Source organism: Rhipicephalus microplus, chromosome 3, assembly GCF_043290135.1.
Source record: "Rhipicephalus microplus isolate Deutch F79 chromosome 3, USDA_Rmic, whole genome shotgun sequence".
Lineage (NCBI taxonomy): Eukaryota > Metazoa > Arthropoda > Arachnida > Ixodida > Ixodidae > Rhipicephalus > Rhipicephalus microplus.
The window spans coordinates 74,644,152-74,788,330 of NC_134702.1; positions in this window are offsets into that span (position 1 = coordinate 74,644,152).

Sequence of the window (144,179 nt, forward strand, 5' to 3'; positions counted from 1 at the left end):
CTGTCCGTCCGCCCGTCTGTCTGTCCGCCCTAACGATACCTCAAATGGCACCAAACGGCCAACCCCATCCACAGCGCCCCACCAATATTGCTCAAGATTAGCGTTCATTGTTGTGCGATTGTCAATTAAAAAAGCGAATATAGCGCATAACTGAAACGCCATAACAACATGTCTATGTTTTGTATGTCTGCCTGTATACTAGAAGAGGCACACACAAGTAACTCTAAGGACTTTAGCGTGTAGCGCGCTGCGCTGACATTTACCGCGATGCTCCATAAGGTGTTTCCAACGCTTTGCTACGACAGCACGGTGTTGGCACCTGCCCGTCGCTTTGCTTTCGACACCTTATCACCTTCGTGACTGGCGCGCATATTTCTCCGAGGTCACGCACGCCTTCGTTTTGGAAGATAACTGCCAGATGGCGCTCATGCCTAACGTACCTAGATGCGCTTGTTCGCCTCCGTTACACGCTCGAGGCACTCTAACGCAGCACCTTCAGAATACCATTCACCGGTTTTCTTTTGCAGAACGTCATTGTAACGAGAGCAGTAGACACGGAGCTCGAGTAGAGAAAGAAGAAAACGCGCTGAGATCACAGGCTTGGGTTCAGTTAGCCCTTGCGCTAAATAAATCTCTCACTCGATGAGTGAATTCTTGCTTGTTCAGCAACCCGTTTCAAGTGATGGAGGTGCGGGGTACATCTAGTCCTCACCCTAGAACTTCGCAGCCGTACACTCCAACTACCTCCTGTAGTGACTGATCCGGGACCATCTCAGGCCGCCACTCCAGATCTCGCAGCCGTACCTGTCTTCTGCGCTGGCGCTATTCCACAGCGCGACCCCCCCCCCCCTATTTGGTGGCACAGAGGACCAAGATGTGGACAACTGGATTGTCCGAGTATGAAGTGATGAGCGCGTACAATAAGTGGAACGCAGCCGATAAGCTCATAAACGCGAGTTTTTACCTGACCGACGTGGCAAAACTATGGTACAGGAATCACCAAAGTGATTTCAGTACCTGGTCACAGTTGGCGAAAACCCCCTCGAAGTCTTTGGCCGTCCTGCTGTTCACCGCCTTCGTGCTGAACAGCGCTTGCGCGGCAGAGTATACAGAGAACAGATGAGACTTTCACGAGATACATCGAAGATGTCTCTTTCTCTGCAAGCTCGTCAACCCTGCTCTCGATGATGCAGGAAATATAAAAAACATCAAGAAAGGAATCAACGACGGGGCATTCCAAATGCTTGTTGCAGAGTCCCCAGATGGTCGCCGAGGTTATTCCGCTCTGCCAAAGCTATGAGGAGCTGCGTAGGCAACGTGCTTCCACATGTTGCGCTGCTCAAGACACCGCGCACCTCTGATTTGTCAGCGGGGTCGCATGCGTGTGATGATGCACTTCAGGAACTCCGACGACTCCTCACTACGCCTCCCATACTTTGAAACTTTGATCCGTCTTCTCCAACGGATCTTCGTAGGAACGCTAGTAGTGTCGGGCTAGGGGCCATACTGCCGAAACGCAAAGATGGCTTTGACGAGTACGTCGTTGCTTATGCCAGCCGCACCCTCAGTAAATCCGAGAAGAATTACAGTGTCACTGAAAAGGAGTGCCTCGTCATTGGGCAACCGGAAATTTTCGGCCTTATTTATAGGACGTCCGTTTGATATTGTGACAGACCACCATGCGCTTTGCTGGTTATCTTGACTAAAAGATCCTAATGGTCGGCTCGCTCGTTGGGCATTACGGTTACAGGAATTCGATATCCGTGTTATCTACCGTTCTGGCCGGAAGCATTCCGACGCCGATGCCCTGTCACGCTCGCCGTTGGCATCAGAGCCTGTCTGCTCGCCTATCTCCACTAGTGCGGTCTTGGCCATCAGCATTTCAGACATGCCTTCTCATCAACGCAAAGACGCTTGGATTTCTTCCTTTTTGGACTTTCTCTCAAACCGGACGGCCACTCCAGTTTCCAGGGCGCTTCGCCGTCAAGCACAACATCTTGCTATTCGGAATAACCTGATTTACCACCGAAACTACAGCTCGATCGGCCGTATGTGGTTGCTGGTCATTCCCCGACATCTCTGCTCTGACATTTGCGCCACATTCAACGATGATCCGCAATGTGGCCACGCCGGTGTGTTAAAAACAAACACTTACTTGCAGCTGCAGTACTACTGGCGCGGTATGTACCGTTTCGTTCGCCGTTGCGTAAGGTCTTGCCTTACGTGCCAGCGACGCAAGATGCCCGCTCAACATACCACCGGTCACTTGCAGCCGTTGCCATGTCCAACACGAGCTTTCGATCGTGTCGGAATTGACCTCTACGGTCCGCTTCCCTATACTTCGAGTAGCAACCGCTGGGTCATTGTCGCTATCGACCACCTAACGCGGTACGCTGAAACAGCTGCTTTACTTTCTGCTACCGCAAAATACGTTGCATGTTTTGCACTGCAAAACTTGGTTTTAAGGCATGGAGCACCTCGGGAGTTACTAAGTGACTGCGGCCGCGTTTTTCTCTCCGATGCCATCATAGTGTTGTTTAGCGAGTGTCGCATCGTACACCGCACTACCGCAGCCTATCATCCGCAAACTAATGAGATGACAGAGACTTTTATACGTACACTTGGAGATATGCTGGCCTTGTAGGCTTCATCCGACCGGTCAAATCGGGATAACATACTGCCTTTTGCGACATATGCATACAACACTGCAACTCAAGGGACCACCGAATTTTCGCCTTTCTTCGTTCTTTATGGACGCGAGCCATCATCAACAATGGATACTATTCTTCCTTATCGACCGAACCCTTCAGAGTTAGCAACGGTTTCACGAGCAGCAACACACGCTGAAGAATGTCGGAAGCTTACTCAAACATTCAAGTCACGTGACCAGACGAGCCAAAAACATTGCCACGACGCGTCAACTGTGCCTATGAGCTTTGCTCCTAACTCACTGGTGTGGCTATAAATTCTTTCTAGTCCTCCGGGACTCTCCCACAAGCTTTCGTCCAGGTACCATGGTCCCTATCGAGTTGTACGCCGAATATCCCCTGTCAACTACCTTGTCGAGCTGCTGGACGCATCTCCGGACAAGCACCGTCGAGGACAAGAAATCGTGCACGTCTCTCGGCTCAAGCCATAAAATGACCCTTCTGTGTACACCTGTCCTTAGGCCGCCAGGATGGCTCCCTCGTTGCCTGGGGGTGATTGTAACGAGAACAGTGGACACGGAGCTCGAGTAGAGAAAGAAGACGCGTTGGGATCACAGGCTTGCATTCAGTTAGCCCTTGCGCTAAATAAATCGTTGTTCGCCGAGTGAACTCCTGTGTGGTGGTTAAGGACGTTCGTCACTATGTTTGTTAATAGCGGACGAGAAAGGATTAACATGAACAATTTATTTGATGGCAGGAGTGGAACGGCTGACGGCGCACGGATACGCTACCGTGTGCAGCGCCGTTGAGTCGGACGTCGCGGCCAACCCAGCAGTCAGGGTCGCAACTCCTGAGGTCCAGGATCAGGCCACGGCTCACGAGGACCACGCCCGGTAGGCCTCGCCCATGAACCTGCTCCCGGCCACTGCACCCAGGCAGGAGCCATTCAGCAGGCCCCGTCCTTGGACCTTGTACAGGCCAACAGACTCGACCTCAAACAGACACACCGGAGCTCGACCTGGCCGACACGTACGGGTCCCACGTCCGTCTCAGGAACGCTGCCAGGAACTCGTCCTCTCGAGCGGCGCACCGCTTTCTCTGCCTTCGTGGCCTCATACCTCGAGCTCTCTTTTCCGCACGTTCCTTCTTCTTGGCCAGGGCACCGCCAGGTACCTTCGGGTGCACACTGCAGCTCATGAGCTCGCGGCCCGCGTCCGAGTCTGGCCCGTCGCTCGGTACGGCTGGGCACCGCTCGGCGATCCTCGATTCAGCCAGAACTCCCCTGGCACCTGGATCCTCGGCCACCCTGAACCTCGCCCGGCTCCGTGGTCCTCCGAACACATGCCCGCGTCTCGCCCGGCAGAACGTCTCGCTCGTCCCTTGCTGATGTGCGACGCTCTGGTCACACCGGCGCTTGATGGCGTGGGTGCGGCTACGGAGCAGTCAGCCCGCATCGGAGACGCGATGCTCCATGCGGGGAATGGCCAGCCCGTCCAGCGAACAGCTTGCGTCGAGACGCGATGCTCGGCGCAATCGTGACCATTAGCCTGGCCACGTTCATCGCTGTGCCGAACGGCTGACCGTGGAGACGCCTCGCCGAGATCCGCGATGCCCTCGGCAAGGAAGAGAACAGCAGGCTAGGCCGCGCCCCGAGATGCAGTACTCGTGCCTAAAGTCCCTGAAAAATAAACTAAAGTAGCGCCAACCGCACCCCTTCGCCTCTACCTCCTCTCCCAGGAGCCACAGCAGCGCCTCCAGAGTGTCCACGAGGAAACAACGAATGCGAAAGCACACGCGTCAATCGCCTCAATCGCTGCCTCAATCGAAAATGCAGCCGCCGCGGTCGGCATGGATCAAGCCAGAGACGCAACGTTTACACGGCACTAAACGCGGCAGGCGTTTCAACTGGCATGCACGTTTACCATCGACGTGGTTACTCTCTTTGTGTGATGCTCGAGCTTGACAGTACCGCAACACTGTAAACACGAATACAAGCGAAACGATAAAGTTTAGCTCGCCGGTACTCACCTCACAAAGCCGCGACGATACAGGGTCCAAGTCAGTCCTTCCGATACGCTGGAGCCACACCTCTTGCCGAGCGGCATTGTCTTTTCCTCGCGGAAGCGAACATAGCTTCTTTCCTCTGCTGTACCTGCTTTTGCAACCGCTGGCACAGCAGGTCGGCATCCCGAAACGTGCAGGATTACCGTGCACACACTCACGCGCGGTCGAACTCCGGCTACACAACAATACCAAGCGCGCACGCCTAGCCACAAACAAACACCGCGAAAGTGGACAAACAAAATGGCGTTTGCGATACCTTCACAAAGGCTAGTGCGTCATGCTGCAGATTCTTAGCACCGCCGAGTTTATTACACGGACAGCAGTGGCGCTGCCATCGAGAGCGTCACCGCTGAGCGCGTCTGCATGCAAACGGTGGGCTATCGCGTTGAGTATTGCGTGCTTGCGGTGATGTCTTTTGCCACTGCATGCCACTTGTTTATATACACGTCACATCGTCGTATTTAACGTTACTTTTTATATTATTTTTCTTTCTCAATCACTCTTTCGGTGCATCGCCTAGAACCGCAGCGCCTAGATGCGCTTTAACGGAAACATGAGCACAAGCTCATCTTTGCGGCCAGGAGCCATACAGCCCCTCAACTAGCGTCGTTTACTATCTGCAATGCACGCGAGGGGAGAGGAGCCTACACATTGACATGAATGGCGCTACTTTAGTTTATTTTTCAGGGACTTTACTCGTGCCAGCAACGCCGCCCCAGCTGGCGGTTGGACGGCAGCAGCGTGGACGGCCGCGTTCCCTGGCCGGAACCTGGATCGCCTGCGTCCGACGCTTCGGCCCGCCGTCTCCCGTCTGCCGCTGCTTCGGCTCGTCCCCTGCCACCAAGCCTACTGCCACGTAATGGTCACACGTGGCCCAATCGTGGCACGCCACCTCTATAGGCCACCACAGGTCATCAGCTGATTGGCGCACAGTTGCCTCGTAATCGCACGTGCTTTGTCCCGCACCTTCGTCGTCGTCGTTTTTCTCGAATCCTCACATCCTGCTTCTTCAACAGCCCGTTTAAATATGCGTAACAACATGTTCAGAAAAATTACGCGATGCCTTCAAATACAGTAAATACTTCAGAAACCAATAAATGCATTTTGATTATGTCAGTCTTTGCAAATGCCCTTTATTCAAATAAATCATGAACGCACGCACGCAGTTTCATGAATGTGTATATATGCCTCATCGGTTTTGTTTACCGGAGAGTAAGCATAACTTGTTAACTTTGGAAGCATCTGTATTGCATGATGTTCGTTCTAATATTTTCCACGAGGAGAGAGCAGTGGCATCCTGGGCCTGTTCCACAATCTAAGTCCGTAGAGCACCTCTGAAGAAAGACGAAATAAACGAAGACATTAAAGAACGAAGTGGTGAGTGCAATGGCAACCCTTCTGGCTAGTCAATCCAGACAGATGCCGCTTTCTTCGCCTGGACCAGGGACTTATCTCTGGTCTGCTTCTCTTTCACCGCAGGAGCTACCAGTGGACCAGTTCCTACGCAATGGCGTCGCTTCCGTTCCTGTGGCCCTAGTCCCAAGCAACGACGGAGTCATTAAGATGAAAAACCCTAAAGTGATCCAGTCGGAACTCAAAGCAGCGACAACTCACTATCACACCATCACAGAGGTCCGGCAGTTTGGCAAGGGAGGCATTGTCTGCTTTTCTCCTGACCAGCTCTGTGTCAAAGACTTACTTAAATGCTCGATGTTCGCTACCAATCCGGTGAGCGCCTTCATTCCTCCTCACCTAGCATGCGTCAGAGGTATTGTCCGAGGCGTAGACATCAACATGACTCCAGCTGAGGTCCTAGAGATGTTCTCTGAGGCAGGTGCTATTGCAGTTTATAGATGCTCACGAGTTGTAGAACAGACAAAGATCCCTACTGAGTCTGTAATTGTCACATTTGCCGGGTCGATTCGCCCCACTGAAATTAAGGCGTGGCCTTTAATATTCAGAGTCGAACAACTGTCACCTCGTCCCCTCCAGTGTCAGAAATGTTGGCGCTATGGACACACTTTAAAAGGATGTAGGTCAGCTCCCAGATGCCGAAAATGTGGTGAGGCACATACTGCAAATGAATGCAATTGTACTGAAGAAAAGTGTTGTCTTTGTCATGAGCAGCACTGCGCAGATAACGCTAATTGCTCAGCCAAAGCGCGGGAGACTCAAATTATGGAAATTGTTGATCGCAGACGCTGTTCACGAAAAGACGCCATCGCTGAAATTCAGGCAAGAACCCAGGGATATGCTGGTGTTGCAGCCCGACATAATGCAACTTTAGAAGCTTCTCTTTCAGTGTCCATTGCAGACATGATTGAAAAAGCGATGGAGAAAGCTATAGATCGCCTGGCCACCACCCTTTGTGACTCCTTATCTCATATTGTAGCCACTCAGTTGCCGCAAATATATGGGACACCAAGAGATATGAAGGATACCTCCCAAGACAACGTAACTCTCCCACCAAGTGAAGCAGACGCAGAGTCATCTCCTTCAGGGGTACAGGCTGCAGGGCCCTCTTGTACAGACAACCAGAGGATAGGTGAAGACACACTAGAGGATGGCCAGGATTATGATGATATGGACATGGACATCAAATCACTAAAGCGCACTCGATCCCCTGTCTCCAAAAATACTGGCTCTTCAAAACATTCAAAAAACAAAAAATACCAGAAGGAGAACCTATCGAAGAGCGATTTTCTTAAAGACAGCATTTTAGATAAGGTAGTTGCCGAAACAATTCTGTCAAAATGATAGGTTCTATCAAAATTCTTCATTGGAACTGCCGATCTATTCATTCAGCTAGTACAGATTTATTGTATTTATCTTGTAAATTCAATCCAGACATTATTGCACTGCAAGAAACGTGGCTGTCAGCACATAATTCGTTTTACCTACCTAATTTCCGGTCTTTTCGCCTGGATCGCCCATCCAAAGGTGGAGGTTTAGCGTTCTTTGTCAATAATAAAATTAGTTCAAAGATCAAAACTTCGTACAAAAGTATATCCCCCGAATGTGAAATTTTCGCTTTAGACATCACCTTGCCTGGATGCTCTCCCTTCTCTCTGGTAAATCTTTACTTTCCTCTGGGTGTACAAGACACGCGATGTTTAGACATGGCTGTTAATTCGTGGTGCACAAAAAAAATTATGGTTGGAGATTTTAATTCTCACCACACTAGTTGGGGTTTTAGGACTGATCAATGTGGACAACGCTTGTGGGACTGGTCTATAGACCATAATTTATCATGCCTCAACGCTAGAACTCCCACATTTATCCGAGACCGATCCCGCTCTGCCTTAGATTTGAGTTTTATAAGCTCGGGTATTTCTAGCGTATCTTGGACTACTCTAGACTGCGCCACCAACAGTGACCACTTACCAGTACTGTTTGAAATTTCTTGCCCCATTATTCCATCTTACTCCCAAGCTCAAACCTTTATCAATTATTCCAAATTTAAAAATGACCTAGAAGTTGCTTTGACTACCACCACTGAAGACAACGATGAAAATAAAGCCATGAAATTAAGTGCGGTAATTAAAAGAACGTTCAAAAAAGCAGAATTTTCTATTGAGTCTGATACGAGAAAGCCTTGTAGTCAGTGGTGGAATTCTGAGTGCTCTCGTGATCATAGACGACGACAAGCGGCTTGGAAGCAGCTAATTCATAATCAGTCCCCCAAAAATTGGGCAGATTACAAGTTTATTGCTGCTACATTTAAGCGCACCGTGGCTAAAGCTAAAGAAGACTATGACAAAAAACATTTCGACTTTCTTTCCAAACCTAGAAATAAGAAAGCGTTATTCCGATATATGAGATCGCGCAAAATTCTGCCGTCTCTAGCTAACTCTGATTATGACAGGTTATCGACGGAAGAAATGACTAATTCGTTAGAGGCAATCGGAAGAGGTTTAGCTAACAGATTTTCGTCGACTTTGACAATCAACTGGCAAAAGTCCTCTATAAAGACTGACTACGAAAAAGTGACATTGTCCGAAATGTCAAGCGTAATTAGAAACTTACCCTCTTCGGCTCCTGGTCCTGACGGTATAACAGTTCCTATGATTAAAATTTTATTCCAGATATCACCCGGCGACGTCCTCAACCTTATAAACTATTCCTTAAGCAATGCCTGGATACCACATGACTGGAAAATAGCTAGAGTGATTCCCATATTAAAAAAACAAGGGTCAGATTTTAACATTGACAACATCAGACCAATCTCTCTAACATCTCACCTGATCAAAATTATAGAGAGAGTTCTCAATAATAGATTAAAAGTTTGGATGGCTGACAAGCTAATATTGAAACCATTTCAAATAGGTTTTCGTAGCGAATGCTCAATTTGGTGTGCTCATGCCGACTTAGAGAGCCGAATACAGCTTGCCCGAAAAAGACGACAATACGCGGTACTAGTAACACTAGACATAGCTAAAGCTTATGATAGCGTTGAGTACTCAATTTTATTGAATTCTTTACACGAATGTGACTTTCCGCGATATATTGTTGATTGGGTAGCAGAGTTTCTAAAATCGAGAGAATTTTATTGTGCAAAGGATGGATGTCACTCATCTAAATTCAAACAGCAACGTGGAGTACCTCAAGGGGCGGTCCTATCTCCGCTGTTATTCAATGTGTTGATGAGCTCAATTCCCATTGAACGAGATATCACTGTCTACATTTATGCAGACGACATTGCATTTTTCGTTGCAGACAGTGACATTTATTCTTTGCATCAAAAATTGCAAAAGTACATGTATTCTCTTGAAATTTGGCTGCATTCAATTTCATTGTCTCTAAACATCAGTAAAAGTGCGCTCCTGGTGTTCCCTATAGCAGATTCTATTCAAATTTCAGTACTTTATAATCAGGAACCGATTCCACAAGTAGAGTCTATCAAATATTTGGGCATTATTTATAACGAGAAACTTAACTGGAGCCCTCACATAGACTATATCGTGGCAAAGGCACAACGAGCTTCAGGCTTATTGCGAAGGTTGAGCAACAGAAAATATGGGTTACGTAGACACACCTTATTAATGATATATAAAATGTACATGCGCCCAATACTCGAATTTGGGTGTATATTATTTTCGGGTGGCCCTACGTACAAAATTAAACCGTTAGTTCTATTAGAGCGAGAAGCGTTACGGTTGTGTTTGCGACTCCCCAGGTATGTCGCTATTAATGTACTATATCAGGAAGCTCGCATACCAACTATTCTTTGCCGATTCCGTATCTTAACAGTACAAACATACTTGAAATTTTATGGCTTATCAGCGAGACGGTCTGCATATGCCTTTATTAGTGACCCCGACGCCTTCTTCCTCGCTCACTGGCCACGCTTTCGTACTCCCCAGATTATTTTTGTACAAAAGAAACTTGAAAGCATAAAGGTGGATATCAGATCGGTAATTGGAACCAAAGCATTAAATCACAATATTACGATAGAATGTGATGAAATTTTTCCCCCACTATCTAAGTTTCAATCTTCGAGTTACTTAAATGACAGGTTAGAAGACTACATAGCTCATGCGGAAATAAATAACATAATAGCCACAGACGCTTCTGTGAATAAAGAAAAGGCAGCAGTAGGAATCGTCTCAGATTACCTCGGTTGGTCATTCTCGGTAAGACTACCAGACTTCACTCCGGTTTTCGAAGCTGAGCTCCTGGCTATTATTTTAGCGCTACGAAAACTTCCTTCAAACGAAGAGAGTGCAATGATAATTACTGATTCTCTTTCGCTGTGTACTACTCTCACAGCTTCAGAACAATCAAGAGCTCTAGCGACATTACAAACATTAGTTCCACCTCATGTGAAGTTCCTGAAGTTAGTCTGGGTCCCGGGACACTGTGGCATACGGTTGAATGAAATAGCCGATTCACTATCTCGAGCCACACTTGATGGCCCTGTGATCTCGGTACTACCAGAATCGGAACACATAGTGTCGATCAGATATAGAAAATGGGCTATTTATACGGATATTATGGAAAATATTACTAAATATACGGACTATCAGCACCTAACATACCCCTGGAAACCTCAGTGGAGTCAATCTAAAAAGTTAGAAGTTATTTTAACCAAATTTCGATGCCGTGTCCCTCCATTAAACTTTTACTTGCACAGAGCTGGTCTGGCGATATCCCCCCTGTGTCCATTCTGTGAAGAAACGGAAACAATAGAGCATTACTTTATAACATGTAAAAACTATTCATTAATTAGGAAAAGACTTTTAATTGTTCCTTTTCAAGCAGTAGGTTTAAATTTAACTGCAGATAATGTTCTAAGTTTCGGTGCCTTTAGCTTGGGACATTGCCACAGGAGCGTATTCGATGCTGTATGCAATTTCATTCGAGAATCAAAGCGCATGTCATAATAATGCCTGCTTAAATATATTTCTGACGACACTTGTCTAATTTTGAATGAAATTTGCATATTCATTTGATTGTGACCGGGTGAGATAAGCTCGATTGTCTGGTCTACTCAAAATTTCTGTCTTCCACTGTAGTATTACCTCACCTTTTCTCTTCTTGATTCAATCTTCAATTATTTGTTTAGTTTAATATTCCTTTTTAGTTAATTATTATTTTCTATTACATCATTAGTTTTTTCATTAAGGATAAACCTTTTAATATATCTCATTTAGGATACTTCTAGATTTCATGGCCAATCCCCCATAGTGGGTATGTGCCAGTGCGAAGGGGCAACAACAACAACAACAATGGCAACAAATTGTAATATCATACGAAGGAAGAATAGCAGCCAACATATAGCTCCGATCTTGCGTAGTTGTAGAATATAAGCGTGGCTTTACCTGGTATAAAGTTGTAAAGATAATTGTACTTCTGAACTATACATAGCTCTTGTGTTGTGTATATGTGTGACTTATCATCGTGTATGAGTGTGGTGCCGAGAGTCGTCGGAATCAAGCAATCCATATTGACGATTTCTGGTCAGTTATGCAAACAAAGACGTCATTACTTTCACGCGAAGTTTTTGCCTTTCTCCCTTTTCTAGATCAAGAAATAATTTGTTCTTTACCTTTTCATTCACAATAAACGTTATTGGGCTAACTGTAGATGTATTACTATTGCGTATATGTCTTAATTGCTACTGCATAGCGCCAACAAAATAGAATACAGCCTCAAAGGCAGCGCTTGTCCATTCTTTAGCACTTATGAAACTTTTCGCGTTTAATTTTCGAGCACTCCAACCACCCGCGATGTATATGGTCAACGTAACAATCACATAGAAGTAGCTGAATAGCTCGCAAAACAGCAGCACCCTACTCGTCAGTCAAGAGGATATACCAAAGTCGCAGTGCTACCTCTAGCAAAACTCGGACATTGTGTATACTTTGGCACCAACAATGTCATAACTGAGCGAGACAGGAAGAAATTACCAGAGAATAAACACGTGAAAAGGAGGGTCGTTCAAGGCACCAAGCCCGCGTAAGATCGCAAAGCCAGAAGTTCGAAAACGCGCGGGGTGCTTTTTTTAAGTAAAAAACATTTATTTGATGTTCTGCTCAAGAAAATTGGTGAATGGTATTGTGGAGGTGCTGCGTTAGAGTGCCTCGAGCGTGCAGCGGAGGCGAACGAGCGCATCAAGTCACGACACACGTGAGACATGACCGCCATCTGGCAGTTTTTTTTTTCAAAAACAAAGCGCATGGCTCTGAGACGCAAGGCGACGCAAGAACGCAAGGCGACGGGTAGGTGCCACCACCGTCTCGTTTTAGCAAAGCGTTAAAAACACTCGCTCCTCCGTGAAGGCGTTGGATAGCCAGCGCCGCGTGATGAGCGCTACGGTCCTTAAAATTACTTATGTATGCCTTTTCTAGTAGAAGGTGCACATGCAGAATATACACTTGTTTTTATGGTGCCCTTGACACGCGCAATAATTGCTTTTTAATCGGCAATTTTACAAGTATGAACGCTGAATCTTGAGCAATATTGGTGGGTGCTGCGGATGGGGTGGGCCATTTCAAATACCCGATGCTGTTAAGAGTGAACAAACAGACAATTGTATAGACAGACAGACAAACAGACTGATCGAAATTTCTGCGTAGAAGGTCCGCAAGAAGGACTATCGTCTTTAAAAGTCGCAGGTTTTCTGCAAAGGCGAAGCAATGATTGTGAAAGCAACAACTGAAAGGTCACGCGCAGAATAAAAAGCAGATCAAAACGGGCCACTGCGTTTCTTACATACAAATGACGCACGAAACGTACTCAGAAGTACAGATGTCCGCAAATAAGCGTCTCAGTTATTACTTTGATGTGCCTGAAAAACGGGCGCTTTTCGCAGAGACTGCATTGAGTGCAGTGACCTTTGTGCACCCGGTAACTACAACAGCATTGTTCTAGGTAAAGCCCGAAGCCAGCCAAGACGTACGATTCTCCCCTCTTCCCTACAGCGAATTAAGGGCGCGCGATGAAGCGTCACTCCTCTCCTCCACGCGGGGCAAAGTGCGCATAAGAGATTAGAGCGCACGCCGCGGCGCGATGTGATAGCGCGCGCTCATTGTGCCATCTTGCTGGTACTGCTTAAAACGCGAAAATTTCCCTCGAGGGGCTGGTCATCAGCAGTAAGTGGTAGATATAGATAGCTTTTTGTTTGCACGGCGGAGGACGTGCTCCTCGGTGGCTCAGTAACTAACGCCTCGCACTCACAATTTAGGGGACACATGTTCTATTCCTTGCGCCAGAGTCTTTTTTCTTTTTTTTCCTCTTGCGTTTGCATATGTAGATATACGTATGCATATACAGTGAGTGACGGTGAAGCCAATGCTGGCGGCAAAATCTAGCCGTGAGTGTCCATATTATTCCTCTCGCAATAAAATGAACTTCCAAACAGTTAAGGAAAGAAGGCCACGTGAGCTATGGGTTCGATAAAGTTGAGAAGGGATAGACAATCAGGTGGTGTTCTACAGTGACAAGAAAGTGCAACACAACTCTCTACTTTCAGATAGTGCAGCAGCCTAGCATAGAATGACAAATTCGGTTGGAATGCAGATGCAAGACAATTTGAAATCGTGCATTCACCTAAAACGCTGGATAAAAAAGTTGTTTGAAGAAAAAAAGAGGGCTATCGATTGGCACTGCTGGGAACCACCGGCCAGTATTGAACATCCTCATCAAAGAAGGATTGGCCACCCTAGTGCAGTTCTTGGCCAATACGTCCCATGACTACCACGATTAACCCTTGGCCTTCTGTCCCCAGCGGCTGCGAAGCAACTGTCCAAAGCGGTGGTCAGACCTGCAATGCAGCGGATGGTGCTGAGAATCTCTGGGTCCAGACAGGCCACAATTGAAATCTAAACTTTACCACTGTCAACGGTAGAGCGCTATCTAGTGAGGCTAGCCTAGTTTTCCTGCTTGAGGAACTAAATGATAATAAATGAGATACAATAATTAATATTTATTCTTATATAAACTGCATATAAAGGGTAATGAATGGAATATAATAGTTCTTGGCGAAGTTAGGAGGACACGTGAGGCTTATATAGTGCTGAAGAATTGACACGTTCTATGCCACCGTGGATTGATAGATGGAATAGAACTAGCAGTGGGGTTTGTTATACACCGTGACAATCATGGCAACGTAGAGGAATACTGTAGCATCAGTCAAAGGGTGGCATGTATCATAATTAAGTTAACCAAAAAGTACATGATGATGTTTGCACAAACCTACGTACCTACATTAAACTATGATGATAATTTGGTTGAACGCTTCTATGAAAACTCAGAGTCAGCCATTAATCAGCCATTATGAGTAAGCTATTAAGTCACAGTATACTATTCTGATGGGTGACTTTAATGTCAACGTAGGTCAGAAACAGGCCGGAGACCATGCAGTAGTGGAAAATAACATCGGCCCCAGAAATGACAGAGGAGAGTTATTGGTAGAGTTCGCAGAAAGTTATCATTTACAGATTCTGAACACCTTCTTTAGAAAACGGGCTAGGACGGGGCGAAGTCCCAAAGGTGAAAGTAAAAATAGAATAGACTTCAATCTGTGTGCACACCCAGGCGTTGTACTGGATGTAGAAGCAGTCGGCAAAATCCGATGCAGTTACCAAATATTAGTAAGACCACGTGTTCACCTAGATTTAAAAAGCAAATACAAAAGCTGGCACGCAATAAGCCAAATAAATAACTAGCGGTTAGACCAAAAATACAGGAATACTAGCTTCGCTTCAGAATAGATTTGAAGCACTAAACGAGGTAACCGACGTCAGCGTTGACTCAATGAATAACCTTACTAGTATTATCAAAAATTGTGCTTTGGAAGTCGAGGTCCACTCTCTAGAGAGGACACTGGCAAACGATCTCAGCAGACGAGAAATCTCATTAACAGACGAGAGACCATGAAAGCCTCAAATTCAACCGACAAAATAGAGATAGTGGGGCTTTAGAAGTTAATCAATAGGCGTAAGGCAGCCGACATCAGAAGTTATAACATGGAGAGACTTGAGCAGTCTGTAAAGAGTGGCAGTAGCCTTAAAGCTGCGAAGGCAAACTTGTGCGTAGGCAAAAATCAGATGTATGCATTAAGGAAGAAGGAAGGCAATTTCATAACCAAAATGCGTAGGGTAGTCGAGGTGGTGGAGGAGTTCTACAGAGAGCTGTGCAGCAGCCAAGACAACCAGGATGAAATTGTGAGAAACAATAATAGTCTAGAGCAATTCGTCATCGTACCAGTATTGACAGGGGAAGTTAGGAACGCACTAGATGGAATGTATACAGGCAAAGCCACTGGTGAGGAGAGCGTAACAACAGACCTCCTGAAATATGGCGGAGAAATTGTGTTTGAAAACATGGCCACCTTATATACTAAGTGCTCCGACGGGAAGAGTACCAGAATTTTGAAAGAACGCCAACATAATCTTAATCCATAAAAAAAGGAGACGTCAAGAACTTCAAAACTTACAGGGTGATCAGTTTCCTGTTCATTCTGTACAAACTATTTGCAAAAATAATAGCTAATGCAGTTAAAGGGACAATAGAGTTCAATCAACAAAAAAAAACCAAGCAGGATTTCGCACAGGCGACTCCACAATAAACCATATTCATACTATCAACCAGGTAATAGAGAAATGCACGGAATAGAACCAACCCCGATACGTAGCCTTCATAGATTACGAGAAAGCGTCTGATTCAGGCTAGACACTAGTTATGAAGGTACTACGAAATCAGGGCATCGAACAACCATACATTAACACATAGGAAGAAATCTACATTGAATCCCCAACCAACATCATTCTCCATAAAGAAAGTCGCAGAATCCCAATAAAGAAAGATGCAAGGCAGGGTGACACGATCTTTATTCACCGAGTGTTTACAGGAGGCCTTCAGGACCCTAGATTGCGAAGAGTTGGGGATAATGGCTAATGAAGAGTATCTTAGTAACCTCTGATTTGCTGATTACATTGCCTTGATGAGTAAGTCAAGGAACAAATTACAGCTTATTATTTCAGAACTGGACACGAAAGCAGAAAAGTAGGTTTGAAAAAGTTGCAGTTTCGCCGCAAGGGTGAAGCAATGAACGCGATAGCAACAACTTGGAATGTGAGGTGGAAAACGGCTTGTATATCGAAACGTGCGGCGCACTGCTCACGCAAAAATGGTGCACGGAAACAAGCACAGGACGAAAGCCAACTAAGAACGTTTGCACCTCGACACCTTACGTACTCTTTAAACAAGATCGAAGCATGAAACGTAATCATAGCTACAGATATGAGTGTGAACTAACAAATGTGTCAGTTGTTAATTCTCTGTGTTTGAAAAGTGTGCTCTTTGCGCAAGCAGGGCCTGTCCAGAGAGCCAAGAGATCTTTGTGCGCGATTCTCTCCCACTAATCTGGCTACCCCCACCACAGGATAAGAGCGCAGATAAGGCCCCTTCACTCCACAGAGCAAAGCACGAGTGGGAAAGGAGTGCTCATCGCCACATCGTGGTAAACTGGGCACCGACATATACTCCGAGCCCACTCGTGTCGCCATCTTGCTGGTAATGAAGAAAACACGACAGTACTCCCTCCTTCCCCCTCCCACCCGAGATGCCCGTCAGCTGAGTAAGTGGCAGATATAGATAGCTTGCCGTTTGAACGTGGAAGGGTGTGTTTTCCATGGTGCAGGGTTAACGCCTCGCGCTCGCGACTCAGAGGCCCCAAGCTTGATTCCACGCACCGGAGTCTTTTCCTCGATTGTGTTTCTTCCCTGCGTTTACATATATAAAGATACGTATACACATACGGTGAGTGACGGTTACGCCGACGCCAGTCTCGTGCAATAGTCTCGGCAGAAAACAGTACCTTGCGATAGGTGGAGAGACGCTGGACGTTGTAAAGGAATATGTCTACTTAGTACAAGTAGTCACCGCCGAGCCAAGCCATTAGAGAGATATAACCAGAAGATTAAATGTGGGATGGATCGCATTCAGCAAGCATTCTGAAATAATGAATGGTAATCTACCGCTAATCCTCAAGAGGAAGGTATATAACAGGTGCATCTTGCCAGTATTTACGTACGGAGCAGAAACCTGCAGGCTTACAAAGAGGGTTCAGCTTAAATTGAGGAGGACGCAGCAAGTGATGAAAAATTGATAGGCGTAACCTTAAAGACAACAGGAAGACATAGTGGGTCAGGAAACAAGCCTCGGTTAGGAATATCATAGTTGATAGCAAGGAGAATAAATGTACATGGGTGGGACACGTAGCATGCAGGCAGAATAACCGCTGGTCGTCAAGGGTAACTGACTGGATTCCTGCAAACAAGGCAAACGCAAAAAGGGGAGTCAGAAACTTTTTTTATTTTTTATTTATTCACACTGTCAGCCCAAGGGCCAAGACAGGAGTTGGGGTTACATATCTGGCATGTACAAAGGACATATGTGGAAACAAGTTTCACACTGTACGCTTAAGATGCACACTATATGGAAATAACAAAACAAAAATGAAAAAACTATATCAGAATACATCCCGCATAGGTCACGGATAAAAGAAACATGTTCGAATACATCTCGTACACGTCACGAAAAAGAGAAAAATGATTTGAAGTGATATAGTAAACTTATGTGGGTTGATGAGATTAAAAAAGATGGCAGCATATCTATGGAGTGAATGATGGAGAGTGGCGCGAAGCATCCGTTCGCCCATTCGTTCTCGCTTCCGTCCGTAGCATATAGTCATGTTGTGACATGACACACATCTCATGATTTTCATGTTTGCATGAGTCACATACCTTCGTCATCCATTCACGTACTGCAATACCTAATTTGGTATATGTGACGCTAGCGAAACGGCCGTGAGCGCTTCAGGAGCATGACATAAAGTCATGTTGTTACATGACACGCATGCCATGATATTCATGTTAGGGTCTGTCGCTTGTGTTCGTCAAGCAATCACGCCATACCATACCAGTTTTGAAACATGCCATGTGAATGAAACCACCGCCAGAGCTGCAGAACCGCGAAATAAAAATCATGACATTCATGACATAAATGTCATGATATTCATGTTATGACTAGTCAAATACGTTTTTTATACAGTCATGTTATGCCATGCCAAGTTTGGTATCCATACCATTATCGAAATGGTCAGGAGAGCTAAAAGTCGTAGGCTACCAGAGAGATAGATAGATGGATAGGTAGATAGATAGATAGATAGATAAATAGATAGATAGATAGATAGATAGATAGATAGATAGATAGATAGATAGATAGATACGCTCAAAGTTGCCGAAGTTCACTAAGAAATGCTTCGCATTTAATATAGACATTCTCACTCAAGGCGTTCTGGGTGCTGCCATAGTCCTCTCTCGGCTGGTGTTAGCGCGCGTGACCCCTAAAAAATGCACTGCCGAGGCTGCGGCGTTGGCTTTTGTACTCTCGTGACAGCCTAGAAAGGAGGAAATTCTCCTCTCTTTGAAAAAGGTCAATAGAATGCGACAGATTTACTGCTCCTGTCCGTCCGTCATCCTGTCTGTCTGTCTGTCTGTCTGTCTGTCTGTCTGTCTGTCTGTCTGTCTGTCGATCCTCTACGGCGCAGTATATGTATACACTAAGCAAGTTGGTTGTTGGCCCATAAGTCAAATATGCCCTATCCTGCATCGCTATTTTTGTTGTCGGTTTGTTTCATAACCAGCCACAGAGATGATTTGATGTCGTAAACTAAGTTCTTATTTAGTGCTTCTGCAGAAAATGTGTATGAACTCCGTATATTTGGCCAGCACTATGTATGACTGTTCGCTCTATTGCTTTATTGTAGGCCCACTGCGAGGATACAAGCTTCAATCGAAGGAGGCCGGACGGTTTGAAGAAAATAACGCCATATGCTGTTTGGATGTACTTTGCAATAAAATCTGATGTAGAAATACTTCGTTTGTCTCTTTTTGCTCCCCTTTGCTTTTCTGCTGGCCTAATATACAGGCTTGTGGGGGGAGGGTTGGTGTAATATGAATGAGCGCACTACAATTTTCTGGTAATGATTACAGGTTTTAGGATTTTGAAGCAGTCGTACAGACTCGTTTGCAGGAACTAAGCTTGCTGCAGGAAAATATATTACGAAAAAAGCCGTATTAAGAGTACGAGAAACGGGCTAGGGGAGTTATGCGGTTTACAGAAAACATTGCGAGCTACCTGGTTGTTTAATCTGCCTTCCCTGTCAATATGGGCACCATCATATAATACAGCATGGTATTGAGCTTTACTCTATAAGGCCTTTGAGGTGTCTGCAGTGGTAAGGTAAATTTGTTTCAGGAATGCCGCGCGGATATGTAAGTACGTTCACATTGACATTGAGGCTTTCCCCTCGCAAATATAGGCTCCCTAAATATCCTCAGTCCGCGAATGCGGTGCGGCTAGTAAGTGGGAGAAACGAACTGTTTAAACAGTATTTTAGACAAACTCGAGTCGCGAACACGTTTTTTATATACAAAACGGCGGCTAATTTCAGAAAACAACCCTTCAGCTTTCAGATTTTGCTTAAAAAAAAAAAAACCCTTCTCGTTGAACCTCACGCTGCCTTTAATGTAAACGAGCTACCACTAAGAACAACACGGCGGCCCATCAATTATGGCGGCCGTTCAAGCCAGTTGTAAGCAACCATGACCAACCAACCTAAAACATGGAGACGCGTGCACATCGAGGCTCCCTAGACCGGGTTGATTAACGGATCATGGGAGAGGCCTTTGCCCTGCAGTGGGTGCAGTGAGGCTGATGATGATGATCATTAAGTACGGAATCACCGTTATGTGCAACTTAACTGTACGGCTACAGGTAACTTATGGCTGTGGTGTTTTCTGTTAATATGCTGATTTCTTTAGGAAATGTTTGATGTTTGAACGTAAGGCGGTGATGCCGAACACGTTGTTATGCCGGCGAACTGGGGCCGAATTCATAAAGCTTTCTCTTTGACTACGCATTTTCTTAGCCAAAAATTCTCTTATCTGGAGGGATTACTATAGCGCGGGTATGAATTTAACTTATTCGGCACTTAAGAGGGCAAGGAGGACGCACGATAGCCGATGAAACGACAAGGAAGGAAAGAAGTGTGTGCCAATAATATCAAGGTAGCACGCAAAGCGTCTAGCATCGAGAGTATACGATGATAGCCAATGATTTGCTGCATCTAAGTTTCAGTTCCGCGAGCGTCTGCTGCAGCGCTTACGGGATGCCGCGTACGTTGTAATAGACGTTTTGGTGGGCTGTGCAAAGCCAAGCACTCGCCTTTAATCAACGACTGTAGCTAAAAAAAAATAATTGCTCGATGGCCTTAAGCCACCGAGCAATCCATGCACTATCTCGCCAAGTACAAGTAAACAACACTCCAGGTGCACCACATAAATGAAACCACACATAAATCGATGCATGCAATGTTTGAAAATGTGCCTCCAATGTCTTCCCCTATTTAACGCGACCAGTTACCTTACATTTCATTTAAGCTGCGCTGCTACTTAATTCGGTGCAATCTAGCACGGTATAGTGGTGAACGTAAGGGTGTTTTGTACCTGTAGTCAAAGGTAGCCTTTGTTACAATATTCTTATTACAAGACACATGAGTGACTTTGGTGCCTGCAGACGAATTGTGCGGAAATAGATAACAGCAGTAATCAAATGAAATTGTGAGTGCAATTTCGCTGGTTCCATGCACCGCAGCATTTTTATAAAGCCGGAGTGCGAGAACGTGCATACGCTTACGCTTAGGTATATGTCTACGTAAAATGAAGAAGACTCGTCGGGAGGTGTCTCAGTGCTAATGCTTTTCACAAAACACGGTGCAAATATTTCGTCCAGCGTTGTTTGAGTGCGCAAACAAAGCAAGTGACGTGTATACGAGTCTTGAGGTCGAGAGACGTTATCACACGTGCGAAAAGGATGAAAAAAGAGAGAGAGACTCTCGTTTCGGCTTCGCGAAAGCTTGAACTTGATAGATAATAAAGACAATTTTCTGGCCCAGCAGACGTCAGGGAAAGTCTCCGCAAAGCAGCGTGATATGCTCGGAGAGCATAAAAAAGTGGAGTACGCGTTATATGGGAGTGACAGCCACTCAGAAAGCGAGATGAAGTGTGACTGTCCTTAGATGTGAGAATCAATGCTAATTAGGAGAGTTGAGTTAATGAGCCAAAACTTTCCTAAATAACGATAATGGAAGCAAACTGAGCATTCATCTAGTGAAAGTGACACTAGTGACAGTGAACTCATAATAGTTGATTAGCGTTGTCACAGGCCGATATATATTTTTATTTTCCCTTTTATTTTCTATTCATTTCTATTTATTTTCTATTCCCTATTTATATTTGGCAAACTATGAGAAGGTAGCCTACGTTAGAGCCGGCTATCCCAACGTCATGACAGTAATGTACAAGAATAAATAGCGCACGGTTATACAGTCACACGTGGCGGTTTCTATCTTCTAGTAACCTTGGGCAAACGCATTCCAACAATTTTTTTCTATTTTTGACAAAGCTTCACCGGACGTTTTTGCATTTGGCTTCATTCGAAGGAATGACGATATATCAGCAATAGGGCGAATGCAAGCACTGCTGCAGTGGACGAGCGGTTACAGCGCTCAACTACAATCTAGGAGGTACTTGGTTCGATTCGCAGAATCACTGAGTACTTTTTTTTAAAGAGGTTGCCCGGCCTGACATTATGCGTGGTGGCGGGTACTAATTTTTTGAGAAGTAGGCTTTCGCACTTGCTTCTTTCACTCCCCTTTTGACCCAAAAGCGCTGTACTGTGCTCCTTCAAAAATTAAACAATTCAGGGTTCATAATTTTCTCCTCCATCCTCTCTTATCGCAAACGTGTCCAGTGCTGAAATACCAATATCATACCTGGTATATTACTTTTCACGTGTTTGGATATTCGACCAGCAATCAGTCTTCACGGTGTTTTGAAGAAAATATACACATGCAGTGAGCTAACTGCTTGCAGCCAAGTTGACTGCCTTTGTAGGGACACGCTTTCGTGCTAATTTGGTGGGCATCATCACATGCAGCAAGACCAAAGAGCACGGACAGTTATAGCTGATGCAAATAGAGTGATTAGTTTGTGTCTTCTCTCCCGCTATTTGTCATGCTGCACGCTTCAGTGTAATGTCACTGTCAATGGTTAAAATGAACTATAGCAGTTAATCGAGTTCTGCTGAGAGGGTCCCATATTGTCCAGAATGGAACAGAACAATGGCAATTCGATTTGTGTGATAAAGAGATACCCTGCTTTTGGTTACTAGAATAAATTTCTAAACTGAAGTTTATTTTTTATTAACAACAGTTCCAGTGCAGATGAAAAGTGCATGGACGAAATTCGTGTATTCAGCTTGACTAGGTTTCTAACCCTAATTGTAATTGCGAACCGGTATTACAGTACGCATAAATATCACACACATATACAACCACGGGTGATAGCTTGCTTATTCTGATTAAAATTGAAAGGTTGAAATCGACATATTCAACCAACGCAATGTGTACGAGATATGCCATGTACAGTAGCTATGCCCTAAACTATTCTTCGCAGGTTCGTTCCATTTTGCCCAATTTCTTGCCGATTACTGTAGGTTGGTAAATAAAACAACTTCTTCGAACACACATATTCTGTGTAAGGTTATGTAGGCTTATGCCACAGGAGCGAGACAGAGACACGCCTGAACGATAACCGATGCCAGCCCCGGAACGTGAGCCGTGGCTTCACGTGCCACGACCTAGCGCCTTCTTTATTTTCTTCTGTCGCCATCGCGCGCTCTCCGGTTTGCGCGCCGCCCGAACGAGGGCGCTACAGGGCCCCCGTGTAGACTGGAAGTCGGAATGTGACATGCCGTTTGTGGTATTCCAACGGAAGGTCAGTCGTAGATGAGAGGCTTTCTAGGGCGGTCTCCAGGTACGCCGGCTTGAGTCGGTCCAAGCTGACTGTCTCTTCACGGCCGTTCTGAAGTAGAGTGGCAGTTTTGGGGGTGCGGTGAAGGACGCGGAATGGTCCGTCGTAGGCTGGTGTCAAAGGTGGTCTGACCACGTCGTGGCGCACGAAAACACGTGTTGCAGTGGCCAGATCAGGGTGGGCGAATATGGTCTTGTGTTCGGAAGGTCTGGGTGGAGTGGGCCGGAGGTCTTGAACGCAGTCGAGGAGGCGTTGTAGGAATTGCTGTGGCTGGTTTGGTAGCTTCGTTGACGTGAAGAAGTCTCCCGGAAGCCGTAGAGAAGTGTCATACACCAGCTCTGCTGTTGAGCACTGCAGGTCTGCCCGGATGACAGCTCGTAAACCTAAGAGCACCAGTGGCAAGGCATCAACCCAGGTGGTTCTATTGAGGCGGGTAGTCAAGGCGGTCTTCAGTTGTCGGTGAAGGCGTTCCACCATGCCGTGTGCGCAGGGATGATAAGCCGTGGTACGGCAATGTCTGGCTCCGAGGATGCGATTAAGGCAAGTAAACAGCGAGGACTCAAACTGACGTCCACGGTCTGTTGTCACGGTGCCAGGACAGCCAAAACGGGATACCCACGTAGAAATGAAAACGCGGGCAACTGTCTCGGCTGTGATATCTTGAATTGGAACAGCCTCTGGCCAGCGTGTGAAGCGATCGACCATGGTCAATATATAACGGTACCCCTGAGACACTGGTAGAGGGCCCACAATGTCTAGATGAACATGGTCGAAACGACGGCCGGGTGGAAGGAAAGGTTGGGGCGGCGTCTTAGTATGACGGGAGATCTTTGTCATCTGGCAGGGCAGGCACATGCGCGTCCAAGCGTGCCCATCACCGTTGATTCCGGGCCAGACATAGCGCTGGGTGAGAAGACGCTGAGTAGCCCGAATGCCAGGGTGACAGATGTCGTGTAAGGAGTGGAAAACGGTGCGTCGTAATGAAGCGGGAACGAAAGGGCGGGGAAGGTCAGCTGAGACATCGCACCACAAGCGCTCAGATGATAATGGATGAGGCACCAGGTGTAGTCGGAGAGAACGGGGGTTCTCCCGAAAAGCGGCACGCTCTCTATCATCCTGCTGTGCCGAGGAGAATGAGGTCCAGTCGATGGTTGGCGGTGGAGAGTCAACCACGGCTATACGAGAAAGGGCATCTGCGGCGGTGTTGTCAGCTCCTTTCACGTGGCGGATGTCAGTCGTGAACTCCGATATATAAGCCAGATGGCGGAGTTCACGGGGCACGCACTTGGATGAGTTAGTGCGGAAAACATACGCCAGTGGCTTATGGTCAGTCAGCACGTAAAACGAGCATCCTTCCAGGAAATGCCGAAAGTGCTGTATTGCAGCGTAGATGGCTAGTAATTCCCGGCCAAAGACGCTGTAGCGGGTCTCAGCAGGAAGTAGCTTCCGAGAGTAAAACGACAAGGGTCTCCACTCGGAGTTAATGCACTGCTGTAAGACGGCTCCGACGGCCACGCTGGATGCGTCCACCATCAACCGAGTAGGGGCGTTGCTGCGTGGATGAATGAGAAGCACGGCGTTAGCGACCGCTTGCTTAGCAGCAGCAAAGGCGGCCTGGGCCTCTGACGACCAAGGAATGGCGGAGGACGGGCTGGCGGTCGACCGAAGGAGGTCGGTGAGCGGTCGTAGCAGTTCGGCACAGTGTGGTATGAAGCGCCTGGAAAAATTCACAAGCCCCAGGAATTGGCGTAATTGGCGCAGTGTTGTAGGCTGAGGATAATCCTGAATTGCTTTAACGTGGGACCGGAGAGGGCGTATTCCTTTGGATGATATGTAATGGCCCAAGAACTGGAGCTCAGATGCGCCGAAAGTACACTTAGAGGCGTTCACAACAAGGCCGTACTGCTGAAGACGTTGGAACAGAGCGCGTAGATGGTGCTCATGATCTTCAGGTGTGTGGCTGGCGATGAGGACATCGTCAAGGTACGCAAACACAGTAGGAAGACCCCGTGTGACCTCAGAAATGAACCGCTGGAAAGTTTGAGCCGAATTGCGGAGTCCAAAAGACATCCGCACGTATTCAAACAACCCAAAGGGCGTCGTGATGGCGGTCTTAGGTATGTCGGCGGGCTCGACAGGGATCTGGTGGTACGCCTTAACAAGATCCACTTTGCTGAAAATTGCGCAGCCGTCGAGGCGCGATGTAAAATCTTGGATGTGAGGTAGAGGATAGCTGTCGTGGACAGTCTTGGCGTTCAACGCTCGATAGTCCCCACAAGGACGCCAGTCACCAGCATCACGCTTTGGCGCCAAATGCAGCGGGGAAGCCCAAGCGCTTGACGACGGGCGGATAATGCCGAGCTGCAGCATGTGGTCAAACTCCCGTTTAGCAATAGCTAGGCGGTCTCCGAACAGGCGGCGTGGTCGAGCGGTGCCGGTGGACCCCGGGTGACGATGTGGTGTGTCACCGTATGTTTAGGCGGCTGAGTGAGGTTGCACGGTTCTGTTAACTCCTGGAAACTCGCCAAGATTTTTTCGAACGGTGAGGAAGGTATCAGCATGCGGATGGCCATTGGAGCGATGTCGGACAGGACTCCCGAGATGGAGAGACGAGTCTTACCATCTATGAGGCGGCGCCGCCGCACGCTGACGTCCAAATCGAAGTATGAGAGGAAGTCAGAGCCGATGATCGGTTGAACCACGTCTCAATGACGAAAACCCACCGGAAAATGCAGCGAAGGCCGAAGTCGAGGGTGAGAGATCGCAGCCCATACGTTGCTATAGACGAGGCGTTGGCCGCGCGAAGCACTTGCCCCTGTGACTTTGAACGATCAGCCTTAGTCGGGGGCACAACGCTAATTTCCGCGCCCGTATCTATAAGGAACCTGGCGCCCGATAGCTGGTCCGTGACCATGAAAAGGCGGCTGGGACGAGAAGGGAGATCACACGCCGCCGTCAGTGATCCCGGCAGGCGTTTCCCTGCCACGAACATGGGGGTGTACACTTCGTGGCTCGGTGTCGGAAACGCCGGTGGTACCAGCAGAGGGGTGGAGGGCTGGGACTCCGAGCATTTCGTGTGCGTGGAAGAGCTCGACGACCGGAACGAGGCGAACGAGTCTCCTGCAGGGGGCTCCGGAGTGCGGCAATGGAGGCGGCGAGTTCGTCGATGCGGGCCTCAAGGCGCGAAATCGCTGTGTCTGCTGGTGGTAAGACAGCGTTGACAGATGGGGAGGTCGCTTCATGAACCTGATCGGCGAGCTCCGCCAGGCGGTCGAGATTGACGTCGCCGGCCGCCGCGAGGACGAGGCGGATTGGCTGAGAAAGGCGTTGGAGAAAGAGCTCGCGAAGCAACGCTGAGTGGGCAGAGACGTCGTGTTTCCCAAGGAGCTGTCGCATTCGGCGCAGTAATTGGGAGGGGCGCCTGTCGCCAAGGTCCCCCTCTGCAAGGAGCTGCTGTAGGCGGACGCGTTCCGAAGGCATGAATCGTTCCAGCACCTTGGTTTTAAGGTGCTGATATGGCGTAGTGTCCGAGGGGTTGGAGAGGACGTCGGAGAGCTCGCTGGCAACGTCAGGAGGAAGGACGGAGGCTACGTGGTAGTAGCGTGTCGTTTCCGAGGCGATGCGGTACAGGGAGAATTGCGCCTCGACCTGATGAAACCAAACTTGCGGGTCCTGTGGCAAGAAAGATGGGAGACGCAGTTGCACGGCCTCACGTCCGCAGGACGTGAGGCTTGTTCGGTTGAGGGTGCATTCGAGTCAGTCATTGTCTTCGTCCGAGGTCACCACTTGTAGGCTTATGCCACAGGAGCGAAAGAGAGACACGCCTGAACGATAACCGATGCCAGCCCCGGAACGTGAGCCGTGGCTTCACGTGCCACGGCCTAGCGCCTTCTTTATTTTCTTCTGTCGCCATCGCGCGCTCTCCGGTTTGCGCGCCGCCCGAACGAGGGCGCTACAGTTACATTTATTTTTATGCAGTACAAAACAAATTGAAATGTATAATGGCTCAAAAGAGAAATAACTAGAAACAAATTCAGCCAAATCATTACCAAACTTACTCACCAATGATAAACGGATTCTCATTTAAAAGATACATACATACATACATAAATACGTACATACATACATACATACATGCATACATATACGCACACACACATATACATATGTACACCCATACATACATACATACACTCAGGTGTGAATATTAAAATGAATGGCTATAAAACAACAATTCTAATACACTCATTTTGAATATACTACAGAAAGTAACTTACGAGAGAAATCCACCGGCACTGTTATGTCTGAACACCGTGTTTCTCGAACCATCTCGCAAAAGCTTGATGCATAGTTTTCCGCTGCTGCCCAGTGACAAGCAGTTTTTATAAAAAACACAAGAATAAAGCCCTTGACAATGTCATGCTAAAGAAAAGGGCTGTGCATCAATATTTTTTACATGTCTGCGATATCACTCTGTTTATTTACGTAGCTTGGCTCATTCACAACCCACTAACAAAGCATGTTAGGACACTTGGGCTGAAAGTTGGCACAGCGCGAGTAAATTCTAGACAATACATGAATAATACAATTATAAGCGACTAAGCTCCTTGGTGCAAACAGTGTTTATATTGACAGCTATAGGTGCCATTTCGTTTCCCCAAAACACTTCTCAAAAGTAGAATCAACTTTATTTAGCTAAAAGTTTCTCATTCTGGCGCGTCGTGGTGGCTCAACGGTGGAAGTGACTCTTTCGGCCAAGAAAACAAAGACCAATTATTTTTCCAGTTCGTGAATTCACCCCATGCTCACATTGAGACAGCTGGTAGGAGTGCTTTTGGAGAGAGGAAACCACCACATTCCCACCAGTTGTGGCCTTGGGTAGCTACTTCACTTGGACAAAAATGATAAAAAACACTCCTCAAGAAGACTTCAAAGTTTGCACATTAACACAGTTCCCATACAGCTGTCTATTAGTCTGCTTGAAAAATACTGAGTTTACTGGTGGGCAAAGACTGTACACTATGTGAGGTGATGCTCCAGTGCACTGCATGTATGTCTTGCTGCTGGCCTCAACTGCGATGTTGCTCAGCACATATGTGTAAAATAACAACTAATACTATGCCACTGCAAAGTAATTATGTGTCATTTGCATGAAACAGGGACCACAACAAAAGAACATAGCAACATTTGCCTTCACAAAGTTCAAAAAATGTAAATAAATTTCCACAGAGTTCTCACAGTTCATCTGAGGACAGTAATATTGGTTGTAAACACATTCTTACTTCCACTAACAAACTATTTTAAGATGCCAGATTCAATATTAGAGTATACCAGCACTTTTTTAGGGCTAAACAATTGTATAGGCACCTAGAAAAACACAAGTGAATGCATGCTATAGCTACATATAAAAATAAATACTTTTATTTATAGTCTGAGTAGAGCTGCATAGATGATAAGTCACTTGCATTACATTATGAACAAACCTATCCGAGCAAAGTATACATTTAAAAAGTTACACTTACACAGTAGATGAGTAGACTGTTGAAGGACGGACAGGCAGTGGGATAATACCCAAGCACTAAAATCTACTGTTAAGATATACTAGGAGTAGTGATGATACTTTTCCTTCCAAGTAATATAATCCACATAGATTGACTTCCCAGAGCTTATACACTCATGGCATCATTGGTTCTATAAAAATGAGTGAACACTGAAGGATTACATCGACTAAGTACATGATTACTGCATTCATGGCTTTACTTCTTGTACTACAAAGAATGCAAACACAGTTACCATTAGCGACCATGGATGCTGTGATTTCTGGCATGTAAATTTAGAGGCACGCAGGCACTTAACACACATGTTAAAAACTTCAGCTCAAAAATATTTGCCCACTAACACTACAGCAGCCTTTAAATTAGTGTCATAGTTTGGTATCTTCCATGCAAAATTTAAATAATTTCGAATACAAGCAAATGAACTGCTGAATAATGCACTGCTAAGAAGTTAAGCAGCAGCTGCTCCTGACATCACAATGTGCTTTTTCTGCTGTTGTAAACTTTTAGCAGGAGAACAGTCACTGGCAGTCCCTTTATACTTGTTGGTCTTCTGTGCTCTGTTCTTGATACACTGTACATGACCGTGGAGCACCGAACCCTTTGTTACTGCTGGAACTTAGAAAAATACAGATCATTGTTACAACCATGCTACATGCAAGAGTGTATAGTTGTCAATTATGTGCTCATATTTACAGATATTGTATTTTCAGAAGCCAATGACAAGCCTCAACACACACACACACAAACAGTGAAGACTGAAAATATATTTAATATGATACAAGCGCAAAACTAGAATGTTATAGACGAAGGCATGAAACTTCTGACAGGCATAAAAACCAATAGAGTTTCTTCTATTTCGACTTTACACTAGGTGCGAGAAGTAGACCACAAATAAGTTCACTAAGAAACACAAGTTAGACTGCATTACAACACAACAGCCAATGTTCATAACTTTAAGGCTGTCTAACATAACCCGCTCACCATACCGCATATAGGAGCAAATGGGCAGTCTAGAAGACACAAAGAACTTGTGGATTATGAGTGCGCTTGTTGCTGACATCTATTATTCTAAATGAAGAAAACCTTTCAAAATTGCACTTCATCAGGGGAAATAATCATACGCAACAAACACAACGGGCTCCTACAGGTGCCACCAACACTTACCATTATTGTCGATACCAGTGTCTTGCCGGATGAAATAGGCTAGCCACAGACAGAGAAATGAGAAGCCATGGCTTTGAAACACACTGAACGTCACCTTTAGAGATCAACAATGCATACTTAGGTCAGGTACAATTTGTAGAAAAATATATATCACTATGCAATCGTGGTGAACATGTTCGGCTGAAACACAAGCAACAGCGTTGAGAGAGAAAAAGCTACAATAGGTAAAAGATGCAGTTACTGGCCTTATGTCATCTGAGACTTCTTCAATAGGTCTTTCTCCTTGCAAGTTGTGAACAGCCAGGCAATTTTCACCCACTTGCTATTTCCTCCCAGAGCACTTGATCCACAGAGGGAGTCACAAGCTCGAGAGCTCAATAAGGAATAGAAGTATTTGTGCTCGTTCAAAAGCAGGAGCTTTTGAGCCTCAGATGATTGAAGCTTCATTCATATGTTGCAGGCTTTCAACTTTCAGCATTCTCAATTATCTCGCATTTTAGTTCTATAAATGTTGCATAAGAATTATGTGTGGGAATAATACAGGTATCCACTGCAAGCAATCATGCTTGGGTTTTCAATTTGTGCACAGTAAGTGGTGTTCACTTAATCGTATGTATTAATTAAAAAACGTGCCTTGGAGCCAGCCGTTAGGCAGTTTTGTGCCCTCGAAGCTCCCAAGCAGATCGCAGTCCTTCCAGATGAGGCTGCCATGCATGCTTGCACGCCACATCCGCTGAATGATAACAGTCCCAGCAGTGACATAGGCTTGCACAGTTAGGGAGAACGTGTTCTTTCTATTTTTGTACAGGTGCTCCAAGTAATGATGAGGATTGATGTGCCAGAATGTGCAACCGATGCATCACAGGACCTTAACAAACCAATCTCTGCGATCAGTGAAGAGCCAAAAACGAGATATTTAAAAACAATCATTAAAAGCACTCACTTCTAATACTTATTTGAGGAAGCTATCACTTCGTTAAAGTGACCTATAATCACTTGACTATAATCATTGGCTATAATCACTTTGTAATAAACTGAAGCCTCATGTAAAATATACGTACCGCAATATATATGTCCTACTGAAGTATAGTACTACAACAGTGGTAATCGTCTATGGAACTAATTTTCCAAAATAACATAAATTTTTTATGTGCAACCTGGCTCCTGAAAAATAAATTCACATTAACTTTCCAACTATCAAACGTGGTCAATCGACAGGCCCAACCACATAATCAAACAAGAGCTCAAATGTATCAAATCACAAAAAACTTTTTATGTATTTGCTCCATAATATATGTATGTATATAACAGTAGTAGAACATTTTTCATGCTTCAACTTACCATAGAGAAACATTACATCTGATGGGCTTAAAAACTTGCACACGTTATAGAACTGCGTGAATTATAGTACCGGTCAAATTTAGTTCTGCAAGGTGAACTCACCGATGGCAGCATTTAGTAGCCGTCGGTGTCATGAGGAACCAAGTACGGCCAACAGGCAAAGGGCATCTGCAGACTGGAAGCTGCCAATGACAGCAATGAAGGGCTGGCCAGGCGTACACGTCCATTGATAAAGTGTAAGAACTGGCCATGACCGGCTGTTGTCAAGGCTCTAGTGCCGTGCAAAACGATGGCCAGACGAACTCAGAAACCTGTAGTTAGGCGATATTAACCTACAACTACATCCAAAGCAAGACACCAGTGAAATCTTTGCTTTTTCTGGAAGCCGGAGGGAAGCTTGACATTCACGGGCTCTCGCTGCCACATAGAACTCTCAGGTTGTTACTGAAGAACAGTCTAAGCACGCTTCCAAAGTAACACGATCCACAACAGAATGTAGCATCTCGCAGCTTTGGTTGATCACATCACAGCGCTAGGTCTGGGGGCCGGAGGGAAGCTTGACGTTCACGGGCTCTCGCTGCCACATAGAACTCTCAAGTTGTTACCGAAGAACAGTCTAGGCGCGCTTCCAAATTAACATGATCCACAACAGAATGTAGCATCTCGCAGTTTTGGTTGGTAACATCACAGCGCTAGGACTATGGTTATCACAAAAAGGAGAAGTGACGACTTAACAAACAAAAGCGCCAAGCGGCCCCACCACAACTTCGCAGGGTAAAACAGTTATCAACGCTGTCTTTCAATTTTCGGTCACACAAGCACAGCTTGTTCACAAGTCTTGAAACGTCAACACAGCACCACTGTTCACAACAAACATCGTTTCACTCCCGAACAGTACATTGCTCTCAAGTAAATAGAAGCGTACGGGCTAACTAGTGGCGAAACAAGAACCGAGCGCGTAGTTCATACGTTTCCGTACGTACTTGGGGTTCCTCAAGTAACGTGTCAAAACGCTGTCAATCCGAAATGTCGCACAGCACCCAACTGAGAGACTGGAAAGTCAAGCGAACGAACTGTTACCGGCACAGAAACACACATTGCAGGCTTCTCGAGTGCTAGTTGCCGTCGATACATCGACGCCGATCCCCGCTTGATAACCACACCGACGCACAGGCTTCGCTGCGCTTCACCGTACACCATTGCACTGCCGAAGCTTTCCGCACTGCTTACACGCACCGAAAGAGCTGCTGTGATCACAACACATCCGGTCAAACGCTGAAGTAACTCGTGCGAGAAGCGTTTGCTGAAAGTCGCACCGACCGATATGCTGTTTACGACGCCATGTTGTTTTCGACAACTGCGCAGCACATAAGAGAGCTCTTAGAAAGTGCTTGCACTATTTTCACGGCGTGAAGAAATTTTCTCTTATGTGCGAGGGGGGTGATATGACGAACAGGACAGGCGTGCCAGATGAAAAAAATGTTTTGGCAACGTCACGGAGTGAGCTGATGTAGAGGGTATTGCTTCACAACCAATCACAAGCTGTGCCTGTCGGCCAAGCCGTCGTCTGCTCGCGTTTGTCGTCTGCTTCGATCAGAGCATGCGACAGGGGATTCGCCTTCGCAACGCTATTATTCTCAGATCAAGTGGTGGCTGCGTCGCACAAAATACATGTCAGTGGCTCGCTCTACCTTTGAATGATGTTCGTACGCCAAGTTAAATGGCTGGTAATTGACGCAGGGATGAACTCAGTCAAGGTTTTCTCCAGAATCGTGATGGTTTGCATATTTTCGGTGTCATACAAAGTTACTAGGGTCATTTCATTCCGATTGCTTGCCATATTATCACGGTCCATATCGGTGTCTGAACAGTGAAGGTGAATATGCATGATTTGTTTGTAGTTCCATGCGTAATCACGCGCACCTCTAATACGCTTTGGTTTAGAAAGTACGCTTTGTTCCAGATCGTCCCAAAGTGTATCGACAGCTGTATTTCAGAGATCGAAACCACTGAACAGTTAGAGCCAATGAAAGTACACTAGAGCACAAACTTTATGAACCACTCACTGAAAACTTCCTCTCATTTTTATTTCCAATAGCCTGCAAGGAATGTGCTCCCATTAACCTCTTTGGTGGTAATTTCCACCAATGAGGCAAGGATCTCGAGTCGCACTTTTAATTGAATGAGATGGGGCGCAACACAACAACATAACAAATAAGGTTGATCCTATGCCATGCCGCGATTGAATGCACCGACCATTCACGTATCACATTGGTTTTCATCCAACCACAAATCTTTACATGCGTAGTTTTATGCCATTGACGCCCAATAGAATTCTTCAATTACTGCGACTTCGAACTTATTGGACGATGGTGGTTGTCAACACCATCCACTGCGTACAAGGGAAACAACACGCGAAGCTCAAAGCGCTGAAAGAAATAAAAACGCACCAGAAGTCATCAGGCAGCCCTTAATGGGCGTGAATTAACTTAAAACCAGCCAGGGCACCAAAGTATACCGCCGCGGCAGCAGGTTCTAAGTAGCCACATTGTTCCTAAGAGTGGTCCGGACCACTCTTAGGATTTTCTCTCAGCCATGCTGTTTTTACGCACAATTTCGCTTCGTGAATCCACTTACGAGCACTTTTCGGTGACGTAAGCAAATATAGCAACTGCATCACCATCGCTGACACGTTCCTGGGCAGTCACAGCGCGCTTTATTTGCAGCGGCCGATGTGACAACGATGGCCTCTTACGACGTTTTTTCGTTTCGTGAATCGACTTACGCAACAAAATTTCTCTTGCGCAAAAATGTTTTCGTTAGTGAGTTTTGTGAATTCGGGGCCAGGTCTCTTTACAGGAAAACGACCAAAAGACACGATTGGTTTACTAAGAAACAAGGACAAGCATGATATATGAAAATAAGCCCCTGTGCTGCTAGCCTGTGGCAATTTAGATATAATAATAATAATAATAATAATAATAATAATAATAATAATAATAATAATAATAATAATAATAATAATAATAATAATAATAATAATAATAATAATAATAATAATAATAATAATAATAATAATAATAATAATAACAATAATAAGACAAAGTATATTATTACTATTATTATTATTAATAATATTATTATTATTATTATGATTATTATTATTATTATTATTATTATTATTATTATTATTATTATTATTATTATTATTATTATTATTATTATTATTATTATTATTATTATTATTATTATTATTATTATTTGGGTTTTTACGTCCAAAACCACGATATATTTTTCAGAGGTGCCATAATAAAAGACTTCGTAAAGTTAGATCATCTGGTGTTTTTTTGACGTGCACTCACATCGCACTGTGCCCGGGCCTATTTGCGTGCAATAAAATACGACCGTAGAGACCGGGATCGAATCTACGAGCTTCTGATCAACAGCGGAGTACTGTAACCGATAGTACACCATGGCGGGCATGTGGCGACTCCAATTTGAAATCGATATGCGTGCGTGCGTGTGTGAAACACATCGATGCCTCGGACATTGTTGCCTGCTATTTCAATTCTGATTTCAGCAATTTTGTACAGAATTGTTATCCCGTCGGCGAAGACCTTGTAGCTGCAGGAGCAGCTCCGTTTCATTTTGATCATATGACAGTCATATGACATATGACAGTCATCATATAATTTTGGTCATATGATGTTTGGGTGCTCTCGTGGTGACCCCCTTCAGTGGGCGTAAACCAAAATTTGCATGGGAGGGTAAGAAGATTCGACGAATATGATGCAGTGGTCAAGGCATGAATAATGTCACAATCCCGTCACGTACGTCGTTAAACACTCCCCGTCAGACAGCGGCCCATACCGACTGGCGGGAATGTGCCACTGATATGCGGGTATGTGCCACAGGGGATTGAAACTTGGTATCTACCCAGGAACGACGGAAACACACATGGTGTATTTTAACGCATAAGCGATAAGAAATACCCGACGTCAGTGTCGTAGACCCGACGAATGCAAAGAATAAATGTCAGGATCCCAGCTGGAAACGAACCTAAGCATTCTGTGTTGTAATGAAGCCTTTTACCACAGAGCTGCCCCTGGTCTCGGAACTTCTTTTCAAATGGATGGTAATCTTCGTGAAACGTCAATAGTGGTGAGTGCTGTCTACCCAATTTTAGTAAAATTGCATATGCATACTCATTTGCTATACTCATACTCATACTCATTTGCAGCTTAAATTGAGGACGACGCAGCGAGCAATGGAAAGAAAAATGGTAGGTGTAACCTTAAGAGACAAGAAGAGAGCAGAGTGGATTAGGGAACAAACGGGGGTTAAGGATATCATAGCTGAAATCAAGAAGAAGAAATGGACATGGGCAGGGCATGTAGCGCGTAGACAGGATAACCGCTGGTCATTAAGGGTAACTGACTGGATTCCCAGAGAAGGGAAGCGGGTTAGGGGGAGACAGAAGGTTAGGTGGGCAGATGAGATTAAGAAGTTTGCGGGTATAAATTGGCAGCAGTAAGCACAGGACCGGGTTAACTGGCGGAACATGGGAGAGGCCTTTGTCCTGCAGTGGACGTAGTCAGGCTGATGATGATGATGATGATGATGACTCATTTGCTATAGCCGTCACGTCGAGATAACGTCAATTATGGTTAGTTGCCATGCGCTGAAGTTTATTTATGTAGCAGTGTCCAGAGCCAGCCTCCTCGCGAGCATCAGCGCTTCATATCAGCTTCTGGTATTGCTCATGCGCATGTTCCAGTTGTCATCGTTGGCCAAGTGCAAAGAATTCCTTATATAAACACCCGCAACTCTTTCACATATGTCTGTGCGTGCAACATATTGTACAAATATATTTAGCGTCATTTAATGACTTGCACCTCAATAACGGTCACCTCCCCTCCGCATGCTTTGCATAACGTCGAATCCCATGTACGTAGGATCTGCTGAATTTTTCATAGTTTGGCGAAAATTGAAAGGACGTGATGGGTGAACAGTCGGCTTTGTGCAATCAGTAGGTCAGGATTTCTCAGTGGTGAACGTAGATGCAACAGCCGAGATGTTCACCTGTTGTTAACAGGGGCACTGCTGGGGCATTTCTGCCAGTGCGTAGTGCTGATTCACGGCAGCTGGATAAAAAACAAGGTGTGGCCTGCTGTGTGCCACCGAAGCAGCAAGACGGGCCTAGTCCACCTCACGCCCGCTCTGGCGCCACTGCTTCACCCAGGAGAAACGCTTTCACACGCATGGCTACGCGGCATATTAGGCCGCAAATAACACGTTACGTAGCTGCACATCACTGGTTTCATTCCTAATCGTTATTAGAAGTACCTATTACATCACATAGGTGAACAGTTTGCCATAGCATGGCGAATCAGTCGTAGAGTATGGGACTCAATACTTTTCATGAATACATACCGTTTGACTCAACTGAAAGGCAAAGAATCCCTGATTCCGTTCATGGGGAGGCAATCGCTGGGCAGATTCGAAGAGCTGACGTATCCGCCCACCAAAACGCAGCGCGAAAGAACACATACTTCAAGTGTAACCTCTTTTAGTGCATTAACAACGCCGGTTATGGTCCAAAAACCGAAATAAAAAGCAATAGCTTACGACACAAACAAAATATGTGTTCTCAGCATAGGCATCGCACAAACTTGCACGATCGGCAGCTACCAAGTACAAATCGCAAAACCACTTAGAAGGTAATTAAAACGACAGCAACAAACTTACCGCGCTACGAATGCAATTTCACGCGTGATAAACTGCGCAAGAGCACTTAGCGACCCCAAATATTCGCTACACGCTCGTACTCTACAATTCTTCGAACGTGTCTCGAAAATTTCTCTTCAAGGAAACACTGAAACGAACTCGAGCGCTGGTCGTCATCCAGGTGACACTTTTCAGCAAAGTACTCCAGCGGCCTCATGACGCGATTCTTCGACATCTGCTGACTGCACTGCACGACTCACTCACACTGCTCAAACATCACAGCATCTTTGCCAATGTTGACGACCCGTCCTGCCCTCCGACACCTGTACTTTGGATCATTTCTGGTTTCGTGAACATTTCAAGTAAAAGTACTGCGCGTAGCACGTAATCGTACCAGAGTGGCAGCCAGTGCAAATGGTTTCGTCTCGCCGGTTTGTATGTGAAAACAGTCGCCCCCAAAACAGGCCTCCTTCGATGCCTCAATTTCTCCTCATCTGTGCTGGTTGGCGGTCGCTTGTGTAGAGGGTAAGTGCCCGCCCTGGGCACCTTTTAATGCTTGATTTCTTGTTTTGTTGTGCGTACTCGGGAATGAAATCCTTGGCTCGGTGATTTAATGTTGTCAATCGGAGGTGGTGGTGCGCGTCTGCTTCAGCGCTTGTTTATGACGAAAATAAGTGTTCTGTTACAAATAGAGCAGCCACTCCTAAAATACAGCTTGCGGTGGTTTCACTCTAGGAGTCACGAACACTTTGCGCTTGAAGTGCCATAAGCATAAAATGATTAAAAAGCTCGACAAGCAGGAAGACACCAGACATTAGGGGCGAAGCTCCTTATAGCGGCAGCCGTTCGTCCCTCGTAGCCGTTGTAGTATGTAAAAAGTGCAACATTTTGACATCCAAGGTGGTACCGGTGAGAGATTTCTTCTGTGCGTGGTTGAACAATAGAAAATAGTGCTCAATATACATGCCAATGGCTGCTAATGGGAAATGAGAGACAGGAGCATTCGGCTTTTAGTTAACGCGCACGCTCCTATCCCCATTAGCAGCCATTGGCAGGTACATTGAGCCCTGTCTGACAGGAAAAGGTTGCTACGTTATACTCGCTGGGCGTAACCTCCTTGGTTTTAGAAAGGTTTGGCGAGCGTGGGGCCGCAGTGCCACGAATACAGTGAACTACTACATACCATGAACTTGAGGTGGTTAAAGGTAGGAAGTAGACCCAAAGCGCAAGCCGTAAGAAAGTGTGCGTGTTCTACCTTTCGTTTAGTCCTTGCAATGGTTGCTGGAAGGCGGTGCTTCTATATGGGGAATATATGATGAAAAGATGCCAGATGGTGGTACTTGGAGTGTTGAATAGATGGGCGAACGGACACACAGACATATGCATGGATGGATGCATGAACGGACGCACGAACAGATGCACGCACGGACGGGCGGATGGACGCATGGCGGTCACACAGACGGACGCATGGACGGACGGAAGCAAGAACAAATGAACGGACGAATGCTTCACCCCACTCTAAATCATTCACTCCGTGGATATGCTGCCATTTTTTTATCATCTTAGGCATTTAACCAAATAAAACAACTTGATATGAAATGCGAAGCATTTCTCAGCGAACTTCGGTGACATTGTGCGTATCTATCTATCTATCTATCTATCTATCTATCTATCTATCTATCTATCTATCTATCTATCTATCTATCTATCTATCTATCTATCTATCTATCTATCTATCTATCTATCTATCTATCTATCTATCTATCTATCTATCTATCTATCTATCTATCTATCTATCTATCTATCTATCTATCTATCTATCTATCTATCTATCTATCTATCTATCTATCTATCTATCTATCTATCTATGACTTTTAGCTCTCCTGGCCGTTCCGATAATGGCATCAATACCAAACATGGTATGGCATAACTTGACTGCATGAAGAACATATTTGACTTGTAGTAACATGAAAATCATGATATGAATGTTTTGCACGTCATGATTCACATTTCATGATTCTGCAGCTCTTGCGGTTGTTTTGTTCACATGGCATATTGCAAAACTGGTATAGTTTGACAAGATTGTTCGGGGAACACAAGCGACAGATGCTAACATGAAAATAATGACATGCTTGTCATGTAACAACATGACTACATGCCAAGCTCATGATGTGCTCGCGGGCGTTTCGCTAGCGTCACATATACCAAATTTGGTACTGCGGTACGTGACTGAATGACCAATGTATGTGACTGGTACAAACATGATAATCATGAGATGCGTACCCATGTAACAACATGACTACATGCCACGCTTTTGATGCACTGTCGGCCGTTTCGCTAGCTGAACATGTACGAAACTCGGTATTACACTACGCGAATGGACGACATAGATAAATTACACATCTAAAAATGATAATCACGAAATACTTGTCATGTAACAACATCACTACATGCCACACTCGTGATGGGTTCGCGGCCGTTTCACCAGTTTTACAAATGCATAATTTGGTATTACATGACGTCAATGGGTGACGAAGGTATGTGACTGGTGCAAACATGATAGTCATGAGATGCGTGCCATGTGAGAACATGACTACAAGCCATAGTCAAAGCGCCAATACATTTCGACGTGACGCGGTGTGCATGCTCACCAGCGTTCATTTCGTCGGGTCACGCCGACGTTGCCACGCCACGTATCAGTCCTGCCATATACTCGCAGGCGGGCGCTCCACTGCGTTGTTTAATAAGCGCGTCCGGCGTCCCTCTGTCACGAAAAGAGGGAGACGCAGTGTTGTCTGGGTAACGCATGGGCACGAAATGCAGCATGTCGCATTTTGCGCCGGTTGCCATCAGGCCACGCTTACGGATGCTGGTTGCGCCGGTCGCACCTGGCGTCAAGAGTGGTCGCGTTTTGCTAACGTAGCGTCGCTGTGCCCAGTGTGCGTGCGCGTCAACGCTACGTAGGAGTATATTGGGCCTTTAATGATGCACTCGTGGCCGTTTTGCTTGCTCCACATTTACCAAGTTTGGTGCTACCTGCCGTCAATGAATGACAAAATATGTGACTGTTGCAAACAATATAATCATGACACGCCTGTCATGTAAGAACATGACAGCATACCACGCTCATCACATGACAGCATACCACGCTCAATCGGAAGAGACGGAGCTGTTAGGTGGATCAGAGTGGTTTGGTGACGGTTATCTCGAGCGACAGCCGCATTTTTTTTAGTTCTTGTTTACTTAAGTGGAATCCGTTATCTGCCATCGAGCCCAGCGATTTGTTCCAGTTACCATGTGGCGTGATTTTATGGTTGTTGCACTACAGCGGCAAAGCGTCACCGTATCTCATCGCATGCGTCAGATAGCATAAAGAACCTGTTTATACAGCTTAGGCGCGTAGGGGAGGAGGTCCTTCCCATGAATGTCTTCTTTGATTTCGAAATGTGCAACGGAAGAAAGTACGCTCAACGCGGGGCTTGTGTTCGCGAAATAACGACTGCAAAATCTCCACGTCTCTCGGCGGTGGATCTTCCTGCAAGCAGAAAAAAGCACGTCCGTGCACTCGCACCAGCTTCATCTTCACTGGCGAGCGTTTCGGTGGTTACGGAGTTGACAAGTGCTGCATAGGCTTACAAGTAGCGTGTGCCATTTTCTTCGCTCAAGAACGTGCGTGCTTTTGCGAAGCTTTGTTTGCGTTTTCACATGATTCTGGAGGCTCTGGGACCATCATTAACAAGTTTGCTTTCGAATCCTTGGACTATTTATTCTGCGGTCGCTTCCCAGAGGTAAGTGACTAGCATTCATACTGCTTATGCAATAGCGGTACGGCGAAGGCAGTCCTTGCACAATTTGTATCGCTTGCTTTGAGTGTTGACTTTGTTGTGTAGCTTGAATGGTTATGTGACCGCAACGAAACGTAAAGAGTTTGGGCGTGCATGAACTAGCAAGATGAATACGGAAGCGTCTGTCAGCGGCATCGTTAGTGTGCCTGGTAGAGCTGTTGTGTAAATTCTGCCAAGAAATCATAGACGGATGAAATGCTCGAAACGAAATAGCACTGTACTAGGTTGATTTGTTTAACTACAGGCTTGGCTCACTGAAGTTTGTTGTTCGAAACACTGACGTTTATGGGAATATTGATGCTCGCTTGCTCGTATGGCCCGCGTCAGTGTGTTAGGACAAGTCACGATGACCTTTCAAAAGCATTGTTTGCACGACTGGCTCACTTCGACAGCCTTTCCAGTTTACGACGAACTAGTTTACAGTTTGCACCACGCGAAGTCCCCTTACGTTTCCCAACATTTTAACGTCTGGGACAACAGGGTGGTGTTCAAAGAGGTTCTCAAAGTGGTGTTCAAAGTGGTGTTTGGGGCATGGTGGGGTATCTTTGTTGTGCACAGTCACGTGTCGTGTAATGCGAATTCTTTAAAAACATTTCCACTAAATTATTTTATAAATCACTAATATGTTGCGCTGCTTTCGACACCATTAGATTTATATGTCAAGTACTGACCATTCTTATGCGAATATGTGCTGCTTTTGTACTGTTATTGTAATAATGAACAAGCAGTGGTGGTACCGACTAGAATTATTCAAATGTCTTTTCGAGTGACTGGCTTCGAGATTGACGACCCGCTTGTTATTGGAAACTACGATAATGGCCTGCAGCGGGTTCTTACCACAGAAAGAAGGCTTTTTACTGTCCGTTTATCTACGCACGTCGAAAAAGTCCCACAGTGATTTTTCAAAGGTAATGGGAATGGCGTGGCTATCATTCATTTTCTACTTCGAAATTATTGTATAGCTTTACATCAGTTTGAGTGCGTGTGTCTGCGTCTGCATGCATGTGTTTGCGTGTGTGTGTGTGCGCGTGTGTGTATGTGTGTTGATGAGGGTGGGTCTCGTGTAGTTGGTGTGTGTGTGTGTGTGTGCACGTGTGTGTAGAGATGGGGGTATGGAATGTTTTAATGTGCATGCGTATTTAAACATATTGCTACGTGCCAGTGAATGGGGTTGAAGAAGACAAAGCAGATAGGCTGGCGCGAGCTAATCTGTGTGGCTGGCGCTGCTCGCTTAAGCAGCTGTAAATAAAACAGTGACTACCCCTCCGAGTCTGTCTCCTTCTCGTGTTGTCAACTCGCGCACAATGTTCCATGGAGCCCTACATCGGTTACATTCAGGCTGTCCTTTCACTATGCCGACAAGCTGACGGAAACATGCCCGAGCCTGAAAAAGTTGCGCATATCCTAAAGGGTATCCCCGACAATTCGTTCAACCTGTTGGTATTCAACAATGTGTCATCTGTTGATGCGATCATTCAAGAATGCCGCCGGTTCCAACAAGCTAAAAGCAGGCGCATCTCCCATCAGTTCCAGCGCCTTCCGAACATCACTGCGATGTCCTCGTGTCTCGACACATATCATCCACCAGACACCTGTGACAACTTGACGCGAATCGTCAGGTGGGAACTTGAAGCGGCTGCTCCAGCTAAGGTGGGACCAACGTCTCCCGACCCCTCTCCTCCAATTACGTTGCCTCTCATTCAAGCAGTCGTCCTGCAGGAAATCGCCAGCTTGGGCATTAACTCTATATCACCGCCTCCCCACACCGACTACCAGCCCCAGTACACGCCTGCACGTCCCTTCCCGACCGGCTCTCCCTCAAAGTTTCGTAATCTGTCCGCACGGCGAACGCACGATGACAAGCCGATCTGCTTCTCGTGTCACAGAATCGGGTACATTTATCGCCATTGCAGAAGTCGCTGGGGTCCTCCTGCACAAGCCTCCTCTCATCCCTTCTATGCACGTCCTGCCTATCGCCATGAGACCAGCCGCGACCATTTTGCCCAGGAACCTGCTACTGAACACCGCTACTCCCGCTCTCCATCCCCTCAACGTTGCCAGTCTCATTCTCCACAGCCCCGCCTACCGTATTCCCTCGCATTCCCACGAGGTTCCCCGATGGAAAAATAACCCCCCTATTTTAGAACGTCCCATCACTCAATGCTTTACCTTCACTTGAGAAAGCCGATGGAAGCGCCCTCGCTAGGCCAGGCAAGTCACTGCATATCAACGATAATGAGGTGCTATTCTCAAGCAGCGCAGCGTCATTATCAACCGAGCAGCGGTGCAGTGCTCAACTTTGTCAAGTGAAGGGTGAAAGTCGAGTCGAGGAGCGTTTGTGAATACGGGGGTTAGTGTCGCCGCCCCCGGAGGTGGCGCTGCATCGCTCGGACTGACCGAAAATTTTCTCTTGATGATACCGACAAAACGGACCCTTATAGACGTACAAGTAGACGGCGTACATGTCACTGCTCTTGTCGACACCGGCACTCAACTTTCCTTGATGACGAGTGATTTTCGCCGCAAGCTTAAGAAGGTTCTCACACCTGCCACCACTAAGTTCGTCCGTGTTGTGAATGGCGGAATAGCATCTATCGTTGGAATGTGCTCCGCTCGTGTAAGCATTGTGGATCGACACACTGTTGTTCGCTTCACCGTCCTTGATAAATGCCCCCACGACGTAATCTTAGGCCTGGACGTCCTGTTCGCGCATTCTGCCTTCATAGACTGTTCAACCAGTACGCTCCGTCTTCACTTGTCAGCAACAGAACCTTTTCCACAACGGCCGAGTCGCCTCTGCACAACGGGACACGTGCGACTCCCTCGATAGACACTGACCTACGTAGAGCTCGTCTCAATACCACCAGTTCCCGACGGTGACTATGTTCTGACCCCTATCACCGATGTCCTCATAAACCGCGGCATTACATTACTGCACACCATTCTGTCCGTTGCAGGAAACTCTACGTGCCTCCCAGTTGTCAACTTTAGCTTGACACCTCAAGTGCTGCCACAAGGAATCTCTTTGGCGTCGCTCTGCCCATTAGAAGACAATGCGGTAGATGTTTTCATGATGGCCGCTCCTTCTGACCCCAATGCTGAACATCAATCTGCCACTTGCTCCGACAGCGCTATTACGTCGATGATCGCTTCCAACTTAACACCGCAGCATACTGATGAGCTCCACCGGGTTATGCTGTCCCACATCGACGGTTTTGACCCCAGCGGCCGTCCGTTGGGGAAAGCTAGTGGTATGGCCCACCGCCTAAACACTGGTAATGGCCGTTCTATTCATAGGCGTCCATATCCGGTGTCGGCGGCTGAGCGTCACATTATCCGAAGTGAGATTGACACAGTGCTCGCCAAGGACATCATTGAGCCATCCTGCAGTCCTTGGGCTTATACTGTAGTGCTATTTCGCAAAAAAGACAGTGCATGGCCTTTCTGCGTTTATTATCGACACCTCAACAAAATTACCAAAAAAGACGTGTACCCTTTGCCGCGAATAGATGATGCGCTTGATTGCCTTTATGGGTCCCACTATTTTTTCTCCATAGACCTTCGTTCCGGCTACTGGCAGATAGAGGTAGATGAAATGGACCATGAAAAGACGGCATTCATTACTCCCCGATGGCCTATATTAGTTCAAGGTCATGACCTTCGGCCTTTGTAACGCTCCAGCCACCTTCGAACGAATGATGGACTCCCTGCTCAGAGGATTCAAATGGTCCACCTGTTTGTGATACTTGGACGACATCATCGGCTTTTCACCAACATTTGAAACTCATATAGAGCGCCTCTCAGCCATATTAGAAATCTTCCGTCGCGCTAGCCTGCAGCTCAACTCGTTTAAAGTGACACCAAATCACAGTACTTAGCCATTTAATAGACGCCAATGGTGCACAACCAGACCCGGCAAAAATCAGCGCCGTCAAAAACTTTCCTGTACCACGATCTGCGAATGATGTACGCAGCGTTATCGGACTATGTTCCTACTTCCGACGCCTCGTGAAAAATTTTGTGCGCATAGCGAGGCCGCTTACACAGCTCCCCAAGAAAGACGTCCCGTTTTCCTGGGGATCCGAAGAGGCTTCTGCATTCTCGACTCTCATCGCTCTTCTCACTACTGCTCCGATTCAGACCCACTTCAACCCTGCTGCCCCTACGGAAATGCGTACAGATGCAAGTAGACATGGCATTGGTGCAGTGATGGCTCAGAAATAACATGACCATGATTGCGTTATTGCATATGCCAGCCGCCTTCTATCCACCCCTGAACGTAACTATTCGATAACAGAGCGTGAGTGCTTGGCTCTTGTATGGGCGGTGGTGAAATTTCGACCTTATCTATACGGACGCCCATTTTAGGTAGTTACCGACCACCACGCACTCTGCTGGCTCAACTCTCTGAAAGATCCACCAGGCCGCCTTGATCTCTGGGCTTTGCGCCCGCAAGAGTTTTCCTATTCGGTGGTCTACAAATCTGGCCGCCCACACCATGATGCCGATTGCCTCTCCCGGTACCCTGTTGACGATCTTGAGGACACTGACAAGCCCACAGAGAACTCTATCTTGTCAGTGTTCGACTTCCTTAATATTGTCAGTGTTCGACTTCCTTAATATTGGGGAAGAACAGAAGTGCGATCCAGTGCTGCTTGACATCATCAGCCGTATGGAATCCTCCCCAAATGATGCTTCCGTCCGCTACTTTGTCATTCAAAAGGGTGTGCTATGCCGTCGCAGTTTCCGACCAGACGGGCCCGACCTTCTCATTGTTGTGCCTAAGCATTCGCGCCGCTGTGTTCACACCGAACTTCACGAGGCTCCCGAGGCTGGACACCTTGGCGTATCCCGCACATACGATTGCGTCCAGCGCCGTTTCTTCTGGCCAGGCCTTGCTCACTCGGTACGCCGATACGTCGCCACGTGTGGCCTATGCCAACGGCGTAAAACACCGTCGCTGCTACCCGCTGGCGATCTTTAACACATTGACATACCCGCGGAACCATTCTATCGTCATGGGTAGACCTTCTTGGTCCTTTTCCCACATCAACATTGGGAAACATATGGATAGCCGTTATGACAGTCTTCGCTACACGCTACGCTATTGCACGAGCTCTACCGACCAGCTGTGCGACCAACGTCGCTGACTCCTTGTTACGGGACGTTATATTGATTCACGGTGCTCCGAGACAGCTTCTCACAGACCATGGCTGTACATTTCTATTCCAAGTCATCGCCGACGTTCTGCGTTCTTGTTTCACGCAATACACACTGTCAACCGTTTACCACCCTCAAACAAGCGGCCTCGCGGAACGATTTGACCGCACTCTAACGAATATGCTCGCTATGTACGTGCCACCCGACCCCCGAGATTGGGATCTTGACTTACCCTACGCTAATTTCGCGTATAATTCATCCCGTCACGGCAAAGCGGGCTTTTCGCCGCTCTACTTATTGTACGGAAGAGAACCGACTTCACCACTGAAAACAGTGATCTCAGCTCACACCCCGTCAACCAGCGAGTATGCCCGCAACGCGATTACGCGAGCCGATAATGCCCGTCAGCTCACTTACCCTCAGCTGATGGCGTCGCAAACCAACCAATGCTGTTGGTGCGATGCAGAACATAGAGACATTTCGCTCCCGGTACCCTCGTTTTACTCTGGTCCCCTAAACATCGGCTGGGCCTATTTCAAAAACTTCTTTCTCATTACACGGGACCCTACCGTATATTGCGTCAAGTAACTCCTGTCACCTACGAGATCAGCTCCATCTATCCATCATCATCTGCTGTGCGATCCAGTGATATTGTACACGTCTCGCGGATCAAGGCTTACAAAAATGAGTCAGATAACGACCTTTAAAGCACCGGGATGGTGCCTCCGCCGCCGGGGGTCATGCTACGTGCTAGGGCATGGAGTTGAAGAAGACAAAGCAGATAGACTGGCGCGAGCTAATCTGTGTGGCTGGCGCTGCTCGCTTAACCGGCTGTAAATACATCTGTGACTACCCCTACGAGTCGTTCTCCTTCTCGTAAAAATAAATTATGGTTTCGATTACGTTCCAGCTAATTGGAGCTGCAAAGGCACCAAAACTGCCACAAGGGTAATTCATATGTTTTAATCACTTTCTTACAAGGTCGCATCAGTAAGCGCATATTAAAACGAAATAACATTTTATAAAGTTTATACATTATGTGAAGTTATTACATTATATGAATTAAATATACGAGTTATATCATACGAAAAGATTTGTTTTCCATTTTTCGAAGATATAGAATGCTGTACAGAATCGCAAGATCTTGATGTTGCCCGGGCAAACAAGTCTTACGGCGTCAAAGGACCATGAAGAAGGCTCCTTAAGCGGCCAAATGAACCATTAGGAACACAGCTGTCGACCTAAGCTCCGGCAACAGAACCAACTACTACTACAATGAGCTCCACAGGTCAGGCATAGCTATGTAAGCACTGATGTTTCGTGATATCAATTCCGTAGTTTTGCCAAAGGATAGCATCCAGGTGGCATCACTAATACTACAACTGTACCATTAGAACCATTTTACCACCTGACATCGATAACCGATATGTATGTTAAACAGTGAAGAAAAAGGGTAATACTGTCACTCTTGTTGGAGCCTACCTGTCGCCATCAAATAGATTTGACCACAGAAGACTAGGATGCATCTTATCATCCACTTCTGGCACATGGGTCATCATTCGGGACTTTAACGCCCACTATATATACGCTATGAGGGAGCACGAAGATCAGCGCAAAGGGCAGAAGTCTGATAACGTTTGCTTCAGACAACAAGCTGTGCTAGTTAAATAATGGCATCTCACATTTTGACCTGGCCCTGGATACAGCAGCTGCCTTGACTTGGCTTTTGTCTCTCAAAGCCTCGTCAGAAGTGCCGGATAGTTTGCAGACTTAAAAACACATGGGATCGAACACATTCCCACATATGTCAAGATCAGAAGATTATCACCTTGAAAGGTACTCGAGTACCTTGCAAGGTACTATCTAAAGGATGGACTGGACCAAGTTTGAATCTCTCATTGAAGAACGCTGTGAAGAAAACATCTCACATGACTTAGAAGAGGTGATCAAATCCACAACGCAGGACATGGTGTGCACCCTCACCTGCTCTTCGAGAGAAACAAAATTTGATGTGGAATTAGAACAAATTCGGGCTCTTCGACGGCGTGGGTAACGAAGGTACCGACGCACGAAAGCAATCGACGATTTACGAACCGCTAGACGTTTTCAGAAAAGATACCACGCCGCATAGACAAGCTAGAGTCGCAACGTTGGGCTGCCTTCTGCGTGTCGTTAGATCGTCGCAAGCCTTTATCACCCTTGTGAAGGACAGTAAGATGGCTCTGGAGAGTTCCCATTCAGCGGTATCCATTCGAGGCTCCAGCCCCTTCTCAACAGAGATCGAAAGTCGACGTGGCAGAAGAGTTCTGTGCCAAATTATCTGGTCAGCTCGCATATCGCAACATCTTCACGCACTCACGTGGTGGAACGACATCACGCGATCACCGTATAGACAATTTTTTTGTATTCATGAGCTTAAAACAGCACTGGCTTTGTGTAGACGGACATCAGCACCCAGGCCTGATGGAATATCCCAAAGAGTACTGTGTCACCTTGGTGAGTCTGCGAGAAGTGCCCTTCTCAAGATGTACAATGATTCGGGGTGAGAGGGCACCCTCCCAGTTAATTGGAAGACCAGCCGTTTGGTTTGATTACTGATTCATGGCAAGTCACCATTGGTGCTCACATCGTACCACTCGATTGCACTGACTATTTGCTTGGAAAGAGTGATGGAGAGGATGGTACTAGAACGGGTGGAATGGTACCGGGAGCATCAAAACATCTACCCAGACGCTATGACGGGTTTTCGCCGTGGCCGATCATCAATTGATAGCGTCATAGACCTAATCAGCTACGTGCAACCCGAAAAAGGCCGTAAGCGTCTCTTCACTTCTTTAATTCTTGATGTTAAAGGGGCGTAGGATAACGTCACTCATCAAGCGATCCTCACCGCTCTCAAAGAGGTAGGAGTGGGCAGTCGAATGTTTCAGTGGCTACGCAGCTATCTGTCTGAGCAATCATTTTTCGTGAGAACCGAGGATGGTGACACTTCGCTATATTATAGCCACCGTGTTACCCAGGGTGGTGTACTTAGCCCTGTACTATTCAACCTGACGTTAATCGCTCTACATGAGCGTCTGCCAAGCACCGCAAGATTGTCAATATACGCCGATGACATCTGCGTTTGGACGTTCAGTAACACGTCTACAGCTGCGAGTGCGAATTCAGAGAGCTGCCACTCAAGCTACTATTTACCTCCGTAAAGAAGGTGTGAAAGTTTCCTTTGAGAAATGTGCATTTGTGGCATTTACGCGCAAACCAATGCAGAACAACAGCGTTATGATAAACAGCGAAAGGATACTTTACCGTCGATTGTACAAGTTCCTAGGTGTTATAATTGACAGAGACCTCTCGTGGAGCTCACATGTATCATACACGAGAAGGCGGCTGACAGGCATCTGCCATTACCATAGCTATGGCATTGCCCATACGCGTACGCTTCAGCTACGGGAGGTGCGGGGTTCGATCCCCAGTGCCAGCCAGCCACCTACAGGTTGCTAAACATTGTACAGGTGGGCTTGGAGGGGCTGTGACGCGTCGCCCCAGTGGTGAAGTTTACTCTGCCTGGAGGACTCCCGGTAGGTATCTACCGTTTGTTCAAGTTCTTCGCTGGAAAGAACTGGGCAATGTCCCCAGTCGCTATGTTGCGACTATACAGGGTTCTTTTCCTTGGATTCATTCGGTACAGCCTACCTGCGTTAACCAACGCTAGTACAACAAGTATATGAATGCTTCAAAGTGTCCATGCTAAATCACTCCGGCGGATTTTTCTAGGCTTGCCCCAAAGGGCATCAGCAGTGGCAACTATCGCCATCACAAGGAACGACCTCATGAAGACCCACAGTAATGTTGAAGTGCTGAGGACACATATACGACACCTTGCTCGAATTCCTCGCCATCAACTGTCCTCTCTACCAGTGGACCAATCAGGCACATCTTATTGGAAAACAGTGACCGCACATGGCGAGTCAATCCCAACAACGTTCTCTCCTGCCGTTAGACCTGAGACCTCGCTATGGTCCCTCGCCTAACCAATTATTAGTAGTACCATACCTGGCGTCGACAAAAAAGCCAAATTGTCATCACCGGCTCTTAGGCAGCTCACACAACTTGTATAAAAATTACCACGACTCCATACTTATATACACTGAAGGATTGGTTCGGCCAACAGCTCAACCAGAGCAGTCATGGTACCATGGTTGGTCATGATGATTAAACTCGAGACATTTCACGCAACAACATTAACGGCAACAGAAGTGGCAGCCCGTCATATCGCGTTGCACTTTGTAATTGATCAAGTTACACGCAAGTGGAATATTTTCTGTGACTCGAAGGCGGCACTGCAGTCTCTACTAACAGCTTTACTCCGCGGACCACACGAGCAGCTGGTACTAGAGATAGCAGACGTTATACACCACCTGACTGAGATAGGGCTCTAAATTACATTTGAGTGGTGACCCAGTCACTGCAGAATCATTGGCAATGAACGGGCCGATCAAGCTACCCACTCAGCCCACGCAGAACCCCATGAACCACTTTTTAGGACAGATGCTGCACGAAAGCTCCGCTGGCGTGCTCGCCAGCAAACCACATCACAATAGAATCAGCCACACTTCGTCTTCAAGCCCCGTCGAGGCTTTGCTGAGCAGACCAGACGCTTTTATGTAGACTGTGGTTGGGTGCGTTTACCAACGTCTACGCTTTCTGCATTGAGACGGCTGACAACGCAGCCTGTGGCCACTGTGACAAAGAAGAAACCATCCAACGTATCCTTTGTGGCTGCCTAGAGTATCGTAGACAACGACTATGTTTTCACAAGGAACTCAGCAAATTAGATAAACAACCTCTGTCGGACGAAATAATTTTTCAATATCGACAAGAAGCATCTTCACAAATAAAAAAAGCCCTGAAAGCGCTACTGCGCTTTTTGTGATCGACTAGCCTTTCTGAACGGTTGTAGTCAGAACACCCTTTATGTGTTCGTTTTCGTTTTCTCATGTGTGAACATCCGTTCTTTTCTCTCTCTATCTACCCCCTCTTTCTTGCCCCTATTTATCACCCCCGCTGCTAGGTACCAAACCGGATGCCAGTATCTGGATAACCTCCCAGCCTTCCTTTTTTTTCTCTCTCTCTCTTTGCATCGGATTGACCAACAGCTTACGTGAAACGACAATTGCTCTTCCTTGCTCATGGTTTTCTGAGATAAAAATTGACACTGCACACGTTTGCGAGACTAATAACTGATCCAACCTAATACTGTGTGTGAATACCTGTTTTACTTGTTACTGATTCTGTATCTTCAGTTTATTGCTAATATATTGATGTTGTTGATATACAAATTTTATTCCGTATTGCTATGCACTATGGCTTATTATTTGTCTGTTATTTGGGATGGCCTTATATTATCTTATACACTGTACTTATTTTCACGTAACCTTGTGCGAGAAAGTGTTCTGTGAAATAAATTGTTGAAAATATTTTTCTTCTTTGTTTTACTGCCAGCCGAAATGGCACCCGGCTTTCTGAGCAATATTGATTTTTGTGATAGCATTCTGCCATCGGATCATGCACACACAAAGCAATATCAACAGCTGTAGCAGTTGTATTTTTACACTTGCATTGTAGGGTTGAGGTTTTGTATGATGTAAAATAAAGTGGGTATGCATCTAAACACAATTATAAGCACGAAGCGGCCAACGCAAATGCTGTAGCTATACTATGGTCATTTTGAGAATTTTGGAGGGTATTTATTGTTGCTATTTCGCCCTGTGTGACAGCGTAGTTGTTTCCAGATTCACCTAAATAATCGAAATTACCATTTAAAGTTCAATGAGTATACGAATGGCTTACTTTTTGGTTATCTAGACGCATGTTTGTATACCTGCCAATATGACACTTATGTAGGTCAACTAAACATTAAACTTCCTGTACGTTTTGTTGTATGCCTGCACTGACAACTGAGTTGTTATTATTCAGTGCAATAGGTGAAAAGCATGGGCAGGCATCTTTTGACTGAGCATAAATGCCGACGTATTCCACGATGACATACTTATACAGCAATTCAGTAAAATAATTTTCTTCAATGTTATCATATTATGCTGAGAAACGACCCCCAATTTGTCCGTTCAGGTATGCAGCAAATATATGAGAAAATTGAATGCTTACTTGCCTCATTTAGGTATCATACCTGTTTACTTATGCCAGAAATACGGGTGGAGCTTATCATGGTGTGCATAAATTCCGTAGACTGCATGAATTTCCTAGGTACTGAATAAGTGGAACTCTGCACCATACACAACCCAGTGACCAATGAGTGGAACACTGTTCCTCATACTCGAAGCGTTATCTGAGACGCATCTCCGCCTAACAAAATGCAACTGTTTTGCAAAAGTGTTCCGCTTACTAGTCGAAACCTATGTGGAACCAGAATGAGAGTGTACTTTCGGCCAGTTTATCTGCGATGAAACATACACGAAACCCAACCCGCACCCAGTGTCCTTGCGTTTCAAGCAAACGTTTACTCGGGTGAACGCTACACCTTGTTTCGCTTCAAACCGCTCTTCCCGCACCCGTGTTGACGCCTGTTTCAAAAGGGCAAACGGTGTGCGCACTGCCGCAGCTTCGCATCCCATCAGTGTCCTCTTTGTAGAAGTGGCCCATAATTATTTCTGAGCAACCCAGGAGAATGCAGGTGCTTTTGCCAGTCACTGCCTCAAGGGACCTAGTCTGTCGGCTGCGTAAAATTTGTTATTTTTTATATACTCACACGTCAGCGGAAGTCCACTTCAGTAATATCATTCTATCTGCTAGAAAGCTTGAATTCTCTTTACCTTTTCTTTTTTGTCTTCGGCGCCATTGTAAAGAAATTTTCAGCATTTTATAATATGACCTATTATTTTGCTGGCTCAGTAATGGTTCATCTGCTTTCAACTGAGCTGTTACAGTGAAAAGTATAGTGCGACTAAATATAGCAGACGTAGCGATAAGCGTCTGCTAATATATGAATAATACGTGATTGATCGTCAGCACCTGGAAGCACACTATGTGCACTTCTAAGTGCAAAGCACACATAAATACTCTACAACATAAATGGAGGGGGGGCATCCACAGTTGCATTTCAAGTAGTATAGGATCAAATGCGTGCTTTGGAGGTTGTGGGTGCGTATTCCACAGGCGAAACGGGTGATTTTTTGTGCTGTTCAATTTCTTCCAGTTCAAGAGAATCATTACAATGCAGTTAAGAAACCACAAATAATGTCTCCTGTTCCTTACTTCGCTTAAAAGTCGATGGATGCTGTTAGTCGTGTATATTACAGAAAATAGCACTACACATTATTCGCCTGCATTGTTTCTTTATATATTAATCATCATCATCATCATCATCATCGTCATCAGCTTGATTACGTCTATTGCAGGACAAAGGCCTCCCCCATGTTCCGGCAGTTAACGCAGTCCTGTGCTTCCTTCTGACACTTTATATTCGCAAGCTTTTTAATCTCATTTGCCCACCTAACTTTATATATTAGTAGTTGAAAAAACTGTAGAATTATGACACGTTATGAAACTTATGGTAAAAATATGGACAAGTGTGTTAGATATAACATTCTAGAAAGATTTTAAAAAGTAGGCAGTGTGGCGCTGCCCACGCGAGACTCAAGTTAGAATCATATACTGAAAATTGCGGTGCCCTTAAGATTCGCCTTTACGAGTTGAATGGGATTTTCATATTCGCATTGTAGTGCGTACATCAGCCACTTATGTATACGTTTTATTGTGCGAAGTTACTTGATAAGTTTAAGTCGTGGAATACCATATTGTAATCAATAAAATTGAAAGTGGCTAGTGTCAGTAAAGCTTACTTATATTGCTGCATTTTGTGTAATGGGCAGCATGCTTTAAACCACGGGCTATTATGCACGTGAAATCTTTTCGAACTTGCTATTATCCGCTTTAAGGGAATAGGCTCCATAACGAAAGTTCCATTTGTAGTGGGTGGGCAGCTTTAACCTATTAAGTTATTATGAAAATCACATGTTCCAAAGCCCCATGGCAATGTATGCCTTTTACCAAGCATTATTACTGCGATATTGCACGTTGTATTGTGCAGCATGTATACAGAACGCCTGTGTTTGTAAAGCATGGAAGTTACTTTAACTGTGTATCTTAAGTAGAGGAAGGTAGAACACCTGCTTGCCACGCAAACGACCCCAGTTCGATCCCCCCTCCACCTCAAAAATTTTTTAGTAAATCTTTCGTTTGCGTCTTTTTCGATTTTCTCGTCACGAAGAAAGTAATAATTTAGCTTTCAACCAGCTACGTCGACACCGAAGGCGACACCGGACTCTCTACAAAATGAGCTCGTTAGCGTGATCGCGTAGAAATTGAATTGTATACTGTCTTTTTTGTACAACTTACCTTATGTACATGACATCCCTGTGTCACACTCATAGTTTGTCCCGTTGAAATGTCACTTCTGAAAAAAAAAAAACAATTGAACTTCAGCAGCACAGAACTAGATACGGCTATGTTCCGAAATTTTCACAAGCCTGAGGACACAACAGCTTCAAGGTTCGTATTCACAAGAACATTTTACAAAAAAAAAATGGAAGCCTTTTACAATTATTAGTTACATGCTCATGCTTCTTAAGGAAGTTAGGCACACGTTAGGCTTAAGTTTACTACTATGTGTATTTTAAATGCAGCACATTGTGCCACGCATGATCACAATAAAAGAGCAGAGTAACAAGCGGTTAAATGCGTTTTGTAATGCGGTAATCACAGTGGTTGTTCTTGAACAACCGGTGGTCAGAGCTGTCGCAGCCGAAGCCAATGGGCCGATGGAGAAATTTCCGTCGAAAGCGGGCGTTCGTCCTGTACTCATGCAAGGTACACGCTACGCCATAAATCAAACTTTCAAGAACTAGGTAGCACTCAGTAAGGCATTATGTATCATTATGCTGAAAAGCGCATACCGCTACACATCTGTACAACAATATGTGCTTATCTTTTGCATTGTTGCTGATTGTGATGAAGAATAATGTATCCATATTTGGTAACGGTCTGGAAGCATTGAATGACGCATTCACTTTGCGATTCCCGCTGCTTGACGCCTGCTTGTTTTTTTTACCGTTATAGGACGCTACATTATGCATGTTATCATTAATACGCGTTATCGCACTTGGTAACATGATTCCTTGTCCGCAACAGCCGTTCTCCTGTTCTCTTGGGCCAATGATGATATGTACCTAATTCGGCACACGGACGACCTCTTAAGAGAGCACGCAGAAGTAGACAGACAGACAGACAGACAGACAGACAGACAGACAGACAGACAGACAGACAGACCATAAAGTTTCCTGTATATTGTTATGTCACAGGCATGGTCCTCGTTCAGGAGCGTTTCTTCCCACGGGAACAAGCACTGTTCCGGCAAACTGCCCCCCCCCCTCTCCCCTCCCAGCGCCACCTTCCACGGAGACAGCGGCAAGCCATCGTGCAGTTGCGGGAAAGCTTCACCTGCTCTGCCGAGCCATCGTCCAGTTTTAGGGAAAACAGCGCTTTCTCTGCCGAGCCACATCACAGAACGCCACGTGCAGTTTCGAGGAAGGCTTCGCCTTCTTCGTCAATAATCAGAAACTGCTCTTGAAGAAAAGAACAAAAAATTCCGCCATATCCACGAAGTGAATGGTGATGAGTGGGCGAAGCTCCGGAGGTAAACCTGGTAAACCATGAATCCTCTGTACATTTTGCCCACTCGATTTTATTACATCGCTCCCCCTAGCGTACGTCGCCGCACTAAATCGAACGATTGCCTTCAACCAATGACACGCGCCATATGTGACATCATTCCTATTTTATAAGATCTCGCGTCTTTCATCAACTACAAGTACCGCTTTCTAGTTTATAACATCTTGCATCTTTTCATCATCAGCTACAAGTACCACCATCTAGTAAACACTACAAGAACTAAACGAGAGGTGGCTACATGGATGGATGGATGGATATGGCTGTACCCATTAGATCGGGCGGTGGCTAGCGCCACCAAGCCGTAATACCTAATGAACCAAAAACTATATTTATTTTTTTTCTTAAAAAGTGAGTTTGAGGATTCGTACTTTGCAGTGAAGAGTTTAATTTTCACTCGTGCCTCGACTTTAGCCACCAATCAGCTAACCTCCTTCTAGTTAAGTCTACCCGCTTAAAGTCTATTTTGCCCGCCCGGTCCCTAAACCCCAGTGCTTTGAAAAACGCAGCGCCATCATCCTGAACTATAGGGTGAAGCCCTTTACAGAACATTATCAAGTGTTCGGCAGTTTCTTCTTCCTCTCCACACGCACTGCATACTGTGTCTACCCCTTCGTATTTGGCCCGATATGTCTTGGTTCACAGTACTCCCGTCCGGGCCTCAAACAGTAGAGAACTACCCCGAGTATTATCATAGATCCTTTCCCTGGCAATTTTCTGCTTAAAGGTTCGATAGGTCTCTAGTGCGGACTTCTTAATCATGCCCATTCTCCACACGTCAGTCTCAGTTTCCTTCACTTTCTTCTTAACCGATAGTTCTTTTTGTTGTGAGAGGAATATGGAAAGGGGTCATGGTTCCTGGGCTGACGTTCGGCAATGCGGTCTTGTGCATGAGATCAGAAGTTCAAGCAAGATTAGAAATTAAGCAACGGGGAATAGGTAGGCTTGCTTTAGGAGCTCACGGGAATACACCAAATCAGGGAGTACAAGGTGATATGGGATGGACATCATTTGAGGGCAGGGAAGCTAGCAGCAAGATAAAATTTGAGAAACGATTGAGAGAAATGGGGGAAGAGCGTTGGGCTAGGAAGGTTTTCAGCTACTTGTACATGAAGAATGTCGATACGAAATGGAGGAAGCGAACCAGGAAGTTGACTGGTAAATACTTAGAAAACAGCAGGTGGCCAGACCAAAAAGAACTATCGGTGGCTACATACAGGAGACGGTACCGCCATCTAGTGAACACTGCAAGAACTAAACTAGAGGTGGCTACATACAGGGGACGGTACCGCCATCTAGTGAACACTGCAAGAACTAAACTAGAGGTGGCTACATACAGGCTACAGGGGACGCACAGCCCACGCCCTAAGGAGCTTCGCCCCTAAAAGTTATTTAAGGCCGGGCCAGCCCGATGTTTAAGGATACTGCCTAAGCCGACGTCGTCGTGCTGGCAGGCTCTGTAAAAGCGATAATATAGTACAGTAAACGTTGCTACCTGTTGCTGTTCTGAAAACGATTGCCTCCCTATTCCGCCTCTGGACGAAGGCTTCAGCGACGTCCATTCGGCTGCTAGTCACTTTTGGCTGCTGCTACCAACGCGACACGGCGAACTCCTCACAGTGGTTGGCAGCTTCGGGATACGCTACCCCTGTCCTGAAAGTTTTGCTGCTCTGGGGCCCGCTACCCCCGCTTCAACGTATGGAAAGTTCAACGCGAGGAGGCTGAGGAGAGTCAAAAACACAAACGCGAGGAGGCTGAGGAGCTTGAAAGGCGAGAACAGCAGGGGAACAACCTCTTGGAATAAAAGAGCTTGAAGTTGAGCAGGTTTGCATAGTCTAGCCTGCTATCTCTGGAAGATGAAATGCCTGGACAGAGAATCCAAGATTTGATTCTGCCATTTAGAACGGGTGGAGACATCGCGCTTTTTCTGGTCATCTTTGAGCGCACGTGCGAAAAAATTGAGATATATGAAGGTGTTCGGTCCCAGAAGCTTCTCTTTGTCATTCCGTGAAAAGCCGTGAAAGTAATGGTGCGGTTGTCTAAAGAATACTCTGAAAACTACGCTAATGTCAAAGCTGCCCTCTTTCGCAAGTACCGCTTGTCTGCCACGGCGTTTCGGCAGTGATTTCTGCAAGCAAAAAGGGGCAATGAATCATGGAGAGAGCTTGTGTATCAGGCTTAGTCTAATTTGAAAGAATGGCTTAGAATTGCGGGTCTTACGGTAACCTTGACAGGGTGCTTGATTGTGTGACCCTCGAGCACTTCTAACGGGTGTTGCCTGAAGATTCCAAAATCTGGCTTCAGGACAGAATGAAAGGAACAAACATTGAAAAAGCTGCGGAGCTAGCCGATGAGTATTATACACGAATGAATTTCTAGTTGGATCGCGAGGATAGCAAAGAAAAGATGGACTCCTCGTTCAAAATATAGCACAAAAGATGGCTCCGCCGCGTGACGAATTCAGTCAGGGAGCGACTAATGATGAGAGGCAAAGAAAAAAACCAGGAGAGGCACCTTAGTTGTCAAATAGTGCGAAGGAACGCGTTGACACCGCTCGAGCTTTTAAATCGAAACGACCAATTGTATTCTACAATTGGAAAAAGGAGGGTCATATATCATCAAACTGTAAGCAAAAGTTCGCTTTCGCTAGCGTTCGCGAGTCACACGAGAACTTGAAGTTACTCGAGCCTTATATGCGCGAAATTGTGGTCAACGGGAAAAAATGCCAGGCACTCCACGATTCAGCAGTGACGATGGACATAGCACACCCAGCTTGCATCTACCCTGGTGACTATACTGGTAATTGCGCCTGAATCAGACAAATTGTAGAAGAGCAAAGGGCCTGTTCACCTACTGCTGCGGTTGTTCCAGAGGCAACTTTTGGAAAACTGCGCGCTCAGGCTGCCGTGAGCCCGAGTTTACTCCAAGATTTTTCGTACTTTTTTCTAACGAATCAGAGCAGCTCCTGAAAGAAAAGGGTCAGTCATTTTCATCTCCCCTCGCATGCATGGCACTTACGCGATCGCGGTCGCGCGCTCCCGTGAGGAGACTTGAGATCTCGGTTTCAAACCAGGAGGTGATCGAGCGTGAGACCACTCCCCAGCGAGATTTGGGCCAAGAGGCGGGTAGAGTATCACAGGATGCCGAATGCACTGAGGCACCGGATACGGTATTGGCGGCCGAACGCGACGAGCCCAGTGAGATGGATGAAAACAGTGTGCTTCAGAACACGTTCAGTCGTCCCTTCTTGGTCACATATTCACTTGTGGGGAGGAGCTCAGTAAAGTAGACAGGAACAAACTCGTCGCTTCGTATAGGAAAATGATGATTCCATTAAGAATCTCCAGCATAACAGGAAAGAAGGAGTAGCCCGTAACAACATCCCATTCTGCACGAAGGCAGGGCTCATGTATCGAATGTAGTGGGACGCTGAGGGTAGAACGTTCGACCAGCTTTTAGTGCCAGAGAAGTACCGACGACAGTTTTCGGAACTGGCGCACGGAAATGCCTGAACGGGCCACCTTCGCATCAAGAAAACAAAGGTGAGGCTCGCACAGGATTTGTGTTGGCCTCGATGCTGAAAAGATGTAGAAAAGTTCTCGTGATCGTGCGACACGTGTCAGAGATTAGGAACATCTACTGACAAGCGGAAGGCTCCGACGAAATTAGTGCCTGTTATCACAGAGCCATGCCGGAGGCTTGTAATTGATATTGTTGGCCCCCTCCCCGAGTCCCGTTCAGGTTGTCACCACATTTTATCTGTTTCGTGCAGGGGAACGAAGTTTCCCGAAGCGGTTTCAATAAAAGAGGCCACTTCTTCCTGCATTGTGGATGCACTTCTATCCATTCTTGCTCGTGTTCGCTTTGCAGCAGAGATTTAGAGGAACAACGGGAGCTTATTTACCAGTTGTCTCACAACATCGTTTTTTAACGCTGTGGAATAAAAATGATCCACAGCTCTATACGGCATCCTCAGTTTAACCACGTGGAGAGGATTCATGCCGTACTTAAGTGAGTTCTGAGAGCACTTTGCTTTGAACACAACGAATATTAAAAGGCATGGCTACCAGCACCACTGTTCGCCATACTGTCCGCTCTCCCCGAGACAACAAGATTCGGCCTCGCCGAGCTCGACTGTCGGAGAAATTTAAGATCTCCATTTAGGCTGTTGAGAGACTCATGGAAAGGCTATGAAGAAGCCCCGCACGTAGCCAGCTGTGTTAGATCTGTTGGAAAGACTATCTAAAACCAGACAGCTCGTCGAGGAAAACATGAAGGCGGCTCAGAGTTTAGCGCAGACTTACTACGATAAGCTGTCCTGGAAGCACTCGTTCAATATCGGCGACCAGGTAATGCTGCGACGACAGTGTAAAAAGAACAAAATGGACATGTAGTGGGAAGGGACAGCTAAAGTATTGAGCAGGCTTTCAGATACAAACTACGAGATGAAACTGGCCCAAAAGAAAGGCAAGGTTTAACGTGATAATTTATTGAAGCCTTACATCCAGTGACGTGCTGTGGTTAACATAACACTGAATTCGGTCAGCGAAGTGGAGACCGACCCCTTAACTTTTCCACGCGTAAGCTACACTCCAGCTGGCAGGTTCGTACAGCTCATTGCCGAAGAACAAAGCCTCACTGAGAGTCAGCGCGACAATCTGACGAAAGTAGTCAGAGACTACGCGGACGTGTTTTGCAACAAACTAGAGAAAGCCCCTTTGTTAGAACATGGTATTCAGTTATCAAGTGAAGGACCAATCTCTAGCATGGCTTACCGCATATTGCCGAGGCAAAGGGAGATCGTGGAAGCCGTGATACACCGAATGTTTGACTCGGGGGGGGGGGGGCATTGTTCTAGGTGAAAGCCCCACCACGGTGGTCTAGTGGCTAATGTACTCGGCTACCGACCCATGGGACGCGGGATTGAATACCGGCTGTGGCTGCTGCATTTCCGATGTAGGCGGAAATGTTGTTGGGCCATGTGCTCAGATTTGGGTTCACGTTAAAGAACCCCAGGGGGTCGAAATTTCCAGAGCTCTCCACTACGGCGTCTCTCATAATCATGTGGCGGTTTGGGGATGTTAAACCCCACATATCAATCTATCCAGGTGAAAGCGATTACACATCTCCACTGATGCTGGTCGCGGTTCCGGGAAAAGACCCCAGGCTATGTGTGGACTACCGCCGACTGAATAAAATCACGTTATATCAAAAGTATCCGACATCTAATCTTGAGGAGAGAGTAGAAACTATGGCGAAATCCACATATATCTCCACCTTAGATCTGGTATGGGGATACTGGCAGGTCCTGTTAACGAAACGAGCCTCGTTATGCCGCATTCATGTCCCATTGGGAAAGCTTCGTCCTTTATTGCTTGCTTTCGGCTTAAAAAATGTTGTCTACTGCTTCTCAAACCTCATGGATCGGGTGTTGTTGTGTTTAGGAGATTTCTTCCTCCCGTATCTCGATGACGTGGTGATTTTCTCTGATACGTGGGCGAGCATGTGACTCACTTGAGGACAGTTCTGGCTCGAGTACGCGATGCAGGCCTAACCATGAGAGCACAGAAATTCTACTTAGGGTGCGTGAGCGTAAGTTATCTCGGCCACGTCTTGTGTCGTGGTCATCGTAGCCCCTCTGGGCTACGATGACTCTTTAGATACTTTTTAGAGTATTGTCGTCCCACCATAAAAAGTCGGAATTGAGGGCGTTTTTGCAGCGTAATTCACCCGCACGGCACACTAAAGTTACTATAAAAACTTCCGATATGCCGCCAGAAGACCTAGAGGCCTGAGCTGGCAAAAAACACGCCAAGCAAGTGCGCTTACATCGTTTATTGAGAATCGTGAATGTAGCAGTATACATGTAAAGGAGGAACACCGTCACTCACGGAGTTGAAAAATACATACAAATTACTAATAGTCAACTCTTTATTAAAATTATCTGCTGGAATTGTGCAATTTTGTTTCTTGACCCATTTAAGCAAACAATCTTTTTACTCTGGGCGGCCCTTGCACAACACTTTGCACGATACCGCTCACTGTCTTTCTCACCACACACGCCCTCCAAAAGTGCAGTGTCAAGATTCCCTGAAGTAATACGGAAAGATGAGCTACTTGGTTTTGTTGGATACTGAAGCTTTAGCGTACACGCACGAGGAGAAATACGCTTGAGACACAAGGACCAGCGCCGGTCTCTGGGTCTCTATCGTATTTTTCATCGTGTGTGTGCGCTGAAGCTTCAGTATGCGGCAAGATTATTCTGAGAAGCAATGTGAAGCACTCACCATAGTAAAAAAAGTAGAATAAACATTCATGACATTGCAAATTCTCATCCGGTATCATCCTCCTCCATGACAACGTGCATCCTTGCACCTGGACCTTGTGCGAGTGCTGACATTCTCTGTAAAGCTGTTGGCGCCACGTCACGCAAGTGACTCGTACAGAAGTCGCATTTTGGGTTACAGCTACTATATGGTAGGTGACGTTGTGTTCGTGAGCAAGTATCACCACCATCATCATCACCACCGTCATCAGATCTGTAGTGCCATCGGTAACCCCTGGCGAAAAGCCTGCGTGGCGGCAGTGCTGGAGAAAGGAGGGAGTCTTTTTTTGGCTGGTGGAGTTTGGCGTGAACGGTTGTCTCTCGCAGTGGGACCCCGGTGCACGACACAGTGGGCCATCTGCTGGGGGCCCTTGTGGGGAGTGAGGCATTACAACGACCGCGCCAGACTGAACTTCACGCGCTTCTTTCCTTACGGAGTTCTAACCCGGCCGGAATACCATGCGAGAGCATATTTCGCCACCCATCGGCAGTAGTGGCAAAGCGGCCGTGCACATAGCACAAAGAAGTTTGTCGATGTGCAACCGTGAAATGGTGGTCCTAGACGAAGAGGAGGAGAGAGAATAATAAATAAACCAGAGAGAGTAGGAGGATTGTCTACTTTAAAAAAAATTGGCAGATTCCACGTACAGTGGGAATCGATGATATGCGAAGCACAAATAGGAAAGGTTGATATGCCACTTTAAAATCAGCACAACGTTACGAGGAGGAGGTAAATGATGCTGTACAGGACTTCCGTGTCATGATTATCATGTTTGTATGTGTCGTTTACCTTCGTCATTTATTCACGTCACGTGAAACCAAATATATAAAATGTGTAGCTAGCGAAACGGCCGCGAGCAACCTAATAGAGTGGTATGTTGTCATGTTCTTACATAACACGCGTGTCAAGATTATCATGCGTGCACCAGTAATATATTTTGTCATGCATTTATGTCACGTAACACCAAATTTGGCATATGTGGAGCTAGTAAAACAACCGCGAGCGCATCATTAAGGGCCGTATTATATACTCCAATATAGCGTTGACCCACGCGCACACTTAGCACAGTGGCGCTACGTTAGCAAAACGCTAGCACTCTATAATCTGACGCCAGACACGACCGGCGTAACCAGAGTCCGTCGGCGCGGCCCGACGGCAACCGGCGCAAAATTCGTGCCGAAGCGTTACCCAGGCAGCAATGCGTCTCGTTTATTTCGTGACGGAGGGACGCCGGACGCACTGAAACGCGCATGCGTCAAAGCAACACAGAGTGGCACGCTTCTGCAAATACATGGCAGGACTGGTGCCTGGTGTGGCAACGCTGGCTTGACGCGACAAAATGAACGCCGGCGAGCACACGCACCGCGTCACGTCGAAATGTCTTAGCATCTTGACTGTGGCATGTAGCCATGCTCTCACAAGACACGCACCTCATAAATATCAATTCTTTACCAGTCACATACCTTCATCATTGATTGACGTCACCTAATACCAAATTTGGCATGTGAAGCGAGCAATATGGCCCTGAGCGCATCATGAATGTGACATGTAGTCATGTTGTTACATGACAAGTATTTCGTGATTATCATGCTTAGATGTGTCATATACTATGTCGCCTGTTCGCGTCATGTAATACCGAGTTTGGTACATGTTTAGCTAGAGCACGCGAAATGGCCGCGAGCGCATGATAAGTGTAGCATGTAGTCATGTTGTTACATGACACGCATCTCATGTTTATCATGTTTATCATGGTTGCACTAGCATCCTACCTTCGTCTTCCATTCATATCCCGTAATACCAAAATTGGTATAAATGAAGCCAGCGAAACGGCCGCCAGCGTGTCATAAGCATGGCATGTAGCCATGTTGTTACACGACACGCATATAATGATTATCATGTTTGTACCAGTCCCATGACTTCTTCAATCGTTCACGTACCGTAATACGAAGTTTGGTATATGTGACGCCAGTGAAACCGCCGTTAGCGCATCAGGAGTGTGGCATGTAGTCATGTTGCTACATGACACGCATGTCATGATTTTTGTGTTAGCGTTAGTCGCTTGTGTTCACCATGCAATCATGTCATACCATATTAGTTTTGCAACATGTCATGTCAACAAAACCATCGCAAAAGCTGCAAGACCATGAAATGTAAATCAGTACTATTGACATACATGCCACGATTTTCGTGTCATGATTAGTTAAATATACCTTCATAGAGTCATGTTATGCTATACCAAGTTTGGTATTAATATCATTATCGTAACGGCCGGGAGATATGAAAGTCGTATGCGGCTAGATAGATAGATAGATAGATAGATAGATAGATAGATAGATAGATAGATAGATAGATAGATAGATAGATAGATAGATAGATAAAGTTCACCAAGAAAAGGCTTCGCATTTGAAAAATATCATACCATATACAGCTTTCAGCGTCATGTATACGTATGTATGTGCTCGTGGATAATACAAGCTGAAACTCAGTAAAAATGCGGAAGAATTGGTTAAAAGAGGCATAATTCAGCAGGCGTAAAGCACTGGAAACGATCAGAGAGAGGGATAATGAAAAATTGGCAGATCCCACGTACAGTGGCAATCGATAATACGCGGAGCACCAATGAGAAATGTTGATATGCCACTTTAAAATCAGCACAACGTTACGAGGTGGAGGTGAATGAAGCCGTACGTGACTTCCGTGTCATGACTATTATGTTTGGATGTGTCGTTTACCTTCATCATATATTCATGTCACGTGATACCATAATTAGGTGATGTAGAGCTAGGGAAATGGCCGCGAGCACGCTATGAACATGGCATGTTGTCATTTCCTTACACGACACGCGTGTCAGGATTATCATGTTTGCACCAGCCGTATATCTCGTCATCCATTGGCGTCACGTAACACTAAGCTTGCTATATATGTGGAGCTAGCAAAACGGCCGTGAGCGCATCATGAAGAGACCAATATACTCCAATGTAGCATTGACGCGCGCGCACGCTGACCACAGCGACGCTACGTTAGCCAAACGCGAGCACTCTACAGTCTGACGCCAGGCGCGACCAGCGTCCATCGGCGCGGCCCGACTGCAACCGGCGCGAAATGCGACACGCAGCATTTCGCGCCGATGCGTTACCCAGACAACACTGCGTCTCTCTCTTTTCGTGACGGACGGACGCCAAACGCTCTGAAACACGCATGCGTGAAAGCAACGCAGTGCGGCCCGCACCTGCGAGTTTATGGCAGATCCGGCGCCTGGCGTGACCCGACGACATGAACGCCGGCGCGCACGCGCACCGCGTCACGTCGAAATGTATCGCCGCCTTGACTGTTTCATGTAGTAATGTTCTCACATGATACGCATCTCATGATTATTATGTTTGCACTAGTCACGCACAAATGTGATCCATTGGCGTCATGTAATACCAAATTTGGCATATTTGCAGCTAGCGAAACGGCATTGGAGCGCATCATCAGTGTGGTATGTAGTCTTGTTACATGGCACGCATGTCGTGATTATCATGTTTTGATGTGTCATTCACCTATGTCGTGCGTTCGAGTCACGTAATACTGTTAGAAGCTGCCACTCTAGCGTCGCAAGCGGGAAGTCAGCGACGGGAATGACAGCAGGTTGGTTCGTTCCGTACGCAAGCAGAGACAGTAAAGAGATCAGAGACGTGACAAAACAAACCAAACTTTACTCTAGTGATATTGCAGCACACGGGATCTAATACAACACTTCAATACAACTAACAAAATACTGCAACACTTGATACAACTAAAAATACATATAAAAACATTAAATCAGCTCACGCGAGAGAACTATTACAAACTACACAAACTAAAAACAATAGACTACGGAGGAGAAAGTTCGAAGATATTAATACAAAACAGCCGCTAAACACGGCTGCATGAAAGAGGAGGACGAAGTGGGTTTTTCCGTTGGATGCTGGTCTGACGCCATCTTGCTGGTCGGGTTCTCTGCGCTGTAAATAGCTCATTGAACAAGTTACTCGTAACAATATTGGTGGAGGTGGACGACCCCCGTACCTCGATGGAGACGCGCAGCGGTCGCACCATCGGCGACCTTTCGACTGCTTCGACTGCTGGTACTTCCTCTACGCCGCCCTCATCAGTCCAAGCCACCACCTACGTCACACTACCGCACCTCCGCGATCCCGGCACTTTCTCCGGTGATGGTACGATCGATCTCGACACTTGGCTGAAGCGGTACGAGCGCGTCAGTGCTACTCACCGATGGGATCCCACGCTCATGCTCGCCAACGTGCTTTTCTACCTGGACGGCACTCCCCGAACATGGTTTGAAAGCCACGAAGCCGACATAACGAGCTGGGATCTCTTCAAAGAAAAGATACGTGACCTGTTTGGCGATTCATCTGGTCGTCAGCTCGCTGCGAAGAAGACTCTTGCCATACGGGCCCAGTCTTCTACCGAATCGTACGTCTCTTACATTCTTGACGTCTTGGCCCTTTGTTCCAAGGCCGACCAGTTCATGTCGGAAGACGAAAAGGTTAACCACGTCTTGAAAGGCATTGCTGACGATGCTTTCAACCTGCTGGTTTTTAACAACGTCTCGAGCATCGACACAATCCTTAAAGAATGCCGACGTCTCGAACAAGCTAAAGCCCGCCGCGTAGCCCAAAGCATCGTGCGCCTTTCGAACACAGCAGCCACTTCTTCGTGGGACGACGCCTTCCACCAGGCCCCTCGATGTGACAACCTTACACGCATCACTCGTCGAGAGGTCGAGGCAGCATAACCGGCAGCCACGCCATTACCGACGCCTGCGCCTTCCCCGACCACGATCTCTTTAATACAAGCGGTCGTTCGTCAAGAGCTATCGAATGTGGGCATACATCCTGTTCCTACCGTATACTCTGCTGAGCCTTCTTATCGTACCCCTTCTGCACCTCGCATACAACGCAATCCGTCCGAATGGCGTACTTTTGATGACAGGCCCATATGTTTTAACTGTCGACGCGTTGGTCATATCGCTCGTCACTGCCGCAGCCGCTGGGCTCCACCGTCCCATTATGCACCTCAGTATCACACCACTTCTGCTCGGCAGGCGTCCCCACCACTTTCTCCATCAACGCCGACCACATTTTCCGCTCCTACAGCACCTCTGAGCAGACCTCGCTACGACCGGTCACCATCCCCTGCTCGTCGTCAGTCCCGGTCACCCCCACAACGCCGTGCTGCCTCCCCGACCTATTCGCAGCATCTCCGACCGGAAAACTAGGGCGTGCAGCTTCTGGAGGTGGAGCTGCGTTGACGACCTTCGTAAGAAATCCTCGATTAACATTAACAACGAACCGGAACCTTTTGGACGTTACTGTCGACAATGTTCGTGTCAGTGCATTGATAGATACTGGCGCGCATGTTTTCATTATGAGTGCTAACCTTCGCAGCCGACTTAGAAAAGTTGTCACGCCCGCCCTCAACCGAGCTGTACGAGTCGCCGATGGAGGAACTGCCGCAATTCTTGGCATGTGCTCTGCGCGAGAGTCTATTGGGGAGAGAAGCACTGTCGTTCTTTTCGCCGTTATCGAACATTGCCCACATGAACTCATACTCGGTATGGATTTTCTAGCCACGCACTCTGCCCTCATAGACTGTTCAGCTGGCTCTCTCCATCTCGATTTACCCCTCTTTTCCGACCCGACCAGCCCACCGCAAACCAGCCTCTGCTGCATTGATTTCACGCGCCTCCCTCCTAACTCTGTCACACATGTCGACTTATCCTCCACGCCGCCAGTACCTGATGGTGATTACATGGTGGCCCCGATTCCTGCAGTGATGCTTACGCATGGAGTTGCTGTGCCGCATATCATTCTGACGATTAAGAGAAACCGCACCTTCCTTCCACTGGTCAACTTTTCGCTCACCACCCAAGTTCTGCCACAGGGTATCTTTCTGGCCGAAATTACTGCTCTCCAAGATGACCATGTCGAGCCCTTCAGAGTTGACGATTGCTGCAGCTCAGACAGTGGTTCCACTCTATCACATTCTTGGGGCGCCGACATCGAGCGAATGGTGTCATCGGACCTCACGTCTGAGCAAGCTGCAGCGCTTTGCCACGTTCTTGAGGGCTATCGTAGCATTTTCGACTTTGCCAGCAACTCTTTGGGCCAAACGACCATTGTCACCCATCGCATAAATACTGGCCATGCAACCCCCATTCACCGACGCCCCTACCGTGTGTCGGCGTCGCAGCATGCAATATTACAACATGAAGTCGGCAAAATGCTTGCGAAAAACTTTATCGAGCCTTCATGCAGCCCCTCGGCTTCTGCAGTCGTCCTTGTTAAAAAGAAACATGGAACATGGCGCTTTTGTGTCGATTACCGTCACCTTAACAAAATTACCAAAAAAGACGTTTATCCTTTACCTCGCATCGACGACGCCCTCGACTGCCTGTACGGTGCCACTTATTTTTCAACTATTGACATTCGATCAGGGTACTGGCAGATATCCGTCGACGAGATGGACCACGAGAAGACCGCATTCATCACTCCTGATGGTCTTTATCAGTTTAAGGTAATGCCCTTTGGACTCTGCAATGCACCAGCCACATTTGAAAGAATGATGGACTCATTGCTCCAAGGGCTGAAATGGTCCACCTGCTTGTGTTAACTTGACGATGTTATTGTCTTTTCGCCCACATTTGACTCGCATCTTGATCGTCTGTCAGCTGTTCTGGACGTTTTTCGTCGAGCCGGACTCCAGCTTAACGCCTCCAAGTGCCGCTTCGCTCGTCGTCAAATTTCCGTGCTCAGTCACCTTGTCGATGCTCAAGGCGTGCGTCCAGACCCAGAGAAAATTCGCGCAGTCACGAACTTTCCCGTTCCGAAGACCACAAAGGATGTCCGCAGTTTTGTGGGGTTGTGCTCATATTTCAGACGCTTTGTTAGGGACTTTGCGACCATTGCAGCCCACTCACAGACCTCTTGAAGAAAGACGCCTCGTTTACCTGGGGCCATGACCAAGCGTCGTCGTTTTCGCAACTTACGACATTGCTTACAACGCCACCAATCTTGGCTCACTTTGATCCATTAGCCCCAACCGAGGTTCACACGGACGCCAGTGAACACGGCATAGGAGCTGTGCTATTGCAGCAACAACGCGGACACGACCGTGTTATAGCTTACGCAAGTCGACTGCTATCTCCAGCCGAGCGCAACTATTCCATCACGGAGCGCGAGTGCCTCGCCCTTGTATGGGCAGTCGCCAAGTTTCGCCCATACCTGTACGGGCGCTCATTCCGTGTTGTCACGGATCATCACGCGCTCTGCTGGCTAGCCTCCCTGAAGGACCCCATGGGACGTCTCACCCGTTGGCCTCTACGCCTTGAAGAGTACACGTTCTCTGTAATGTACAAAATAGGGCGGTTACATCAGGATGCGGATTGTTTATCCCGCTACCCTGTTGACGAAGCAACCGATACTGACGCTATCACGGACGTTTTTTCCGTGTCGCAGCTGTTAAACATTGGCGAAGAGCAACGTCGGGATGCTTCTTTACGAGCCACCATTGACGAACTGGAGTCAACGCCTCGCGACCCGTCCCTACGAATGTTTTTGATGAAAGACGGGATTCTATATCGCCACAACCTTGATTCTTTCGGATCAGACTTACTTCCTGTCATCCCAGCGCACCTGCGTTCCACTGTCCTGCATCAACTTCATGACGCTCCCATGACGGGCCATTTGGGCGTTTCTCGCACATACGATCGGGTACGACGTCGGTTTTTTTGGCCTGGACTTGCCCGCTCTGTTCGACGCTATGTCGCACAGAGCGCGCAAGGCTTGTGCGACAAGGACGCTGACAGGGCTTGTGAGCCCTGTGAGCGTCGCAAAACGCCGTCTGCCCTCCCAGTCGGCTACCTTCAGCCGATCGACGTTCCTGCCTAGTCTGCCTAGCAGGGCAAAATCCTTCGCTTAAATCCCCCTCGTGTCTCGTCGCTCCCTTCCTTGGGGACAAGAGACCTCTACATGGGTCCAATCATGCGCATTTAATTGATGGAAACTCCACCCCTAAAATATATTGACACCACCCTTTTTTATTTGGAAGAGGGCCCTCAACTAGCGAGAGTGACAACCTGTTGGGTTGTTGTCATACGACTTGGCCACCAGAGGTTGTCCCAAGCTTTTTCCCTTGGGAAACGGTCAGACTGTTTGGCTCTCAGCCGGTGCGTCCCGTAGCCTAATCCTTGTTCGGGGTACATCGCGGCCTTCCACGACCTTGCAGACGCCGCCGCAGTTACAAAAGGATCAATCGTCGACGGCAACGTTCCAAGAAGAGCACCCCAATCTGCACTTCTCGGCTCCCTTTCATGCGCCCGCCGTTTCCACGGTCAGTGAGGAAGTACGGCACCCGTTAATTGCCGTGATGCGGGGCTGCCAAAAATGGTCGTCCGTGACAAATACCAAGTTTGGTACATGTGAAGTTAGCAAAACGGCTGATTGACTGATTGATTTGTGGGGTTTAACGTCCCAAAACCACCATATGATTATGAGGGACGCCGAAGTGGAGGGCTCCGAAAATTTTGACCACCGGGGGTTCTTTAACGTGCACCCAAATCTGTGCACACGGGCCTACAACATTTCCGTCTCCATCAGAAATGCAGCCGCTGCAGCCGGGATTCGAACCCGCGATCTGCGGGTCAGCCGCCGAGTACCTTAGCCACTAGACCACCACGGCGGGGCAAGTTAGCAAAACGGCCACGAAAGCGTCCTAAGCCTAGCATGTAGTCATGTTGTTACATCACACACAACTCATGTTTATCATGTTTGCACCAGTATCATACCTTTGGGATCCATTCACGTCCTATAATACAGAATTTGGTATGCGCGAAGCTAGCAAAACGGTCACCAGCGCATCATGAGCGTGGCATGTATTCATGTTGTTACATGACACGCATGTCATGATTTTCATGTTAGGGTCTGTCGCTTCTGTTCCTCGTGCAATCATTCCATGCCATACCGGTTTTGCAACTTGCCACGTGAACAAAACAACTACAAGAGCTGCAGGATTAGGAATGTAAATCATGACATTCATGACATACATATCACAATTTTGGTGTTATGACTAGTCAAATATGTTCTTCATACAGTCATGTTATGCCATACCAAGTTTGGTATCGATACCATTATCAAAACGGCCAGGAGAGCAAAAAGTTGTGGGTGGCTAGATAGATAGATAGATAGATAGATAGATAGATAGATAGATAGATAGATAGATAGATAGATAGATAGATAGATAGATACGCTCAAAGTCACCGAAGCTCGCTTAGAAATGCTTCGCATTTAAAAGGCTGCACCTGTTCTCCAAGCAAAGAGCACCTTGCCTTTGGTCTCGTTGGACAACGCTGTCGATATTAAGAGAGGTCGCTCACACATTGACGAGTGCACCTTCCGATTGATGGCTGTTTTTTATACTACTTTATTTTTCAAATACATTTCGACTATTTTCTTGTCTAAAAGCTGTGGTCTGCAACCTGACAACTCTTTCAAACACGTACGTGTGTTTTATATCAAATGGCTAAAAAGACGGAGTATATAAGAAGAAAAAAGTAAAAAAAAAGCGAGATTCCTTGCTGTTGAATAACCTGTTCGGATGGCACGCCCAGAGTGGTTGTGTGTATAGTCAAAGTGTTAACACCACCTGAAAATATTTATTCTCGAGACTCCAAGCCCTTTGCATTCATTTTTATTGCAAGCCACGTCCATGAACAATGCGAATTAAGTAGGCAGCTGTTTACGCTCGCAAGCCGCTTGCCCTTGAACTAAAACTCCACTGCAAACCAGTTCTGCGCTATCCTTCGAGTTTGTAAAAAAAGATGTTTAGAAACAGAAACTCACAACATTACAACTTTTCGGCAAATAATTAAGCTTTTTTTTTCTAAAAAATGTATGCATTCTATGGTGGCTTTGTGCTACAAGCAGGTTGCGGTCAATTTACCTTTATCTCGAGTATGGCTTGTTTTATTGTGGGATTTACCCACCACTGCTGCATTTCATTTTGTTCTTTCTCAGTGTTCAGTCTACAGTGATTTCTCCAGTACAGAAGGCTGTCTCACAACCTTCAGTATGCGCATTACGCACATGGACATGTATTAGCTGTGTGAAGGTGTATTCTTGTGTTCCAATATAGCTGCTCGATCAGCGTGGCTCTGTATTGCAATGGGCGTTCGTGGAAAACACCCGGTGTTTTTCTCTCCCATTTCCAAGCAACAGTGAGCTGTGCGCCAAGTGACAAAAGAATATTATGAGACAACCGCATCATCACCGACACGTCTGCATCGAAAGTCGTGTGCAGCAGACACTTGCACGAGGAAGACTGTGTGTGTGCATTCTGCATCAAAAAAAAAATAATCTGGACTCCGCGCCTTCTCTCTTCGACGACTACTCTTCCTACTTGTTTTTCAGTTGCATAGAACCCTTGTAAATATCCTCCTTAGCGAGCTTCGCCTGTATGTCAAACATCAACGAAGCGAAAAGCGGAGACCAACGGAACAGATATGGATGTTGCAACTTCACAAGATGCATTCATTGAACAAGCAGCAGTAACCGTTTGTACGCAAACAACGAACAGCGACGCTCATCGCACAGGTCGACACCAGACTATAATAGAACGATTGCGCTCCCAAGTGTCGCAATATTGATCAAAATGCGAGAAGGTGCAGCCATTGATGAAAGAAGAAAAGTCGTCACAATATTATCGCGATCGCAAGCACTACGCATGTGCGAAGAAAATCACAACAGATGCACAGAAAGGAGGGAAAAAGGTCCTGTTTCTTTTGTGTGAAATCGAATGCGACAAAAGAAATCGTTCACAGATAAAGGCCGGTACGGGTCAAGTTTGGTACTCAGGTTGGTACGGATTGAGGCTAGATACTCCAACTTTAATAACATTTCGACACGCGCATAGTTGACTGTATGCATGTCGAAATGATATCAAGAATGTCCGCAAACCAACTCGCTCACTTTTCCATACTCTTATTAGATACTCCTGCTAGCATCGCATTTATGTACACTTTAAAGAACCCCCGGTGGTTGAAAATTTTCGGAGTCCTGCGCTATAGAACATCCGTCATAACCATGCCGTAAACTAGAGGAGTTACACCCCAAATAGTGTTATTACTGTTAGGACAGCCACAGTTTGGGACAGTCGTGTGTGTTACTCCTGTGTCATTAAAGATCTATCTTGTTTTATTCAGGTCTGTCTCTCTTTCTCTTACACTCACACACGCACGCACACACACACACACACACACACACACCCTATATATATATATATATATATATATATATATATAGATGAGATCTAACAGACAACAATGCCAAGAAATGTATTGGGAAGATATTAGAACCAATGTAGTGTAAATAAGAAGAAAGAAATGTGGGGGAAAAATAACTTGCCGTGAGCAGGAATCGAACCTATGACCTTTGAATAACGCGTTCGATGCTCTAGACACTGAGCTATCATGGCGGCTGTCTTTTCAGCCACTTTTTTGGGTTTATATGTGAATTTAAACGTGGGAGTGTCAGTCAGCGCCATCTGCAGCCACCGCGGTGAGTGTAGAACACCTTTTTATGAGCCTGTGTGGCGAGAGAGAAAGGAAAGAAGAAAAAAAGAGGAAAAGAAAAAAAGAAAAGGAACAAAGGAAAGAGATAAAAGAAAAAAAAGGATAAAAATGGAAAGAAAAACAATGAGAATATAAGGAGGACTCGCCCGGGCTCCCCTTTCACTCTTCTTTCTTCTTCCCCCTCCCTCTTTCCGCTTTTCTTCTTTTCACCTTTAGGATGTCTGCGGTCTGTGTATCCTTCCTTTCACTAACGTATTGTTCCCGACCAGACGGTGCCGCATGGCTCTGGCTGTTCGGTGTGGGGGAAAATAGCTTTTTAAAGAAGTTTAGGCCATTAACTACTCAGCGCCTCGTCGACATCTCGTCGTTGAAAGAGGGGCGCCGCGTAATACCGCTGAGGCTGGCAAGCGGGTGCAAAGTCAATTCTTGCCCGCTTCCGGATTACGGGTGCAGTAGGGGCTTCCCGATCGTGCACAGGGTTGCTGTTAGGCATGTCATGCTTGAAGGTAAAAACAGAAACAGACGACAGCTGTACTTAGGAGGAGTAGTTACCCTTGAAAATATTTTGAGTTGTCCAGTGTCCTTCGCAGCTGCAGTGCCATGAACTCAGTTATTATTTTCATTATTTCCGTTATTGTTTTCTAATGCTTTAGCTGCTGCAAGTGTACACGGATTCTCATTTATTCTTTTATCGAGGGTGTTAAAACGGTGTGTAAAGTATGACTCTCGTTGTTCCCGTTCTCGGTTTGGTTTAAATCGCGTCTGTAAGAGTGTTACCGATACTTTGTCGAATGCATGCTTGGGAAGATTGACATGTTTCGATTGAGGTAGACTTGGAGCTGATTTCGCCTGGGCTCTGTAATTATTGAAACGAATCCTAAATGGTGTTTCTGTTAGTCCGATGTACTGCATACTGCACACGTTGAATTCGAGTAGGTATACCATAATGAAGGAATCGCATGTTAGGTTTCCTCGTATGTTGATTGAAAACTTGGATTATGTGTTGGTTGCTTTGTGTGTTTCTTGCATCGCTTTACATACAAGACATTGTGATTTTGAACAAGGTCGGCATGAATTATTAGGGGGTGAGGTATTTATTTGAGAGTGGACAAGTGTGTCTTTAAGGTTGCGTGGTTGTCGGTAAACGATGCCAGGGGCGGATGGGAATGCGCATTTCAGACGTTCACTTTGTTCCAGAATGTTGCAATGCCGTTTAAGGATTTTGTTTACATTGAGGAAGTTCGTGCTGTAACTTAGGCAGAGGTTTGTTCGTCGCAGGTCTTCTTACGGTGGTCGCTCCATAAGTAAGTCATCACGCTTCAGTTTTCTCGCTTTTTGAATGGCGTAATCAGTTACGTGGGGGGGGGGGGTATTTTTCTTTATCGAGCATAAGTTTTAGCCTCTGTGAGCTCGTGTCAAAATCAGCGTCTCTTGAGCAGATTCGATTAAACCGGTGAGTCTGGCTGCATGGAATGCTCCTTTTACAGTGGCGCAGGTGATCGCTTTGGTAATGGAGGTATTGTTGTCGATCCGTCGGTTTGTGATATATGGTTGTAGAAAGCTTGTCTTCTTCTATCGTTATGGTAACATCAAGAAAATTTACGGTTGCTTGCGAGTAGGTGTGTGTGAAGTGCATGTTCAGATGTACAGCGTTGTAAGTGTCAATAAGGCTGAGAAGTTCATCCTCGCTGTGGGACAAATAAGAAAGATATCGTCTATGTATATTCTGCCCAACAGTAGTTTGTGCAAGAAATTCCGAATTAGCTTTGACAAGGATGGACCTCGAATAAAATTCGTTCGAATTTAACCATGAGTATTTTCGACAAATCAGCGGGACCGCTTTGGGCCCAAAAATGGCACCCAATTATGTGCCAGCATACTTATGGGAAAGCTAGAATAAATAAATAAAATATATATATATATATATATATATATATATATATATATATATATATATATATATATATATATATATATCGTCCACGAGAGTTCCTTCCATCATAACAGAAACCATGTTGAACGAGCGTGCTGGAGGAATATCTGTATGCTGTTACACACAGTTTCTCCTCAGAAAACTGCATCATTTAGTTTTCCGACTGGTTGTCAATGGTAAACGAGACTGGCCGAAGAGGAGAGGAGGAGCGACGAAAGGGCGAAGATGATCGGCGTCGGCTTAAACGGTAAGTATTACGCGTTTCACTTGGTGCGGGCGGAGATGGAGAGCGCTGCTGTCCAGAAGAATAACGCCGGGCGTAAGAATCTCCACTGGAAAAATCCTGTAGCGCATGATCATCATCATCATTTTCTCAATCACCGCGCCGCGCCTCTCGCGCAGCTGATGCTATCTCGAGCTGCGCGAGGATTAGAACAAGCTAGGCACTTGGTGTGTCGGACGTGGACAGCCACCGCGGCTCCGCTTCAGGCGTGGAATAAAGTGGCGAGAGAACGACACGACCACGTTGGCCGCCATCCTGTTTTAGGGGCGAAGCTCCTTAGGGCGTGGACTGTGCGTCCCCTGTAGCTTTATGTAGCCACCTCTAGTTTAGTTCTTGCAGTGTTCACTAGATGGCGGTACCGTCCCCTGTATGTAGCCACCTCTAGTTTAGTTCTTGCAGTGTTCACTAGATGGCGGTACCGTCTCCTGTATGTAGCCACCTCTCGTTTAGTTCTTGTAGTGTTTACTAGATGGTGGTACTTGTAGCTGATGATGAAAAGATGCAAGATGTTATAAACTAGAAAGCGGTACTTGTAGTTGATGAAAGACGCGAGATCTTATAAAATAGGAATGATGTCACATATGGCGCGTGTCATTGGTTGAAGGCAATCGTTCGATTTAGTGCGGCGACGTACGCTAGGGGGAGCGTTGTAATAAAATCCGTTCGCTGTTGGCGCGCGCTCGGAGTCGCCGGATGGATAAGGCTGCACAGCGGAGAGAGCGCAAGGCGGCAGCAGCGCACGCTCGCAGACAGAATCCCGATGTGCGAGCGCGCGAGGCAGAAGCGCTCCGTGAAGCTGCGCGACGCCGCCGCCAAGATCCTGCCGTACGTGAAAAAGAGGCTGCAGCGGCGCGACGCCGCCACCAAGATCCTGCCGTACGTGAAAGAGAGGCTGCAGCGTTTCTCACGTCTTTACATGATGATCGACTGGGCGAATTACACGGAAGATTCACAGTTTACCGATGAATCCCTCCGGAGCTTCGCCCATTGATCATCATTCACCCCGTGAATATGCCGTAAAGTGGCGAGAGAACGACATGACCACGTTGGCCGCCGTCCCGTTTTTCCTCTCGTCGCTACATTGGTGACCCGGAGAACACGCCCTGCACCGAGCGGCCCGCTGCCATGTTCTCGCAACTCTGCCCGCCAGCGCCGCCGTTCCAATCGACCTACCCCAAGGTATGGTTCATGCAGCTCGATGCCGTTCTTGCGTTGAATGGCATCACGGACCAGCTGCTGATGCACGCCATTCTTCTCGACGCCCTTCCGGTAGAGTTGCGTCATCTCTCTGGCACTTCAACCTCCAGTCAGCAGCCCTACGATGACCTCTGCTCTGCGGTGCTTGCCAGCTATGGCCTCACCTACCACCCGCTGCCGTTTACCCGCGACTTTCAGGTTTTCCCTGCGTCGCAGCATGCTGGACCCTCCGGCCCGAAGCTCTCATCTGACCGCAACCTAACTTCCCCGGCAACGTCTCCCTCCACCTTGGGTCCGGCCACTAGCGCAGTGATCCTCGCACCCGGTCACAGATCCGACGAGGTGCTTGAAGTCGTTCCTGCTGCCGACAACCTGTCCACCACGAAGTGCGTTTTCTCGAAGTCCTCGGCCGATGGTCCTTCTGGCACGCTTGCTACCTGCACGTTTTCCACAAGAGCGACGGCAGGCGACTCCGTCGCCCCACCAGACTCTATGACGACCACCTTGCCACCCGCCTCGGAGTCTGGCACAAATGACCTTTCGCCCGTTATTGGCTTCCCGACATCGAAGCTTTCGCCTTCAACAACGTCCAATAAACGATACTTAACCTCTCGTCTGGCCACTAGCGACGTGTGTCCTGCGCCCGACTGCCCATCCGCCATGGTTCTCGACATTTGGGCTGAAGGCAACCAGTCAGCCACGGGGTTTGTGTTTTCATCGTCCTCGGCCGACGACACTGCAGGCATGCTTACCACCGGCTCGTCTCGGCCGACCTCCATGGCTCACAACACGGCTGACACGTCAGGTGCTACGACGGCAACATCACCGAACGCCCTGGTGTGTACAACGACTACGGACATCGTCATGCCTGCTATTCACCCCCCGGTCGCGAAGGCTTCAGTGTCGACAATGTCCGAAGGTGCCTCACCACTCACCTCAATGATCTGCGTGTCCTGCCAGCAGCAACCATCCTCGCCCTCGCAGTCTCTCGCAGGCGAAGTTGAAGCCACAAGCTGTCAACCACGGCCAAACTTCCGAGATGTTGCGACTCTGACCGACGCTCCTGAGGACGACGTGCCTGGTCTGCCTATGTCACAGCAGACCGCACATCTCACGCCTGGCATACAGGCACCCATCTTCCATACCGACCTGCGCACGAACCGACGTGCGCCGACTACTGAAGCTGTTTCGCCAAGTCAAGGTACGCCCACTGAGCCTCCTCCAGAGTCCATATCTGCTGGATCCCATGACACGCCTCCTACTGAGTTCTTGACGGAAACCGTAGGTGAGCTGGCATGTAACTGGACTGTAGGCACAACCTTTTACAAGCCGCATACGTCATTCACCTGTAACCAATGTGTACAATACTACTTACTCACTGCCAACGTAAGTGGTCAAGTCCACTCATATTGAAATACCACTCACGTCATGACACCTGCGTACCGACATCGGCACCAGTGCTGTGCACGCCCGCGAAAGCACCGTCAAAGCCGTTGCTTGTCGATGGGTGGTCTGCAAGACTTCACTGCGCCACTTCTAATTGCTTTGCGTGCAGGGGCCAAATCGGCTTTTGTGCACCCGTCATCACCTCACCATGAACGTTTCTCTACCTGCAATGCTCACTCGCGACACCCTGTGCGCTCCCAGCTAGCGCCAGCTGGTCATCCTGTCACCCACTTGTGCGCAAACACAGTTTCCGAACGCTTACTTCTTCGTTCTCTGCGCAACTCCCAGTGTCGCCCACCAGAGACCCACTGGTTCCCGATGGTCACTACACGTTGACAAACTGGACTTCCTAAACGGACACCTTGCGGATTGTCGTTCATGAATATAGTCTCTTTCTCTTTCTTTGTTATATACACTTCAAATCGCGCAAAGCGCCAGGGGGAGAGCCCTGTAGTGCATGATCATCATCATCATTTTCTCAATCACCACGCCGCGCCTCTCGCGCAGCTGATGCTAGCTCGAGCTGCGCGAGGATTAGAACAAGCTAGGCACTTGGTGTGTCGGACGTGGACAGCCACCGCGGCTCCGCTTCAGGCGTGGAATAAAGTGGCGAGAGAACGACACGACCACGTTGGCCGCCGTCCCGTTTTTCCTCTCTCGCTACAATCCCGTTCACGCATGTCGTACCCGCGACGCTCGTCCTGGTGTCGCTTGTGGCAGAAGCGCAATATATGGCCATGATATCCACAGTAAAAACATGTTGGGTGAGACGGGCGCCAAGGCGGGTAGTAGAAGGCGTTCGGCGTACCGGGAGATAGCGCACTCAAGTGGGCAGACGGAGGGTCGGGAGGCATTGGCCGGAAGTGGACCGGTGGAGCAGCAGCAACCAACGTGAACGATGGCGGCGGCATAGAGTTTCTTAATATACACTCTATGGGCAGCGGCAACGTAGAATTTAGGTTGCAAGGAGGCCTGGCCGAAACTTGCGCGTATGTTGGAGGGCTGGACGAAGGTGGCTGTACGTGGGCTGGACCGGTGAATGATGTTAGTTACTCCCTTATGATGTCACTCAAGGCCATGCTTGAAGGTTGCGTGACAGATGGAGAAGGTGGTGAGAAGCCCATTGATTGCAGTTGTTTGCGTATTATCTCCCGTATCATGTCACGCAGGTCCCGGTCTGCTGGTCGGTGTTCGCTATTGCCAGACGGAAGGCGAACAGAATCAAGTTCGTCGAGACGCTAACACGTAGAGACGACGTCAGCGACAGTAGAAGGATTCTGGGCAACAAGGGCATTGTATGCAATGCTTCCTATGCATTTCAGGATTTGACGCAGTTTGTCTGGCTCGGACATCGAAGAATTGACGCGCCGGCAAAGCGCAATGACATCCTCGATGTACGATGTGTACGACTCGCCGGGATGTTGTTGGTGAGTATATGGGGTTCTCTTCGCTAGAGCGGATCGAACGGCAGGTGTGCTTAATACTCGGCGAAACTGCTGCTTGAAGGCAGGCCAGTCGGTGAGGTCAATCTCATGGTTAAAGAAACATGTCTTGGCAACGCCAGTGAGATAAAATGATACTCGGCGGCGCTTGTCAGAGTCGTCCCAGTGATTAGTTTCACTTACTCGCTCGTACTTATCGAGCCAGTCCTCCACATCTTCGCTGCGAAGACCAGCGAAGACCGGAAAGTCGCGCTGGTAGTTTACGATGTAAAGAGGAGGGGCTTGCGGCGCAGGGATGGGAGCATAAAGGGCCTCCGCCACCCACTCACTCTGAGACATATTGGTGGACTGAGGGTCCAAGTGGTGGCCTGAATGGAGCTGCAGCGAGTAGGCGTTGTGAGGAGAGCACCGGAATCGTCAATACACTTCCACCACGTATGACGACTCGGTTGTAACGAGGTTTATTGGCCGTGAACTCGGGAACGAACAAACGCAACGGACCCGAAGATGAAGCGCACGTTCGAAGACGATGATGATTGTCAACCAGAACAGGTGCTGATGATTGACTGCTGTCCAGATGAGGATGAAGTGCATAATAGATGCCTACAATATATATATGCAGAATGGAATAAACATGGCGGTTGAGCCAGGCCACGCGTCGCCCATTCATCGTAGCGTCACACGAGTCGAGAGGATGAAGACCTGGTCACCACTCATCAACCTCACATAATTCACGAAGCCACCAGCAGTACGCCTCAACTGAATATCGACCACAGAAGAGGTGATCTCAGGCGCATTCAGTCACCGGCACCATGACAGAACCATCGACTGACCTCGACATCTTCAAGTACACCGGATCAGCGGATGAAGGACGCGTACAGGACTGGTTCAACCTATTCGAGCTCCACGCCGCCGCTGCATCATGGTCGGAACGGGAAATGATCACCAACTTCACTGACATCTCCGGTGAGGCATTTAAGCTTTACCTGACACACATATTCGACAACGACGAATCAAGTCAAAAAATCAGGGAAGAGATGATTGCCCGTTTTAACGACTACGACAAGGACTTCCTCATTACCGACCATCTGCATACAACCACACTCGGCCGTCACAGTCCATGCTTATTTCTCAAGAAACGTAGCTTTCCACCAGGTTTCTCTTCACGAAAGCCGATATTTTCAAAGTCGTCGCTCCAGCACACGACACGAGACGTTGCTTACCCACCTCATGCACTTCATTTTTCGTCTTGCATACGTGGTCCACCACACGGTTTTCAATCACGCGGCTCTTCAAGCGCTCCTGACGCTCACCGTTTGCCTCATAAGGGCAGAATGTTCACGATAGACGAGTTGACGCACCGAGAAAATACCCAGTCCAGCCATGCTCCTTCCGCATGGGTTCCTGAATCACCGTCATGTGCGTACACACTCGACAGTCGAAGCAACACTGAAGGCTCACACGCATCGAACGTCACACGCTGTCATGCGCAAAAGCCTCTCGTAGTGAACAGTGTAGAAAACGCTTCTGAAGAACTTTCTATCAACTCTGAAGCATCATCTTCATTGCCTGAACTCCATGACAACAGCTCACAGACTGCCAGCTGCCGACTGGAAACCCCATCAGGTTCTCATGAAAACCAGCGCGATGTTCAAGAAGGGCTTCCACCGCAATACGGTCCACAGCAACGTCAGCAACGCCAGCAAAACCAAGTCCGTGAATTGCAGACACTCTAACGGACACACCAACAAGGACGACGACGCAAAGCAAGCCTCTTAAAAGAAATTCAAGAAGCGAGGCAACTTCGCATAAGGAATCGGCGCCAGAAATGCATTTGGCACAAAATATCAAGACTGCGCCTAAGATTACAGCTCTGAAACCTCAAGAAACACCGAACAAGACAAGAAGTCACCAGTTCTACGACGAAAAAATTCAGACACCATCCCATTAGTTTACGACAACGGAGCCAACCCCACAGAAAACTACGAAAAGGACTGAGCGTTATAACCTGTACAACGCACAAACATAGACATAATTCCTTGAACTTCAGTTCTTGTACATGCAGGCTGCAAGCACTAATTCTGTCTCAGCCGCGACACAGAATATAGCACGTACGACAGAGGATTCGCCGCCTATGACATTCGACCCTCATGTACTCCAAGGACTTCCAACCTTGTTTGTTCCTCGCAGCTGCTCAAGTTATGTCATGGTCAGTGCAGTTTTGCAAGACGCGGTTACCTTCCCCAGAACGCCACAGCCAACCTCGCCCACCAGAACTCCCCAATTCACCGGACTGCTGCACTCTTTTCTGAAGTTTTGTGAGTTTACGGAACACCACTGGGTCATGAAACCAATTGTGCATTTTGACATTTGTGACTTCTCAACCTTGCCTTGTTTACTTTTTCTTGCTTGTAATCTATGCCTTCTTTCGGGGGGAGGGGGAATCATGTGACGTTGAAGCGATGGTTGGTAGAAGCAGAGAAGGAAGAAGTGCAGAATGGAATAAACATGGCGTATGAGCTAGGCCACGTCGCCCATTCATCGTAGTGTCACACACACACACACACACACACACACACACACACACACACACACACACACACACACACAAATATATATATATATATATATATATATATATATATATATATATATATATATATATATATATATATATATATATATACATTAGTTTTCTCATAGGTATGTTGGAATCATTGGGTGCCATTTTGGTGCACATAGTGGTCCCGCTGATTTGTCGAAATTACTCATGGTTAACTTCGAACGAATTTTATTCTAGGACCACCCTTGTCAAAGTTGAACTGAATTTCTCGCACAAAGTTCCTTGAAACCACTGTTGTACAGAAAATACATAGACGATATCTTTCTTATTTGGACCAACAGCGAAGATGAACTTCTCAGGACAACAACAGCGTTCGTCCTAGATGTGTCGTTTATTAAAATTAAGGTTCCGTGCTTTAGGATAAATCAGAAAAAAATCCATGAAATCTCGCCTGTAAAATGTTGCACCATTCTGTTATTAACTCCTATTTTACCGCGATAGCGGCAAAGAGCTCGTTTTGCGGAACTCTTGGTGTCCGTCTCGGCTTTGGCGTCGTTGGTTGCGAGAGAAAAATCATCATCTTATTCGAAACTTAAAAATTGAGAATGAGGCAAAAGATTTAGTTAGAGTGGGGATCAAACCCAGGTCACTTGGATCTGAGTAAAATCGAGCCCGCGTTGTTTGCGTGGCGAGCAAATGTTCTATCACAGGGCCAGCGTCTGCTTCGGGAAGCATTAAGAATAACTTCCTCTGTTCTGAAATCCAGTAAAAGTGACATGCTCTAGAAACACACACGTCCTGTATACAGACTTCACATTGCAACATGAAATATGGCGGCAATAATGCGTGATACAAGCGCCCATGGCAATCGGGCGTCACAACATGTGGTTATATCAATGACTTTGTAGTTTAAAGCCGGTAACCCACTACAAAATGCACACACTACTGCACCTTGGTGCAGAAGACTGAGGCACCAAGGCGCAAAAAAGTCCTTTTCGACTACTGCGCCTGTTTCTTTAAGGCGATGTCAAGGGTGCATAGCTGGTTCGAAAAAGTTTCGTGGTATAACTGTTTGAAGTACGCACTAGGAGCAAAACGTCGTCATTTCTTTAGGTTCCCTAATTTTTAACGACTATTATGACCTTGTTCCACTTTTATCAAATAATTATGACCTAAGCGGTCACTGACACGTCTGCCGCAAAAACGTAGGCAGATTTTTCAGGGAGGGAGGGGGCACCTCTTTGATATGGACCTTTTTTGTTGAGCATGCCATAGCGAAAAAAAATTGGGAAGGAGCAGGGGAGGGGGTGGGTCTGGTGGGGTGCCGTGACATGACTACGCCATCGGTCAACCAGTTTGGCTAATAAAAGCTTTACTTCAGTTATGCTGTGATTTTACGTCATTTGGCTTGTGGATCTCTTGGACTCTTCCGAATCGAGTTTCCGGTGACAAGAGTGATGCCAAGTACTGAACAACTATATCAGCAACACAAAACAAATAATAGGAAAGGCAAGATGAAACCTTCTGATGAACAATCCGTGAAAGGGGTTCCATCGAGTCTTGTCTTCGTCTATGATAGAACAGATCAAATTTTTTTTAGCGCTAGCGTGTCTACGCTTCGTAACCTATACTCAATACGGAAATCACTATATAAAAATAATGCGAAAGACATTTTGTCGGCAGACTCTTTTATGAAAAAGCTGCCCCATTTTCATCACCATCGACGAGTCACCGGACATTGGCGGATGACAGGCAGAGAGAGTTTCTGCAACCACATGTGACGAGGAGCTTCCTATATACGTAGGACTACCATAATACTTTAACAAGTGGCTCAGCTGTACAGCGAAATATCACTTAGCATGTTGATACACCCCTTTCAGAGACCAGAAATCATTGCTTGAAAGGAGTGTGGTTCCATCAGTGACAACAACCTCGTAAAATATTCTTGCATTGATTACAAGTACTGACTTGCGTATATTACCACAAGCTTCAAGCTTGTTAAACAGACAAAGATAGATGTTCTGTACTCAAGAAATGGACAGATCCCTCGTACAGTAGGAATTGATGATGCGCGAAACACGAATGAGAAAAGTAGATGTCCTTCTAAATCAGCACAACGTTACGAAGTGTAGGTAAATGATGCCGTACATAATTTTCATGTAATAATTATCATGTTTAGATGTGTCAATTACCTTCGTCATCAATTCACGTCACGTGATAGCAAATTTAGTATTTGTGGAACTTGTGAAACAACCGCGAGAACGCAAGAGCGTGGTATGTTGTCATGTTCCTACATGACACGCGTGCCAGGATTATCATGTTTGCACCAGCCATATACTTTCGTCATCCATTGAGGTCCCGTAACATCCAGTTTGGTATATGTGGAGCTAGCAAAACGGTCGCGAGCGCATCATGAAGTGCCCTAAGTACTTCCATGTAGCGTTGGCGCGTGCGCTCGCGGGGCACAGTGACGCTACGTTAACAAAACGCGAGCACTCTATAGTCTCACGCCTAGCCGCGACTGGCGTGACCAGCGTCCATTGGTGCGGCCGGACGGCAACTGGCGCGAAATGCGACATGCTGCGTTTTGCACCGATGCGTTGCCCAGACAACGCTGCGTCTCCGTCTTTTTGTGACGGAGGGGCGCCGGACGCGCTAAAACGCGCATGCGTCAAAGCAACGAAGCGCAGTGCGTGCCTGCGAGTATATGGTGGGACCGGTGTCTGGCGTGGCAACGCCGGTGTGACCCGACAAAAAGGACGCTGGTGAGCATGCGCACCGCGTCACGTTGAAATGTATTGGCGCCTTGACTGTGGCATGTAGTCATGTTATGACATGACACGCATCTCAGTATTATCATGTTTGCACCAGTCACATTCGTTCGTCATTCATTGACGGCCCGTAATACCAAACTTGGCATATTTAAAGCTAACAAAATGGCCGCGAGCGCATCATGAGCTTGGCATGTAGTCATGTTGTTATATGACACGCATGCCATGGTTTTAATGTTAGGGTCTGTCATTTGTGTTCGCCATACAGTCATGTCATACCACGCCAGTTTTGCAACTTGCCATGTGAACAAAACTACCGCAAGAGCTGCAGCACCATGAGATGTAAACAATGACATTCATGACATCCATATCATAATTTTCATGGTATGACTACCACAGTCATGTTATGCCATACCAAGTTTGGTATCGATACCATTAACGAAACGACCAGTAGAGCTAAACGTCATAGGTGGCTAGATAGATAGATAGATAGATAATAGATAGATGGATAGATAGATAGATAGATAGATCAAATAATGATAGACAGATACATACATAGATAATAGATAGATAGATAGATAGATGAATAGATGTTGTTGATGCCATGCAAACCTTTTGAATATAGAGGACATGGCCACATGAAGTGCAATGCGTTGTTTCAATGCTTCTTAGTCAGAAAAAAAAAAACGGCAGATCCAACGTAACTGGGAGCGAAGTTATGCGAAGCATGCGGAGGGAATGACACTAAATATATTGTCACGGTGTCGTGACGTGGCCGAAGACAGGAGACTTCGTCTTGGTGTTTAACTGTTTATTTGGGCGTACCTGTGCCCGGTAAACGGAAAGTCCAATTACAGCAGGAGTCTTGCACAGATAGCAGTATCGAACTTATACAAAGAGAAGTTTATTAACTTCAAACTCAAAAAAACTCTTTACATCATTTTATACACACAGTGCTCGTTTAGACACCCCTCGTGTGCACTATGGGGCATACAAACTCCATTATCCATAGAGGAAACTAGCGGCACATGCACAGATCCATATTGTCACGTCGCTCCAGGGGGTGTCGACAAGGTTTATTGATGTCCGAGCAACAGGGCTCTAACCAAGCGCGTCGCTTGGGCTTGTTTGCCAGAGCGGGGGTCCACGCGCACTTCTTTCGTCTCTGTGGTGTGTGCCTTCACCTTGGCATACGACCCACTACTAGAAGTAGGTGGCAATATTCCTGCTCAACAAAAAAAAAGAGCATCGTCCCGATGCTGTTAAGTTATTGAAAAAAAAACCAAAACAAAGTAGATTAAACAATGTAAAAGGGCACCAATGATCAAACGTTAGACGCGATAAGTTCACCAATGACGAGGCAATGGTCAGAGCACAAATAAAAAAAACACAGAAAAAGTGGTCTTTTAGGAACGCGCAAAATAGGGTTTCATGCGCACCACGTGAACTATGTCAGAGGTCGGTTGTTTTCGTTGTGCCCATCGTGACGACATAGCGTCCGGAACCACTTCGTAGTTTACGTCGCTCACGCGGCGTATTACTTTATACGGACCGAAGTATCTGCTGAGCAACTTTTCGGAGAGGCCACGGCGTCGAACAGGGGTCCAAACCCAAACTTGGTCTCCCGGACTGTAAGATACGTCATTGTGACGCATATTGTAACGTCGTGCATCGACCTGTTGCTGCTGACCAATGTGTAGCCGGCCGAGCTGGCGCGTTTCCTCGGCACGCTCTGCAAATTTTTCTGCGTCAGTTGTTAATCGATCAGCGCCTTCATAAGGAAGCATCGCATCCAGCATCGTCTGAACTTCGCGGCCGTAGAGAAGGCGAAACGGTGTAAATCGGGTTGTTTCTTGAACGGCGGTGTTATAAGCGAATGTCACATAAGGCAGAATGCGATCCCATGTTTTGTGTTGGACGTCGATGTACATTGAGATCATGTTTGTGACTGTCGCTCGGTTAAGCCGTTGCTCTGCGGATGGTAAGCAGTCGTCGTTCGATGCCTAGAGTTACTTAGCCGAAAAACTTCATCAATAAGCTGTGCAGTGAACGCTGTTCTTCTGTCGGTTATCACTGTAGATGGAGCACTGTGGCGCAGAACAATGTGGCACATGAAGAACTGTGCTACCTCAGAAGCCGTGGCTCGTGGTATCACCTGTGTCTCAGCATAGCGGGTCAAATAATCAGTTGCAACAATGACCCATTTGTTGCCGTCGGACGATAAAGGAAATGGGCCGAGAATGTCCATGCCGACTTGGTCAAATGGCTTGTGGGGTGGATCAATTGGCTGAAGTAATCCAGCCGGCTTGCTTGGTGGCGACTTTCGACGCTGGCATTCAAGACAGCTTTTAACGTACTGCTTCACGCTTGCCGAAAGTTCGGGCCAGTAGTACGCCACACTTACTCTGGCGAGCGTTCGCGAGTAACCTAGACGACCAGATGTGGGCTCGTCATGGCACGCGGAGAGGATTTCGTCCCGCATGTCCTTCGGAACGACGAGGAGGTAAGCGCGGCTCGTAGAACGGGCGTTTTTTTTGTACAGGACATTACCTCGGAGGCAGAAAGACGTCATGACTCGAAATAGATGGCGAGGTATAACGGCGCTATGACCCTCCAGATAGTCGATGAGCGGTCGAATCTCTTCATCCTCTCGCTGGCGTCTGCTCAAGTCAGATGAGCTAAGGGCACCCAGGAAACCGTCATCGTCGTCTTCTTCTTGATTGACTAAAGGTATGGGTGCACGCGACAGCGTATCAGCGTCTTCATGCTTCCGCCCAGACTTATATACGATGGTAACATCAAATTCCTGTAGACACAAGCTCCATCGGGCCAGTCGTCCAGAGGGATCATGAATATTTACCAACCAGCAGAGGGCATGGTGGTCCGTCACCACTTTAAATGGACGACCATAGAGGTACGGGCGAAACTTGGTGATCGCCCACACTACTGCGAGACACTCTTTCTCTGTGGTTGTGTAATTCACCTCGGTACGGGACAGTGAGCGGCTGGCATAGGCAATGACTCGTTCTTTGCCGTGTTGATGCTGGACGAGCACTGCGCCGAGGCCGATGTTACTGGCGTCAGTGTGCACCTCTGTGTCAGCATCATCGTCAAAATGCGCAAGAACAGGGGCTGACTGCATCCGCTGTCGTAGCTCGGCAAAAGCAGCCTGTTTTTTGGTAGCCCATACAACGGTGTGTCGTCCCGTGTAAGGCGAGTCAAGGGTTCCGCTATCTTCGAAAACCCTCTAATAATTCGTCGATAGTAGGCGCACAAGCCCAGAAAGCGCCGAACAGTCTTTTTGTCTGTAGGATGCGGAAACGTGGCTACAGCGGCAAGTTTGTCGGGGTCGGGTTGGACTCCTTTCGCGTTGACTACATGGCCAAGGAATTTGAGCTCTTCATAACCAAAGTGACACTTCGGCGGTTTGAGTGTAAGATCTGCTGATTGAATAGCCTGTAGCACACTCCTGAGGCGATGAAGATGTTGCTGGAAGGTTTCAGAAAAAAACGACAACATCATCAAGGTATACGAGGCAAGTTTGCCACTTCAGACCAATAAGCACAGTGTCCATTATTCGCTGGAAGGTTGCGGGCGCTGAGCACAAACCAAAAGGAAGGACACGAAATTCATACAGGCCATCAGGGGTAACAAAGGCCGTTTTCTCGCGATCTCGCTCGTCAACCTCGATCTGCCAGTACCCGCTTTTTAAATCCAAAGAGGAAAAATAGTGGGCGCGGCGTAATCTGTCTAACGAGTCGTCGATGCGTGGCAGCGGGTACACGTCCTTTTTAGTCACGCTGTTCAGCTTCCGGTAATCGACGCAAAAACGTAGCGTTCCGTCTTTCTTCTTGACTAGGACGACTGGAGAGGACCACGCACTGTTGGAAGGCTCGATGATGCCGTCGTCAAGCATTTCTCGAACTTGCGTACGAATGGCTTCTCGTTCCTTCGCTGACACACGGTAAGGCTGTTGGTGTACTGGGCGGGCGTCTTCGTAAGTGATGATTCTGTGCCCAGTGATCGAAGTCTGGCACACCTTAGAGGAAGTAGCGAAGCATGACTTGAATTCAAGCAAGAGTTTTCGCAGTGCTGTCTGGTTTTCTGGTGTGAGGTTAGAATTATATCGATATTGTTTATAGACTTATCGGCGGCCTCCACGGAGTCCGACGAGAAGCAGATGGGAACGGTTCCTAATTCATCTGCAAACGCTAACGAAGTGCCACGGAAAAGGTGTCGGTGTTCGTTACTGAAATTTGTAACGAGCAGTTGAGATCGGCCATCACGTAGCTGTATGATACTCCTAGCCACACAAACACCTTGAGTCAGCAGGTGTTCAAAATTACTTTCTGCAATCGCTTCACCATTTCGCAATCCACAGCATGTGACGTCGACAATAACACTGACTCTTGGAGGAAGCGTTATACTTTCAGCAGAAACACGAAGAATGTCGGCACGTTTTTGGTCGTCCTGCTTGTCGATCGCTCCGTCGGCTGAGAAGGTGATGCGATTCTCTTGAAGGTCAATGACAGCTCCATACTGCTACAGGAAGTCAACACCAAGAATAACGTCGCGTGAACATTCACGGAGCACAAGGAAATTTGCTACAAAAGTATAACCGCAGACCCGAACGCTACTCGTGCAGGTTCCAAGCGGAGAGACGGTGTGGCCACCAGCCGTTCGAATCACAGAGCCATGCCAGGGCGTGATTACCTTCTTTAGTAGTCTGGTCATTTTCCCGCTTAGTATAGAATAGTCAGCCCCGGTATCAACTAAAGCACCTACTGCATAGCCGTCTATCAGCACCGGTATATCCAGAGAAAGCCGCACATATCGCTCAGTCGAATCCACACACTTTACTGTTAGCGTCGATTGGAGGTCTTCAGCACGTCGACTGCCAGTGACCTCGCCTCCAAGGGCCGCTTGCGTTAGTTTTCCCGGCGGGGACTGGGGGACCATGCGCTAGCATGGCGCTGCGGCGAAGATGAAAAGCGCCTCGGTGACGGTGATCGTGGCTGCCGTCCAGAAGGCGGTGGCATGCGCTGTTGAGCCAGGTAATTCTCAATGTCCCGGGGTCGCTGGCAATACCGAAGAGGAAGCTGGCCGCTTCAAGGCTTCCGCATAAGTCGCACGGTGGTAGTCAGCCGGGGTGGGTGTGGCGTTATTCAGACTCACAGGGTCACGCAAGGCATGATGCAGCTCGTCCTTGACGATACTTGCAATAGAACTCACCGTAGGTAGTGGTGGTGTGGCAGCCTTTTGCAGCTCCTCACGTACTATAGAGCGGATAAGGTCGCGCAGACACTCGGTGTTGCTCCCAAAAGTCGTCAGAACTTGAGCAGTGGACGTGTTCACTTGCCGCTCATACAGGGTGGATCGATGCTGAAGCATCTTTTCCATCTTGACGGCTTCAGACAAAAACTCGGCGACCGTGTTCGGAGGGCTCCGTACAAGGCCAGCGAAAAGCTGCTCCTTAACTCCCCGCATCAGGTGACGCAACTTATTCTCTTCTGTCATACTTGGATCAGCCCGTCGGAACAGACGCGTCATATCTTCCACATAGGTCACGACAGTTTCGTTGGGAATCTGGATTGGATCGCTCGCTCCGCTCGTTCGTGGCGATCAGCACTTCTGTAAGTGTCCAACAGCCGGCGGCGGAATTCGGGCCACGATGTCACCTGTTCCTCGTGATTCATGTACCAGGTACGTGCTCCATCCTCCAAATAGAAGTAAACACGCCGTAGTTTGGCCACGTCGTTCCTGTCGTTCAAAGCAGCCACGCGTTCGAAGTCGACCAACCAGTCCTCGACGTCTTCGAGCTCGGTGCCATGAAGCGGTGTCGGAACCTGTGGACTTTCGAGGGTGTACCGAGTCACCGGGGGGTTTCCCGTACCTGTTACAGTGGTTTGAACGGACGTGCTCATCATACTTGTGTGAACTGTAGGGTCAGCTTCGGGTGGCAATCCCCTGATCCTGCGGCTTGTCCGATGAACGGGAGTGTGGACTCGTACTGGGCTTGTGGTGCCGCTTCCAGGAGGGGTCTGAAACATCCGTGAGGGGCTACCCCGCACCTCCACCAATTGTCACGTCGCTCCAGGGGGTGTCGACAAGGTTTATTGATGTCCGAGCAACAGGGCTCTAACCAAGCGCATCGGTTGGGCTTGTTTGCCAGAGCGGGGGTCCACGCGCACTTCTTTCTTCCTTGGCATACGACCCACTACTAGAAGTAGGTGGCAATATATATATATATATATATATATATATATATATATATATTGTAAAGAAGCTTCCGAACACTGAAATTGGTGGAACTCTCAGATGCCTTCTAGTGGGTCTACCCAAAAGGGATGCCGCTCGCGCTGAGAGCCCGTGCTTGGCCGTTACTGTCGCCATTGTGCTTGCTCGCTGTGGGCCGGCTAATAAACGCCTTAACATTTTGGTGGAGAGTGCTGTGCCCTTCAAACATCTTCGGTTCACATTCGATGCCCTTGGAGCGTAGATCCCGTACCGTGCCTTCAACCATGCAACAAGACGCCGCCCAGCAAACGCTTCCTCTTGCGCCAACGCCATGTTCCGGTGTCCCCCGCATCCGCGACCCACCTGTCTTCACCGGCGCGGATGGCACCGACGTCGAGGACTGGCTCGCCATGTACGAACGCGTCAGCGTCCCCAATCATTGGGACGAGGCAGGTAAACTCGGCAACCTGGTTTTCTACCTCGCGAGTGTGGCCGGCATGTGGTATAACAACCACGCGTCTGATTTCGCAACCTGGTCCGATTTTAAGACCGCTATCACCAACGTTTTTGGCCGCCCTGCCGTTCGTAAGCTGCAAGCCGAGCAGCGCTTACGCGAACGCGCTCAGCAGGCCGGTGAATCATTCACCAGTTACATTGAAGACGTCCTGGACCTATGCAAGAAATCCAACGACAGCATGTCCGAATCAGACAAGATCCGGAACGTCATGAAGGGCATTGCCGATGATGCCTTCACGATGCTGCTTGCAAAAAACCCAGGCACAGTAGCTGAGGTCATCACGCTGTGCCAGAGCTACGAGGAGCTCTGCCGGCAGCGTTCGATGACCCGTCGCTCCACACCACGAGATGCAGGGCTTGCAGGATTGGAGGCGAGCTGTGACCAGGTGGCACTGCTGGCAGACCTCAAGTCCTTCATACGTGAGGAAATCGCACGGCAGTTCTCTCTCCTGCCCTTTGCCCACCCACCGGCTGCTCAACAATCGGCCACTACCATTTTCCCCCCCATCCGCCGAGCGATTGAGCAGGAAATAGCGGAGGTCATGCCCGCGTACCACCCACAACAGCTTCCGGCTCCTGTACCCCCAAGTTACGCCCAAGTGCTCGCCAGGCCGCCTCCAGTCGTTCAAGCGCCCGCCCCACTGACTTACGCCGAAGCTGCCGCACGACCTCCATCCTTTGCAGCGGGTATGCCGGCTACGTATGTTGACGTGACCTCTCAGACTCAGCTCCAGCACCCCCTGCAGCCTTTCCAGCCACCGTTCCGTCCATCGGCTCTTGCGTCATGGACAAGACCTACCCCGACGAACCGATGGCGCACATTCGACAACCGGCCCATTTGCTTTGCCTGTGGTTACGCCGGCCACGTAGCACGTTATTGCACTCGCGTACAGACGCCCCATATCTCATCGCCTGTTGCTGGCCAGATCAGGCCTACCTATCACGAGAAAACGCCGTCTATGCCACCGCCAACTCGCCTAGCTTCATCTTCTCGTAGGTCACCGTCTCCACGACGTCGTTCCCCGTCCCCCATGCGGCCAAGTTCAGCTGCTCACGAGCGGGAAAACTAGTCGTCGCAGTCCCCGAGGCAAGGACTGCGATGCTATCGCATTGTGAAAGCCCTCAGAGCCGCCCATCTAATGTCATTGACGTGCTTGTGGACGGTGTTCACGCATCTGCTCTTATTGACACAGGAGCTGCAGTATCCGTTATCGACGAAAAATTTTGCCGTTTGCTTCGTAAAGTGACGACGCCAATTTCTGGATTGTCCCTTCGTACCGCCGGTTTGCATCGTATCCATCCTACAGCGGGGTGCACAGCTCGCGTTGTCGTTCAGGACGTTCTGTATGTCGCCCAATTCATCATCATTCCCGCATGCTCTCATGACGTCATCCTGGGGTGGGATTTTCTCTCCCGCAACGACGCCGTCATCCATTGTGCCGCCGCCGAAATTGAACTCTCCCCCTTCTCGCATTTGACGCCAGAAGACAGTTCTTCGAAAGTGAGCAAGATTCTCGTGAAAGACGATACCATAGTGCCTCCAAGCTCCACGATGGGTGTATCTGTCTAGTGCGCTGGACTCTCCGACACAATTGCACTCGTTTCGCCATCCGACCGTGCTTGCCGAAGGAAAGGGTTGCTAGTACCTTTCGCGACCATGCAAATCACCCAGGGCAACGCCTCTATTTTCGTGACCAACCCATCCCCGTACACTGTTACCTTGGTTCGAGGGGAATGTCTCGGCAGAGTGGAACCAGTGGATAGCGCACAAGTCCTGGACGTACCTGATGACTCGCGTTGTCCCAATTCGCGTACCATCAGTGCTGTTTCCACTTCTGATTCATCATCTCCTAATGTATTTGGCCCTTACATTGATGACAACCTCACGTCGGTACAGCGTTCCCAGCTTCTGAACCTGTTGCGAGAATATCGTTCTTCTTTCGATGTCGGGCGAAGTTCTCTCGGTCGTGCGTCCGCTGTTACGCATCGTATAGACACTGGTGCCCATCCACCATTACGGCAACGTCCCTACCGCGTGTCGCCTGCTGAACGTCGGGAAATTAACGAGCAGGTTGATGATATGCTCAGACGCGACGTTATTCGGCCCTCGGACAGTCCATGGGCGTCTCCTGTTGTTCTTGTTGCGAAGAAAGATGGTTCTGCGCGGTTCTGTGTGGACTACAGACGGCTCAATAAGATCACTCGCAAGGATGTTTACCCACTGCCGCGCATCGATGACGCAATGGACAGCCTTCACGGAGCCGAATTTTTTTCTTCTCTCAATCTGCGCTCGGGGTACTGGCAAGTACCCATGGCTGATGACGCTCGACCGAAGACTGCGTTCATCACACCCGACGGCTTGTACGAATTCAACGTCATGCCGTTTGGTCTATGTAATGCACCTGCGACCTTTGAGCGCATGATGGACACCGTTCTGCGCAACTTGAAATGGCACACGTGCTTGTGTTACCTCGATGACGTTGTTGTGTTCGCTCCAGATTTCTCTACGCACCTTCAACGTCTGAAAGAAGTTTTTGCACGTGTCAGCAATGCCGGCTTGCAACTAAATCTGAAGAAGTGCTGCTTTGCAGCACGGCAACTCACCATCCTTGGGTACGTCGTGTCCAAGGATGGTATTCTTTCTGACCCAGCCAAGCTTCGGGCCGTGGCCGAATTCCCCAAACCTGCGTCCGTCAAAGAACTGCGTAGTTTCGTGGGCCTGTGCTCATACTTCCGACGCTTCATACGAAACTTTGCCACGATCATATCACCGCTGACGAAGCTCCTTTGAAGTAACGGGTCCCTCAATTCGTGGTCGTCTGAGTGCGACGACGCGTTCGCGAAGCTCCGCCTTGTGTTGACGTCTCCTCCCATTCTACGCCACTACGACCCTCCGGCACCGACGGAGGTGCACACAGACGCCAGCGGTGTAGGCCTCGGCGCTGTCCTGGCGCAGCGCAAACCCGGATTCCCTGAATATGTCGTAGCATATGCAAGCCGTACGCTCACGAGAGCTGAGACAAACTACACCGTCACGGAGAAAGAGTGCCTGGCGATCGTCTGGGCTCTTACAAAGTTTCGACCGTATTTGTATGGTCGCCCATTCGATGTCGTCACCGACCATCATGCACTATGCTGGCTTTCATCATTGAAGGATCCCTCAGGCCGTCTCGCCCGTTGGGCTCTTCGTTTACAAGACTACGACATCCGCGTGCTGTACCGCAACGGACGCCAGCATGCTGACGCCGACGCCCTCTCGCGCTCCCCTCTGCCTGAAGGTGATGTGCTCTGCTCAGTATCCTCGGCTGCTGTTTCTGCCATTGACGTTGACATAATCGCTTCCGAACAGCGAATTGGATCGGCCCGCTGATCGACTTGCTCTCTGATCCATCCGCAACGCCATCCACGCGTGCCTTGCGTCGTCGAGCTCGCCATTTCACCATCCGTGACGGCCTTCTACACCGACGCAATTACGACACCGATGGCCGGCAGTGGTTACTCGTGATACCCCGCAGTCTGCGGTCAGAGATATGTGAATCCTTTCATTCTGATCCGCAATGCGCGCACTCTGGGGTATTCAAAACCTACCATCGCATTCGGCAACGCTACTTCTGGCGCGGGATGTACCGCTACGTGCAGCAGTTCATTCGCTCCTGCCTCGCTTGCCAACGCCACAAACTGTCAGCACACACGTCGCCAGCCAGTCTGCAACCGTTACCTTGCCCTGAGCGTCCGTTTGGGCGCATAGGTATCGATTTGTATGGACCACTTCCTCTGACGTCGGCTGGTAACCGCTGGGTCATCGTCGCCGTTGATCATTTAACGCGATACGCTGAAACCGCCGCTATCCCTGCGGCTACTGCGCGTGATGTCGCATCCTTCCTACTGCATCGATTCATACTGCGCCACGGTCCACCTCAGGAGCTTCTCAGCGATCGAGGCCGTGTCTTCTTGTCAGAAGTCGTCGAAGCCATTCTCACAGAGTGCCATTCTGTCCACCGCAAAACTACCGCTAACCACCCGCAGACGAATGGTCTCACCGAACGCTTTAACCGCACCATCGGCGACATGCTTTCGATGTACGTCGCCGCCAACCACACGAATTGGGATACTATACTGCCCTTCGTCACATACGCCTACAACGCCGCCCCTCAGAGCACAACCGGGTTTTCACCTTTCTTCTTGCTGTACGGAAGGCACCCCTCACACACTATCGACACAATACTCCCGTACACGCCGGATCCATCTGAATGTGCACCTATTTATGAGACAGCCAGGCTTGCTGAAGAGTGTCGAGAGCTTTCCAAGACATTTACGACGCATGAGCAAGAGCGGCAGAAGAGTATTCGTGATGGCTCCGCCACTTCTGAGCCCACGTTCCTTCCTGGTTCTGTTGTATGGCTCTCAATCCCGACCTCTGTAGCTGGCCTTTCTTCCAAACTACTCCCGAAATAGGAAGGCCCCTACCGTGTCATCGAGCGCACATCTCCGGTCAACTATCTGATCGAACCAATTGAACAAACTTCGGACATGCGCCGTCGCGGGCGCGACATAGTCAACGTGGAGCGCCTGAAGGCTTACTATGACCCGCTCACAGTGACAAGCTGGTATGTCGCCAGGCGGCTCCCTCTTCGACCCCGGGGTAATTGTAAAGAAGCTTCCGAACACTGAAATTGGTGGAACTCTCAGGTGCCTTCTAGTGGGTCTACCCAAAAGGGATGCCGCTCGCGCTGAGAGCCCGTGCTTGGCCGTTACTGTCGCCATTGTGCTTGCTCACTGTGGGCCGGCTAATAAACGCCTTAACAATATATACATATATATATATATATATATATATATATATATATATATATATATATATATATATATATATATAGATACATATACACATACAAGTTTGTGCTAAACTACGCATACATTCGTAAAAAACCACAAATATATATTTACACTCACATATACATATATTTACAACAGATCGTGAACATGGGTAGCCATATTTACAATACTTCGACTGGCGCTATACATACACTTGTAACACAATGTTTTGGGGAGAAGGGGTTAGTAGGGGATTATGGGGGTACGGAGTTTCGCACCTCTGACGAAAAAAAACTTTGTGTGCCAGCGGCGAAGGAACTGGTCCTCCCCGCCAGCTTCCAGTTACTTGGCCAAGTACTGCACTATTTTCTGCCTGATCATGGCTAGTGCTGGGTAGGCCGCTCTCACTGGGGTGTTCTTTACCTCAGCAAGGCACCGGCGTTTCCAAATCACAAAGAGTGTGATGGAAATCACCAGCCTTGCGAAGCAGCCCCTATTCCTTTCGAGGGCCGGGGGAGGGCGGATGCTGAAGCACCTCGCAACCAGGCGCCATACCGACTTGGCCGCCCCGCATTCTAACAACGCGTGGGAGATCGCTTCCTCAGCGCGGCAATTAGGACACTGGCTATTCGGCGTGATGCCGAAACGGTGCAGGCGATGTCTCGTGGGCAAAACTTGCCACTTGCGCTTCCACTCGAAGTCATGTACTTCGCGTGGTTGCTACTTATTGCTTTTTTGTTTGCACAGTCCTAGGCTTTTGATCTGCTCCTTTTTTTCTTCGGACTACTGGTTTTCTGTTATCGCTTCGACAGTTCGGGCGGGTGGGTCCTTGTCAATGTCGCAGTTCAAGGCTTCTTTTTCTATGATCTTTGTCGTAGTTGCCGCCATCCTGTAAAAGTGTGAGGGCGCTTTTGCGCGCGGGCTAGTGTGTTTGTGGTTTTCCAGATAGTGCGTGATGGTGCTTGTCCAGTAGTTGATTAGATTCTTCCCAACGTAACTCGCTGAGTAATAAAGCATGCGGGTAATCTTGAGGGCCAGTATCTGGCTGGTCATTTGTACGTGAGGGAGGCCGAGGCCACCTTTGTCCTCGGGTAGTTGAAGGAAGTGTCGCTTGACTGGTGCCGATTTCCCTTTCCATAGCAAATCGGTGATCACGGCGTTCAATTGGCTCGCGGTTTTCCTAGGGATCACCGCTACCCTACTGGCGTAGAACGCAAACGCGCAAACGGTGGTCCTTGCTGCCAGCGCTTTTTCACGTAACGTAAGGTTTAGGAGGCGAATGCGCTCAGCTGCCTCCTTTGCCCTCTCGAGGGCTCTCTGCCACGTGGCTGGTGCCACCCCTTCACTGGAGAAGTAGATTCCCAGTACTTTAACGATGGACACCACTTCGATGTTTCCTAGGGCTTCTCTAGGGAAAGTTCCAAATAGCATCGCCTTGCTCTTGTCCACATTTATCGCAGCTTCGGATGCCTGCGCGTATCTTGTGAACGTCACACTGAAGGCTTGGAGACTGCTTTCATCCCGAACAAACAGGGAAATGTCGTCCGCGTATGCCAGCACTTTCACCTGCTCCTGGCCCGTCAGTGGGAAGCCCCGAATGCCTTCATGCGCAATAACACTCGTGATCAGCAGCTCGCACGACATGACAGAAAAGGTCGGGCCCAATGGGCATCTTTGCCTTATGCCTCTGCTATACTTGAATGCCGGCGTTGCGACTCCGTTTATCACAACGGTGCAGGTTAGGTCCTCGTACAAAGTTTTTACCAGTTTTATAAAACTTGCCGGTAAGCCAAACTCCTGCATCACGTCGAAGAGGTAATGGTGTGGTACCCTGTCAAAAGCTTTACCTTGGTCTAGGGAAATGAAAACACCATTGAAATCTCTTGTCGTCGCGTATTCGAAAGAGTCACGGATTACTGTGAGGTTCGCAAAAAGCGACCTTCTTGGAATCACGCATGTTTGGTACGGGCTAATGATGTCCGGTAACAGGAGCTTGAGCCTGTTGTTCAGTATAGTGGCTACCAGCTTGTAATCGGTGTTCAATAGCGTGATTGGACGCCACGCCATGGGCTCGTTTGGTTGTGCACCCTCTTTGTGTAGTAGGACAATTTTACCCACTCCGAAGGAGTCGGGTTTCTTAAAGGACCTGAAGATCGCATTCACCATCGCGAGCAAGGGTTCTTCGAGAACTTCGAGAAAAGACACATAGAAGGCTGCAGTCAGGCCATCAGCGCCTGGGGCAGAATTGGGGGTCATGTTTCTTATGGCTTCGCGAAGCTCTGCAGGGGAGACTTCAGCGCTAAGGGTTGCTGGCTCCTCCTCCTCCTTAATTTTCTGCAGATGTTTGCAAAGTTCTTTGATATGGTCGGGTCCCCGATTGGTGTTTATTGGTTCGGTGTCTTGAAATTGTATGCTGAAGTACTCTCTGAAGATGTTCTCAATTTCTGCTGGGTCGTCGGTCACAGAACCGTCTAAGCGCTTTGCCTCTGTAATTCGCAAACAGCCATTTCCACGTACTTCCCTCACATCAACTCCGGTCGCCATGCCCAACAGTCCATGCTCACTTCTAGGTCGCCTCATGGTATCTCTGAGGAGTTGGTTGTATTGCTCCTCGAGCGAGGTCAGGTACTCTGTTGTACATGAGGTCAAAGTGTCGGCTGCCTTGATGATCTGCATTCGGCAAAGAAGTTCTTTCATCTTTTGTGTATGACGGCTTTTCCTCGCTTTGCCTTCTTTTTGTAACAGGGCCTTCCATTCTTCCTTAAGTTTATCCCACAGAGGGGGGGAGGGGGTAATATGTCCGGCATTTTCTACTGATACGCTGATGGCAGCTTTCAAGTTTTCTACGCAAGTCTCATCCCTCAGCAGCTCAGCGTCTATTCTCCAGCTATTGTTATCAGAGTGCGGGCCGGGGGATCCCTTTACCATCGTGACAAGCGGGGCATGATCCGTCTTCTCTTTCAGGTTGGCCGGGAGCGCGAGCACTTCGCATCCTTCAACCAAAGGGAGGAGGAGGTCCGGAAAGTACATCCGGTCTATTCTACTTCCTGCTGATCTAGAGGTACGGGTTGCTACGAAGCGGTCTTTATAGAGGTGTACCCACATGTCCGAGAGTTTTAGGTGCCGAAGGGTTTTCACCAACTATTTTGCATTGTAGGTTGATCTTCCTTGGCTTGGCCCCCTCACGTCCCGGTTAGAATCTACTACGCAATTGAAATCACCGACCAGTACGTGGGGAATCGGCTCTAGGAGGAGTTCGTGCATCTTTTGAAAGAACTTATTCGTATGTTTTCTTGTCACGGGGGCATAGACGTTCACAATGCGAATCTTTTTGCCTTCGATGAAAATGTCAATTATTATGTACCAACCATTCGCCCCGAAAATACAATGGGATTTTGATCGAAATCTGCCTCAGACAAATATTACTCCGACCCCGCGTGCTCTCGTGGTCGCCAGAGAGAAAAAGGCGTCGGTCTGATGATCTCGGAGGAAATTAACCACATCCAGCGGCGTTCGGAAATTCGCCTCTTGAATAAAGAGGAGGTCTATGTTCTGGTTCCTAGCGAAACCCAGGATGGCTGCTTGTTTCGCCCTATCTCTAAACCTTCAGATATTCCACGTAGCCAATTTCAAAAAGGCCATCAAAAACCTTAAAAAGAAGAAAACAAAACGTGGGAAGTATCGAGGCCAGCAAGCAGCGTGGCCGTCATCCGCCGATTGGGCACGATGCCAAGCGCTGGAGGGGAACAGGAAAGAGGGGTGAGCGAATGCACCGAGCAAGAAAGCGACAGCCGCGTGCTGACAGAAATGGGCAAGGAGGGTGCTGCACAAGAAGGAGAAGGGAAGGCAAGTGGGACATAGTGCGGGCAGAGCGAACGAGAGGAAGGGAAAAGGGCCGTGAAGCCGACAGGGCAGGCGCACCGCTTCAGTGACTTGAGTCTCGGGGCTTGGGGGGTGGTTCCCCTTTGCCTACACCGTCTTTCTCGAGCTTCTGAGCCTTCGCGTGTGGTGGAGCGTCGCTATCACTGCTTTGGCCTGCTGGCCCGGGTCTACGCTGCCGGGCCTCCTTGCTGGCTGCCCTCTCACCCAGATACCGCTTATCGTCATCAGGGCGTATTCGTGAGCGCGAGTGAGCTCTCTGCTCTAGCCCAGTGGCCATCTGTCCAGATTTCGCGTCCGATTTCCGGCTTGGGCGTGCCAAATGGGAGGCGGGGGAGGAAGTCGGTGCAGCATGGTTGCATTCGCTGTCACCGGGTAGAAAGTAATACCCTTTATTTTTTATGGGGGCGTCGTCGCCGGCCGGGTCTTGGGTGCCGGCCTCCAAGGCCAGGCTGGTCACTGGGGCCCGGACGTTGACGGGTGTGTGTGATAAAGCAAGGAGGGCCTCTCCCTGCTCGTTGGACTCTGGGGTTGCTTCAGCCACGGTCAAAGAATTCCCGCAGTCATCCCGGCTCGCCGAGGGTGGAGGCGGCTTAGGGGGGGGGGGGGACCATTGCGCCGAACCCGTCTTGATATCGCTAGACTCTGTTTCGGTCGACCTGGTGGTAGTCTTGTCAAAACTCCCGGGCCTCTCCCCCTCACTGGCGGACGGATCGCCCATGCCACTGCCTGAAGTCAGATCGGAGTCTAAGTCGCGGTCCCCGGAAGGGGATCTCCTCTCGGTTGTGCGGGATGCGGACCTGGCCATAAGGACCTGCATACGCGGCGAGTTAGTTGCTCGGGCAGAGGCGGGGCCGCTTGACTGAGAGTGCGATGAAGCGGATTCAGATAGCGAGGGGAAGCCTCGGGCGGCCGAAGCGTATGAGCTCTTACGAAAGCACTCGCGTATTCCGTGGTGACCCCCGCAACGTTTACAGTCTGCCGAGCAGCCTTCAGTATCATGGCCGAAGGTGCCGCACCGCTTACAGTACGCCGTGGTGCATGCAGTCACCACATACCCGACTTCACCACAACGCGCGCACACCCGGCGCATGCCTCTGTACTCGAACATGACTTTGTGCCCCGCAATAGTGATGAAGTTGGGGGCTGTGCGGCACATCTCAATTTTAACCACACGTACCCCGTTTAACTTGGTCTGGCGAGTGGCTAGGGTGGCGAACGAAATGCCCTTCACTTTACCAAACTGGGCTAAGGCGTTGCTAAGGGCCTCGTCTGATAGAAAAGCGGGATAACGGTAAACGTTCACATATGTAACCGGCGGCCCGACTGCCTCTACTGGCACCCTCGCCCCGTTCACTTCAAATCCTTCCGCCACCATTAGCTTCGTCGCCTGGCCAGCACTGCGGGTGCATACAAGAAATTTTGCGCCCCCAGTATGTTGCAGTACAAATACGCTGTCGTCACCAGCTGTCTCTTCAATTGCGTCAATTAACTCATCGACGGAGATATCGCCCTCGGGCGCGGAAAACATGAAACAATTCTCCCTCACCGGGAGTTCAAATGGCGTGACCAATCTGGTGGGTGGACCCCGCAAGCCGCCGGTTGGGCGTGGCTCGTGGGTGACTTGTAACGTGCAGTCGAGCTGCACTCTGGTAGGAAGCGGCTCAGCCGAGGCGAGTGCCACGCAGGTCTTGGTGATACCAGGTGGACCGCAGGGGGACTCCGGGACGGCGGGCGTAAACCGGGGACCTTGCACCTCCTCCTGGCATGGGGCAGGCGGGCTCCAGGCAGCAACGCCCGAGACCCAGGGGCGGCGGTCGCGCGTACAAGACGCCGGTGCCGCGTAGACTTCTTTTGCCGACTTGAAACCCTGGGGTCGACGTCCACGTGACGTGACCCCAGGTCTCGCTTGAGTACTCGAGAAGAGACAGCTAGACCGGTGAACGAAGCGTCGGCCTTCGATCAACAACTGACAAGCAGCGAAGCGCGTCGGCATTTATACTCTTGCCGTGGAATGTTCTAGCGTTATCGTTGGCGGTGGCGTAGGTTCCAGACCAACCTGTACCGTTCGCACAGGGGGCGTGATCTTACCGAAATGATCTACTACAGTCCGCAACCTTCCCGAAAACTGCAGGCGCGGTGGTTTGCGCTGAGAATCGTGTGGTGTTTTGGGACGATAACAAAAACTTGGGAAATGGAACGTGGCATTGCCCCCCTCAGAAAAAAGGCATTGTCCCGATGCTTTTAACTAAAGATGAAGGCACAACAATAATGCAAGAAAGTAGAATGAATAAATAATACAAAAAAACACTGTTTCAGTTTGTTGACGCACATGAAACGGCTTGAGGCGCGCGACATGGACGACTTCAGGTCGCGATCGGCGTCGTTGAGAGTTCGTGATGCCGTCGGGGACAACCTCGTAATCAAGTGGGCCGAGACGTCGAACCACCCTGTATGGTCCGAAGTACCGTCGCAGAAGCTTTTAACTTAGTCCATGTCGGCGTATCGGCGTCCACACCCAAACGCGTTCACCGGGCTGGTATTCCACGAAGCGTCGTCGAAGATTGTAACGGTGGCTGTCGGTCGTCTGTTGATTCTTGATACGGAGACGCCCAAGTTTTCGGGCTTCTTCGGCGCGTTGAAGGTACTCGCTCACATCGAGGTTTTCTTTGTCGATGACGTTGGGTAACATGGCATCGAGCGTCGTTGCCGGGCTCCTTCCGTAGACCAATTTGTATGGAGATATCTGCGTCGTCTCCTGCACTGCCGTGTTGTATGCGAAGGTCAAATACGGAAGAATGGCGTCCCACGTCTTGTGTTCGACATCGACGTACATTGACAGCATGTCGGCGATCTCTTGTTAAGCAGCTCGGTGAGGCCGTTTGTCTGTGGGTGGTACGCTGTCGTCCGGCGGTGGTTTGTTTGGCTGTATGCCAAGATCGCTTGAGTTAAGTCGGCAGTGAATGCCGTTCCTCTGTCGGTGATAAGGAACTCCGGGGCGCCGTGACGTAGGACGATATTTTCGACGAAGAACTTAGCTACCTCGGATGCACTGCCTTTTGGCAGGGCTTTTGTCTCGGCGTAGCGGGTGAGGTAGTCGGTAGCTACCACGATCCACTTGTTTCCGAAAGCCGACGTCGGGAACGGCCCTAGTAGGTTCATACCAATCTGCTGGAAAGGTCGGCAAGGTGGATCAATTGGCTGCAGAAGTCCCGCTGGCCTTGTCGGCGGTGTCTTGCGTCACTGACAGTCCTGAAATGTCCTCACATAACGAGTGACGTCGGTGGTAAGACGTGGCCGGTAGTACCTTTCTTGTATCCTCGCGAGCGTGCGAGAAACACCGAGGTGCCCTGTCGTCGGATCGTCGTGCAGGGCCTGCAGGAGTTCTGGTTGCAGAGTCATAATCTTGAAGTCTCAGGCTCCATCGTGCAAGGCGACCTGAAGGGTCCTTCAAGGTGGCAAGCCAACACAAGGCGTGATGGTCGCTCACAACTTTGAAGGGCCTGCCGTAGAGGTAGGGGCAAAATTTCGACGTAGCCCAGATGATGGCGAGGCACTCCTTTGCTGTTGTGGAATAATTTCCTTCTGCTTTGGATAGCGGTCAGCTGCCGTAACTAATAACCCTTTCAAGTCCGTCAGCCCTCTGCACAAGAACGGCGCCAAGACCTACGCTGCTTGCGTCAGTATGTATTTCTGTCTCGGCGAATTCGTCGCAATGGGCAAGTAACGGAGGCGTCTGGAGGCGATGTTTAAGCTCCTGGAAAGCGTGTTCCTGTTGCGTTTCCCACTTGAACTCCACGTCGGCCTTGGTAAGGTTAGTGAGAGGATCGGCGATGCGGGCGAAGTTTTTCACGAACCGCCTATAATAGGCGCACAGGCCCAGAAATCGGCCCACGGCCTTTTTTCAGTGGGCGGCGGGAAGTCGGCGATCGCGGCTGTTTTCCGTGGATCGGGACGAACTCCAGACTTGCTGATAACGTGCCCCAGAATCAAGAGCTACTCATACGCAAATCTGCACTTTTCTGGCTTCAGTGTGAGCCCGGAAGACTTGATGGCTTGAAGTACAGCTTCAAGGCGCCGAAGATGCTCGTCGAAACTCGATGAAAACACGACGACGTCGTCCAAGTACACAAGGCAAGTCTGCCACTTCAATGCTGCCAGTACTGTATCCATAACGCGTTGAAAAGTTGCAGGCGCTGAGCAAAGGCCGAAGGGCATCACCTTAAACTTGAAGAGGCCGTCCGGTGTTATAGACGCCGTCTTCTCTCGGTCTCTTTCGTCGACTTCGATTTGCCAATAGCCAGTCTTGAGGTCCATTGACGAAAAGTACTTGGCGTTATGGAGCCGATCAAGTGCGTCGTCTATTCGTGGGAGAGGATACATGTCCTTTCTTGTGATTTTGTTCAAGCGGCTATAATCGACGCAGAAACGTAGGGTCCCATCCTTTTTCTTCACTAACACCACGGGGGATGCCCATGGACTCTTGGACGGCTGGATAATGTCATCCCGCAGCATTTCATCAACTTTTCTCTTCATGGCCTCACGTTCTTGCGTCGAAACCTTGTACGAACTCTGACGGAGTGCTCTGGCATTTTCTTCGGCTATGATGCGATGTTTCGTGATAGGGGTCTGCCGAATTTTCCATGACGACGAAAATCAATCTTCGTACTGCAGGAGCAGGGCCTTGAGCTGTTCTTGCTTATCGTTCGGAAATCTGGGATTGACGTCGAAAGAAAGCTATGGGAGGGGCTTGGTTCTTCTGAGCAGGTGCCGCAGAATCGGCGAGGGCGAAAGCACTGGTGGCTTCGACAATTTCTTCGACGTACGCGACCGTTCTTCCTTTGTTCACATGTTTATACTCATTGCTGAAATTCGTTAGCATAACCGTTGCTTTGCCTCCCCGCAGCTCTGCAATTCCTCTTGCGACGCAAATATTTCGGGTGTCCAACAGATGCTGACTGCCTTCAACGACGCCTTCCAAGTCAGGTGATTTAGGAGCGCCGACTGAAATAATGACGCTTGAGCGAGGCGGAATGGTGACTTGTTCTTCCAGCACATTCAAGGCATGGTGTCCTGACGGCGTGCGCGGCGGTAGTGCTTCTTCTGTGGATAACGTTATCGACTTTGTTTTTAGGTTGATGACAGCACCATGGAGGCATAAGAAGTCCATGCCAAGGATGACATCTCTCGAGCGACGCTGTAGTACTACGAAGTCTGTAGAATAAATACAGCCGTTAATGGCGACTCTCGCTGTGCAGATTCCTGCAGGCGTTACGAGACGACCTCCAGCTGTGCGGATTTCAGGGACTTTCCAAGCTGTCCTAACTTTCTTTAACTTCGCGGCGAACAACCCACTGATGACAGAATAGTCGGCTCCAGTATCGACGAGAGCAGTCACACTGTGGCCGTCGATAAGAACGTCGAGGTCGCTAGTTCGCCGTCTCGCATTACGGTTAGGGCGTGGCGTCAGGTCACGGCTGCATCGGCTTGTTCCGCTGCTTCCATGTTGCGTCGTCCGGCCACCTTCGGTAAGTGAGTTTTGCCGTCAGGGCTTTGCCTGGTTGGCATTGTGTTCGGAAAGCTCCGTCGCGGCGGTGTCGTCGTCGGAGGATCTTCGGTAGTTCGTCGCACAGCAACCGCACCTCCATCGGTTGCTGCCCTTAGTTTCGCGGATACGGGCTAGGAGACCGGCCCCGCGTTGAGCCAGAGTACTGCCGGGGGTGTGGTGACATGCGGCAACTGGGCGACGGCGAACGGGAAGGACTTCGTGGTGTCCATTGACTTCCTGCCAGGTAGTCGGCAATATCACGTGGTCGATCTCCTGGCTGCGGACGCGGTGCATTGACGGCGAAGTCACGCAGTCCCATCTGTCGGTACTGGCAACGGCGGTATGTGTGCCCGGCCTCGCCGCAGTGTTAGCAGAGCGGGCGGTTGTCAGGTGCACGCCAAACATCCGTTTTCTTCGGCGCACTGCGCTGGCCCGCTGGGGAACGGTAGGACGTCGGTGGGGGTGGTGGCGGCGGTGGCGTCTGGCGACGGAAGTGCGACGGGGCGGCGTTTTGGCGTGGAAGGGGAGGAGCGTTGTGGCGCACTGCAGCGGTGTAGCTCATAGTTTCTGGCTCGGGCAGCGGTGTTTGGGGAATTCGAAGCGATTGCCGGACTTCTTCTCGCACAATGTCGGCGATCAAATCCACTTGAGGCTGCGCCGAAGGCAACAGTTTGCGCAGCTCTTCCCGCACGATCGTTCGGATCGTTTCACGCAGGTCTTCGGAGTCACTGGCTTGAGCAGCAGCGCATTCTGGAGTCACGCGACGATTATATTGTCTGGTGCGCATGTCCAGGGTTTTTAGGGGCGAAGCTCCTTAGGGCGTTGGCTGTGTGTCCCCTGTATGTAGCCACCTCTAGTTTAGTTCTTGCAGTGTTCACTAGATGGCGGTACCGTCCCCTGTATGTAGCCACCTCTAGTTTAGTTCTTGCAGTGTTCACTAGATGGCGGTACCGTCTCCTGTATGTAGCCACCTCTCGTTTAGTTCTTGTAGTGTTTACTAGATGGTGGCACTTGTAGCTGATGATGAAAAGATGCAAGATGTTATAAACTAGAAAGCAGTACTTGTAGTTGATGAAAGACGCGAGATCTTATAAAATAGGAATGATGTCACATATGGCGCGTGTCATTGGTTGAAGGCAATCGTTCGATTTAGTGCGGCGACGTACGCTAGGGGGAGCGATGTAATAAAATCGAGTGGGCAAAATGTACAGAGGATTCATGGTTTACCAGGTTTACCTCCGGAGCTTCGCCCACTCATCATCACTCACTTCGTGGATATGGCGGCACTTTTTTTCGATGGTGGTCACCTCGGATACAAATTCTTGGACGGTGTTCGGTGGATTCCTCATTAGTCCCGCGAAGAGCTCCTGTTTGACCCCTCGCATGAGGAAACGAACTTTCTTTTCCTCGGGCATGTCTGAGTCAGCGTGACGGAATAGGCGGGTCATCTCCTCTGTGAAAATTCCAATCTTTTTATTTGGTAGCTGAACCCGGGTCTCAAGTAGAGCAGCGGCCCTCTCTTTGCGAGCGACGCTCGCGAACGTTTGCAGAAATGCACCGCAGAAGACATCCCACGTTCGGAGCGTGGACTCCCGATTCTCTAGCCAGGTCCTTGCGGTGTCTTCCAGGAAGTACATACGACGGAGCTTTTCTTCGTTGTCTCAGTGGTTGAGGGCGGCCACACGGTCGTATGTTTCTAGCCAGGTTTCCGGGTCTTCAAACGATGACCCATGGAACGTTGGTGGTTCCCTGGGTTGATGAATGACGATCGCGGGCTGGGACGCTCCGGTTGTCATTGTCGCTGCCGTCGAGGTCATGGCCTTGGTCTTCCGCGCGTTGTCTTGTAGAAGACCGTACTCCCGTGGGAGACCTTGCTGTCGGCGGCTTGTTCGCTGCTCTTGGTTGGCATCGGTGTCTTCTCCGCGACGTGGGCTGGGTTCACGGCTTGACGGAGGAGTCCGGTACATGGAAGAAGCAGCACCTGCACCAGATGTCACGGTGTCGTGACGTGGCCTAAGACAGGAGACATCGTGTTGGTATTTAACTGTTTATTTGGGCGTACCTGTGCCCGGTAAACGGAAAGTCCAATTACAGCAGCAGTCTTGCACAGATAGCAGTCTCGGACTGATAGCGGCGGACGGAGCGTCGGCTTTCGATCAACAACTGACAAGCGGCGAAACGCGTCGGCATTTATACTCTTGCCGTTGAATGTTCTAGCGTTATCGCTGGCGGTGGCGTAGGTTCCAGAACAATCTGTGCCGTTCGCACAGTGGGCGTGATCTTATCGAAATGATCTACTACAGTCCGGAACCTTCTCGAAAACTGCAGGCGCGGTTTGCGCTGAGAATCGTGTGGTGTTTTGGGACGATAACAAAAACTTGGGAAATGGAACATGGCAATATGTACAAATGTTGCACGCACAGACATATGAAGATTTGCAGATGTTTATATACCCAGCTGTTCGCGCTTGGCAACAATGCCAACTGCGACAAGCGTATTAGCAACATAAAAAGCTTATATGAAACACTGATGCTCGGGAAGATTCTGGCCCTCGGCACTGTTACATAAATCAACTTCAGCGCTTGGCACCTAACCACAATTGACGTTAACCCGTCGTGACGGCTGTATCAAAGAAGCACATATGTAATGTTTATAAAATTGGGCAGGAAGCACTGCAACCATTACTGACGTTTCACGAAGATTAGTGTTTATTTGAAAAGGTGTTCCAAGACTAGGCGTAGCTCTGTGGTAGAATGCTTCATTTCCATGCAGAATGCTTTGGTTCGATTCCAGCTCGAACCCTGACATTTATTCTGTTTTCGTTGGGTCGAAGCTACTGATGTCTGGTGTTGCTTAACGCTCACGCTTTGAAATTGCCCGCGTGTGTTCCCGCCATTCCTGGGTAGATACTAAGTGTCAATCACATGAGGTACATACGCGCATACCAGCGACACCTAGCTGCCCGTGGGTATGTGCCACCGTCTGCCAGGAACATATGGCGACGTACGCGACGGGGTTGTGACATTATTCTTGTCTTGACCAGCTCGTCATATTCGTCAGATCATCTTACTCTCCCATGCTGATTTTGGTTTACGCCAAGCATTCAAACGTAAGCGGCTAGATAGATAGATAGGTAGATAGATAGATAGATAGATAGATAGATAGATAAATAGATACGCACAAAGTGGCCGAAGTGTGCTAAGAAATGCTACGGATTTAAAATTTCAGCGTTATAACTAATTCAGCTTTCACGGACATCAGTGTTTCGTTCGGCTGTCTCCTACCACGTGCCGTGTGGCCTTTATCGTTTTGAATCACGCGCGTAGCGAAAAGTCGCGTCGCGGCAAGAAAAGAAAAGAGAAAAAGTTCAAGATCTGGCTGGGTCTGCCACTTTTCGTCGTCAATGGTAACTGAGATAAAACCGGCGAATTGTAACGTTAAAGAAGCTAGTCGTTCCCATCTTCTACGGTAACGATCGTTCGACGCATCAGAAAAAAATTGTGCCCTACTGCACCGGACATTTTGAAAAGGCAGCCAAACGTATCCCCTTCCTTCCCCCTTTTTTTCATTCTTGTGATTGCCGGCCGCTTGTCCAGCTTGCGATATAGAGAAGAAATCGTGATTCTGCTGGCACAGCAACAGCGTCAAGCAAAATCAAGAACAGCTGTCCCTATCTGAAGCAATGTTGATTGATTGATATTTGGGGCTTAACGCCGCAAAACCACCATGTGATTATGAGAGACGCTGTAGTAGAGGGCTCCGGAAATTTAGACCACCTGGGGTTTTTTAACGTGCACACAAATCTGAGCATACGGGCCTACAACATTTCCGCCTCGATTATCTGAAGCAATGTAACCCTAGGCAAGGCCTATAAAGCCATGTCGTAAAACCTAATTAGCTACGCATAACTGAGCTAATGCAGCCACACTGTTGTAAACTCTTGTTAAGCCGAGCTGAGGTTCTTGTATGCCTTGTCATGCCGTGCAAGGTAAGATGTGCAAAGCTTAATGTTACACTAGTCAAGACTGAGCCTGAAAATAATTCTAATTGGGTTATTTAGCTAATTAAGCGTTGAATAACGTAAGATGCAACCTATTCAATATCAAGCCTCGATTATGCAAATAGGCCATTTTCCCATTCAGAAAAATGAGGTACTTGATGCTGCCATCGCGAAGTGATTCTCAATGGAACCAGATCGATAACTAGCCAATACTCGTGAATCGCAATGTGATAGCGTGAACACTTTGTACATAGACGTGTGAGTGAAGGTGTACCGAGTCAAACCTGGACATGCCAGTGCGGTCTACTCTTGCTCTACCCCAGCTTTGCGCGACTCCGCGAAAACTGAGCAAATTTCTCACCGTGTCAAAACACTCCGCCGATGACAGATCTTGAAGTGGTTCACAAACATTTATTCACCTAATAGCCGAATGGTAGCATTTGGATGATTAGTTAACGGTTACTTGACTTGTTGCGTCGGTCAATTTGTCTTCTCTGTGTTTTTCGAGCTTGTTTTTATTATTAAGCCTTCTCTGGCTGCACAGAAAGTGGTTATACTTCTTAGAAAATTTGTTGGTGGATTTGCGTTCAAAAAGAACGCGATGTGAATCTTAAAGATGCCGTAGTGGAGGGCCCGGTAGCTTGACGACATGGGGTTAACGTCCTTCTAAATCGGAACACACAAGCTCCTAGGAGATTTGATTCATCAAAATGTGATCGTGGACTCGGTCTCGTGAACTAACACGGTGTTACCTATCATATGGCTCAAAGTAGAAAGTACGGCTGCCGTGGTCACATTCTCTTATAAAGGTGAAAATACTTGAGGCCCGAGAGCTTGAATAAAGTGCTTGTTAAGGCATCCCACGTAGTCGAAATTTTCGGAGACCCCACCTACTGCATCTCTCATAACCATATGATAGTTTTGAAAAGTGAAAACTTCAAACTACTGTGGTTATTGAAGTGCAAAGTCATCGTTCTAGAAGCTGTTGGCTCGTCGTACACAATTATCAGTGCGTGTAACACACATGGAGTTAGTATGAGGCAACCATTAGCGGCGTGTTGTGTGTAGCGCAATGAATGCGGCTGATGTAGAGCGCGGAGCCAGTTCGGTTCCGACTGTCACGGTGGATGGACGTGTTTTTTGAGCGCTCCCGATTGACTGCGCAGATATGTGGTTTTGCATGTTTTGAGCTTGTCTTTATATATATATAAGGCAGCAGTTAAAATCTTTGTAGCACTAATTTTATAGTACGGCTTTTCGGGGGTCAGTCACCGGATCTTGATTGATTGTGCGTGTGTGTGTTTGCTTTTTGTTTTTTGTTGTTTTTTCTTTTGCCACCCCGTGGGGAAAGTGCACGTACATTGAACACGCAAATTTTTGTAGTAGAGCTTAGACATAATCTTTTTCGTAGGCCAGGGCTGGAGTTGTGTAATTATTGAGTGAGACAAGTCAAAGGAAAAACTGGTGTCAAAAAGACATGGTTAAAAAGACTGTAGTGTGTTCAGGTTGCGGGGTGGGTTTGAAAGTGGATCCAAGTGTAGAAGCGTATGAAGAAGAGGCAAATGCGAAGTGTAGGCATTTTGAGGTCTAGGAAGAAATGAAGAAAATGATGGTTGCCCAGAGTGAACTGCTGATGAGAATCACCAAGCTCGAGACTGCGTTGGGGACAGAGCAAGAGAAAAGAAGGGCAATGGGAGAAAGGCTGAAGTCCGCCGAGGAAGCACTAGCCAAAGTGAACAGAGGAGCGGCCTACGGAGAGAACAGTGAGGAACCGGCCACCAGAATGGCGGAGAAGAAAGAGCAAGCAAGTTTGGAAAAAACAGGGTCAGCTGGTTCAATTGTCGCAAGGCCTAGCTTCAGCGAAGTAGTGGTGAGGCGGGGAGGGGACAAAGCAGCTGGCGTCACAGGTGCAAGTAACCCCCAGGTGCAGGATGCTCCAGCTGAAAAGTTACAGCATGTGATAATGGCTGGGGACTTGAATTTCAATCGATGCACAGAAGCCATCAAAGAGAGGGCAAGAGGTGACAAAAGGGTTGCCGTAGGGGGGTTCGTTCCCAGGATGCAAGCTGGAAGCAGTCATGAGAAAAGCGAGCGCAAAACTCACAACTACAGCTGATAGATAAAACCTCGTGATTATTTCAGGCAGTTCAAACGATGTCTTGAATGAAGATACAGCAGGACTAGCAACCACACTGGCGAAAGGCGTAGATGACAGCAACCTGCAAAGAGCGGTTGTCAACGCAAACCAAGAGATATGGCGGATAAGTCGAGAGAAAGGCTTTGAGGTGGTGGAAATAAAAAGAGAGGTGCGTAGCCGGGGTGGTTTTCAACGAGACAGTATTCACTTCGATGGGCGGCTAGGTCATGAGGTGGGTTGGTGACTTGCAGGGCACGCAGTTGCTTTTTTTGGGGGGATAGCGGGCCCTTCGAGGTGCAGGATAGCTAGTAACGAGGAATACAACCACGGAGACTCTTTGACAGGTGGTATGGACAGATACGATTCCGAAGTGGCACTAGTTTTTAAGATAAGTAGAGTCCGGGGCAGATATAGACGTAGCCACGAGCGCTGAGACAATTCAGAAATAGGTTATATTACCATGCAGGGTGGTAGGAACAGGCTAAAGTGGGAAGAGATAGAACAGCTAAGCGAGGAGAGGCCGATGGCCTACGGTTTTGTAAAAACACATCTCAGGGACATGGAACAACCTCCTAACAGTCTGGACTACGCATGGCAATATTGTAATATAACGGAAGGCAGCAGAAAGGGGGTGGTATTGGGGCATTCATTCATACAAGTACAGACTGGCAAAGGGTCAAGAAGGAGTGCAAAGAACACTTATGGCTAAAAGGGAAAGTGGCAGGGCAAATGATACTCCTTGACTTCGTATACTTCTGGACGGGAGCTAAGCCCAGAGAGGAAAACTAGGCAATGGTAGAGTGTATATCAAGGGGCATTCAGGAGCTAGCAGGAGAGTGCGAGATAATTATACTAGTAGATATGAATGCGCACATAGAAGATATAGATTTGTATACTAACCCGACAGGCAAAATGATGATGGATATGTGTGAAAGGCTTAATTTGAATATTTGCAACAGTACCGAGAAGTGCGAAGGGCAAATTTTGTGGGAGATAAGAAGGCTGCAGTCGACGATAGATTACGCACTGATGTTACGTAGGATGTATGAGAAGCTCAGGGGAATGCACATAGATGAAGGTGGCTCCAGAAGTCTGGGTAGTGATCACAAACGTATCAAGCTAAGTTTTGGAAGAGCAGTGAAAGGGGAAAGAGACAAGATCAGCAACTGGCGAAAAAGTTTTATTCAGAAAGGCTGAAATAGCCACTAAACAAATTGAGAAAGTAATCACTGAGGATAATAAAACAGTGTGGACATACACGAATATAAGATGACTGAGCAAGAGCTTGCTAAAGCACGTGACAAGTCACCGCAAAAAAGAAGACACAAACCCAAAATTTGGTGGGATGAGGAAGTTAAGAGAGCCATAGCAAAACGTCAGGAAGCCTCTAGGGAGCACAGACATCCTAAGCAGCGAAGTGAACCAACAGATGATGTTGAAAGAAAATGGGAAATCTTTCTAAGCTGTAGAAGGGATGCATCCCTTCTGATCAATGAAAATATCAGAAGAAAGGGAGCTCAGTGGCTGGCAGAAGTACATAAAAAAGATAAAAAGGCAGCTGCGAAATTTTGGAACCACCTAAACCCCCTATGAAATGAGACGAGCCTAGAGCAGGTTTATAACTACAGCTAAAGGTGCTAGGCTGGAAGGGGACGAAGCTATTGAATATATAAGAACAAGGGTGACAAAAAAATTTCAACAAAGAAGTGATTTATACACCACAATAGACAAGGATGAATCAAGTGGCGCAATGGCTCCGTTTTGACAACGAGAGTGGGAAAGGGCTGAGAAAAGGGTTCTTAGTAGTACATGAACAAGCCCAGATGGCATTCTAATTACGCTGATAAAGACATTAAGTCTGAAGACTAAGCAGGCTTAGAGAGAGGCAGTGAGCAAAATAATAATCGATGGTGAAGTTCCAGATGGATGGAAACTTAGCAGGATGAGCATGATCTATAATGGAAAGGGGGACAAAGCTGCCATAAACAACTACCATCATATAACAGTGACATCAGTGGTCTACAGGCTGGTGATGCAGATTATAAAGGGAAGACTGCACGCATGAATAGAGGATGAGGGGCTGCTGAGGGAACTGCAGAATGGGTTTCGGAAACACAAGAGATTGGAAGACACTCTGTTGTCACTGACGCAGTGCATTGAAATAGCAGAAAAGGAACTCAGGCCGCTGTGGCTAGAATTTTTGGATATCAAGGGAGCGTACAATAGCGTGGTTCAAAAGAAATTGTGGGGAACGCTGGGCACATTACGCGTGGAAGATGTAGTCACTAATCTTTTAAAGGATATCTATAAAGGTAACAAGGTAGTTATAAAGTGGGAAAAACAGGTATCCAAGACTGCAGAGGTAAAACGGGGCCTTAGGCAGGGGTGTCCCCTGTCACCCATATCATTCATTATGTACCTACAAGGATTAGAGGCCACATTAGAGGGAAGTGGACTGGTCTTCAACCTCTCTTTCGTCAAACAAGGAAAACTCATTGAACAGGCACTACCAGCATTGATGTATGCAGATGATATAGTGCTAATGGCCGACAACGAGGAAGATTTGCAGAGATCTTGGACATCTGCGGTAATGAGGGAGATAGGTTATATTTCATTTTCAGTAAGGCAAAATCAGCAGTCATGATTTTTCATGACAATGAAGGTAGTGAGCTTAGAATACAGAAGGTCACGCTAAATATAACAGATAAATACAAATATCTGGGTGTATGGATAAAAAATGGGGCCGAGTACCTAAGGGAACACGAAATGTACGTCACGACTTAAGATAACAGGAATACAGCGGTAATCAAAAACGGGGCACTTTGGAAATACAATGGGTATGATGTTGTGAGAGGAATATAGAAAGGGGTCATGGTTCCTGGTCTGACGTTCGGCAATGCGGTCTTGTGCATGAGATCAGAAGTTCAAGGAAGATTAGAAATTAAGCAACGTGGAATAGGTAGGTGTTGCTTAGGAGCTCACGGGAATACACCAAATCAGGCCGTACAAGGTGATATGGGATGGACATCATTTGAGGGCAGGAAAGCTAGCAGCTAGATATGTTTTGAGAAGCGATTGAGAGAAATGGGGGAGGAGCGTGGTGCTAGCAAAGTATACGGCTACTTGTACATGAAGAGTGTCGATACAAAATGGAGGAAGCGAACCAAAAAATTGACTGGTAAATACTTAGAAAACAGCAGGGGGCCAAACTAAAAAAATTTATCGGTTAAGAAGAAGGTGAAGGAAGCTGAGACCGATATGTGGAGAATTGGCATAATTAAAAAGTGCACACTAGAGATCTATGTAACCTTTAGGCAGGAAATTGCCAAAAAACGATCTATGATAATATTCGGGGTAGTTCTCTACTGTTTGAGGCAAGGACGGGGGTATCGCGAACAAAGACATATCGGGCCCAATACAAAGGGGTAGACACGGTATGCAGTGCGTGTGGAGAGGAAGAAGAAACTGCCTAACACTTGATAATGTTCTGTAAAGTGCTTCACCCTATAGTTCAGGATGATGGCGCAGAGTTTTTCAAAGCACTGGGGTTTAGAGACAGGGAGGGCAAAATAGACTTGGAGCGGGTAGAATAAACTAGAAGGAGGTTATCTGATTGGTGACTAAAGTCAAAGCACTAGTGCAAATTAAACCCTTCACTGCGAAGTACGAATACTGAACCTCATTATTTAAAGGGAAAAATAAATCTAGCTTTTGGTTCATTAGGTATTACGGCTTGGTGGCACTAGCCACCGCCGGATCTAAAGGGTACAGCCATATCCATCCATCCATCCATCCATCCATCCATCCATCCATCCATCCATCCATCCATCCATCCATCCATCCATCCATCCACCCATCCGTCCGTCCGTCCGTCCGTCCGTCCATCCATCCATCCATCCATCCATCCATCCATCCAGCCATCCTGAAAGCTGGATTTTGTGGATTGCTAACACCCCTGTAAAGTTGTTTGCGCCGGGTGGTGCACGTGTCTCGCCCAAGAGCCTCATTTTTGGGTTACAACCACAGGGCGATAGATGGCGTTGTGTTCGCGCTGAACGCCACTATCATCATCGTCCTTGGTAGTGTTGTAGTGCTGGCAGTGACCCCTGGAGGAAGGCCTTGGTGCGGGTGACAGTTGAGCGAGTCTCTTCTGCGCGTGGCGGTTTCCGCAAACTGTTGTCTGTAGCGTGGGTCCTGGGCGTGTGGCACCGCGGGCCATGCGTTGGGATACCCTCGTGGTGAGTCAAGCGTTGGCGACGCCGCCTTGGGTGTGTTATTGTGTTTGTCGTGTTATCGTGTTTGTCATGTTATTGTAGGTTTTTCATGTTTGTCATGGAGTGTTTGGTAATATTGTGAACAGATGTCCTAGCATTTAATAACAATTGATATAACAATTCGGCGGATGACATCGTTGTTCAAAAGTAGATAAATGTGTGTGTTGTTTGGTATTGTACCGACCGCGTCTGCTTTGTCCGTTCACTCTAAGAGCCTGGCGTGGCGCTCGCCCGCGAATTCGAGACCCCACAATATAAAAGAGGCTTCGATTGTTTTACGTCCTTCGATACCTTTTACTGAGCGGTAGTTTTGCGCCATGCTGCTTTCACACGCTCAGCTGTTTCGATATGTTTGACATGCAGTAGGGGATGCAGAATAGGCTATGCAAACGTTTTGAATGAGTGTACTTGATCGGGTAGAGTACGCGTACTTATGTTGTCAACCTATGTGACTGCATGTGTTCATATATGTGAGCGATTTTGAGGTGGCCACCATTTGTGGTCGAAAATACCAAATTGAGGTGATTCTGCAAAAGATTACTGCGTGTTTCACAGCATAAATGCACTTGAAACCTTCTTTTCTCCATTCCTCGTGTTCACCCATTCCCACTTCTTGCTTCATTTTCTGAAATACGCGAAATATCATGTATTAATTCCCAATAGAATTCAAGAACACAATCAATTTCTGGTCAAGCAGCAACAAACACGGTGTCGAATTTCACGTATCTCCTCCCCAACTACAGAGGGCAGTGAGCACCTTAAAGAGGTGAAGCTATATGCCTCGAACTGAAAGTACCGTAGGAGATGACGTGCCGTTTTGCTATGCACCTGTTATCCGCTGCCAGGGGCTGCCGCGTACCATGAGTGTACCCCAATCGTCATTGTCCTCTTCTTCCTACAACAGGCGCGCTCGCAGCTGCCGCTCTCATAAAGTACACTTCGAAGTACCTAATACACTGCACATAAAATTATTATAGACCTAAGCCTCAGCCCCACGTTACAAGTGCAGAAAGATGTGACCACAATAAAGACTGGGAGAATACTTACATAAATATGAAGGAAACAGCAATCAATATTATCAGTCGTATAATCTTGCTTACTGCCATATCAGGCTAGCTGAATTATATCACATGCAGAATCAGCACAGTATCCATCGGGATTTCTCGGGCGCTATATATACTTCCGTACAGATTATGCCTTACACTGATAGCTCTGTTTTGCGATGCCGTCATATTGTTACAACGACTACAGGAAGATCACTGAAGATGAACTGTTAAAATGGCTTTGGTCGTGTTTATACAATAGTTTTAGTTCAAAAATTTTGTAAAGAAAGATTATGGTATTGTGAAGTACACTGTTTTGGCAACGACACGTGTTCTGGTGTGCTGCAGAAGAGAACAATTGTTTTTAGGGATATATAAAAGGTCACAAAAATAGCTGGCAACCGTGGCGGCACCGTTAAAACATCGCAGCTTTATGAACCGTGCGGTTAGTGGCACTTTTAGCATTGTTTTGCTGAATAATGATTCACTCCACACTGTGCCTCAATGTTGACGCCACACAATCTGATGGCTGTAACTTGGCTAGCACGCTTACAATTCGCAGAATGTATGAAAATTTTTCATCATCATAATCAAGAAACAACGTCACCTCAATTTCGCCACTAATATTTGTCGGCATAGCACAAAAATATAGTGATTTGCCCAATTAGGGCAATGCTTACAACATTTTTATGTAGGGGAGTCCTAGTCCTAATGCTCTTTTGTAAACTGTTTTTAGATATCTGCATAATGACCCAAGTATCTGATCTATGCTTTCGAAATGTAATGAGTGTTCTGACGTTGAATTCAAAAGGAAAAGCGGATCCGCCGTTGATGTTGCTACATGTACTGGCTGGAATGCTTATTGTCGAGGCGCGTGTGCGCCCGACGAAGAGGACGAAGTTCGCTTTGCTGCTCGAGCTCGGAGCCAGACTTCTGTTTATTTCAAACCATATTAGCTTGTTAGGTTTTTATTACCTCGAAATATTTTACTTATAATCCATCATTTACTAGTCTGCTTTTTGTTTAAACATTCCTATCTAATTTTCCCGGCTGCTAAAACAATTCGATCTCGAAAATGAGGTACCGTCCTTTTTATGGCCGATCCCCCGTGATACGTTGCGCCAGGACTCCGAGGAACAACCAACCAACCAGACTGGCCCACACTGCAACCTCTCTTGCGAATATATTTTGTAAATAGCCGGTGGTGTAAACAACTCATTACTCATGTAAAATACTTGGTGGATGTGGGACGTACTTTGCCCCACGCAGCTCTTCAGTGGCCGCATCCTCCAGCCTATACCGCCATGGCTTCCATTGACAACACGTCCCTTTCTTCATCTGTGGCTTCTCCGACACCCTTAGTCGAGGTCCCCACACCCCGTTATCCCGGGAAGTTCGCTAGGCAACCTGGTCTAGATGTCGACTACTGGCTATGCCTGTATGAACGAGTCAGTCAAACTCACGGCTGGGACACTACTATGATCCTCGCTAATGTTCTCTTCTACTTGGACGGCTTAGACAGAACCCCGCGTGTCTGGTATGAAACAAATGAGTCAGAACTCACCATATGGGAGACGTTCAAGAAGAAGCTACGTGACAACTTCGGGGAACTGACCAGTCGCCACGAAGCTGCATGACAGGAGCTCGCTATCCGTGTTCTGTCCTACCTAAAAGAAGGGCTCGCTCTTTGCCGGAAAGTGGATGAGACAATGTCTGAAGCTGACAAGATTGGTCACGTTTTCAAGAAAATCGCGAACGACCCTTTTAATTTGCTGGTCTATACGAATGTCTCGTCTATCGACCGCATAATACAAGAATGCCGCTGTTTCGAAACGGCCAAAAATCATCGTGTGCGCCCTCTTTTTTCTCGGTTGCCAAACACGGCGGCCACGTTCAGCTGCTCCGATTTTGCCGCCACACCGCTCTTTGAGCAGAGTGTCACGCGCACCGTTCGACGGGAACTTGAGGCGCCAAGCCCAGTGCCGCCTCAGTCTTCTCCGTTCGACCATGCCACATAGCAACCACCCCCGCGCTTTCCGTTATTCAGGTGGGCGTACAACGAAAATTCACCAACTTTGGGGTCTCTGTCGGGCCTGCCCCGTATCTCGCCCCCACCTCCAGACCAATGCTTATCAATGCATCTCGAAGCGACTCATTTGTTCTTCCACTATCACGCAATCCCACGAACTCGCAAACTCCCAACGACAAACCGATCTGTCACCGGTGTTGCCGCGTTGGGCATGTCTACCGCTACTGCTGTGCCACCTGGACGCCGTCTTATAGGAACCAGTTTTCAGCAACCTGTCGCCCATATGAATATATTCGCCGGTGTTTGCCCAGCCGTACAGACCTTGCTTTTGACACACCTAACAGCCGCCTTCCTGCTTGCTCACCGTCCCTATAACACCGTCGTTCCCAGGTGCCCTAACCACGCCATCACCTCTCACCGACCAATGTTGCATCGTACCCGACAGAAAACTAGATCGTGCAGCTCCCCGAAGAAGTGCTGCATCATCTCCGTCTGAACCAAATTCTTCATTGACGCTTCCTAAGAACAAGAATCTTATTGTTGTGCATGTGGATGGCATTTATTTGATGGCACAATAGTCGATACTGGTGCGCATGTGTCCATAATCAGTGTTCATTTTTGACACCGCTTGAAAAAAGTACACACGCCTCCTACTACATAGGCTGTACGTGTCGCTGATAGCCGAAATGTTCTGTGATCGGAATGTGTATGGCTCGCGTAATCGAGCGCGGTATGTAATTGAGCACGGTATGTAATCACGGTATAGTGGTGAACGTAAGAGTGTTTTGTAGCTAAACGTAAAGGGTTGCCTTTCTTACAATAATGCTATTACAAAACACAGGATCGGTTTTTGCGCCTGTGGATGAACTCTGCAGCAATATAGAACAACAGTAATTAAATGAAATTGTGGGCGCAATTTCGCAGGTTCCATGAACCGCAGCATTTTGATTAAGCCGGAACGCGAGAACGTGGATACGAAGTTCTACGTAAAACGAGGGAGACTCATCGGTAGGTGTTTCCGTGCGACTGCTTTTCACAAAACACGGTGCAGTAATTTCCTCTAGCGGTGTTTCAGTGAGTAAACAAAGCAAGGGACGTGTATACGAGTCTTGAAGTCAAGAGAAGTTACCACATGCGGGAAAAGGACAAAAAATTGACAGATCGCACGTAAAGTGAGAATTGATAAAACGCAAAGCACGAATGAGAAATGTTAATATGTCACTTTAAAATCAGCACAACGTTACGAGGTGGAGGTAAACGATGCCGTACATGACTTCCATGTCATAATTATGAAGTTTGGATGTGTCGTTTACCTTCGTCATCTGTTCACGTCACGTGAGTGAGTGAGTGAGAACAACTTTATTATGGTCCAGTGCCGATGCTGAGGTTGCCACGCGTAACCCGGCTACTCCCACTTGGGGACCGGCAGGTCTAGCCTGACGGCCCTGTCGCGGGCACACTGGACGGCCAAGATTTGGTCCTGAAGTTCTGGGCTGTGCAGAAGCGCATCCCACTCGGGTTTGCTATAAATCGGTCCAAGCAACACACACACCCAGAGCATATGTGATAATGCCGACTCGTTTGGGTTCAGTGCTACGCCGTTTACGGAGCGGACATGCGCGGGGAACCAATATATGGTTTTCTGCGTGATACCAAATATACGTAAAACCAAACTTAGTATATGTGGAGCTAGCGAAACGGCCACTAGCATGCTATGAGCGTAGTATGTTGTCATGTTCTCACATGACACGCGTGTCAGGATTATCATGTTTGCAACAGTCATATATTTCGTCATCCATTGACGTCGCGTAGCACCAACTTTGGTATATGTGACGCTAGCAAAGCGGCCGCGAGCACATCAAGATGGGCTCAATATACTCCGATGTAGCGTTGACTCTCGCGTACGCTCGGCATAGTGACGCTACGTTAGCAAAACGCGAGCACTCTATAGCGTGACGCCAGGCGCGACCAGTGTCCATTGGTGCGGCCCGACGGCAACCGGCGTGAAATGCGACATGCTGCATTTTGCGTTGATGCGTTATCCAGACAACACTCCGTCTCACATTTGTGGGCGAAGCTTCTTAAAGCGGAAGCTGTTCATCCATCGTTGTAGTGCATAACATGTCTGACGCTTTGACATGCAAGGTGGTGCCGGTAGGAGATTTCTCCTGTGAGTTGTTGAACAATAAAAAATTCGCAGCGTGCGGGTTAACTAAACGCCAAGTTCTCCTGGCTCTTATTCACCATTAGTAGCCATTGGCATGTACATTGAGCACCATCTAACAAGAAAGGGTTACTACATTATATTCGCTGGGCGTAACGTCCTTGGTTCTAGACAGGTTTAGTGAGGGTTGAGCCGCAGTGCCATGAATAAAGTGAACTAGTATATACCATGAACTCGAGGTGGTTAAAGGTGGGAAGTAGGCACGAAGCGCAAGCTTTAAGAAAGTGTGCCTGTGCCACCTCTTGTTTAGTCGTTGCAATGTCCGCTGAATGGCGGTGCTTTTATATGTGGAATATATGATGAAAAGATGCCAGGCGGTGGTACTTGGAGTGTTCACTAGATGGACAAATGGACACACGGACAGATGCGTGGACGGACACATTGATGGCTGCACGCATGTATGGACGCATGGACGGATGCAGGGGCGGATGCATGGATGAACGCAGGAATGGACGCACAAACATACGCACGCACGGACGGGCGGATGGACGCACGGATGGTCACACAGACGAACGCATGGACGAAGTGAAGCAAGAACGAATGGACACAGAAAGGTTTAGCGAGCGTTGGGCCGCAGTGCCATGATTACAGTTAACTAGTATATACCATGAATTGGAGGTGAATAAAGGTGGGAAGTAGACACGAAGCGCAAGCCATAAGAAAGAGTGCGTGTGCCACCTCTCGTTTCGTCCTTGGAATGTTCTCTAAATGGCGGTGCTTCTTAATGTGGGATAATATGATGAAAAGATGCGAGATGGTGGTACTCGGAGTGTTTGACTGGATGGACAAACGGACACACAGACAGGTGCATGGACGGACGCACGGATGACTGCACGATAGATGGACGCATGGACGAATGCAGGGGTGGATGCATGGACGAACGCGCGGATGGACGTGTGGATGCACGAAAAGACGCACGCACGGACAGGTGGATGCACGCATGAATGGTCACACAGATGGATGCATGAACGAACACATGGATGCTTCGCCCCACCCTCCATCCTTTACCCCGTGAATATGCTGCCATTTTTTTCGAGATGGAGGGACGCTTGACGCACTGAAACGTGCATACGTCAAATCAACGCAGCGTGGGGCACGCCCTGGAGTAAATGGCAGGACCGGCGCCTGGCATGGCAACGCCAGCATGACAAGACGAAATGAACGCCGGCGAGCAGCGCACCGGGTCACGCCGAAATGTACTGCTGCCTTGACTTTGGCATGTAGTCATGCTCTCAAATGACACGCATGTCATGATTATAATATTTGCACTAGTCACATACCTCCGTCATCCATTGGCGTCACGGAATACGAAATTTTGCATATGTAAAGCTAACAAAATGGCCGCGAGCGCATCATCATTGTGGCAGGTAGTCATGTTGTTACATCAAATACATCTCATGTTTTTCATGTTTGCACCAGTATCATACTTTCGTCATCCATTCGCTTCTCGTAATACCAAATGCGGTATAAGTGAAGCTAGCAAAATGGCCGCGAGGGCATTATGAGCGTGGCATGTAGTCATGTTGTTACATGACAGGCATCTCATGATTTCCATGTTAGGGTCTGTCGCTTGTGTTCGCCATGCAATCATGCCATACCATACCAGTTTTGCAACATGCCATGTGAACGGAACCACCGCAAGAGCTGCAGGACCATTAATTGTAAACCAGGACATTCATGACATACATTTCGTGATATTCATGTTGTGACTAGTCAAATGTGTTCTTCATACAGCCATGTAATGCTATACTAAGTTTGGTATCGATGCCATTATCGAAACGTCCAGGAGAGCTAAAGGTATTAGATTGATTAATTTGTGGGGTTTGTCGTCCCAAAACCACTATATGATTATGAGAGACGCCGTAGTGGAGGGCTCCAGAAGTTTTGACCACCTGAAGTTCTTTAACGTGCACCCAAATCTGAGCACACGGGCCTACGACATTTCCGCCTCCATCGGAAATGCAGCCGCCATAGCCGGGATTTGAACCCACAACCTACGGGTCAGCAGCCGAGTACCTTAGCCACTACACCACCGCGGCGGGGCGCTAAATGTAATAGGCGGCTAGATAGATAGATAGGGTCAAAGTCACCGAAGTTCGCTAAGAAATGCTTCGTATTTCAAAAAAGGAGAGAGAAAGAAACTGTTGTTTTAACTCTGAGAAAGCCTGAAATCAAAGTGATAGATATTGAAGATGTGAAGAAGGAGATGTGCCTGCAGGGAGCAGCATCGCCAACGCCCGGCTCTCTCGGCTCGTGCTTCGTTTCGTTGCTGTGCTGATCTCTGCTGAACGGTTCTTCACGCTGTCTTGCCGTTGTCGTTAACGACTGATAAACCTCTTCACATTTGGTGGAGGGCGCTGTTTATCCCCGTCGCTAGACCCTGGAGCCGCGAAGCCGCATGCTACCACCCGTCATGACTGACAACGCCAACCCATCGGTGTCGTCGCCCCAGTTCAACTGCCCTGGCCATGCTAGGCTACGGGACCCGAAGGTCTTCAGCGGTGCGAATGGGACTGACGTGGAAGACTGACTCGAGCAATACGAGCTGGTGAGCGCCAATAATAAGTGGGATGAAGCTGACAAGCTGGGCCACGTCATATTTTATCTCATTGGCGTCACAGAATTGTGGTTTAATGACTACAAACACAGCATCCCCACATGGAGCGTCTTCAAGACGTCATGTGCCGAAGTGTTCGGTCGGCCGGCTGTCCGCAAGCAGCGGGCAGAACAGTGCTTGCGCGTCCACTCTCAGCAGACTGGCGAAAATTTTACCAGCTATAATGAGGATGTCGTCGACCTTTGTCGACGCGCTAATGACACCATGCCCGAGTCGGATAAAGTCAAACACATCCTGAAGGGCATCGATGATGGCGCATTTCACATGCTCTTGGCTAGGAATCCGAGCACAGTTTCTGAAGCCGTCAGCTTGTGTCAGAGCTACGACGAGTTGAAGAAGCAACGCACTCTTACTCGGCAGCCTCAGCGTAGTGGTGAGTCGCTGTCCAGTTTCGACGCCATGCCTGGCAATTCACCGTTGCTTCAGCACGTCCGAGCCTTTGTCCGCGAGGAAGTCACCTGCCAACTTTCTGTAGTGCCCTTTGCTCAAGAGACCACCACCCGTCTACCTGCTTTGCTTCGCACTGCTATATCAGAAAAGGTTGCACAAGCTGTTCCCCTTGCGCACTACGAGCCGCTTCTATCTGGCCGTGTTCACTGCCCGCGTGTCGGACAGCTGGTAGGTGCCCCTGTCGCCTATTCGCTAGCCGTTCAGCCTGTGGCCACGCCCCCAACGTATGCAGTGCAGCCTGTGGCTCCTCCTGTCGCCTGTTAGCAAGAGATGCAGCCCGTAGCCACGCCGCTCACGTATGCAGACGCTGTGCGTAGGCTTCCTGAACCGCCCTACACCACACGCTCACAGCCCGCACACCTGGCTGCTTATACTGCACCTTGGGCGGCACCACCAGTCGCCAATCGTTGGAGGACGCTTGGTAAGAGGCCGATTTGCTACGCCTGGTTCACTCTCGGACAAGTTGCCCGCTACTGCCGCCATCGTTCTCAGACGTTCGGCAACTATACCCGGTCGTCGCAACCCGGCAACCAACCCTTCGACCAATACGGGCCGGTCTCGTCACCTCGCTATGCCCCTACTGACCACCTTGACTTCCAGCCGCAGCACGCACGCTCACCTCGTCGGCGATCGCCCTACACCGTCGCTGGCCCGGACCCTCCGAAGAGGTAAGCTAAGCACCGCCGTTCAAAAGGCAAGAACTGCACCGTTTTCGAACTGTCTGAGCCCTCACTCCTCTCCTGCTAACGTGGTCGCAGTAACTGTTGAAGGTTATTGTACTTTCGCCCTTGTGGACACCGGCGCAGCTGTTTCTGTTATTGCCGCTAATCTCTGCCGTTTATTACGAAAAATCACGACACCGCTTTCGGGACTGACGCTTTACACCGCAAGCGCACAGCAAGTAACGCCTCTCACAGCCTGCACTGCAACAGTGTCCAGCGAAGGCATTCTTTACACCGTGGAATTCATTGTTCTCGCTGTCTGTTTGCATCACGTCATCCTCGGGTGGGACTTCCTTTCCAGTCATAATGCCGTCATTGACTGCGCACGCGCCGAAGTGGAGTGTTCACCCTTGTGTGATGTCCCATAACTTGACGCTCTTCATCAGCCACCGAAGTTGCTCGTTCATGAAGATACCGGTATTCCACCTGGAAATTTCGCACTTGTTCTCGTTTCATGCAACGCCTACACTGACGCTACAACCCTTTTTATGCCTTCCGATATCTTCAAGAGTCGTCGAGCTCTGCTGCTGCCTTTCGCAACGATTGAACTTGCCGCCGGAAGAAGCAATATGTTCGTAAGCAATCCGCTTTCCACACCTGTCACTTTGCTTGCGGGGGAATGTCTCGGCCTCGTGCAGGATCTCGACCCTTCGTCTTTGGTTGATGTCCTGGAGGATTACTGCGACCACCCAAAAGCACGGTCGGATCTCGGGAAGTCGTCCAATGATACGTTTTCCAGCGCCTTCGCCGACACTCTCACTCCCACCGAACATGCCGACCTGCTGGATCTTCTGCATGAGTTGAGGAGTTCTTTCGATGTGTCGCAACCTCAACTTGGCCACACGTCACAAGTCAAAGATCATGTTGACACCGGCCTACACTAGCCACTGCGTCAAAGACCATACCGTGTCTCCACTGACGAGCGCCGCGTCATCAACGATCAAGTGAAAGATATGCTTTGTAGAGGCGTCATTCGACCATCTCACAGTCCCTGGACGTCTGCTGTCGTCCTCGTGCGTAAGAAAGACGGATCTATCCGATTTTGCGTGGACTAGCGTCGTTGTAATAAGATAACCCGCAAGGACGTCTATCCTTTGCCGCGCATTGATGACGCCATTGACACCCTTCACGGAGCAGAATTCTTCTCGTCGCTAGACTTGCGGTCTGGCTACAGGCAAGTTCTAATGGCTAAAGCTGATCGCCGAAAAACGGCATTTATTACACCAGACGAACTATACGAGTTTAACGTCATGCCCTTTGGGCTTTGTAATGCGCCTGCCACGTTTGAACGTCTCATGGATAATGCGCTACGTGGCCTCAAGTGGAATAGTGGCTCTGTTACCTCGACGATGTCGTGGTTTTTTCCCATGATTTTTCTGCGCACCTCCTTCGCCTCAAGCACGTTTTGACTTGTGTGACCAATGCTAGCCTGCAGCATAACCTGAAAAAATGCCGCTTCGCTGCACGTGAGCTCGTCATCCAAGGCCACAACGTGTCCAAGCATGGCATATTACCTGACCCAGCAAAACTTCGAGCAGTCGCAGAATTTCTCAAGCCAACGACCATGAAAGAACTTCGCAGTTTTGTAGGCTATGCTCCTATTTCCGGCGCTTTGCTCGCAATTTCACGTCTATCATGTCACCATTAACCCAGCTTCTTCGCGGTGACGTGAACCTCTCCTTCTGGTCCCCTGCATGTGACGTTGCCTTCACTACTCAGCGCCGTCTGCTCACTTCCCCACCTATTCTTCGCCGCTTCGACCCGACGGCTCCTACCGAAGTGCACACTGACGCCAGCAGCGCTGGGCTAGGCGCTGTCCTCGCTCAACGAAAGCCCGGCTATTCAGAATACGTTGTAGCTTACGCTAGCCGCACTTTGACGAAAGCCGAAAGTAATTACAGCGTGACAGAAAAAGAGTCTTCATATCTGGTGAGGGCGCTTGGAAAGTTTCAGCCATATACGGCCGCCCGTTCGAACTAGTACCTGATCACCACGCGCTTTGCTGGCTCTCCACTTTGAAAGACCCTTCTCGCCGCATTGCGCGATAGGCCTCCGCATCCAGGAGTACGACATTCACGTCGTATACCGCTGCGGGGAGACGCGGCCGGCGTTACGCGGTGATCGGACGCGACGCTCATCGGCTCCGTCGATTTTCAGCTGGAACCGTGCTCTTTTCATTGTGGCTGCTCTAAAACTTGTGCGACTGCATCTGCAAAGTCAGCAAGATTCTGGAGACACCTATCTTACCCAGGTGCGCCCAATTTTCGGCCACTTCGAGCAACTTTGCATCACGACGTAGCGAACGAGCTAAGCCTCACGGCTGCGGCTCCGCCGCTGCTGGATGCGGAGACGCCCCTCGGTCAACTCCTCAACATTGCGCTGCCTGAACAACGTGGCTACGACCCTATGACTCTGTCGTGGTCATATATCCCGACAAATCTATCAGACGATGGTCCATCCACCATTTCGGTGGAGCAAGCCGACATTTTTCAACTCGTCGAGGGACGGCGTTGCCACCGAAGAAACGCGGAAGGAGCGTCTGCACTGAAAACTCCTCTCAACAATCGAACCACTGGAGACGCTCACGCTCCATCACCTAAAGCAGCACAAAAGACTTCACCAGTCTCCAAGTTGACGCCGAAACCAACGGTCAGGATGCATCCTGGCGACTACGTGATCGTGCTCAAGCCACGCATCACGGTAGCCCTCAAGACAGCGTTTCGACAAGGTGAGATCGGCGCTGCCATTTCCCAACTCATGGGAAGGCAGCACATAAATGACATCACCATTTCTCCCAATTGGGAGCAAAACATCATCATCTGTGGCACGCAAAATAACGAGGTGGTTTAGAAACTGCTGTTCGACTTTCAAATCAACACCAGCAAAGGACCACTGCCGCTTCGCGGTCACCTCAGGATCACCGATGATGTGTGTCGCAGCGTGATTGCTGTTCACAAGCTCGAAACCAGTGCGTCTTTGAAACGTAGTGTGCAATGGCGTGGGCGTGAACTAGTCTATGCGCGCAAACTGGGGAACTCCAACATAGCTGTGTTGACTTTCGCGGGAAGGAACGTTCCGCGTGTAGTTCTCTATAACGCAGAACTGACTCCCGTCAGGGAGTACAAGAAGACAGTGCCAGCGTGCTACCGCTGTGGCACACTGGGGCACCGGGCGGATATCTGTCCCAGCCCGGTCAGCGAAAGATGCAGCCTATGTGGCCAAAACGTGGGCGCTGATCCTGAGGGGATGGCCCCCCACGAATGCAACCCAACGTGCATAGTTTGCGGGGGTCCGCACCTCGCCAGCTCCCGCGAATGAACCGAAAAATTCATCAGGCTTCAGCAACCAGGGTCCAGTACATCGGGGACACCAACAAAACCGAAGCACCGGTCCACTGGCAAGGAGCCAACCCCTGGTAAAGCAGCAATGGCAATGCTGCCACCTGGCGCAGCAGAATCACCAGCTCTCGGCGCTCCATCTGGCAACGCTGCACGCAACCAACCAAAGGTAGGCAATTTGGCGGAGGTCGCCTCCTCACCTTCCCCTCAACCTTCTTCTCCCACAAGCACTACCGAAACACAAAAACAAAATTATCCACGACAACATTGCGCGTCAGATGGAGACTGTCATAGCACAGGTGACACAAACTGTAACTCACATTATCCAAAATCCACGCGTCCTTAATCACAATCCACGCGTCCTTAAGCACGTAGAACCCATTAGAGACGTTAATCGCCCCTCAAAACTTAACAGAGTGACTCTAAATGAGTCTGACTTTTCCGAAGACTCCAGCACGTCAGCACAGTGTGCTAGTGAACTGAGTAATCCTAACAACACAACCTCACCCTCAATCTCTGAACATGGCCCCCAACCCTAGGTCGCGAGCCAGAGCAACTCAGCCGTTGTTACTAACACAGTGGAACTGGAGAGGTCTCAAGAACCACAAGAAGTGGGCTCATTTACGCCTCTATCTTGAGACCTTTGAGTTCCTCGTTGCCGTGGTTGCCCTTCAGGAACCCGGCACGGACGTCAAACTCATAAATTACACTACATTTCAACACAACCCGGATACATGTATACTTTTTCACAAGCAATATACCACCCAGGAAGTCACACTCCCCACAACACCACCTTTCCTATACACGATGGTGTCAGTGCTGCCCATAAGGCGATCTGACCCATTTGTTCATATTTTAAACATTTACTGTCCCCCAAAGCTTCAGAACGTCACGTTCAGCGAAACTTTCACACAAGCTATGCAGATGGCAGGAAGGGACCCCTTCCTGATCGTCGGCGACTTCAATGCCCCAGGCAGGTTATGGGGTTACCCGCGAGAAGACACGCGTGAAAGGAAGCTTGTGGAACGTCTTTCTACACTTGGATTCACCCTTCACACTGATCCAGCCAGCCCAACACGTGTAGGCAACTCTGTTCAACAAGATACTTGCCCGGACCTCACTATTACACTCAACATACGCCATGCCGACTGGCTGAACACAGAGGGCACTCTTGGGAGGGATTATTGTGTAATAAACACAATCGCGTACATGCGTCCCTTAAAACGCCCACTTACACAGGCTCGTATCCCAGACTGGACACCTTTCCGCACCTCTCTACCTATCGTAGACCCTCTCCAGTCGGGATACGACACCTGGTCTAAATCACTGACGTCTACAATAAAACAACACGAACGGCTGATACAGCTCACGGAAACTCGAACGGACGTGGACAACCACCTCCTCCATCTTTGGCAGGCCCACCGCAGCCTCACCAAACGATGGAAAAAACAGAAACATAACAGACGCTTCAAGAAACGCATCCTAGAACTCACGGAGCAAGTTGCGGAATTTGCTGCTCAGCTAGTAGACACTAAATGGGTGGACAGGCGCAGCACGGCTGCATGCCAGATATCTGGTCGCAACACGAGGCGCCTGTTTCGCGCTCTCATCAATCCAACACAAACACTCACAGAAACTCAACGTCACTTACATAAGGTCATGCACAACTTTACAGGAACGACAACACAGCTGGCATACACGCTCAGGGAACGATACCTGTGCACCACCAAGGACCCCCGGACGGCCGCATACTCTTACGCAGTCAAAAAGAACACGCAGTTGGACACCCCGTTCCAGCTCCACGACCTCCAGGCAGCCTTATGGAAGATGAAGCGTGGCACTGCACCTGGGCGTGACCAGGTTACGGTGAAACTGTTGGCCAATCTTCCCGAAGCAGCCTACACCACGTTCCTCAAAAACATCAATAGAATTTGGGACGGAGAAACTCCTCTCCCTCTTGAATAGAAATCAGCTCTCGTGACCTTCATACCGAAGGCAGGTAAACCAATTGACGTGGAGAACCTTCGCCCCATCTCCCTCACGTCTTGTGTCGGCAAGCTGATGAAAACGATGGTACGCGACAGACTCTCCGAGTTTCTAGAAACACATCACACTTTTGCGGGCACCATGTTTGGTTTCCGCCCTCAGAAGTCAGCCCAGGATATACTTCTACAGCTCCACTATGACATATTAGATCATGTTGAATGCCCCCACAATGACAAGGTAGTCCTGGCCTTTGATCTTGAAGGGGCGTTCGACAACGTGAAGCATGAGGTAATCCTTGACCACCTCAGTCAGACCAACTGTGATTATAAAATCAATTAGGTTAGACAGTTTCTTATGATGATGAGGAACATGGGCCTTACGTCATCGGCTCGAGGGGAACTCCTCAAGGCGCGGTCCTCTCTCCCCTCCAATTTAATACAGCCATGCTTCATCTTCCCCCAAATTGGCTTCTCTAACAGGGATACATCACGCTCTTTACGCGGATCATATCACGATCTGGGCCACGCAAGATAACGTGGGTCACATGGAGTCGTGCCTGCAAGCAGCAGCGACAGTAGTCGACGACTACACAACCTACTGCGGACTCCAGTGTGCCCCGGCGACGTACGTGCCTCCCCTCAGGACACAACTCAGCTCCGTATCAGTCTTCCCTCGGGACCAATCCGTGGGGCCAAGGAGATCCGCGTCCTTGGGCTCTTCATACACCACCAACGCAAGGCTGACACCACAATAGCCAAACTTCGCACGGTGGGAGACCAGGTGCGCCGTATGGTCCGCCGGGTCTCCAACAAGCGGGGCGGATTGCGATGCAGGGATGCAATGCGGCTTGCCCATGCTTTCGTAACGAGTAGAATACTCTACTCGACTCCCTACTTGCACCTTCGCAAACACGAAGATGATCAACTCGAGGTCATCCACCGTAAAGTTATCAAGCGGGCCCTCGACCTTTCTATCACCACGTCCAACCAGAGACTTCTGGCCCTAGACATGGTGAATACCTACCGGTAACTTCGAGAAGCCCACCTCGTTAACCAATACACGCGCCTTGCACAGAACCATTCCGGTCGCCGCCTCTGGGACCGAATACATATCAAACACGATTACTATATTGTGGAAAGGGTGAGAGTACCAGAACCTTGGAGACGCGCCCTCCGGGTTTCACCCCTTCCCCGCAACATGTCCAAAGAAAACCACAGTGGTCGCCGCCAGGCGGGCGCGGAAACGTTGCAGCGACACTTTGGTCAGGAGGAATACGTGTGCTACGTGGACGTTACCGGCGCGCACCATGGGGGGTGGTATACGGCCGCAGTCATACACAACACAAACACCGTAAACGGGCTCACTTTCAAAGGCTACAGCGCAACACATGCGGAGGAGATTGCCATCGCTCTGGCTTTCACCTATCCCTCTTCTAAACATATCATCACCGACTCACGAGGGGCCTGTCGGAACTATCAGCTAGGGTGCGCTTCACCGCTTGCTCAGCGCATACTGGAACCTAGCTGCCGATACCTTAATCCATCTCCGCGAAATCCGCTTTGGGCACCCGGTCACCATGGACTCAGGGGTAACGAACAGGCCGATCAGGCTGCCCGCGCACTGTCTTCCCGGGCTATCTCCCTGTCTTTGGAAGCCTACTCCCAATCAGACAACTCGGCCCTTTCATTCAAAGATAATACCAATTACTACAAGAAGGAGCACTGGCACTATCCACACCCTTGTAAGGGACTGCTTCGCGCTGACAAGCGCCTCCTTTGAAAACTGTTTACCAATATCGTACTGTGCCCGGTGGTGCTAAAACATTTCAATTCATCATTTGATGGCACGTGCCAGTTCTGTGGTGAAGTGGCTGACACTTTCCACATCGTCTGGGCATGCCAGTCTGATCCATCTATTCCCCCCAACACCAACCCCACGAGAGAGGACTGGGAGGTGGCCATGCTCGGCTGTCAAGACCTGAAGGCCCAAAAAGCCCTGGTTCAACAGGCGCGGGCGGCGTTGTTGCCAATGGAGCTCCGGAATAGGGGTTTCACCTAGTGTTGTGAGGGCAGGAGGCCAATAAGGCCCCAATCCAATCATCTCTCAGTAACCATTTAATGGTTAATAAATGTTTCACCACCACCACCACCGCTGCGGACGCAAACACTCTGACGCTGATGCCCTGTCCCGCTCACCTTTACCACCAGATCCGACGTGTGGAAACACTCGCCTCCAGACCTTGTCATCACTAAATCTCGACTACATTGCCACTGAACAACGCCGTGACCCGTGGATCGCATCTCTTATCGAATATCTATCTGGCACGCCCAACCTTTCAAATCTCGATCCCTCCGACGTCTAGCTTTCCATTTCGCCATCTGCGATGAACTTCTTCATCGACGCAACTACGCTCCCGATGGCCGCCGGTGGCTACTGGTCATTCCACGCACTTTACGATCGCAAGTATATATATGTGCCTCTCTTCACGACGATCCGCAATGTGGCCACGCCGGGGTGTACAAAAGATATGAATGCCTTCGCCATCGCTATTACTGGCGTGGCACGTACAATTTTGTACGCAAATTTGTGCAGTGCTGTCCTGACTGCCAGCGACGCAAATCAACACCGCCACGTGCGACTGTTGCATTGCAGCCATTTCCATGCCCTGCCAAGCCGCTTGATCGCGTCAGCGTTGACCTCTACAGCCCCCTTCCATTAACACCGGATTGTAATCAGTGCACTGTAAGACAAAAAGGTGTTAAAGGGTGTGTGGTTCGTCTTTTCGGGGACTAATGGGGCTGCAACAACCATTAAATTGTTTAAGGACTAACGGCACCAGGTCTAACAGTTAGTCCACACAGACGAACTCAAGAGACTAACATTTAATCCCCCCTTTTACACCTTAGTGAGTAAGCGTTAGTCGCACGATTCACCTCAAAGGAGTAACATTTAGTTGTCACATTTGCACCTTATAGAGCGACTGTTAATTCCCACAATTACACCTTACCGGGCAACATTTATTCCTCACAGTTGCACCTTGCCGGACGAACGGTTGATCGACTCAAATACTTCAATCGGGTGAATTTTTTGTCCCCAGTTCAAACACTGTTTTTTATTTGGTTTCTGCCAGGCCTAATAATTGTTTCGCCTCTTTTTCTGCGCAGTGAGCAAAAAATTGCGCAGAAAAGAACACTCGAAAAAGTAGTTAGCCACCTAGGTGTAACTGCTTTCGCAGTTACGGTAACAACGAAAGACAAAAGTGATAAATCGAGATCTTTTATTTTTCTACATACACAGGAAGTTTCTCCATCCTTTCAGGTAAATTCGTGGCGAAGTGTACAAGTCAATTCTCGTTGTCAAATTTTGTTCACTCCTTGGGGAGCTCTTCCAACGCAAGCGATAGATAACAGGCATTGCAGACGCAAGCGCACGCAGCCTTCTGCCTGTTGTGTTCCCACGACTGCATGTACAATATTATAGTAACAATAGTTGAACACACGCGACAGAACATGAAGATGCACGCATATGACAAGTACGTGCAAGCTAATGTAAAAACATGCGTGTAAAATATGACACACAAATAACTTTGCCTTCATATCTCGCAGAGTCCTTTCGAAGCTGCTCTGACGAAAGAGATGGATGACAGGTATCGCAGACGCCAGCGCACACAGCCTTCAGCACTGTGTGTGCCCATGGCTGAACAATAAGTATGTAAAATGGTGAGTCACACGTGACAGAGGATGAATACAACTGCATATGAGAAATACGTGCAAGGTGAAATAAAAACGTACGTGAGATGTGACATGCTAATAATTTCACCGTGATGTCACACAACGTCAAAAACTCAATTCAATCCCCGTAGCTCAACAGCTTAGGAGTGGCAGCCGCAGCCACAACTACGCGAATCACCGTGCCGCCAACAATTCGGCGAGTCCTAAGCGAGCGACGACGTTCAGCTCGAGCAAGTGAACGCGAGACTAAGCACGGCGCTGCAATCGGAGCGTCTTCCGCCAGCGAACTTAGAACAGGAGAGCAAGCGTACGTTTGGCTGCCGCCCCGAACAGCGCTGAGCTGGTTTGGAGCTAGCACCGAAGAAATTGACGGTAATGCGGCCCTCTTCCACAAACTCGAGCGAATGCAGCGTGCAAACACCAGTCCACCGCCACGGCTTATGGATGGAGCAGACTGGTAGGTGTTCTGTGGTCGACCTGCTTGCGACCGACTGACGGGAAATCCAACTGTAATGGCGACCAATTTTCAGTGAGTTCCGAGCTAGCGAAAGCCCCACAAGCCCGTGCTGGTACACTTACAGCGCGCGATATACTACAACCAAGCTCTTTATGAGAACCCGCAACGTGTTCTCGACGACTCCCAACACAGCGACGAGGTCTCAGCCCAATATCGTAAACCCGGATCTCATAACGGCAGCGACGACAGGCGAGCACTTGACGAGCGAGCGTACGGGAGGCGGAAGGCAATGGCGGCCAATTTTCAGGTGGTCTCGAAGCACAGGCGAACTGCAGACGCCGAAGCTGACCTTCGCGGTGCATTTCATGCGTGCGATATAAAACACGACCGAGCCCGCTGTATCGCATACTCGGCAAGTAGAGTAGAATAAAGAATTTTCCTTAGAATCCAGCGCTGTTTTCTGCCCTGAGAAGGACTGAAGTATATATTTTATAGGCATGTTGTTTTTTCGGCCACCATATTGGTCTTCCCAACTGTTGCTGTCGTGTGTTGGCCGTGACTATCTTGAAGCCAGAGATATACAGCGCGGTGTGGTGACGTGTCGAGACTAACTCCAGACTTCATGGGTGCAGCGAAACGCAAAAGTAGCAGACAGCGCTCATCCAAGCGTACACACAAGGACCACGTCGTAATTCTTGGATTGTCGAATCCAGGCGGCCGTGGTCGAGCACTCCGAGTGCGACGCGACGCGAACCGTCACCGGCAAAATACGAGGAAAGACTGAGCCAGCAGAGGAGAGGGAGGCCTGGTCACCTTGGCAACGCTTTTCGCGCTGCCTGCAATGCCCGTGCGGTTCATCCCTTGGTTGAGCGCGCCACGTTTCCCTCTGTGGTTGCTCCTGAACGGTCTATCCGTTAATCGCGTGCGCCTGTTAGGCTCTGGCACTCCTTTTTCTGGTAACTTTGCTTTAGAGTGTGGATTATAGTGGCAGTTGACCACCGAACACACTACGCCGTAACAGCCGCTTTACCGAGCGCTACAGCTCAGAATGTCGCCTCTTTCATTTTACGTCTCTTTATCCTTCGACATGGTGCACCTCGAGAGCTCCTTAGGGACAGAGGCCACCCTTCTCTGATTTCGTCGAAACTCTCCTTTCGGAATACCATGTCGTTCATCGGAAAACGACAGCATACCACCCGCAGACTAACGGGCTAACGGAACGGTTTAACCGCACGGTGGGTGATATGCTCTCAATGTAGATGGCATCTGATCATAGCAACTGGGACCGTGTTCTCCCATACGTCACATTCGCATATAACACCGCAATACAAACTACCACGGGATTCTCACCTTTCTTTCTTTTTTACGGACGTGAGCCTTCCCATAAAATCGATACCCTACTACCCTACCGTCCTGATGATTCCGAGTGTCCACCTATCTCCGATGCTGCTCGACAAGCCGAAGAGTGCCGCCAGCTCGCCTGTACGTTAACCTCGAAAGAGCAGCAACGCCAGAAAGAACAACGTAGCACCGCCCTTTCAGATCCCATATATGCCCCAAGATCTGTTGTGTGGCTCACCATCCGATTCCAAACTCCGGGACTCTCCTAGAAACTTATCCCCCGGTACGAGGGACCATACACCATTTTTGAGAAGACCTCTCCGGTTAATATGCTAATTGAACCAGTTTCCCGATCGGACGACATGCACCGGCGTGCACGTGACATCGCACATGTTTCCCGACTGAAACCGTGCCATAAGCCTCAGCCTGAAACTTATTAGGTCGCCAGGATGACTCCTTTTCAGCGGGGGCGATTGTGAAGAAGAAAATGTTCTTGCAGCGAGCAGCATCGCCAACGCCCGGCTCTCTCGGCTCGTGCTTCGGTTCGCTGCTGTGCTGATCTCTGCTGGACGGTTATTCATGCTGTCTTGCCGTTGTCAATAACGACCAATAAACCTCTTCACAAAGACAATTTTTTGGCCCAGCAGACGTCAGGGAAAGTTTCCGCAAAGGAGCGCAGAATGCTTGAAGAGCATAAATAAGCGGAGTACGCCTTTTATAGGAGTGACAGCCACACAGAAATTGAGATGAAGTGTGACTGTCTTTAGATGTGAGAATCAATGCTAATTAGTAGCGTTATGAGTTAACGAGCCAATATTTCCTTAAATAATGATAATGGAAACAAACTGAGTATTCATTTAGTGAAAGTGACTCTAGGAACAGTGAATTCAGAATAGTCAGTTAGCGTTGTCATATGCTGATATGTCCGTGATTCTTTATTTATATTGTCACGCGAAGTATAGGAAGGTAGCGTACGTTAGAGCAAGCTGTATCAACATCATTACATTAATGTGCAAGATAAATAGTGCACAGTTACACAGCCACATTTGGTGGTTTATACCTTCTAGCAACCTTTACATGCAGCAACGCAAAAAGAGTAGGGACAGATGGAGAAGACACAGAGTGATTAGTTTGCGTATTTTCTCTCGCTACCTGCCATATTGCGCACTTCAGTGTAATGTCGCTGTTAATGGTTAAAATGAATTATAACAGGTAATCGAGTCCTGCTGAGAGAGTCCCTGATTGTCCAGAGTGAAACAGAACAATTGTCGTAGGCCCGTGTGCTCAGATTTGGGTGCACGTTAAAGAACCCCAGGTGGTCGAAATTTCCGGAGCCCTCCACTACGGCGTCTCTCATAATCATATGGTGGTTTTGGGACGTTAAACCCCCCATATCTATCAATCAGTGAAACAGAGCAATGCAAATCGATTTACGTCATTGAGAGATACTCTGCATTTTGTTAGTACAATAAATTTTCTAACCAAAGTTCAGTTTTATCAAAAACAGTTCCAGCACAGATGAAAGGTGCATGGAGAAAATCGATGTATCAGGTTGACTAGGTTTGTGCTCTAATAGTAATTACCAACAGCTGTTACAATATGCATCAATGTCACACACATATACAACCACGGGTGATAGCTTGTCTGTTCAGTTTGAAAATGGTATGTTTAAATCGACATATTCGACCAACGCATTGTGTACAAGATACGCCATGTAGAAGAGCTATGCTCTAAACTATTCTTTTCTGGTTGGTTTCATTTTACCCGATTTCGTGCTCATGATTGCACGGTGGTAAATGAAACAGCTTCTTCTAATGCACATATTTTGTGAAAGTTACATTTATTTGTACGCAGTAAAAGACAAACGGAAAAGTATAATGGCTCAGAAGAAAAAGAACTAGAAAGAAATTCAACCAAATCAATACCAAACTTACATATCAATAATAAAAGAATTGTAATTTAAATGATCCATCCATCCATCCATCCATCCATCCATCCATGCATCCATTCATCCATCCATCCATCCATCCATCCATCCATCCATCCATCCATCCATTCATCCATCCATCCATCCATCCATCCATCCATCCATCCATCCATCCATCCATCCATCCATCCATCCATCCATTCATCCATCCATCCATCCATCCATCCATCCACATCCATCCATCCGTCCGTCCGTCCATCCGTCCGTCCGTCCGTCCGTCCGTCCGCCCGTGCGTCCGTCCCTCTACTGAGGTGTAAATATTAAAATGAATGGCTCTAAAACAACTATTCCAATACACTCATTTTGAATGTACAGAAAGTAACTTACAAGACAAATCCCCTAGCACTGTTATGTCTGAACTCAGTGTTTATTGAACCATCTTGAAAAAGCTTCATGCGTAGTTTCTGCTGCTGCCGAGTGACACGCAGTTTTTATGAGAAACACAAAAAGAAATCCCTGGACAATGTCTTGTTAAAGAAAAGGGCTGTGGATCCTAATTTGGTACATATCTGCAATATTATTTTATTTATTTACATAGCTTGGCTCATTCACACTACAGTAACAAAGCATGTTAGAATACATGGGCTGAAAAGTCGGCACAATGCAAAGAAATTCTAGACAATACATGAATAATACAATTCTAAGCTAATGAGCTCCTCGTGCAAAGAGTGTTTATATTGACTGCTATAGACCGCATTTCGTTTCCCAAAAACACTCCTCAAAAAGGCTTCAAAGTTTGCAGATCAGCACAGTTCCTATACAGCTGTCTGTTAGTCTGCTTGTAAAAAAATTCAGTGCACTGGTGGGCAAAGACCGTACACTAAGTATGTGAGATGATACTTCATTGCGTTGCACGTATGTCTTGCTGCTGGCTTCAACTGCAATGTTGCTCAGCACATATGTGTAAAACCACAATTAATACTATGCCACTTCAATGTGATTATGTGTCATATGCATGAAACAGGGACAGCAATAAAAGAACATAAAAACATTTATCTTCACACAGTTAAAAAAGTGTAAATAGATTTTCATAGAGTATTCACAGCTCATCTGAATTTAGTAATAGCAGTTATAAATTCATTGTTACATCCAGTAACAAAATATTTTAAGATGCCAGCTTCAGTAATAGGGTATACCAGTACCCTTGTAGCATACATACAGTTGTAGCGCTAAACAGTGGTACGGACTCCTAGATAAGATAAATCAATGCATGCTATAGGTACATAGAAATTAAATTAAATACTTTTATTCTAATATGAGGAAAGCTGCATAGATGATAAGTCATTTGCAGTGTTGACAATTATGTTATGAGTAAAATTATCCGACCAAGGACTACATGTAAAAAGTTACAATTACACAGTAGAAAAAGAAAAGTAGACTGTTGAAGGACGGACAGGCAGTGGGATAACATTACGCAAGCTCTGAAACCCAGTGTTAACGATACTAGGAGTAGTGATGATCCTTTTCGTTCCTAATAAAATAATCCACATAGAAGCACTTTCGAGAGCTTATACACACAAGGCATCATTGGTGCTATACAAATAAGTGTATACTGAAGGATTATGTCGTCGAAGTACAAGATTACCGCATTCATGGCTTTACTTCTTGTATTACGAATAATGCAAACACAGTTACCATTGCCGACCATGGATGCTGTGATTTATGGCAGTGAAGTGCAGAGACACGCAGGCACTTCTATTAACATGCATGTTAATAACTTCATCTCAAACTTATTTGCCCACTAACACTACAGCATCCTTTAAGTAAGTTTCATAGTGTGGTATGTTCCATGCAAAACCTAAATAACTTAGAATGCAAGCAAGGAAACTGCTGAATAATGCACTGCTAAAAAGTGAAACTGCAGCAGCACAGAATGTTACCATGTTTACTATTCAAACTGCTCCTGACATCACAATGCGCTCTTTCTGCTGTTGTGAACTTTGAGCAGAAAAACAGTCACTGGCAGTCCCTTTCTACTTGTTGGTCTTTTGTGCTCTGTTCTTGATACACTGCACAGTACCGTGGAGCACTGAATTCCTTGTAACTGCTGGACCGGCGCCACCAAAAGCGCAATTCCGTGATGACAGAATTAAGGTGATCGTACCGGCTGTTTGCTTCCGTGAGCGGCCGGCCGAAATTTCCGCGGGGACAGTTATTTATCGATATAGTTTGAGTCAATCACGCCATAGCCTGCTTTAAAAACATAATGTGACTGCTACGAACCAGTAGTGGTTTGACCGGCAGTTCGCTTTTGCGAGCGGCCGGCTGTCATAGGAACTCCGGCATTTTGCGCAGGGACAATTGTAGTAGGCACGGCATGCTTCCAAAGCAGGCTATGGCGCGCGATTAACTCAAACTATGGCGGCTAATAACTCTCCCCGCGCAAAACGCCTGTGAATTATTCGCTTTTTTACGGCCGGTCAAGCGCGAAGCCGTACTGCCGGTCAAACCGCTACTGACGGGCATACAGCTGTACCGGTTTGCTCTTCATGGGCGCTCGCGTAAAGAAGTTCCGGCAAAGCCTGTTTTGCTACACGAAGCTGCAGAAGCAATCCTGCCTGCAACAGGGCAGAGCTACTGAGTAAGACTTTCGCTCTTTAACTTCTCCCAATAATCTTACGCCGCATTCTTTAAGAAGTGTCTACATATTATCATTGACTGTAAAAACTCTTTTAGCTTCGAAGAAACACAATGATTCGACGCGAAAGTTTAAAAACATGAGCACAGTGTTCACGGTATAGTGCTTCTGCGCTATGAGCGATGAAGCGTTTTTCAAAACAATAAGAAGATAACTAAAACCTACTGCGCGCGCGGACGTATTCGTCACGAGTTGTACCGGCTTGGCGGGCTTCTATTGCGTTGCGCAACACTCCCTCCTTTATTTTTCATTCCTCCATGAAAGAAACGTCGGGGGGTGGCAACACGGTCATCAGCGCAATGATTTTAGTTTGTTCTCTTACTACACTCATAGGAACAATTATTATATTGCAACCATTTTTTATTCAAGGTCAAATTGTAGTTAGAATTTTTATGAAGTACTAGTTTGCAAAAAATATTCAACACTGATCACTTTATAAGGACTACATCGCTTGCTATGCTAGCGCCATGTTTGTCGTGCGCAAGAAAATTTGTCATTTTACACGCACACCTATTGTTGAAGTGTACTACTAAGATGTGTGCCTGACAGAAGGCGCGTCTGGGCTTGCTTGTTTTCTTTTATCCGGCTTTTTAAATCCTTTTGCACGTGTTTCGGAGGGTGAGGAGGGGGAGAGGAAGTTATCGGCGTTGACGGCCTTCCCTGTGTAGACGAAGAGTGCGTTTGGGCTCATTCGTTTTTCGAAATTCTCGTCTTGCGCGTGTTTGCGCATTTGATGAGCTTTGACGTTCCTTTAGGCTAGATTCACAAGCGAGGGCAAAATGCCGCTGCCTCAAGGGCTGAGTAGTCACATAATTAGTTTCATCCGACGCAGCAGCGGAGACGTCGCATACCCACAGCCGGAGTGCGCTCGCGGAATCCTCGTGCATACTCTCGACCCTTTTTGCTTATCAAGCGCTCTTTTGTGGTCATGCAGGCCATGCGCCACGAATGAAAACCACCAAAAACCACTCGCCTCTTCCACTGTCTCACAAACACATTCGGTCGTTGCCGCAAAACTAAAACATGTGGATTTTAAGCCGACAGCCTGCCGCCTAGCCATGTGAATCGGACCAATGTTGACAGATTTGTCGCTGAATCCTCTCGATCGAGAGCAGATGACCGTCGAATGGAGAGCCTCCACTCGCGGCTGGGATGGAATAGTGTCACCGCTATTTCAATACCTTCGTTTGACGGTCGTCTATCCTTGATCGAGAATATTCAGCGTCAAATCTGTCAACATTGGTCGGATTGGCATTGCTAGGAAGTAGGCAGCTGGCCAAAATGCCACGTGTTTGATACTCGGCGACGACTTTTCTTGGCACTGAAGCGATAGCTACGGATAGGTAGGTAATCAACTTTATTGATTCGCGAAGGAATCATTTGAGGGGGGGTGTGGTTGGGGAAGTGGAATCAGGATGACGACGAGCCCTCGGGCCGCTCTAGGTGGCCGGACACTGCATAGCTACGGAGGAGGAACTTCTTCACATGTAGCAATAAGTGATGTAGTCCGTGTCGGCGCGCGTCTCGTAACGTTGTGCAAAGAGACTGGGGTGCACCAAGAGCGTTTCATGTAGGCGCAGACGCCGCTAAGCGTTTGAGGTGCACTTAGAAAGGCAGGACGTTCTCCCGCGTTCCAAACGCGAAGTCACAGCAAATAACTTAAAATATTTAGTCACCGAATTTCGAAGCTATCGCAAGCCTGCTGTGGGTTTCCTCTGTATGCAAGGACTCTCCACGCGAAGGGTCGGACGGCAGTTGCCGGGGCGTCACACCAGATCTGTAGTGACGAGTGTATTGGCGTCTCTTGAAGAGAATTTGTGCGTCCACGAAGAACACTGGGTGCTTTCGTAGACACTCAACGGGTCCTTGTCCTACAGAGACGCCACGCGCATACAACACCGGGGTTGCACCATGCTCCTTCAGCGTATGGGCACCTATAAAATGACAGCGGATCTAGCGTCAGGCGGCTTTTTCGTCCACGTTCTGTACATACGCTGTGAATATAAAACATCTGACTTTGCGATTACCCAACCGTCAGCAGCTCGTTAATATTTTTCTATAGGGCCTCATCAAGATGAGGCTCACGGGATGGCTTTAAGCTGTCCCATAGTGAATTACCTAGTACTCTAAATTGTTACCCAGTTTTTCTTAGGGACGCTGCAAGCGCCGGCGAGTGCAGACGCGCTTTACGTCGGCTCCTGACTCCAGTTTGCAATTGCTAAGGACGTCCCTGTGCATTCTACGTCAGAAGCGTCCGTCAGTAGGAGACATAGTGCCGGTCGCGTCTTCGACGCCTTCGAAGGCGCTTGTCTTTGACGTTGTTGTCCCTACGGGGACTAGTGCCGAGACCATCGTTATGAGACGGCCTCAATAGTCGGCTTCTCAGAGGTATACTGCGTGCAGAATCAGGGAGCTCAAAACTTCCAAGTCATCGTGAAGAGCATGGCCTCCATGTCTCTAATCGTCCATGCTGGCTGCCTGGTGATTGGTGGCGAGCGTGTTCAAGTCTTCCCCGTTGGCCCACAAGTGTCCAACGTCGCCTGCCTGTTCCTGCCATCGTTCTTCTCAAACAAAGTTCTCGTCCAAGCGTTATCCCCATATGGCAAGGTGCTCACTGTCACCAGTGGTTTGATCAGTGGGTGATGCGGCGTACTTAGTGGATGGCGGTTTGTTAGAATGGAGATGAACACCGCTTATCCTGTGCCGAACTAACTGCGCATCTCCGGTGACCGTGCCACGTTCGACTATACCATGGTCTCCGCGTGTATGTCGAAGATGCGGCTCACGGAGCCATCTACGATCTCAGTGCACAACACCGTATTGTGGTCGTTGCGGTGTGCACGGTCACGTTAGTGAAGGATGTGACCGCCCGTGTCGACCGATGCTGCGGGGACGGCCACCCAACTGTGGTTTGCCCTGTCCGCCGCTTCTTTCCACCCCTGACACCGAACACGGAACGAACTACTGACTCGGGGGACACGGAGGACATCACCGATGGTGTGCT